General features: G+C 31.6%; 1 long non-coding RNA gene across 1 annotated transcript; it reads left to right on the forward strand.

The window, feature by feature from the left end:
- Positions 1 to 23,389: 23,389 nt before the first annotated feature.
- On the forward strand, positions 23,390 to 96,698 carry LOC110443485. The gene is made up of 5 exons (XR_002462118.1): positions 23,390 to 23,445; positions 47,374 to 47,472; positions 92,591 to 92,859; positions 95,818 to 95,819; positions 96,689 to 96,698. It is a non-coding gene; the product is annotated as an uncharacterized LOC110443485 (long non-coding RNA).
- Positions 96,699 to 144,179: the final 47,481 nt, after the last annotated feature.

Consider the following 144,179-nt stretch of genomic DNA (forward strand, 5'->3'; position numbering starts at 1 on the left):
AACAAAATCTAAAATTAATCGATATAGACAAACACATGAGAATACTGTTACAATGTTAGTCATGTATTTTTCAGTTAATTAGTAACATATGCGATATGAACGGGGATATATTTTGTTCAAAATATTTAGTGTTATTACTGTACCTGTTCCATTTGTGACAACACCAAATAAAATATGTGCATTCTAACTATTATTGTGCTGACTTGTGCTTTTACAAAATTATAGCCTCGGTTAAAAATGTTTTTCAACGTCAAATATTAATAAGGGCCAGTATTCAAACAAACGTTCTCATGCTAAAATTCAGATTGTGTGCAGACGTCCACGTTCTTGTTATAGTTATAAGTTAATAACAAATTATGATTTGTCAAAAAGTTTAAGGATACTTCAAGTCATACACGGATTTAAAAACAAGTCCACAGTGCTTTTGAACCGTGCCACAGGAGTTATTAATAGAAAGGTTGTTTAAGCGCACAATCAATGCTCGACCATGATAATTGTTTCATGAATACAGTCCTTGATCCAAAGACTAAATAATCAGTCTCAACCTTAATCTCTGTGTTTTGATTTTTTATTACCATAATAAGCATAGGTAAACGCAGAATACGATATAACAAGAGTATATTTTGCTCTATTAAATTTGTCTGTATGACATATTGAACATCAGCCAAGAACATACTTTCGGATCCACCGTTAAGTAAAAAGTCAAGAAAACAATATTAAACTAATTTGCATAAAGATATCCAATATAAACAAGAATTGTATTATGTTAGAAACGATGTGCTTTATAGTTAATTAAGCACATACGTTTATTATTCAGCGTCATAAAACACATTACCATGTTTGTCTAAATAAATGCTTCAGTATTGCAGGTTAAATCGGTGATAGGAGATATTTCGCAGATAGTTAGGAACCTGCCGAAATCACAATAAATATGTTTTCTGCGAATTTATGAACGCAAATGATTTCCTATCAATTGACAGGAGGAATTAAGAATGGTAAAGACGATGACATACCGATATGGTATCTATAAAAATACATGCTATGACAGAAATGTTAAGCCACATGTGACCATCTGAAGGTATGAGTACTACAATATTACATCTTTTTTTAAAAGGCATAGGGTGGTAAAATCATTTACTTAACAAACTATATGCGAGATTTGCAGAAAATAATATATACAGATTATGAAAAACAGACATATCAATCGTAATTTTAAATATAACGGAATTAATTTTATTTACCAAACTAATTGTAATGTTAATAGACGGGTTCGCACAGAAAATAATAATATTGTGTTTTAGACAATATGTGTATTAACTATTGTATGTATTTATTTACAATGTCAAAGATATATTAATATATGAATATGTATAACAATATACATTTATATACATAATGTTTAAGAATTCCTTATGCCATTTAATTAAACCATTTTATGTAAATAGTAACATGTAAAGCAAAATTTGCATTGCTTTAATAAATAGTGTATGATGCATCTGCATTGCTTGCAAAGGAATGAACATTTCATATATATATATATATAGAATCCGCCTGAAGAAGCCCTAGAAGGCAGAAAGGCCTAGCGGACGATCTGAAAAATTTGTTTTTATTCTATATTTTCCTTCGCAAGGACTTATTTATTTATTATCTACTATATATATATATATATATATGTATGGGGCAAAGAAGTAATTCCAACAGTGTGGACAAGTTTAGGTTGTCAAATTTTCGGAGCGATCCGCTCCTTTTTCAAGACACAGTGAAACAGAACAGTTACATGTACATATACATCATATTACGAGAAGATACATACATATATATATATGTATGTATACAATACAACTCATAAGGTCAAGTCCGTCGGTCTAGATTCAGTGGGATCAGTAGCAAGACTCACGGAAAATGTAATGTTCATTTTGTTTTAATTTATTCAAGCATATAAAAGTACGTTCCTCTTTTATCAACACATTTACTTTACAAATACATGTACATTTCATACAATTCTGTCCTTGACTTTCTTTACATTTATCTGATGAAATGCATTGAAATCAAATACACACTTATATAACTTGATCACAATCACACAAATAAGTGTCTGTAAATATCATTTTAAACAATGTAACAATGAAGTACAAGTACACACTTATATAACTTTATCACGATCACAATAGTAAGTGTCTGTAAATATTATTTTTAACAATGTGGCAATGAAGTGCAAGTACACACTGATATAACTTTATCACGATCATACTAGTAAGTGTAAGTGTTTGTAAATATCATTTTAAACAATGTTACAATGACGTACAAGAACACACTTATATAACTTAAAATAACATTATCACAATCACACTAGTAAGTGTATGTAAATATCATTTTAAACAATGTAACATTTAAGTACAAGTACACACTTATATAACTTTATCACGATCACACTAGTAAGTGTCTGTAAATATCATTTTTAACAAAAAATGTAACAATGAAGTACAAGAACACACTTATATAACTTTAATAAAATTATCACAATCACACTATTAAGTGTATGTAAATATCATTTTAAATAATGTAACAATTAAGTACAAGTACACACTTATATAACATTATCACGATCACACTAGTACATTGTAAGTGTCTGTAAATATCATTTTTAATAATGTAATAATTAAGTACACGAACCATATATATTTTGTTCCATGAATCTACGTACATATTACGATGAATGTGTGGCGTCAGCTAATACATCTCTCGAAAACTCTGACCTTGTAAAAGTGCTAAACAATGAAATTAAAACATGTGAGCAACTATATATTAAGATCTACATTCTCATAAATTTTTCGGTGCAATTAAACTTTCACAATTTCAGACCTCCATTATAAAGAAACAAATGCATGGCTACTCATTTTTGTTAACGACATAGCAAATATAGATAGAACACGTGTACGGAGAAGCCAATGTTGGGCGAATATTGACACGGCGAATTTTTTTCGAAAATAAAATATATAATGATCTTACTTGTTGATGCTAGGATTATTACTGATGTCAGCATCTCTTGAAATAAGTAGGAACAAAACAACTGCAGAATGATAATTCATAGTTTTACACCGGTTATGTCAGTTATATGCTATTCGCATTTACAATCATCAATCTTGCTGGCACATGACACCTAAGCAAATGTATTGGTTAAATCAGTACTTTATGGCCGAGTAGAATGAGAAATTGTATGATATACCATAAATGCCAAACCAAAAAATTAATAATAAAGTTAATATTTGTATACCTTCCTTTATTATCATACAGACATCATTCTACCATTCCAAGCACTTCACAACGCTAAAATAGCATGTAACGATATGTCATAATCATTAATATAAGAAACTGATACCCTCTATTTGGCTTTCGAACCGGATAATTATATCAGAAAGCATTACTCTGTCCTCTTAGTGTGTCAAACATGTACGACTAGTAATGCTAAAACAGAAATAAGGTGTTAAACGAAAAGAAACAGGGAAAATGGACTGTATTACAAAATGGTTACTTATGAACTTCTTCATGCACGTTTTCGATCAAAATACTCCTCTACAGACTTCACTGAAATTATTCAAAATATCAGTATATGTCACATGTTTGTACCTTGGTACATAACCACCAGGCTCAAATTTTCCGTACGACCATTAACACTCTACATTTCTAAATCAGTATTTCCTCATTGCTGGCTTCTATTCATTCATATTTGTTCATGCTTCTAACAAAACTAAAACTAAACTTGAGATATATATGCGATATATGCTATTTTCGTTTTTGACGAGGAGCAATAACATGTAAAAATTAACACTTGGCAGATATGAATTTAACCGATGAAGAGCGAATATTTGACTGGACAAATGTTTCCTAGTATATCCATTGATGCAATGATTCCCATTGGAATGTAACAGTCATTTTCAGAGAATATTGGTATCCTTGTTTCCAGAATTCATTTATATTTCTTTGAAGGATTTAAATCCTAAATGTAGCATCGATTGCGAACTAATTGTCATTATATTTAATATAATTGTACTATTTGGTACAACATTGTTCGTAAATTCAATTTTGATCAGTATGTCAAAAAAACTTATATTTCAACGAATTCGTGTTCCTAACATATACCATTGTGTCTTTTACTGACAAAATGACCGCATCGTGCAATTCAATCTTGTCTTTGTTCTTTAGCACATTCGGATATTTTCAAATTTCGTTTTTCTTATATATGTATTATCATTAAATAAACATCCCTAATGCTCAGTTAGATAAAAAAAAAACAGTAAAAATGGCAATACAATTATAATACAATATTACTACCATCTAATAGGATTTAAAGAATTAGACGACGAAAAGTAGTTTTATGTTTGGTATTTCTGGAGTACATACGTTCATTTCCGATTGACTGGTATACTTCTTGATATATTTTGTGGATTTGATATCGCTTTGGTTCATAATTTTAATTTTTTGGCCGATTTTCGTTCTGTCACTTTGCTGTTCTGTTATCTAATTTGTTGTATTTGCTTTAAACAAAAAACTTTCTAGATAAATGTAGACCAGCATATCCACAGTACATAGAATTCTTCATCTGCAGGACTTACAATATATGTCACTTACAAACCTTTGTTGTTTATTATGGCATGTTTGCAGGACTTACAAAGCATGTTACGTAACAAATGGAATACTTGAGTTGACTGATTTACGTTTTGTACTTCACTAACAAATTTGTATTTGTATCTTATATAATACTTGAGCTAAGGGACCTACAATGCATGTCACACACGGCCTGTTGTTTTAGTACATGTAATACAAGAGCTGAAGGAGTGACAATGCATGTCACGTACAAACCTATTGTTTTATTACATGGAATACAAGACCTGAAGTAGTGACAATGTATATCACATACAAACCTGTTGTTTTATGTCATGGAATAATATCGCTGAAGGGGTGACAATGCCGGTCACGTACAAACCTGTTGTTTTATTACATGGAATAGTAGAGCTGAAGCAGTGACAATGCATGTCACGTACAAACCTGTTGTTTTATTACATTGAATACGAGAGCTGAAGGAGTGATAATGAATGTCACATACAAACCTGTTGTTTTTCAATATGCATCACTTATAAACATGTTGTCATATAATACAATTTTCAATTTGTGTCAAACATATAACATTTAGCCTGTTTTTGAATTATATATATGTATCACTTAAAACATATTGAAATGCCATTTGTATTACTTTGAGCCATATACATGCATTATCTTTATCGCTTACAACCCTGTTTTATATAATATATTTCACGAGTAAATCTATTGCTATGTCGTATATATCACTTACAATCCTATTGTTATTTAATAAATAAACCTTTCAAACATGTAGTTTGAACCAATACATATCGCATACTAACATATAATTATTTCATAAATATCACTTTCAATGTCATTTTAAACGAATTATAAATTGCCATGTAATACAAACACTAAGAGACATTTAAACATTTGAAACTTAAAAAATATCTACAGCATTTAAAAAAAAAACACTATTGTAATTAACTTTATGTTTCTACCAGAATTACAATACGTCATAATTTTTTTTATTTTTCATATGGAAAGTTAAACTATTGCCATATTTAAATTTGGAAATATTATATTCAATGATGTGTTACCACGAGTCATGGAATATATTTAAAAGGCATTGTGTTACATAAAATCATAAATGTTATAAATATGCATTTCAAAACTTTATTATATTTAAATATTACTGGAACTTTTAATTATCAACCTAGTATACAATATTAAAACAAATTTATAACACAATAATTCTTTTTCATATTAAATGTGGAGCTAATCGTGTTGTACTGACTTGTTACAATCTGCTTACATGTAATACTTTTAAAATACCAACTCTTTCAACATTATTTAACTACCTATGTTTCTGAACATGTGTTATTATCGTTAATTTTAACTTTATTAAATAAAACAGTAAAAGTTATATAAAAGGTCACCTGAACATTTTTTTCATTTATTAACGTATATGTCACACTGTAAATCTGAATTTGGTCTCTGACGGAGTTATTCCCCTTTATTTTTTTTATTTTTTTTAATAAACACCTAAGTGCAATCAGAGCAATCATACAATCATGACGTTTTCTAATGTATTAATTGATTTAAGAAGCATTACCGTTAATGAAAGTAATGGACACGTTTAGTACCATAGATCTCATTTAGGAAGGAATTAAATGTCAAAATAAACAAACACTTGATTCGGTTAATCTTTGTAAATGTTGAGCAGCAACCAGCTGAAATTCATGAATAAATACCAAGAATGTTTAATGATACTGGTGTATCAGAACAGTGCGACTGATGCAGGAAAAAAAGGAAAGACATCATTTAACGGTCTTTGCTCTAGTGAAATATGGATATATCTATATATTCATCTATTGATAATGTGTATTTCATTCTATATTGTGTATCATCTGTTATTGCATAAGTCTTACGTTCTTGTTTCTGATTCAAAAAAGTTTGGAACTTAGGATAGCAAACTCTGCAAATAAATACCATCATGATTTTGTTAATGAAAATGTTTTAAATCACGTATTTTTTTCATAATCTGAACACATGGCTTCATTTACATGTGAACATCTTTCTTCAAACATACTCAAAATAATAGGGACTTTTATGGCATGAACAAAATTATGGTCTTAACCTTAAATTTGAAACTAAATGAGTTTATGCAACATTTTTATAAAGGATTAAATAGTATCATCACAGTTTCCCCATCAATAGGCATCACGTTTGTTTACTCGTGTTGTGTGGTAAACTTTGAAATGGAAAATGTAAAGATATACTTGTTGATATCAATAATAAGTAACGATTAATATCAAATCTTATTGTTTTGTAACATTTTTGTATTATCTTGTATTTAATGGAAGATCATCGTTTTAAGTGCAGGACAGTCTAGTCCTATTTTGTAATGAAATATAATTTAAATAAGGTATTGAAATATTTTTTGACAATATACAGTGTAACAAATGTTCAAAGTTTTAAAAAACGTCATGCGCCTGTAATATAATCACAAGATGTACGAAGTATTGAAGCCCGTTTTCATAGGTAAGTATTTTATTACATAAAGCCAAACAAAACAAGCCTCATAATGCATTACGCCCCTTAAAAATTCAGCAGTGGTACGTTAGGTCAAAACAAGGAAAGGTATATCTAACTTTTTTGAAATATATATATGTAGAACATCAATAAAAATTAAAATGTGTCATACAATGGTTTAGAACTTAAAATTACAAATTTAGGCTTAAACAGCAGATTAGATCTGAAATTAATCTCTCATTTAATGCGTGCTAAGATAATTCCGAAATTGTATAGGTGCAAGGGACATGTACTTATTATCAGACAGTTCTCTAAGAGAGTTTATTTTTCTCTCAGAATAATTATAATAAAACTGTTTTATGTCGATATTGATGTCGTTAAAGCGATGCAATACGAAGTGAAATTATAACATGCGGTGACAAATATTTCGGATGCGATTTCACATTGCAGACTGAAAAATACATACATTGCTCTAGAGTATTTGGTAACGGCATATATATTTTGGCAACATTTAATAAAGTCTCAAACGATTATGTATGCCGAGACAAATTATCTGCGAAAGTATATTCCTGTGATTCTAGCATGACATACCCTCGGTACGCAACGGTAACTCATCATCGGTTGGATGTTAAAAGCGGCAGACAAATGGGAAACACTTTATATTTATGTGTTAACGAATGATTACAGTAGGAACATGCCAAATCAAACATATACGAATGCTACTTGGTTTGAGATCATTTGATAAACAACAGTTTCAGTACAAAACTAATCGGATGCAAATGATAATTAAATGTATCAACCAATGAGCGACATTCAATTATCCGATACAGAATGGACCACCCTGTTTGTAATGCGTATTTTTAAGAAAGAAGCATCTCATTGATGTCTGCATGTTTAAACATATATAACTGGAATAGCTTTTTTCCACTTCGAAAATGTTATGGCATACCTCTATAAAACAGATTGAAAACGACATTTTTTTCCAAATAGCATGAACATGTCCACATATTTCAATCAAAGTAAGATTATATGTTATCTAAGGCCATTCTTTTCTCCGCAACAGCAACATGATGACCATTCTCGAAATTCTGTGGGTTACGTTCTCTGCACTCCTTATATGTCCATATCTAAAGCTCTGAATACGCCACCTTGTGGTTAAAACAAGTATTAGTTTGATGTACATCAAAAGAAATAGGCGGCAGCGAAACCATAAAATTAACTAGCGTTGATATATTTGTCACTCCTTTATAATATTAAAAGACTAGTTGTCAGCCTTGTGATATGTCAGCTTTGTTTACCTGAAACCAATCAAACAGATGATTCATCTTGGATTTTTGCATAGCTGAATAACATAGTCTAGGGATGTAGAGAACGTAAAAAAATAACCCCATTATTATTGGGTAAACCTAATTTTGATCCTAAATACACAAGTAATATTGATATATGTCAATAGTTACAATTAGGAACAAAATGTAAAATGTTCAATCTATATTGTTTGAAATATCTTAAATCTTTACAATAGATGTCATTTCAAACATTTGGATCTTTAAATATTATCGACAGTTCCATTTTTATTTACCATCAACGATTTTAGATATTGTTTCCATATTTTAATACTTGGTTCAGAAACCCATTATTTGATATGTTGTTATTGTCGCATACATTGAAAGCACACAGATCATCTAGGCGTCATGGCAATCCAAAAGTTTGACGTAAATGTGAAAACGTTTTCTAAAAAATATTCTTTATTGGTTATCTGCAGAAAAATAAACGTAATATAAACACATTCTGATTGTACGTTTCAAATTAAGTAATAGATACAGCAACACAAATCGAAAAACACTGACTATACGGCTGTTTCGTCCTTCTAGGATCTATCGATGATACTATCGCCCAAAAGTTTTGAATTCCTAATGGGTGAAACAATTATTGCTGAAACAGAACGAGAGGTGTAAACACCCTCAATTACGTGTATATGAATTTCAAAACTACGAGAAAAGCATTAAGGTTAATTTCAAAGATCCTAACGAGAAAAGTGTGTATATTATGTACCTTGCCACCCGTAAAGAGATGGCTTTTGCTTATGAAAGTTATGTAGATAAGAAATAACGAGTTCATTAATATACACGTCGTTCAGATGGAAAGAATCCATCAAATAATAAACAATGATTTTTTTTCGAAATTTTGCTCGTTTCAATATATAGACAATGCTTCTACGTTTTGTGCACCGGTTCTTGCCCCTTTAACAGGAAGGTCCTGATTCGTTTCGTTTTCTCATTTAGTTTAAATCATAATTCCAGATTTTCAAAAGTATTTGAAACAAGTAATTAAACTATCAGGTATGTCATAAGAAGAACTATTTAGCCCTTCATCTAAGTTTCCGAACGAGGCTATGTTACCCATCAATAAAATCATCGAAAGGAAATCATTTCATGATACTTTATTTCATAAGATGAATTGATTCATGAACCAAAGGTACATTGTACATTCGAAAAGATGTCTTCGAACATTTAATATGTTTTACAAAAAATATTTGATGTTTTCATTTTTTCTTTTAGATTTATAAAATAGGTATTTAAAATGGACAGCAAATTCAGAACCATCAAACAACATGCACTTTCCTATGCTATTGAATATACTATTGCAATACAAACTATTGTTTGCTAACAGTAGATGATATTTTCCAAGCTTTTATCATATTGCACTGCCGATCCGTGATTTAATTTCATGAAACGTTGTTTTGAAAATTCCTACTACTATTCATAGGAAAAAACGTTAAGATTATTTCATGCCAAGGGGTTATGGTAGGATAATTCCAACAATTGGTTTAGCACCTTACTGAAAAACCAAGGTGTGAGACTTTCATTATCTTACCCCGCTAGCAATGAAAGAATATGATCTTACTGTCCAAGCATCACAATCAACACAAACAATGGCGTTGTAATTTCGGCACCACGGCATCGGAATGTTCCCAATTACCTGACGTTGTGTCATTGATGTCCTACTCTGACGTAACAAAAGTGAAATAGGGTGCAATATTACCCATTTTTATCAAACACTTTCTTACCCTGGACAGATCGGTCCTATTCGCACAGAAATATGAGAAAATCCCGTAAACCTTCATTGACGTCTGTTTTGAACAGTTGTGATTACGTTATGAATTATGAAGCTATCCCAGCGTTGTCCATGACTGTTACTTCTTTGCTAAGGTTCAAAGACATAATAGATCTGTTTTATTCCACTGCATATTTTAAGAGGTCACTAACGTAGGACCAAATGCAGAACAAGGTTTGCCTTTGCTTCTGTTGAGGGGTCACTTCAGAAACCAAAACTTTCTCACTTTTCTACGCTTTTCGAGGAGTTTCCCTTAGCGTCTGTCGTGATATGGCGTTGGATTTTGAGAAAACGTAAACAAAGAAAGAAAAAAAAACGGTCCTTTTTTCTTGTGTAAATTAAAGGAACTTGTATGTTATAGCACTTTGTTATTTATTTTGTTTTTTGTTTTCATTTTTTATCGAACTTGGCAAATTGTCATACTTATGTTATAAAGCTAGACTTATGTATTACCAACACTGAAGCAATATAATAGATTTAATAACGGAATTATGATAATACCATTGCTAGCTTCATTTTACATCCATATTGTTTCAGCGTTTGTTATCTCTTCAAATGAATATAGTTGTGTTCATTATGAAAACAAATGCCTTATAAGGAACTTTCTTGAACAGAAAATAAATACACAGCAATTTCATAAAACAAAATCCCAATTAAACATAACCTCGTTACAAATCAGACTACCACATAAATGGAATCAATAACAAAACTACAACTTATGATGAAAAAAATATATCGATAGTCATTGATCACACTAAAATCTAAAAATTGAGAAAACAGGTGGTAACACGTTCTACGTTGTAAGAAAGAATGCCATGAAAAACATTCCTTTGATGTGATTCTGCATTCTGACTTTAACTTTCACATACTGTAGGCGGGTCGGGAAAAACGCTGATACATGTTCTTGTCCATACCTCATTGAACTTGAAGAAAACATTCTGTAGCAATAATGTGATTTTACATAAAGTGATGTGTTGCTAATCAGTTGTATAGCCGACTTCCAAAACCACATAAACCACAAACTTAGTTATGTAATGCTTGTTATACAGTTGTTTAGTATGGTTCACTACTCAGTGGTGGTTACTGAACCCGGATGTTTGCTTAGCATAAAGTAACCACAAGTGTGCTAATGAGGCAACCTTCGGTATGCTATTCTGAAAGTCATACTATTTAAAAAAATAAATGTCACATTTATTTTTATTTTTTATTACTGATCTTTATTCTCAAAAACAAGGGAATGAGTCCGTCATCAATTATTGTTGTAAATGTTATATATCTTACTTAAAACCGACATTCAATAGCTGAAAATCAGGTTAAATATTTTACATTCTGCATCCTGTACCCATCCCATGTTGCCCTATAGAAAAATAATGGTCTATTGATTATCTGGAATGCCTACATTGCATTTGTCCTAACTTAACCAACATGCATTATGACGTAACTGCACTCGTCTCATTATCATTTCTCAAGAGTTTCTGAATAGGCTGAATTGTCGATAGTGTGTTAGTGTAGTTTTTTTTATATATGCTTATCTAGAGTAACATGTGATCAGACTATTGTATTCTTCTTGTAATGACTTCTATGCCTTCTGAAATATAACAGACTGACATTAAATCGTGTTAGAAGTCTGGAAATATTATACAAATATGCATTCAGATCAAAATAAAAACGGTCCGCTATATCTGTTTGTGTTCATTTAGCCATACATCTAGTCTATTTTCCAGTATACCTATAACTTCGTAAATTCTTTTGCTCTTGTATGTTAGTTTTAGGCAATTCCGTTTCCTTCCTGAGATATATATATATATAGTCATAGTTCATTTTCTACAATATACCTAAACCCTTCTATATACAGTCAGGCACAAGGTTCAAGGAAATTTACTAGACGTCGCATATCCCACGTTTAACATTAGCTCCGACAAAGTGGCGCATATAGAACGTAACACGTATGTTACCTATAGCTTATTGTGTTTATATTGTTGATTGAGATAATTTTAAATATAAACTTCATTGATTTTACAATAAGTGTGAAACAAGTTTTCTAAGTTATATTAATCACTCTTGTTTGCCCTGATGGCAGCTCGGAGGGGGTTGAAGGTTAGAGGAAACCGGAGTTTCCAGCGAAAACAAACGTGGTCGGATAAGTGTCCTAATACCTTTCTTCGGGAATCGAAACCCGGTCGCCTTGGTGAAAGACGATTGTGTTATCAACTGCGCCACTCGACCATCCGACCACCCGAGATACAAACTTTTTAATATAACGTAATACTAATATACTAGTCCGATTGTGATGTTTTCCATAGGTCAATGAACAATCTCAAGGTGATAATCAAGGCAAAGCTATGACACTATTTAGTTTACAATTTCGAAATGATATATTATGTTTGCAGGAAAAAAATATAACTGGCTTCATGTTTACTACCGCTGTTGGCATTGTGGTCATTATCCAGTTCCCGTTTAATTTTAGATTTATAAACATTCGTAATAGAAATATGTATTACGTCAACTTCATGTATAATTGGAAAACAAATTAGGTATATTTTATATGCTTATTTAAAGTCTGATGTTAAGGTCTGCGTTGAACTAATGCTATTTTCGTTTTATCGTATGCCAACGTACAAATTAAACTTGTTGAGCCTGGCACAGGACGTTTTCTCCGTATATTACGTCGGTGTAAGTATGATTTAAACAAATCATGACTAAGATTAGTGAAATGTCATTTTCAACTATTTTTATTAAAAAATTAAAGTCTTTCGGATTACTTTAGACTGTATTGTGTTACTCCTGTTTAGATTTTTATTATTTTGAAGATATGTTAAGTATTCAAATCTAGTTTCAGCGATAATTTTAGAATTTAAAGAATACTTTTGACCAAACATATTTTTAACCCCGTTCGGTCTTTTCTTCAAAGATTATAATTCGTTAATCGTAGGTCTATATACGCTACCAAATGATATGCCTTCCTTTTTCAATATATCTACTGATTGTTATTAAACGAAATATGTCAATATTACTACGTTAAATTCTTCCCTTATATTTGCACTAGATTTTCAAAGCTTTTGGATCTTTTGAATAGCTGTTGTCTCGTTTCCCTGTTTCGTTATAACATTGACTTTGACTCGCTGTTATGACCTTGATGTTTTGGTTTTTATCCATGTCAATTTAAAAAGTATCAAAAAAATGGATCCATGTCAACTTAAAAAGTATAAAAAAAAAAATGGATTTTTTTTTTTTTCGTTTTCTCTTGAAAAAGCTTTCGTACAAAGTAAAAACCCTTTTATTAGGAATTAAAAGGAAGATTTTCAACAATGGTTTTAAACCTTTATATTCCATTTCAATAACACGATTTAATATAGATAAGACGAATTAAATACGTTAAACTAATCAGTTTTCAAATTTATTTAAAATCGTTCAGTATTACAATAACTTATATCTACAATACAGGTTATTAATCATTTCCCTTTTTTTTTAAATAATATATAACAGGCATTTCAACACTTTCCACTTTAAAACTTTCGATCACATATTCGAACGGACAAACGGACACAACTCGATAGCTGTAAAAGTGTTTTGAAATATTTTGACGATATCACTTTTCATATATCTTCTGAGAATGTCCTTTTGTCTTTCTGGTGGAATTGATCTCAGACATATTAACAGTTACTCTGTCATAACTGTCATCATAAATATTCTGATCAACAAAGTTGATGCACATATATTGTATCTTTTGCTTGCGATTTCTTAACGTTTGTAGAGTAAATCTTCACGTGCGCAATAATATTTATACAATCGGGTACAACTTTAACATCTATAAGCTGTCTCGGCATACCGTACCTATTACTATTTTTTAAAGGTTCATCTACCAAGATACAAGGTGGACTACTCTGCTGGTGGATTTGTTACTCCCCGAGGTTTGCCATAGCCTCGATAGCCAAAGTAATATATTTTGAGTGTTGGCACGGTTCATAATGCATACTCTTTCCTCATGAGTTAATTTGAAATGAACCAATATTTCTCTAAATTTTGAAATTCATAAAACTTAAGTGAGTTATGCACCTTCCGTTCTGTTTCGACGGTAGGATAGCTATGACCAATTTCAATTTCAAACCTTTTGGCCCCTAGCATCGCCGATGAGTCCTAGAAAGACGAAAGAGATATATGATGCAATTAATTCATATCCGGCATACTGCATTTATTATCAAAATTGTGTTTCAGGTGCAATCACCTATGTGTGTTTTTGTTACATTCATCTTTCCACACGTTCACTTTGGATCTACTACAACATTTACTAAACGAATCAAATCATGAAGTCGATCATGGTAAGAACAAAAGGCAACAGTGACAACGCCCAGGAACAACAACAATATGAATGACAAGACCAGAAACAAAGGAAATATGATTTTCAAAATTGTAACACAGTGACCAACAGTTGGCGGGCAGCAAGGGTGACATCAGGAAACATACGTGGTAGCAACGCGTTCAGATTATGATGCTGACAGCATATCTACTCTACCACTGCAATGTCCGTTAGGCAAAGAGCACAAGAGAATGCTCAAACTTGTTATTGTCTTTGCTGATCATCTGGTGGGATACCACAATACCAGTTGACACCTAAGTTCCTAAACCTAAAGTAAATGATGGGGATCACCCTATCACATTGATCGATATATTTTGCGAAAACGTGGAACCAGGGATTCAGTTTATACGCAAAGTGAAACTAATTGCATGCACCGTAACTTTATTGACGTACCCAATTGGTTTCCTGTGTTTATTTAAGTACGTATACTTAAAACGTTCAAAGGAATCTTTCCCTGAAAGCCAATGTTCTCCTCAGGACCTAATGGGTGTAAAACGTTGTCGATTGTTCCCCTTTGATTACAAATAACGACAACGTATTATGGACGCATTTCATTTCAAATGCATACATGTGTGGTATTTCTGTCTGTGTCAAAAGGTCAAAGGGACTTACAGCAGTCTGACCTTTGGCCTGTGAATTGATTATTGTGGTATCTATAGTTTTCCAGACTTGCATGATAAGAAATATACATGTAGCATATCTCACATTTGGTTGTGAGAATTCCTGCTACTTCCCTTCTAGTCAGCTTAATGCATCTGCCAAATCGTTGATAAATGTTGTTTTTTGTTACTGTATGCCTTTAATGGTATGCAGAGGTAAGGGATTCCAAGTCATGTTGCAGCATTACCATATATGGGCATGTTTTCAATGCCTTGACCATATTTGGTAACATTGTTTTCTAATGTATTGTCTGCTGATTGGTTCGTGGCATTGAGTTTGGTATCTGTGGTTCGCATAGTAACACTGCACCTGTTTTGTTTCTTATTTAATTAAATTTAAACTATTGATTATTTTGAAAACATCGTATTCTAGCGCACTATATGCGGAGTGAACTGTACATACTTGAAGTATCAAATACTTAGAAAGTATTGAAAACTGTTTTTTTTCTTCCTCAGTAGAGATAAAACACTTTTTAAACCAAATGTTGCTTTCAAATCTTAGCATCCACGGATTACCGCAGTAGATTTAATATGGTGTTTTTTAACATTTAATGACGCCATGCAACGACTTAAGTTTAAAGATATGTGTATAGATAAGAAAGTACTGCCATAAAAGAAATGTAGCAAACTGGCATGAAAATGGTAGAATATACAGTTTGAAATTTATAGTCGGTTTTTTCTGATTCTAAGTGATATTTTCAACTACATGTAAGCAGGTCCATAATAAATGTACCCATTTGAATAGGCTTTCTAGCTGAACCTCATTATATATATATTTTATAATATAGTCTGTTAAAATGGGAAATTGTCAATCATCAATTTCATAAAGCGATGTATATCTATTATTTGACTTTTACAAGTTGAAGTATATAAGATGTTAAGAGGAATCTATGTGTTAATGAGTTCATAAAAATCATCATATACAGACTCCATTTATCTTTTATGACAAAATGCATAAAATGTAATGTATTTACTTAGTGTCATGCAATATATAGCAGAGATAATGTGTCACATCGTGAATACACAAGGAGGAAACAAAGCAACAGGTAGAAAAGATATACTAAAACTCTAAACCAAAACCAATTAAAATCTGTATGTAAACATGATTCGTCATAAAGACATGTGCAACAAAGTATGCAATATAAAATCAGTAATACATAAAGTGTTTATCATTATAGACATATAAATATATCTATATAATGTTTATTCCTCTATGAATCTCTGCGCGGAATCTCTAGTTTATTTTCTTTATTTCCTTGTCTCTGCAACTTTGTGTTGGTATGTGAAAACAATTGTTATGTGAATGCGAATCATCAGTGTCTCTATACATAAAACCAAAAATGGACAAGAGTACAAGTAAATATATAAAAAAAAATATCATATCAGGAGCGTTGTCTAAAACCAAACGAAATATTATATGATAAAGTTAGGCTGCATATGAATGGCAGTATCTTACTTGCATGACGGATTTTAAGCAGACACTAATAAATTATATATTAAATAAAACCAAAAGCACCCACTAATATTAACAATATAACAGAATAATCATGTATATATATATTTTAGATAATATTTGTGAAAAAAATATCTACTTTCTGATTAAAAACATGAAGTACCGATAAAATGAAACGCGACTAGGAGAATTTGTCCTTCAAACTTATTTCATATCGTCACGTTAATTGTTATTGTAGTAAAGATTGAGGTCTTGCAGTTTTCGAAATACGGTAACGAACACATCAGAACAGTACTTTGTTTTTCGAAATAAAATTTCTTATACATTTATTCACGCATAAAACAGAATGTAATAAATTAGTTTAAACGTCTTCAGCTGAAGTAGTTTTTTCCTGCAAAAGCATTTTTTGAAAACTATTCCTTCATCGCAAATTATGATGAGAGCAATGAATTTATTTATTATTTTTTCACTTATAGTAGATATGTTGAAGTGATAAAATAGTACAAATCGATATATCCAAGGCAACTGAACGACATATTTTATGCGAATATTTCACTTTTCACTGATTTTTCGAATAAGAGGTAATATCGAAAAAAAAAAAAGCAAAAAGGAATTTTCTAAAGAATCCTAACATAACCTAAAGGTTTTATTGAGAGAAAATACAGAGAAATATAATATCAAGTGATGTCCACTAATATCCAAATATCCAGTACTGGGTATTAAAAATATTGCTAAGGACTTGAAACTGATTTTTAAAAAATCTACTAATGTTTTCCATTCATAAATTTAAAACAATCTAAAGCCGCAATCAATAACATTGAAGCCGTAAATTAAGACCTGTTTATGATGCATGTAACATTCATTACCTGCAACAATCATTTCTTCACAAAGTTAACGAATACAAAGGGCTAGAAATGGCTTCCCGTTTATTATCATTTGATCTTCTTCAACAACAACTTTTCAGAGCTCGTTTCCTACCAAAAAGATTTAATGGAAAGCGTTTCATAAGTTTGGCCCATATCTTCAACAACAGCCTAAGCAATTACAGGTATCGGTAGTATTCAGAAGAGCAAAGTCATAGAACAATATATCCAGTGCTGTGTTTGCGTAAATGATGACGACAAATCTATGGTATTATCGTTACTCTGCAGAGAATCATAAGCATAAAGAAAAGTTAACTTTCATAAAAAATGATTGTAAAAGAATACAATATTATTATAACAGGTAAAATATAAAACGATATATTACAAGGCGGAAGTGAAAATTCATTTTGATACAAAAAGGCATATGCAAGAACAACTAAAGAGGCACCGGAATAAACAAAATAATGTAATTAATTAATAAAGAAACAATGTGTTCTATACAAGGCACCGTTTCCAGCATCACAGGTTGGATGCAATTGTTGACATGGCAATCAATCAATAATTAGTCATCGATGATCCTCAACAAAGCGAATATATTGTATGATCATAATATAATTTGATACTATTTCAATCAAATAAAGACATTTTGTTTTACAGAAAAAAATGCTTTTATTGTAAATTAAAATAGTATTTGGTATATCTATAAAGACGTTATTTGAGCCCTTATTCTCTTTTTCTTCTATAATATATTTTTGTATTTTGAAATAGCTCTGATAATGCATAACGCCCAGTGCCTTAAAAACGTCCATGAACATTACATACATGTATGGAAAAAACGAGTGTGCTGTCACATAATGTATAATTATGGAAAATGAGAAAACTGTATTTATTATCTAAGTGTATTCGAAACAAAACGAATCGTTCTTTATATTTTTTTATTAAGCAATTCAGATATCAATAACGTTAACACAGTAAAAGGTACGTTAAAATTCCAATACAAATGAAAAATAAATATGGATTGATCGTTTTATTAACATTTAAAGTAATACATATCCACCTACAAATACATTTCGTGTACTATAATAAATCAACATAACTACTTTATAATGCAAATCAGCTTACCTTACATATTACGATCAAGATCTTTATAAAATTTCACTTTCAATACACGTAGCAAAGATTGTCTTTTTGTATTGGCATACCATACATTTTACAAGACGTTTCTCTCATTAAGATATTCTGCATATCGGATTGTTTCAGCAAGATACTCGACCAGGATTTTTCGTGACAATGAAGGCCCTTAAATTTCCCTTTCACCACGATCTTTTATTTCAGACTCTAATTTCGAAAATAGTAACGCTTATCATAAAAAGAAGATATGATCATGTTGATTTTTTACATATTATATTGAATTATTTAACCAATCATTATGAAAAACAATCCTTCATTTTTGTGATAGATTGGGATACGTTGTGTTGGGCGAGATCCGTTATTCTTTCCTCACAAGGTTAATTTAATAAGGTGCAAGAAGTAAAAATGACCACTCATATTTTGAGAAAATTAAATGTCATTTGTTTAGAAACGAACGTTTAAACTTTCCCACTTATTAAATATGGATGTGTCTTTACCACTGTCCTTTTTTCGAAGTCAACATTTCGGTTGAAACACTTGTTGTTGTGTTAAAAGAAGCATATATGTCTTTTGCACTTTATTTTACTTTGAGCCAAATTAATATACTGCATATTGTTTGATGGTATTCCAGTGCAGTAATGATAACACACGTTTTGTTGTTTATACATATATGTGTGTCCTGAGCTGCAGGTGGATTCGCTGGATATTCATCATTGCTGAAACTTTATTTATTAAAAACAAAAACCCAATACGCTAAAACAATCTTTCCTTGAAGTTGCAAAACTCTAATCTACTGAAATATTGAGTTCATTCATAACACTTCAATTTCCTCTGATGTTTTTTTCGATTAAAATATGTTTCCGTTTTTTTATATGTTCTGATCAGGTACACTGTTTTCATCTTTAACCATTTCCATGAACAATTACTAAGTTTTAATATGTTTTTATAAGAATGCGAAAATGACATGCAATACAAAAGTGTGATTGTGATACAAATAGTTCAGTATATGTTGTATTTAAATGTTAGATGTCTCAAACATAAACAAAAATAACAAACCATACATAAGAATCTTTTTTGTTGAGACTGAAACTAATAAATGATCCACAAGAAATAAATTCCGTGTACTTGTTATTATATAGATCCTCTAACTACAAGTCGATTCATTGGATATTAGTCGTTCCGCTGACTTTACCTTTTGAAAGTATTACAGTAAATATACTTTCTTTCAAGTTTTAACACACATGTCCACTTATATATTTACTTCTAGTATAATATTTTAATGAATCTAATCAGCTTAATGGATAAATAACACACTATCGTTGCATCCTTATCGATCATGGCGTTTTCTTTAAAGGTGTTCACTTTCAATAGGGTAAATAAATAAACGACAGAATGCAGAAGTAAGGTTGCATGCATATATTTCCATATTTTTATCTTTATCAAGTTTTGATACGACAATGTAAAGTAGTTGTAAAGTCATCATAGACAGGATTGCATGACGCTATAAGGTAATATGAAATATGTTTTCTAATATGACGTACAAAAGCTGATTGATGATAGTGCATGCAGTAAATAAAATGTTCATGTACAATAAATGTACATGTATATTCCCAATATATAATATTAAATATATATCATAACTAATTTCTTTATTCTAAATTCATAGATATAGCTTCTGGTATATATAATACGGGCTTTAAGTACAATTAAAACTTATCTAAATGAAAATAGTATATGATTAAAAAAAATCCATTACATATCCTTCTTTTGATTTTATTATCACTGATGATAATTAAATTGAACATTTTACTAATGGTGATTCGTTTTCTTAACACTGAGGAAATTTTCAAAAAAGCGTTTTACTATTTCGTATTTCTGGTGACAGTTTTTACCTAATAATTGTTTAGATAAAATGTGAGTCTAAATGACCAACAATAATTTAAATCTCCTTTCGAAAGAAATAATTAACAAACATGTCGTTACTTACAATCAATGGATGATTATTGTGTTATTAATCTGTCAAATTGTGATGTTAAGTTATTTATACTAAATCACATTTCTTTGTAGAAATTTCCGTTGTTGCATCTTCACCTCTGGAAAACCTACTATTTACCAGTTGTATCGTTTACGTACAAGTGGTTTGACACGTGTCAGTTATTAAACTACTATGTTGACGAAGTTGAAACTATATGAGAATAAAATCATTCCTACCAAATCTTTAAACTTGAAATAACATTAATAAATGAATATAAAGGTACTTGTAAGTTCTATTTTAAATATTTAACAAGAAAATGAGAGGAAGTTAAATGATTAAAATATATTCTACATGGTGTATTCTTATTGACTTCTGTTCTAAGGAAGTAACTATCATCCTGAATCACAAGAGGTACCAGTCGTTTAATGTATAAAAACAGTTATGTAGAATGACAGGTGCCTCCTTTGGAGCAAAACACTATCACATTTTCTGTCAGATGTTTTGTCTTTGCTTTTAAATTTTTATTGTACTCTTCATGTCATTCCTTTTGTTTGACATTTTTTTTCTGTGTACCTGTTGTTGTCTTTACCTATACATTTCAAGTTGTAATTTGTTTCAGTCTGTTACAAACGTATAGCTCAAAATAATCCCTGACGACAGAGTTATAATTATCGTTGTTGTATGAAAATGTTAATTCTTTAAAAAAGAAATGCTGATTCATTCCGAGGAATGTGTTATTGTGTTCTTATAAGGCAATTTTGTACAATATTTCATTCAGAAAATCAATCGAAACAGATTGTCAGCAAAATAATTGATATGGTGGAATCGTTATTGTGGAAAGATTATATTTACGAATAAACAAACTGTATAAGAAATAGATATCTTTATAATTTCTTAAATACTGTATCTTTAATGAAACTATTTGGTTATATGATGTATTAAAAAGGGGGAGAATTCGTTAGAGTGAACTGTTTCTCCTCTGGAAAGAGTAAGTCCTATAAAAGTTCTGTTCTGAAACAGATTGCCTCTTCTTTTAATAAATTGCATGAGATGCATAACATCCCTTCATTTTTAACACAGCTATATTTCTGATATACTTACTTTATTGATAGTATGAAGAGTAAATCTATCTTTAACAGTTAAAAAAGAACCGTAATTAATATTTACAGAAAACTTCAGTTTGTGTTAAAATATATGGAAGCAAAATGTTTTACTATATCAAAACGAACAACACATATGCATTGAGTTGCTGAGACGAGGTAAGCATAATCGTAGTACCTATGAAAATATACTGCATGTAATAGGTGTTCAATCGCAATTAGTATAGCATACCAAATATGATTTTAAAATGATGCAAAGTATTTTTTTTACACAGTTCTTCGTAGAATTAATTTTTAGATAGATAAAAAAAAATCGCTTTGAATTTTTCTCTTGTGCAAAGTTATCAAAACATATATGATACTTTCTTATTCGTATTTACTAACTATACAAAAATCTTAAATTGGTCGCTAATCGTTGGAGATGGTTATTTGAACAACTACTATTTCATTAAATGATATAACAATGTAGCACGAAAGGAGTCAAGCATTCAAACATATGTTAAAAAAGAGATGGTAAAAAGATAAAATGAAATATTACGTTTATGTAGAGTTGAGTTCAATTAATGATTAATCTGTGTGATATTTCAATTTCAATGATTAATTGACAGAAATCAGTCAATCAATGGGTTATCAGGCAAGGACAGTATACACCATGTTCTAAATTTAGAAATATATGATATCTTTGAATAAATAAGGATCAGTTCATTTTATTTGTAACGAAACGATTAAATATACGTTTCTGGCTAATTAATATTCAATTATATGTAACAATATAAGTTTCCAATTCAGTAAATATTTACATAAAAATAATCGATTTGAAAAAATAGAAGCATTTTGATTGATGATATGATTAAAGATAACTTATTATACTGAATAAAACTAATTGTCTTCTATGTATATATATAGAATGAATAGTTGTATGATATTAACGGATCGAGACTGTTTTTCTTATAATGAACTCGAGAATCGATTATATAAAGTATGCGTGCATGAATATTGATTTATTTCGGAAAATATGTCCATCGATATTTGTTGTTTTTTCCCCCCTACTTATATCATCAAAAGAATAAAGGAATATTTAATGATATAATATACATCATTGTAGTAATGGTTTATATTTCAGTTGTAAAATAAACAAAATGAGGAGAATTTTTTTCTTTCTTAACATTTTAACAAAAAGAAACAAAATAACGAAGCTACCTAAATATGGAAATATTACATTATCAAATTACGTAAATAAATAAATATTTTTGACCAAAAAGTCTTATATAGTTATAACGTTTATTTGCCGAAAACGTTTCTATGACAAAAGAAGTATCACCTTGTAAAGAAATGCTTTGTTCTGATTCTATCGAAAAAGTCAGTATTTAATTATTCGACTAAGATTCGTTTACTTGAGGAATTTCTTTAAAAGAATTTAAAGTAAAGGTATTTGACTAAACTTTCACACGCTGTTAATGTAGTCGTTGCCTGACCTCTGACCCGTTTCAAAGTCAGAGTCACCTGATACGGTCTCCATCGCCGTTGTCCGCTGCCTACGGTACATGTCTTCTCGTCCAATGAAATTCATTCGTTTGGAGCTAATAATATCTTGTATCTTAATATAACTGCCGGCGTTTTCTGCATGCACGCTCTTTTTGCAGACGAGCAGAAACATTGTCTCTTTGCTGCAGCATTAAGGTAAGATGATTTTTTGGATCTTCTGTATGATAATAATCTTCTTTTGTATACATTTTTGTAACATTATAATCCGGCGAGACTGCCCCTAAATTTCACACAAGATTATAATTCTTAATTCACTATTAAAAATTAAAAAAGCAGACAACAGTCCCCTTATCAAAGCACATATGTTTTACATAAACATATGCTAATGAAACATTTTGTTCCTTCAAAATTGTAGACATTTACCTCGGAATTGTATTTAGGTGTCAATCAATCAATTTCATATTAAAATCTATGAAACATTAGTCAATATTGGTAAATGTAGACTTGTACAAGCTCGATATATCAGTTCTATAAAAGCATAAATTATTTATTAGAACGGAGGTTGCTCAATGTTTTGTATGCCAAGCCAGTCATTGGTAAAGGGATGACCGGCAATCACGATTTTGTCTTTTAATGATATTTCACGCTTTTTCATTCTTAAATATTTCTATACGTTTAAAAATAATCTTTTATCGAGGTTCAAGCGTCATTGAATTTTATTGACATTTTAATTCACTTTCAACAGAATCATTTCCAACTAATTTATGAAAAAAATAATGTGTCTTGTTTTATATTTTTACCAAATCATTTGAAATCACTGAAAATATAAAAAAAAAATATAAAAATATGAGTTCGTTATCAATATATTGTGTGCAGTAATAATTTCTTATCCTCGTTCCAATTTTAAATATTTCTTAAATTGAATCGAATACAAAAATAGAGAAATCGTCTATTGATCCATGTTACCGTCTCGGATGGTTGCGCGCAGGAGTTTTTAATCTAATCGATTTCTGTTTATTTAAACGTTACCCTTCTCTAGACTCCAGTAAATGAGCAGCGATAATCAATCATCTGTACAGATGCGGTAACTTACCTTAATTAGGTTTTCTTTACTTATAACGTTACCAGTTACTACCTTTACGCTCCGATTTGTATAAATAAGAATTGTGTTTTTGCTTAAGCTCGTTTACCCTTTATGAAAACATTTAATTCTCAAGCATGAAACAATAGTGTTTTTTTTCTATTTATGAATTATAATTAAACCTGTTACTGTGTGATATCTAAAATATGCATATAAAGAGATTAATCAGTTGTTAGGCAAAACAATTGTATGTCTCTGTAACGAGTTTTTAATTGAATGATATGACATAATAATCCAAACATAATTTGTGATGTTATGGTTATGTCAATATTCTGATACAATCAAAAGATAATAAGTAACAAGGAGCCATCCCAGGAATCCGTATAAGATTAAAAGCTCAATGATTGAACCTGAAGCAGAAATAGGTGATTTTTGTGTGATTTTATTTCTTACTTCAAATAAACTTGTTCCATAATGAATAATACTAATGAAACATGCAAATCCTTTTTTACATAAATCATCAACATCATAAATATAATCATGAATTTGTTTTGAAGCAACTAATATTTTAGGAAATGTTATTATGGTCCTAAAACACACATTGCTATTGATGATACACTTTATACAGTCCGGTAGCTTAAGGTAAGTTTGCACAACAATAGCTATGTGTGTTAAAGGACCATAACAATGTTTGCTTAAATATTCATTATTTATACCTACATTTTGATAGAGAAGTTTTGCTATATTTATTTACTTCGAACAGTTTTTATTTTCTGAGTTTATATCATTCGAGGAAAAATGAAATAAAAAAATACTGTCAACTTCTATCGCTAGATCTAGAATTTAAAGAATGTGCATATCATCGTTTTTCGATATTCGCTTTTCAATATCTGTATCAATGAATCTGAAGAAAAAAAACACGTGTTTCATGTATATGAGTTTGTTTGTATAAAAAAAGCATTATCTTATATTTTAAATCAGGCTAAGTCAAACATCATAAGTAAGGATCCTGAATATCAACAGTAAATACACAAGCTTAACAGTTTTAATAGGAACACTCATTTCATGATTTTATTACCGTAGCGTAAAATGTAGAATAGAAATACATGACCTTTTTTGGAGTTTTCGGAGTATTGAATTGCCTTAAACTGAGTTCGTTCGTGAGTTTTGTTGATGTTTGTGATGATAGGGCACAGGTAGTGTTACTATATTTGAAATATTATAATCCTAGCAATGCTATATTTTATATTGAATGTTGCAAAGAAATAAAGGGAAGATTAAGTGAAATAACGCTTCTTATAAGTGCTAATTCCAATGCAAAATCTACCGTTGAAACTGGTCAACTGGACGGAGAAATATGCAAAAAAATGCTTACAAAACAAATTAAAAAAAACGAATCAATTTCAATGTGATGCCTTAAATATGTTAGATATTTATTGGTTTTGGAATAATTAATCAAATTTGTTTTTTTGCAGTTCTCATTCAAATTTTTAAAATAATCCACAGAAAAAAAGAGTATCTCGTTTAAATGGCATTACGTGTATCTAACATAACGGTAACTATGTCATTTATTCCGAAGATAAGAAAACATGATAATATACGTAAAGTTACTTTGACTATGTAAGTATAAAGGCACACTTAATACTTATATCGAAATAGAGATTCTTATTCGTACGAAGTGATTCAGTACAACTAGATAATTCACCTTCATTCAAATCTGAGACACTATCAAAACATATTGCACCAGACACATGTTGCATGAAGAAAAGTCGGGCAACAAATGTGTACTTAAAATTCACGACCATGTGACCATGCAAATAAAAAGGCAGACATGTTTAGTATACAAACCGTGATTTATTATTTGGCAACGTACTGTAATCTGCGTATTTCTAACAGGATATACAATATCCATCTCCTACTTATCTAGCTGTTCCGTGGTTTTCCAAACATTTGTTTTTCTACGGAATGTAAATAGTTTTAGAGTATTTAAAACAATCGATAACATTGTTTCAAACATCTAGATTGGTTAAATATAATTAACCGAGATTTATTATTCAGCAATAAATTATACAGCAACTATACACATATGTATATATCGAAGAGTCAACTCACATATACGACATCGGGATTGAAAAGGACAAGCAAACAACAGAACGTTAACATCAAAACGAAAAGAGGAAAATCAGTATCAAAAACAATAAAAAGGGAGATAACACCAGATACTTTGGAAGAATAACAAATTCCTGTACGTCCTATTGCACCTTTTATAATATTGACTGGCAAATCCAACAAAGTGTTAATTTCAACATCAACAATAAAATAAACACGTCTGTTTAATCGTGATAAAACTGATATCAGAATTACATATTTGCAATTATTCAACTTGACGTGAAAACATTACTTTCGTACTTTCATGTCAATATGACGTGTTTATCTTGTATACATGGAGTGTAGTTATATTTTACTTGTGACAAGTAAAGTCCAATAGCAGGGAATGCTTCGTATGTTACTACTAAGGGAAGAAAAGCTAGCGTTCGAAAAAATTGAATCTTTTTTCCTATCAAGATTACATTAAGTGTGAAGTAACCACCGTGATCATAGCATAGATTATTCTCAATATACAGCTAACCAAGATAAATTGGTGTTTTATTCTACTCCAAAGAGGTTTTATCCGCTAATTGATTGTGGATGAAATTCTTTTTGTTATGTACCACTGGTTAATCACTACATATTTAGGATTTCCCCCCCAAAAAATATGAATAAAAATCACGACTCGCCTTTTATCTTTCCTTTAAGAATGGTTTTAGCTGTATCAAAGCCTTAATTTGTATTATATTTAGACTGATTATTCTACATGAGCGTTTCACAATAAAACATTATTTTTACCGTATTACTAACTCGAATTTTGATAATACTAACATTTCATCTTACTCTCATACAACTAATAAATGTGTTTCGGCAAGAGGCCTAATGCTCTTCCGTATTCAATATGAATCGAAAACACACGTAAAAAACGAGAAATGTGTTGACAATATTCAGTCTTGGCAAATAGGTGGTCTTGTTTTTAAGAAACAGTTCTTATCAAGCGTTTACGAATGCTGAATATGACATGAATGACTTCATTTAAGTAAGTTCGCAACCATTGGTAGCAGTGTTCATGTCACTTGGTCTAATGTGAACCCTGCATTTTTAGGACGACAGACGACAGACAGTACTGTATTATTTATGATAGGTTTTATGTATAGACCACAACTGAACAAGTTACATTCACTACGCTTTTTGTGTGGTTTAAAAACGAGAAAGATTAAAATTACTACCTATAAGTTTAACACACATGTTAATACACGTGGTAGTATTGCGTAACATACATTGTATGTGTTATCAGTTATGCTCATTGTTATGAAAATAGAGCAGACCAGAAAGGTTGAAGCTTTTTAATCGCCTTTCTTCATGATAAGAATCATAACTATCTTACGCTCAAAATATTATATAATGAATTTGTTTTTGAAACGAAACATCGTCATATACATATACTTATATTTTGACAGAGGTGTCTGATTCAATTGCTACGTGTATGGCATCTTAATTGAAAAGTACGAATATTCATTAAATCATGTGAGTCAACAGGATTTTGTTTTACCTCATCTGTCTTAATTTTAATAAAAAGCTAAAAAAGGGATTATATATATATCAGTAATAACTTGGCGGTTTTTCACATCAGCTTGATTGTTTTTTTCGCTTGATATAAGAGTTAGAACGTCATGATTATTTTATAAACAAAAGGACATGCATTATTTAAAATATTTCATTGGATTTTGATATAATTATAGGAATCGGTATTTTCCTAAATTCGTTACAATAACCCGGACAAGTAGCGACCACCCCTGTAAAAACGATTAAAATGCAAGTATTGTATGGCAATCGAAAATACATCCATTATGAAAGTATTTCATGTGATATGAGTTTTCAAATTGCAAAAACCTTCGTCTGTGTAATATCAATTTAAAGTAAATAACAATGATGGTAATATATCTTTTAGAATATAACATCAGAATTGACAGTATTTTTGGGGGGGAATATAACATCGGCATATACCTGTGTGGTTTAATGGCCCACTGTCACTCCTCATTAAATATGTAATTTGACGAGGTGATATCTGTCATGTATATTTCATTGTTTCCTTTGAACTTTTAATGTCAAAACAAAATGATATTCAGCTGATCGTGGTTGATTATCCAAATTGTTTTTAAAACACTTCGACGCTTTTAAATGTTTCCGTTAGGATTATCATCATGTATCTAATCTGATCAGACTGCCATTTATCTCTTCGATTATCAAAATGCGACATTTTCAATAAACAATAACTGGTAATCGCAATACCTTTTCATATCTTTTATAGTTTAGCTTGCGAAATGTTCTCATACAAATAGTGTTCTATAGATAATTAGCACATTTAAACAATATTGAATGTTCTGAAAACACAAAAGAGCAATTGATGATTTTCGTTTCCAAATCTGAAAACCTTTTAATTACGGAATACTTACTCAGAAAGTCGTTTAGTGTGAAAGTTCTTTTCGGTATACCTCTCTGTGTTTTTAAAACCAATTCTGTAGACACATGTCTCTCCCCCCCGAATCTTGAAAAAGTCTTATACTTGAGTTTTTGCTTAGCCAATTTATGATCTCGAGGCCTGATTTATCAAATGTGTTTGATGTTGTGAGTTTAATTTTCGAAAAAAAAATGGAAATTTTCGAGAAACCCTTTTTCGACATGTACTCTGATACACCCCAAGTTAAGCACCGAAGGATCAATGTTGATGTAAAGACATTTAGACAGTTTATTCGTCTCATTTGTGAATTTATTTTCCAATATAACAAAACAGTACGCATACATGCACTTGTAGATATATATGAACGATTCCAAATTATCATCCTGCAATCAGTGCAATCTTTTACATATTTTTCATCATTTATATTTGACTTAATATCGATTATCTGATTTTAAGTATTTTTGGCTATCAGAACACCTACAGTATTAACCATCATTTTTGTCACATTATTTTTCACCATATGTTTCATTACTGTTTTGATGGTATTGGAACTCTAGTTAAAATGAAGATTACGATGATTAAATAATGTTATTTTTAAAAGGTCGTACAGCATAACATTAGATTCTTGTTTCTTGTTTCTTCATTTTAAGAATTTCTGTAACTTTTGCATGAGAAATGTTTGATTTAAATGCCAATAAGTATAGAGAGAAAATACATTTTGAATAACACGTAATTACAGGTATTGTCCAATTAAAAAATATATAGAAAGTACAACTGCTCTGAGACAGAAAATAGTCACACTTGCCCACTTCATATGCTTGCGAATCTTTAACGAGATTTATGATTTGATCTATTAGTGATGAAATATTTCTTTCAATGCTTTAATGATTTGTTGATACAGTTCATGTTATTTTTCCGTTTCTTCTGCCTTTTGCAAAATGTATTCATATAGTAATTTGTGATATATCTTAAACACACAATTGTGCATTTCATCAATACAGAGTATATCAAAATTCTAATATTATTGTCACATTAAAATCCATGTTTTTGTTTCATATAAAAGCTATATAATTCAGAAAATTAATATTTTGAGATTATGAATTCATTCTGATAAGGTAGGCGTAAGGAGTACAGTGTATACTACAAATGTCCCTTACCGTCTACTTTCTTCATTCATACCAATGTTGCATACCTTTTATTAGACAAGATGTCTACAGAAAAATGTAATACAGAAGCAGAGGCGTACCTCTGAAATTATAGCTGATGTATTGGTAACGCTAAAGGTCGATGTGATCTCACGCAGTGGTGCTGCACGTTCTCCTGTTCCTGCTGCACCAAGTGCTTACGTCATCAACTGTCTCTCGCCATGTCTTCATAATGTCAAAACACCCTCTATATATAGTAACATTACGTCATATTGTCATGCTGATAATGCCAGCTCCGAAAATGAGCAGAAACGTTTTGCCAAATGTTTCAACATTGAAGGAAGGCCTCGGTAATATCGTCGATTCCAATGTGTAGTATGGCACTTGTTAGCCCCATCATATCTCAGCATATACTTATATTAACACTCATGAGCCTAATTACGTTTAAAGTTGAATTTTTAAATTCAACGTTTGCAAATATGGACAGAAATACAATTGTTTCGGTGCGTGATATCAAGGAAATATTTTTTGGAATCTGAAGACATGTGTATATTGTTTGCAGTTTGAATGAGTAAGAAAATAATTTGTGGGTTATACTGTCATGCACAAATGAACTGTAAAACTTATTTTATATTCGGGATTTTGAATAAGTATGGTAGGAGTGGGTATTGCAAGCAATTTCAGTTTGCAACATTTAGGTAGTTTTACAATTAGAAAAAGTATTGTTTTCCTATAATTTAGTTTATTTATGATACTTTTTTTTAATTAAAAAAGTGCAAATCAATTCAGCATGCTTAAATGATTAATTTATTTTATTTTTTTATAGTTTTTGAAGTGATCGCATCGGGTAACCTTAATTTGGAAATATCCAGCCATGATAATATTTCTGTAAACTGTATCTTTACTTTGCCTAAACTCCAAAACAAATTGTTAGGAAATATACTGCAATATATTGCCATTTCAAAATTATGTTGCTAGGCAAATAATGCAAATATATTGCTATAGACATACCCTGCCCCGCTCCCCTTTCCACATAGTTATTAGTTAATAGTATTTGGTGATAGATGGCATCTTGCCCTGTATATAGTATCAAAATATATATATTTGTATATCAGGAAACTTCCGCTCTATCAAATTTTCGTCCATCAGGAGTAACATCAATTTGTAACCGGTGGTTAACGTTGCCCTTTAAATGTTATGACTGGATAGTACGAAACTTATTCTCCGTCATGATAATTCGCCCTCATTACGAAGAACAGAACAGAAAAGGTGGAAGTTAAACTATGGTAAATATGTCCAGGTAATTCATAGTACTGATACAATATGCATCTACTGTACTCAATTAGACATGTTACCAATTAACAAACAGAAACCAAAAAAAAGTAAACCGTGAATATGTTTCCGATATCAAGAATCATGAAAAATAAAGTTATCGTATATATATGGTGTTGAGTTACAGACAGTGTCGTTTGTAGAATACAAATCGTCACATGAACGCTGCCAATCTTAATGATAAAAATGGTTCAGCTGGATATTAGTTTTTCCTCAATTATATGAATGGGCATGTTAAGAACAAATTCGTATATGAAAGCTACTAAGTTGCATGTTAAAACTATTGTTGCGACAAACAAATCATCGCTATATAGAAGAATGATGGCCATATATTTGATAAAATAACTTTTGTTTTACAGACTGTAGCAAGTATCATTAGCCTTGTCAGAAAAAAGGTACTTCTGAATATGCTACATGTGCAGTTATGAAACTGAGAAGAACAAAAAAGACATTTTAATGCAGCAGGACCATTCGGAAATACATTGTACCAATTGTCATTCCAAAAACATCATTCAAAATTGAGATAAGGAGGCATTTCCTCTCTCTCTTCATGAAGTAGATTATGAAAGTCATTCTGAGAAAGTGGTTGTCAGCAACATTCAAAATCGTTTAAAACTAGCTCAATTTATTATTTACTACTAAAGTGCTAACATTATATGTGAAACATAAGTCGTTTATATATTTTCCTTACATGCAATCCAATATATGTATTTTGTATGTATGAATGATATTCAATTATGGCGTACAGTTGAATATCATGTATATTTCATGAGTATTGATTTCCCTTCCTTGCAATTTCATAAAATCTGAAAAGAAATGACCAAACTATAATTCGCTTTTCAATACTGACAATCGTCATAAATTCGTTACAGTTGTGTTAAAATTTATTACTTAAGGCATTTATAACTTTGGTGTATAACCATGTGTGTGGTGTACTTAAATTAGGATCTGTGGATTAAAGCTGTACTTTTTAATAATTTTTATGATATAAGTGTATTATATTACTATATTACTTTTTTTGTTTAATACTTCTGAAAATCAATGACTATCCTGTCAAAAGACCCAACAAATACTGACAATAATGATCATGAAGAATTTTGTAAGAGGAACATATTAGGATGTTTCTGTTTCCGAATATTGAAAGAAATATGTATATGAAGACAATTACAGAATAATACATATTTTATAAATTTCAGGAACTATTGTTGAATTTTGAATCGAAATCGTTGTCATACAATAATTTCAGTAGAATCGTTAAACACTGCACCAACCCTCTTTCATACTATGCTGAATTCTCGTCTTAAGGTTTTTTGTTTATCAACCAATTATTACCAACGGGTAAACAAGTACCTTCTTTCATGGTTCTCTTTTTTATACACCACTTTATTGATATAAAACAATAAACAAACGATTAATTAGTCTTCTGTCCCGAATAGACGAAACAGATGTATGATGCAATGCAATACATTTTTGGATACTGTATCTTTCACCATATTTCAAGGTATAATAATATGCATGTGCTACCTTCATCCTAATTTTTACTGAATTTGGTGACATACGCAACATTTCAGTTTTGCCTGTTGGTAGATTTCATTCGTTTCAAATTCGACGATATCCTTTCCTTATAAGTGATATTTAGTTTTGCCAGCAAACACAATTGACATGTTAAGCCTTTTACGATGTCCTTTCCAACATTAGTAACCTCCGAGATTTCATGACGTCCTTTCCTTTCACAATTGTTAACATTAACTCACCTTGAGCTAACTTGCCTCACATTTCATGACGTCCTTTCCTTTCCCATTTTTTAACATTTCATCGTGGTCTATTAATACCGCTAACTATCTTCACAATTCACGACGTCCTTTCCTTTCCCAATCGTAAACATTCCATCTTAGTCTACTGGTACAGCTCATTTGCTTCACATTTTACGATGTCCGTTCCTTTCCCAATCGTAAACATTTCATCTTAGTCTACTGGTAGAGCTCATTTGCTTCACATTTTACGATGTCCGTTCTCTTCCCAATCGTAAACATTTCATCTTAGTCTACTGGTAGAGCTCATTTGCTTCACATTTTACGATGTCCGTTCTCTTCCCAATCGTAAACATTTCATCTTAGTCTACTGGTACAGCTCATTTGCTTCACATTTTACGATGTCCGTTCCCTTCCCAATCGTAAACATTTCATCTTAATCTACTGGTACAGCTCCTTTGCTTTACATTTTACGATGTCCGTTCCCTTCCCAATCGTAAACATTTCATCTTGGTCTACTGGTACAGCTCATTCGCTTCACATTTTACGATGTCCATTCCCTTCCCAATCGTAAACATTTCATCTTAGTCTACTGGTACAGCTCATTCGCTTCACATTTTACGATGTCCATTCCCTTCTCAATCGTAAATATTTCATCTTAGTCTACTGGTACAGCTCATTTGCTTCACATTTTACGATGTCCGTTCCCTTCCCATTCGAAAACATTTCATCTTAGTCTACTGGTACAGCTCATTTGCTTCACATTTTACGATGTCCGTTCCCTTCCCAATCGTAAACATGTCATCTTAGTCTACTGGTACAGCTCATTTGCTTCAAATTTTACGATGTCTGTTCCCTTCCCAATCGTAAACATTTCATTTTAGTCTACTGGTACAGCTCATTTGCTTCACATTTTACGATGTCCGTTCCCTTCCCAATCATAAACATTTCATCTTAGTCTACTGGTACAGCTAATTTGCTTCACATTTCACGATGTCCGTTCCCTTCCCGATCGTAAACATTTCATCTTAGTCTACTGGTACAGCTCATTTGCCTCACATTTTACGATGTCCGTTCCCTTCCCAATCGTAAACATTTCATCTTAGTCTACTGGTACAGCTCCTTTGCTTCCCATTTTACGATGTCCGTTCCCTTCCCAATCGTAAACATTTCATCTTAGTCTACTGGTACAGCTCCTTTGCTTCCCATTTTACGATGTCCGTTCCCTTCCCAATCGTAAACATTTCATCTTGGTCTACTGGTACAGCTCATTCGCTTCTCATTTTACGATGTCCGTTCCCTTCCCAATCGTAAACATTTCATCTTAGTCTACTGGTACAGCTCATTCGCTTCCCATTTTACGATGTCCATTCTCTTCTCAATCGTAAATATTTCATCTTAGTCTACTGGTACAGCTCATTTGCTTCACATTTTACGATGTCCGTTCCCTTCCCAATCGTAAACATTTCATCTTAGTCTACTGGTACAGCTCATTTGCTTCACATTTTACGATGTCCGTTCCCTTCCCAATCGTAAACATTTCATCTTAGTCTACTGGTACAGCTCATTCGCTTCCCATTTTACGATGTCCATTCTCTTCTCAATCGTAAATATTTCATCTTAGTCTACTGGTACAGCTCATTTGCTTCACATTTTACGATGTCCGTTCCATTCCCAATCGTAAACATTTCATCTTGGTCTACTGATACAGCTAACTTGCTTCACATTTCATGATGTCCTTTCCTTTCTAAATTATCAACAGTCCATCATGATCTACTTTCACAGCTAATTTGCGTTACATTTCATGTCGCCTTCTCCTTTCTCAATTGTTTACATCATCTTGGTCTACTAATTCAACAAACTTATTTCACGTTTCATTATGTTCTTCATTGTCCATTTTTGTCATCTGATACAGTTTCCATGCTTAACATTTCACGAGGCTTTTTCTCATAAGTCATCTTTTATCTTAGGCATATTATTTAGTTGACATACCTAACATTCAACAATGCCATTTGCTTATAAGTAGCATTCATTTCAACTTTATCAGTCACGTGCTTCACATTTCATGATGCCCTTCCCTCATTGGTAACTTTCCAGCTTTGCCTGCTTCACATTTCACATGCTTCACATTGCACGATGTCCTCTTTACAGATTGCCTGGCTATGCAGTTAACATGTTTTACATTGCCCGATGTCCTTCCTCCATTGGTAACTATTCAACTTTGCCTGCTTCACATTTTACATGCTCCAAATTTCACGATGTCCTTTTCTCATAAGTACTATTAGAAGTTTGCCTAACTATGCAGTTAACATGCTTCACATTGCATGATGTCCTACTCTCATTGGTATCTTTTCAGCTTTGCCTGCTTCACATTTCACATGCTTCACATTTTACAATGTCCTTTTTTATAGGTACTGTTAGAAGTTTGCCTGACTATGCAGTAAACATGCTTCACATTGCACGATGTTCTTCTCTCATTGGTATCTTTTCAGCTTTGCTTGCTTCACATTTCACATACTTCACTTTTTACAATGTCCTTTTCTTAAAGGTACTATTAGAACTTTGCCTGGTTATGCAGTTTACATGCTTCAAATTACACATTGTCCCTCCCTCAATGGTAACTTTTCAGCTTTGCCTGCTTCACATTTTACATGCTCCACGCTTCGCGATATCCTTTCCTCGTAAGTAATATTTCAGTTATGCGAGGTGACACAGTACATATGCTTCAACTTTCAAGATGACCTTTCCTCTTTACATAAGTAAAATTCTAAATTTGCATGCTAGTATAAATTGCATGTCACTCCCGATTTGCTATTTCATAGTACCATTTACATGCCACAGCTGATAAGTTTTCCAGAGCATTTCTTGATGCGTCTTGTGAACCAAAACATGTGCAGCTAGGGTATTCTTCCCGAGTTGTTTCAGATCATGTTGAACTGCGTAACGGCCCTCATCATAACCTTAGTTTGTTGATGAAGATTTTCAATAATAAATATTTGTTCACAATATTTAGAATTGTTAGTGACATACTTTCTATCATCATTAGATACATTTCTCCTTTTTGTCACATGATAGCTACAAACCTCTTTTGCTGGATTTGACGTAAGACTAGGTCGGCCCGCATGTTGAACAAGAACCGCTTACATATCTGCATTACCAATTTTTGCTTCTGTTTTAGATGGATTCATGATGCTTACCTTTTCTTATCGGTTCATTTTGTTGTCTTTCTGTGTTAACATAGATAGATAAATGAGGATAAATAACTATTTCGTGTGAAATGAAGCATTTACACAGCATACTTTTATTCAAAACAAGTTGATACATTTACATCCTTTTACGCAATATACAATGTCTGGTAAATATATATTGCCTTATTTGCACCTGGATTATATGAAAGTTGGTATTTGCATTTATATAAAATATTAATAATTAAGTTCAATGATAGAGCGGTATCAATAAAAATGTAGAAACAGACGGACAACAACAGAAATCACTGGAGGCATTAAATCAAACTGAGAGACGTCATGAAACCCCATAAAACTAGGATTTAAAACAATTCACTGTATGCATTTATTGTGTCTATCTTGTCATAAAAGTCGCGATAAGGAATCTGCTATTGACACACCTTTTTGTCATTTCTCATGGTGACAAGAGTAACTTGTCATTGATTAATTGAGTAGATATTGGCGAAAATGTCAAACAAATTCATCGCAAGTTGTCAAATAAACTCAATCGCTCGCTAATATATATTTCCATTTCGTCAGTGGTAAAACTACCCTATTGATACAGTTATGATATGTTTCCATATGCATATGGTATGTATAAAACGTGTGCGAACGCGATCTCTATATCTTCTATAACTTATAAAACGGATGCAAATTAACATCATATTTCCAACCTTCGTGACCGTAGTAGATTCGATCTCATTTGTGTGCTTTCAACAACTCGAGGGTAAGAGTTTTGAAGCTGAATTTAATTATTCTTATTTTAAGCGTTGACATTTCTTTGACAGTATCACTAATGCGTGTTTGATTAAATCTCTCGCTCACTTTTCAATCGTACAAGGAGCACGTAATGGCGAACCCATCGCATTATTCCATCATCAAAAGATCATGAAACATGTGATAATATTGAAGATACGAACCCGACTACGAAATGTGAAATGATGACGTAGTGGTGATGTTTAAAGAATGAAGGGTTTCTGCATTGTCTTTCCGTGTGTTTTCTCTCAATCCTGTGAGTATACACAGTGAGACAGAACTTTTCCTGGCAAAAACGGATTTAGAACATTTCTAATTGCATCATATTTCAATAGTTTAACGTCACAATGGGACCACAATGACGTGATATCATGAAATTTGTAGCATTTCAATACCAAGATAAGAAACCCACCAGACACTTCTTTTGTCGTTTTGAGCTAATGCTGGTTATTCAAATTAGCGAAACATACTCCCTCATGCTTGCTGTGGAAGTTGCATCCTTTGGATTTTCATGTTGGTACACACCCTCGCTAGGTCCGGGGTTACATCACACTTAAAGAACGTTTGGGTTTAAATTTTCCCATACATAAATGTTATTCCTTTTTCATGGCAAAAACAGGAATGCAATTATGACGTGATATACATTCCCCTACACCGATGATAAAACAAAGAATCCCTTTAGGGTGTGACAGAGAAATTACTAACGCGAGGAGTAATGTCTGTATCGTCTAACCCAAGGTTCCGCTTCACAGATCGGGGGAACATATATCTGATAATGTAATGTATGTCAGGAGTATTGTCTGATTTATATTCGCGTTTTAGTACCACAAATAAATAAAACATATATAGTAATTTTGTTATTCACAAATTAAAACCGGGTATTATTCAGGATTTTCTCACTTGTAGCTACTTTAAGCGGAAATAGGAACATTTCAGAACTTTAACACTTCTGTAGGGATGGGGCTCCTTTCTCTTTAACTTATTATAAACAGTTGAAACATCAATGCTAATTTACATTTTAAGGAAGTACGATGTCATATTGATATATTAATGTTCATATCTATTTGTTTATGACACATTTAGTATGAGCGGATAGGCAGAAGGTAGTTGCGAATTGTTTAAATACTTATCTACTGATAAAATCCGTAAAACCGTGGCAAGTTACAACTCGAATCACTGGTGATGAACTTCTGATTCATTACACTGTTGTCAAATCTACAGTGGTTTGCTTACTTAAATCGGTAATTGTTACTTTCGTAAATGGCGCGCTATCGATCATGTGACCTGAATACCATACGTTGTGATAAAGCTCCAGCACTGATGGCTGGCATTGCATGTCGTTCCTGACTCCGAGTTAGCATTCCGTCGGTATTGGACATAAACACATTTGTCTCAGCAATAGATTGGAAGAGAGAAGTAATAAGAAAAGACTAAGTGATAACTGAATTCTTGCAGGTTGTTAAAACTGGGCGAAAACTGTTTACTTTCAGCAACAAAATCACATTAAATTATTAATTAATTTTAGCGATAAACATTAAATCAAATTATTCCGTCATATAGTTATTGTATTGCGTGCGTTATATTGCAAAATGTATAGAATATATAATTAAAACAACGATTATTTGGTTTGGTTTTATTTTGTGTAAGGTCCTATTAGCAGCTTAGTTTCGTATGCATGCATGTGTGTATGTATGCTGAAGACAGGATATGTGGGCGTATCATAAGTCCATGACTTTTTTCCCCAGAAAGGTAACAGCCTTCTGCTTAATCGACAAAACCGCCATATAGGTCGGTGCAATTGCTCGTCCTCAAATTGTTCTACTATAATATCATTTTAGAATTGACACCCAGACGATATTTTGTCAGCAAGCGTTTTATCATGAACACCTGAAAGGTAAGACACGTTTGAATTGTTAGCATAGTAACGTTTAAGTAAAGAGTGCGACTAAATGTAGGTTCCCTGAGGAATAACACGTCCATTGATAAATTCATTACATGACGACATGTTATACAGTGTATGCATCCTTTTCATGCAATGTGTTAATTACTACATGTGAGGTCAAAATTATGAGGTAAGACTAATAATTTCATAATGTGAAAAAGTATGCTTATTTCGTTTCCATTTCAAGCTGAAAACTCATTAATGGGAAATACACATATACTAGTATATCAAACAAATATATATACAAATATATATCATAGATCTACCAGCTATTGTCCAACATTTCCTCAGAAAATGGGAAAATAAATATATATAAACGAAGATGTACACTTACAAACGGCTTTATTGTTGCGTGTTTATTTTCTGCCTTTTAAAAAGAAAAGAAAATGTGATTCACTCCGGGATACTTTCTCACAGAGGTAACGTACATATATGCTCATCTTTGCAGAACAGTGGAATGCATATATAAGGGGCAAAAAGAGCAAAACTTTTGTCAATGATATTTGGCGAAGAATTCCTATGATTATGACATATGCTGACGAAAATCTATTGCTAAGGTATGGCATTTTTAATAAAGAGGCGCATGTAAGATGATTTTATCTAGGTAGATCAAGACAAGTTTATCTTTTTTCTAGCTAGTAAAGTGTGCACCTGTTAAGTATTGGAGAACGTTGATCTATTTGGAATCACTTGTTCCAGCATCATGAGGATGTTTGTCTACCAATGTTTTGAGCGTCACTCAAATTGTCTACCCAATAAAATACGCTTTTTTTGTTGGAGCGGTTGGCCTGCAATTAATGGAATAGTTTTAAGATTGGCATCTTGATCTCGAAATTTTGTATAGTTGAACGCCCTATTAACAGCTGATGCCATTTAAGGACGTACATTGTGTTTAATGTATATGTGTGATGAAGGCAGTGTATGTTGATGAACGAACTTATCTACGCTACTGAATAAAGTACCATGCCAAAGGCACCGAGCACAGTACCCAGCCCGGTCACACTATACTTACAACGGGGAAACCAGTAGTTGTCATTATGTTACCATTTTATAGAACATTTAGCAGGAAACAACAGTACTATATTTAATGACTTGTATATGTACCGGCATTGATACATAACCGATTGCCTTTTCCACTGGGGCATTCAGTTAACACTTAGACAAACGTTGAGGTATTGCAAAGAGAGGGGCAAAGTAATACAATGGTATTAGTAGATAAGTAGAAAAATATATAGATCCAAAATATAGCAACAGGTGAATCGCCTCTTACAGCATGCAGTGGGTAATAGCTGGTTTTCGCTATCGACGACAAGCAAGAATGAGCAGAACTAAGACCTTACAAAACAATGCAAATGTTGAAACGTTCACTAGTTTCACATTTACTGATTTACCGTGAAGATATCAACACATTGTTACACACTAAGATTGTTATATTACAGCAATATTACTTACATATTTTTTCTAACATTTATCAAAAAAGAATTGTTGACAAAGACGGTAGTAGTACCCTAGCCAAGTCTCACTACAGTTATGGTCATAGCGAATATAAAGGTAGGTTACTCTATGTACCGCAAACCTACATTTGAACTTCTTTTGGCTGCAATTGACTCGGGATCCTTCATGGTAGAAACATGTGAATTGAACAGTGATATATTCGTTCTGGGATTGAATGCAATCACTCTGAAATAAAGCCTGAATTCAAACCTATTTATATAACATTGATCATTTTAGTGTTTTTTGAAGCTATTACATCTTATAATTTAAGATAATAATTCTCAATAGGGCTCTATTAAGATAATTCTGTCTTGCGTTTCTGCATACCAACCTATAAGGACATTTACCCATGTGTCTTTGTCATATTGTGTGCATTACATCACAAAAAACACCCTATACACGAGGTATCAGCATGTAGGATATGATAACCTAAAACGTAGTCACTGTATCGTTACTACAACTACATTTACAAACGAAGGCAGCTTTAGTGACGGCCTATTATTCAAGCATAACTAGGTATTTGATGACTGCAGGTACATTGCCTCCGGTTGGTACTTCGATTTTAAGATATGTTTTTTTAAATTAGAAAAATCAGCTTATTATCTGTGAACTTTTACCATTCACGGTTTTAGAAAAGAAAAAATCATGAGAGAACATCACAACTAAATTTAGTATCTAACGAGAACGGGAGATATTTTTACTGTTTAAAGTACGTGTAAGTGTTTATAAAGACATCGATACGTAAGAAAGATACGTAAACAGTGGCATTCATGACGTTACCAACTCTGCCATCGGGTCGCATTAAAAGGCCAACGCGAATACTAAGCAATACATGTAATATAACGTAATATATTTATTAATCAATCAAGAGGAACCTGTTTTAATTGATATAATCGGATGATGAATGAGCCAATCATGAAGCTAATTTAATGAAATTCGAAGTGTTTCGTACTTAAGTTGTTCAAGACCAGGTCAATATTTTTACCCTATTTGGTCGACCAAAGCCATATTTCCCCCAACATATCCTTTAAAGGTTTTTAAAATACCTTTAATTTGTTTCAGTGTGCCAATACGCAACGCAATGTATAGAGCGTATGTAAGTCTCAAAGAAGAATTATTATTGATATCTAGTTTGTCATTGAATGTTCGTTGCCATGGACCATGACTAAAATTGGCACAAAAAGCAGCAAAAGTATTCACTTTCTAATTGGTCAATATGCTCTTTCTAATATTATATAATAATACTGGCTAAAGGGTGTAAAATTAGATATAAATTCAAACGCACAGGCAATATTAATTTTGTCAGTTTTTAAGGCAAGACCCCCAAACATTTTGATAGTTTCATTAAGTTCAGCTTGAGTAGAAATTGAAGTACTGATTGACACAACTTAACAACATGTCGCGTATGTTGATTTAAACTATGCTTAACGGACGTGACACGGCGTAACCATTATACCACGTCATATATTGACTAGGCACACTATAACATTTTATTGGGTGATGGATAATTTATATAACATGAGTTTTTCAATATGAAATTCGATTCTATTGTAAACCGGTAAGGGTCATTTTATAGCTGTAGATATTTACTCTATCATAAATCTGCAGCTGTCTTTCCCTGAATTATATCACTTCAGCTTGTGGAATCCTATCAGGGCTATGATATAAATTTCGGTCCTTCGACATTTCTGAAATACTTAACAGTCTTACTTGAAATGCCATACGTCAGCTAATTGTTGTCAAAGATCATTCAACACGAAATTATTAAAGTGTGTAATTGACAGTAACAGAATTAATTGAATACGTTTGTTTAATCAATGTTAGCTCTATTAGTAACTACACTTAAACAAGGAGTAACGGGAATGGGTTAAAAATGAGAATACATATGAGTTCAATTAATACCTTAAGATAAATCCTGACGTCCTTTCAACCGCCAATATCATTAAAGGAAGTGTCTCCATGTGTGTTATGCATGTGTTTGTGTGCTGAAGACAGGAGTTGTTGATGTTATTGATTCCTTGTGATAGCGCGGATCTGATGCCGACTTTATAGTGCTATCTCACTGAAATTACTTACCGAAGACCACCAGCAATTCATTCTGCCCAGTCACATTATTTTGACACCGGTGAACCAGTTGTTGGTAGTTTCCTAACTGCTGAACGTTAAGCAGGGAATAACAGCTACCATTTTAAGAACTTTGGTATGTCCCGGTATGGGAATAAAAGCCATTGCACCTGGGCGAATGTTAAACATTAATGCTAAGAGTGAGGTATCACCAAGCAAGGCACTAGGCGAAAAGGTAGTTTGAAGTAAAGAAAAATATAAAGATCCCAAATATTGCAAAGGGTGTAGCATATTTATTTTGGCGTGTTTGTGTCCCCAATTGAGGGCACAAGAACAAATCCCCAAGTATGCAGGGGGTTCCAACCTAAGTCGCCTGTTCGATACGTGCAGTGGGTGGGTGTTTTTTTCTCGATCCCCAACCTGCTGCAAGGATGCAATGCTTATGGCGTCTGACCATCTACGATGACTAGCTATCTACCATCAGGTCGCTGGTTCAAGGCCTACCTGGGGTATATGCCAGGTACTGAACTAAGCGGTTGCAAATACGCAAAACAAAAATAATTAAATATAATTAAACAAACTATGACAAATTTGTGTGAATGAAACGCTCATTTCATACAAAATGTAAAATATAATCCATATTTGACAAAATATTGAATTACACTCTCAAACATAATAACTACGCATTTATAGACCAAGTGACATTCCACAAAAAGAAAAATGATTGTGTTCCGAAAAATAAAGATCTTCTAAACACTTCATCATGCAAATACATGGTAACAGAACGTTTACCTCAATATCACGTTTTGGGCAAACAATGTTGTCACTTAATTTGATTTGAGATTGAGTTTGTTTTGGTGGCGTTAAAATACTTTCATTTTACCAAATAAAAAATAAGTTTCCTATCAATGAGTGGAGTTAAAAATTTCAAAAATGAAACTAATGAGAGCAAGGTTAATGATAAAACTGCTTCAACGTTTTCCGTTAGGCCGGACGCTACATCCGTTGCATAGCATGATCAAAGGTTATGATATGAAACATTATTCCAGATTTTATACAATTGAAACCAATATGATAATTCATCGGAAATGTTAATGCTCGCGTATTAGGATAGCGGATAAGGATGTCGCCAATGAAGCTATAATTTAATGTAAGTGATTAGTATAAAATCCGCGATATCCATGAAATGGTTGAATCGGTCTGCACAACGCTGAGAACACTACGTCTAGTGTTTTGATATAATCGCTTTCTCTGCTTAATGAATCGATACTATTTAACGAGTGATTAGCTTCGTGCTTTATTATGCAACTTTGTATTTACTCGATTTGTTGTTTGTTCACCAACTATAGGTATAAACAACACAACATAGGCTTTTTGCTACAAAGGCATTAAGCGGTAATCATGCTTACAGTAGAGATGCTTTTTAATAGTTTACGAACTCACAAAATAGTTGCATTCTTATAAATATGTAATGTTGATATTTTCTAATCAATAAGTTGCCTTAAATAAATTCCATCTCACCAGTCGAGCATGGTGTGGATTATCTGTCCAACGACATTTACTTTCTTTAGTGCTCTTTAGTTGAACCTCCTACGTGCTTCCGCCGATTTTAACTAGAGGGATCAATAGTATAGAAACGCATTTAATTATTGCTATAAATTAACATTGTTCTTTATATAAGTTCTGTATTTCGAGACAAATTTGAGTTATTAAACGATATTTTACAGATTTTAGATCAAATATCACGTTTAAAATCAGTATTCCAATCAGAAGATTGTAATATATGTAGTAAATCATCATGCCTAGATCTATTTGTATGAACGCTTACATGAATTAGCTCAGTGTTCATAGGAAATTCTGTATTTTCTTACGCATGATCAGAAATGTAAGCATATATGTGTATTTTATATATTTTATATAAATTGTGGTCAGCTTTAATCCAGGTGTAATGTATATGTGGATTAACATTTCTCGATACAAACTCCATAACGTCGTTCAACTGTTGAAAATAGGCAACCTTAAAACGTTAGTCAAGACTTAGGAATACAAATATTGTAGCGTGTGAATAAATATGTAATCGATATTTTTAAAGCAAGGGCTGAAGAAATATATTGAATTGGAACCCTTGCAAAAAGGACAAGGCTATTACGACTAGGTGTTCCGGAAGGGTAAGCGTCTTCTGTCACACCGACAACACCCGCCATGCAAATCCGTGTCAAATCCAAGCATTGTGGTATCATGAAAGCGCTTACAGACGTTGTTACAACACAACAGCAAACAAAAACACAGACTTCCATAACACACAAGGAAATAGAATATGTTGTCGACCGTAACATTTGATAAACGTCGTTTTATACACAATACGTTTATATACAACACTTTGTATAAAGGTTGTGAGCCTGGCATAAATACAACATGCTATCTTCTACAATAGTTACTATATGTGGTGATTGAAGTACGTGTCTGTGCTATTGAATAGAGCTGTGAATATCTGACGTGGCACATTCTTTTGAAGAACCCATCTTCTATTTGCAGGGCCAGACATATGCACAATAATGTACATCCTGTTTAGTATTGCTGAAAATCGAGTTTCACTTTGTGATTATCTGGAATCAGACTCGACATTAGTATTGGTTTTCTAAAACAATCCTTAGCAGAGCAGCTTTTGATGTCCCCTCCGTTTATAGAAAGCATTTACAAACTCGCTTTTTAAAAACCTTTTTATGTGTTTTTTATGTTCATATCAGTAGCATTTCCTTGAACAATGTTCGTCTAGGACCATTACCCACAAACACCAGTTATAGACAGGATAAGTTTAGTCTTGCGGAACTTTTATTTGACTTCTCTAAGCGATCTTACGTTTCTCCTCCTCCTATTTACTTGGCTACAGTTGATGTCTTTCAATCGAATCGAAACTCACATTTTGTGGTGACGCCGTAGTAATGTACCCCCTTATAATACCGTAGATATTAATCACCAACAGTATAAAATATTCTTCTGAATTTCTACATCAACTCCATCCAATAATGATGTAAGTGGTTTCTACCGCAAACTGCGACATAATAGGGTCCATTAAATAGCATGAGTGATGTGGTAACGGAAAGTGTGTGAAAGTTATCAACACATATCTTTATTGGACTAATCGTGCTCTGTATCTTGAATTAAATATTTGTATCTTCAAATATGCTGTTATAGATCCATTTAAATTAAAGTCATATAAAGGTATTGTTCCGTATTATGACTCGGCGGTAAATAAACTTATTTGTAAGGTGTTTCTTACAATGCTGTAAAGAATAGGTTGTGGTTGCTTGAACCTATTTTCATCTCGTTCCAAACCACATCCGTAGGCATTCATCTAATACAAGTATGGATGTTGTTGAGATAATATCTAGAGTGTTGTGTATTGTACTGAGATAGTATCTTTGAAATGTCTTTGTCTGGTATTTGAACAATTAAAATTCAGCTTAATGTATTGATTCTGTCTTCATAGTTTAAAACTATGGTACTTACCTAAATAATATCATAATATCAGGAATAGTAACATACTTTGTCAATCCTTTTTTTTTTAATTTATGATCATTGATTTCCCTTCTTTGGGTAGAATGTATAAGTTGCTACAGTATAGCCTTTTCTGATAATCGTTTATAAAATGCGACAGTTGGTTTGACATTTAAGAGCCTGTTCTAAGTAAATGATCTATTTGATATCACGTCGATAAAAGTACGTAGTAAATGCAGTGAAGACGAATCATTGATGAACGTAAATCACACAGGTAATTGCAAATATAAAAATTGGTAATAAATAGCGATTGCTAGAAATGGATTACACTGCACCATACAATCGTTTCGTTCTCCTCTGACTCGTCGGTGATACTATGGGTAAAAAGGTTGGGAATCCAAACTTTCTAAAGGACTGTGACACAGAATTATGTATTAATTTTAATTAAAGAGTAAAATTTGTATAATGTAAACCTTTCCACTACTCGAAAGAATAGCTGGCTCTTAATATTACGGCAAGCATAGGGAAAGAGAAAATCCACCTGCAGATTCTACATGGACCATTTTGCACCTCAACAGAACAACTTTTGAACCTTACGTGATTCTAACTCACAGATTTGATGATGACTACAGTAAATATCATTTCAGGGTATTTTACAGTGGTTATCTTATTTCTAAATGTTAGATTTAAGTTTTTTGGTATGATTCATGAAATGTTTGTTGTGTATTTGATCGTCGGTGAAAGATATCCCTTTCTGAATTTGACAAAAGACAAAGCTTTCAACGCGTGATACAGAAAGTACATTTCCTTCCTTTTTGTGGGCTTATGCCATCTTGTTTTTGTTGTTGTAACCGTGCATCATCTAAATTAACAAAACATTTTTGTTCTTGGTCCGTTTTCATTATTTTTTCTAAGACTCAAATCCTCATATAACACGTAATAAAACGCCAGTGAAAAAAGCTTAACAATTAAAACCAAATCAGTAGCATTCATGTAAGGGAAGTAACCATGACAGGATGATGAAGTTATGAATTATTTAAATGTTATAAATTATCATTTTATTTAAGTATATGTAAAATAATTTTGTTGCCAAGGAAACACAGATCTATTTGCATCTCTCGTTATTTATTGTTTCCCCTAATTTGAAATATCAGAATTTTCTAGGGGGTATGCTCTGTCATCACATCTTGCCCTCAAAATAATGAATCAGCTGCCAAAAATCGCCCACGTCACTCGCTGAAAAAAGAACGGAGTGCAGTTGTCTTGATTCCTTTCATTCTGTTTCAGCTGTGTTGATGTCTCTTCCAAGACGGCTGTGTTTTGAGTGAGAAAGATGTTTTCCTCATTTCACGGTGACCAACAACGGTCATACATCTGCTGATCAAGGTAGGTCAATCATTGGTCCTTTGTATACGCCTTGTCCTCAACGATAGCTGAACATCGTCTTTTACTTTGGAAAACTATTTCAAAACTGTTCAAAATATTTACCGAAAATCTATAACTTTTTGTTCCAAGCATAAATCAATAATATTTATAGGTAATTAAACTTTGCATGTTTTTGCATTAGACACTGTGGTGTGTAAAAGAATATACTCTCATATTAATTTCTCTACTTTCTTTTATATTAGTTTCATTTGATGTCTTTAATCCATGAATACATGTATGGGTGACTCCGCAATGAATACCGACAGTTGTAGTTGCGATTGATTGAAAACGGTGTATTTCCAACAATCTGAAATTGTGACTGTTACAAGAAAAAAATGCATTTATGTTCAAAGATGCCTTAAAACTGTGGGTACTATAGATGCATTGCTATTGACTCTTGTTCACTTATTTGGAACATATATATTTCGATGATAATGTGTCATGAAGGTTCATCGTACCATTAACAAAAGCTGTAGCTACGCACTAGAACATCGTTTTTCCTGGTTTATTATAGTTTTCCGAAAAGTAAACTATACCTTGCGTGACTTGCATGTGTCCGTATAATTTTGAATTCCGATTGACATTACATTTGTTCTTTTCAAATAACTTTACATTATCATATCATTGTCAACAAGTGTAACTATACTTTGCAAACTTTTTAAAATGGTGTTTACAGCTATAATAAATCATTTTGTATAAAGGACCTGTACCTTGCGAGACATTGAACGGATGTTTTCGGAGTTGATGGGTTTATGATATTTTGTTTTAATATCGAGAAAAAATCAGGCAAAACATTTGCAATTTCATGGAATGATGACTTATTTCAAACATAACAAATAAATAATAACAATATAATTGTTTATATTTTTTTTTATATAAAGCTGCACAATAAATGGTTATCCTTTACATTTAACCATTTTAAAACATACATGTAAATAAAAGTAAATAAATACTCAAATAACAACAACAATGTCTTGTTTTAGAAGAGTACAATTAAAATTTTGCTAGACTAGGTTTGGAACCCTGGACCTCCAAATACGAAACAGTCCCTCATATCAACTAAGCTTGCAGGACAGCTGTAGTCTCTTATCGAACACAGGCTACAGTTATGTCCATTAATTTATTAAGGGGAGATAACTATATACACGAAAACATGAAGTGTCATTCTCTTAAGTTTTGCCTGCATTAGGGCAGGAATCCTAAAAGAATTTAACTGCTACACTACTGACTCATAAAGCCCTGAGTTACTATCACTGAAGCCCGCTACAACCTGTATACCTTTGTTTTCGTTTGGTTTATATACGATTTTTCGTTTCGCCGTTTTCTATATTTTGATTTCAGTCTCGTTGCCTGATATCGTGGTAGGAAGTTTTCTAATCTTACTTGTATACGAACGTTACACGGACAAAGGTTAATGGTTATGTCTGGATTTTTGGAACTCCATTGCCAGATTTTAGTGGTTGTGGTTAACCACATTAACCATGGTAACCACATCAAAAAGATGTAAACAGATATCATTTATTTATGTTGTTCTGTTCTCCACAGAGATACAAGTTGTGGTTAGCCTTCTTGGCATACATGATTGATTCTCAAGAACTTCATTATCTCCTTGTCGTGTTCAGCATTCTAAGTGTTTAGCGCTCATGTTTACCAACCATACGGTGGTAGTTTCGGAGTTTAAAGTATTATGTAAGCAGAATAAAAATGTACTTGGGATTGCTGTAAGAGCAAAACTACAAGTATGGCTCCACCTTGTATAATGTCTTCTAAATGTCATTTTTATAACCAAGCTTTTTGACCTCAGATATTTCAATAATCACTAAAAATACGAAGAAATGAAACACATTTTTTGATTTGTTTTTGTTATAAGGCCATTTGGTCTATTCAGGACTCATACGCGTACTAAAGGTCAACATAATAAATATCTAAAATATACCGTAACATGCAGAATACAGGGCAAAGTGAAGGGGTACATATAAAAACACAGTATAAGTTAACAAACCTTATGTTGTAAAATGGTAGTTTCTACTCCTGCTTAACTATCGGCAATTTAGGAGCAGGACGACTGGTTCGCCTGTTGTCAGTATAATGTGACCGGATCGGGTCTCCTGCTGAGTGTCTTCGGCAGTATGTTTCAGTGAGGTAGCACTATAAAGTCGGCATCAGTTCCACGCTATCACAAGGCAACAAACACGAAGATATCGCAGCCTCCCAAAACACACACGTTTATTCATGTTTGTTCAGAAGTCAGTGAAATATTAAATAATATTGTATATCAATATAAACATACACTGTCTCCTGCATACACACACGCAAGCACGATTACACTACACACATGGAGGCACGTCCTTAAATGACCTTAGCTGTTAATAGGACATTAAACAAAATGAAACTAAACTAATCATACGTTTATACATTCTAGTACACACATACAGGTTCATCTTCGAAAATACAATTATGTTACAACGTTATTTCCGTTTAGATGATTGAAATGATAAAACATAATTTCGATATCCCTGAATTTTTTAAAGGGGAAAAATGAATACGTTACCATTTCAAAGCGAATTCTGTAGATCAATAGTTATATACAATACCATGATAGGATGATGAAATGGGTTAAACTATTTCTCACAACTATTACTTAAGCTTACCGAAATGCTTTCGGCCTGACTACGCTGAGACTTGATCACTTCTGACATGATTACACTTCAGAACTTGAATACGGTGCGCTATTGTTCACATGACTCGGAGGACATGTGAACATGTGACCGAGCGGTCACCTGTTTCAATAGCGCATCATAATAAGATATATTGAGAAACATATTACGAGCCTTTAATATTAAAAGTTAATACAATATAAGTATTCATAATTCTCACATCAGATTAAATATTGACTTTTTTAAAATATATTCACATGACAGGTGGACTGGCTGTTTCAACGACAATGAAATATTGATACAATATATACAAATATAAATAAGCATTGTACTGCAGCTATGAAACAGGTTATTCCAACGTATGCTATTCATTCTTGTTGGTCCGGATGGATAAGCGCAGATGGTCTAAATGTTGGAGGAGAGTACCCGGATAAAACACACGCGGTTGGTCAGGTGACTCAATACATTTTCACGTCCGTAAAGGGAATTAAACCTAGGGCAAATTTGTTAAAGGCGATGCGCCATCTGCTGCTCCACCTTAAAAAAGATACTTCAAAAGGATAGCATAATATATCAAATATGATGATTATAAGTAGATTGTAAAGTTAACAGCATGGCGATGAATAAAATAGTTTACTATGTAGATTAACATTTCATTATATAGCGAAACATCGTTCTAATACACAACTCTATACGCACCTAATAACATGACTATTTATTATATTTATTACAAAGATATGAAACGATACCTGAATGATAGAAAAAAATGAAATGGTTTTGCAATTTTAAATGACAATTGCAACGTCGGTATGTTAAGGACAAATACCTTCTTTCTTAATATTGGAATTATTGTCTTTCAATGTTTAAATCAATTCTGTTAGAATTTTCGAAATTTGCTTTCATTTCCTAATAATTAATCTCCAGGACATTAACTTGGACTAATGTTTTAACCATATTAGATGGTATACAAGTACGTGATATTGTGTCCTCTTTTAGCCAGTATATCTACATCAATGCAGATTTCAAATTGATATAGCTTATTTTCTGGTATTATTGAATTTGTATGGCAGATGTGCGTATATTTGTATTTATATTGGTATTGTATGCAATGTGTGTGGTTTAGTAGGGCCATATGAAAGATAAATGTATCAATTCAAAACTATATAATATCATTACGTTTTCAATCTAACATTATTGATATTCATATACAGGTTCTCAATCTAGCACAAGAACAAAATTTTACATCCAGCACGAACATTCCTAACCATCTGTGCTGGTTGTCTGTTTGGGGTCCAGACGCTGATTCATAATGTCTATCAACAATATAGCACACATCACACCTTTTAGAATCAAAATTGTAAATGAAGGTTCCTAATACAAGTCACATACTGGGTTGTTTTCACATTGGCACGCTACAAACCTATCTATACCAGTATTATATCGCTTTTCCTCCGGGTTTAATTTGCAACCTGTACGATTTTAACCTGTCCTTTTACTTCTAATTGGCTGATCGTAACTCGTGAGATGCTCTTATGCTTCAAAGACCTAATTCTGAACTAATTAAACACTGTTCGGCTATACTGGAGTTGCAATTTGGAAGTTTTACTCAGGAGTATAAAAAATGTTCATCTAAAGCGAATTTTATGTAAGCACTTATAAGAAACCTCCAACGATTAAACATCTCAGTACTACTGATGTTAACAATGGTAATACTTGAAAAAAATACTAAACGTGTATGTACACTGACAATAAGCACACGTGTATGTAAACTGACAATTACTACACGTGTATGTAAACTGATAATTACTATACGTGTATGTAAACTGACAATTACTACACGTGTATGTAAACTGACAATTACTACACGTCTATGTAAACTGACAATTACTACACGTGTATGTAAACTGACAATTACTATACGTGTATGTAAACTGGCAATTACTACATGTGTGTTTAAACTGACAATTACTACACGTGTATGTAAACTGACAATTACTATACGTGTATGTAAACTGACAATTACTACACGTGTGTTTAAACTGACAATTACTATACGTGTATGTAAACTGACAATTACTACAGGTGTATGTAAACCGACACTTACTATAGTGATGAAAACTAACAATTACTACACGTGTATGTAAACTGAAAATTACTATAATGTATGTAAACTGAAAATTACTATAATGTATGTAAACTGACAATTACGACACGTGTATGTAAACGGACAATTACTAAAGTGTATGTAACCTGACAATTACTGTAGTGTATGAAAACGGACAATTACTACACATGTATGTAAACTGACAATTACTACACGTGTATTTAAACTAACAATTAGTATAGTGTATGTAAACGGACAATTACTACACGTGTATGTAACCTAACAATTACTATCGTGTATGAAAACTGGAAATTACTATACCTGTATGTAACCTGACACTTACTATAGTGAATGAACACTAACACTTACTACACGTGTATGTAACCTAGCAATTACTATAGTGTATGAAAACTGTCAATTACTATACATGTATGTAAACTGACAATTAGCACACGTGTATGTTAACTGACAAGTACTACACGTGTATGTAAACTGATAATTACTATACGTCTGTCATTTTATAAAACATATGTCGTTCTTCACTCGACACAAAGCGTAAATGAAATATATATATAAAAAACGGGTCATGTGATAATGCATAAGCTTGTTACACCAACGTGTATTTGAACTGAATATGTCCGTCTTCATAGTAACTATCTATGCAATCCTGATTGTCAACCACTAAACAGCTTGAAAAGTGATTGTGAACGTTTGTCCCTCCACCACCTTCGCGTGGATGTTGTTTGTGCCGGAATTAATCAGGATACACATTACGTGTAGCTAAAGCCGGGTTTTTGTTTATATAAACTAAACGTCCATTATGTGGAATCCTGGTCAGATCACGATTTTGAGATCTTAGAATGTAGGAACCGGTAATAGACGAAGTAGCCCATATATCAATATGCCAATGTTTGCTACTTGCACTTAAAATCGACGGTTGTTCAGATGCTGAACAGTTCCGAGTTTTTCGATCCGTCCAAAATTTAATGCCTTTGGACCGCAGTGTGATTCCGGCTTTCTCTAAGGTCCTGAAGTCTTTACACCGTGTCTCCGTCAACCTCCCATGGTATCACCTTATACAATTTCACAGCTCCTAGTTGTGTCCCGGCATTCAATTGGCACGGCACACCTGCTTTCTCACACATCTCCATGACGCCGTTGTTTAAATCTGCCAGTTCCTGAACGCAACATGGTGATCTGACATACCCTTTCTCCTTCTTACATGGGTACGGGTAGTTACATCCAAAATGTATAGTCAGACCCATTGATAATTTCAATTTGTAAAGATATCGTTTTCTTCCAAATTTCTCCCAGTCCGTGGTTATCTCGCTACGGCGAGGGGAGTCCATATAAAACATTGCATCAGGACAAACAGTAACTTCACCCTCAAGTCTCATACAAAAATCTTCATATAATCCCATAGGCGTCAAATTGCCATCAAATTGTACCTGCTTCATTCAATGTATCGGTTCTGATCAAAAACGGTCCGTCCACGTGATCACAAAATACACAGTCGTGCATGGACTCGTCGTACCCCTCCTCGTATTTTACCGTGTAGTTTCGGAGCACCCTCTGATGACAACCTAAACTCCAAACAGAGTCAGAGTTTCGGATGGACCCTCCTACTGCGGTAACTTGCAGCCTCTCAATTTCCCGTACGAGTCGCTCGATCCGGGAATCAGAATCAAGTCCCGTCATATTTCTTACAACTAAAGTGTATTTAGTTTTCACTCTAGCTATTAACTTGTTAAAAGCTTCCCCCTCTTTGATACTAGACGCCAAGTGTATTACATGTGTACGGTTCTGCTCCTTGATATAACCACCATATTCCCCGACAACAGCCGATATATATGCCGTAACTCTTTCAGAAGAACTTTGTACTATCAGCATGTGAACCATAATCAAGGCGAACAATTGTGACGATTTCCTCAATACGTTTAAATAAGGAGCAATTTTGAACCCGATATCCATATATATTGTCAACGTAATACTCCAGACACACGCTGTCCGACTTATACTCCTTCCATTTTGGTGACGTTTTCAATGGAGATTCCGAATCTTTTCAGTACTCTATCCATATGTTCGCATGCATATCTCAGTGCTTTGCTTTTTTTGGAGCCTCTTGCTTGTAACCTTGCTTGTTTTAGATACAGGGCTTCATCAATTATTTGCCGTTTAATATCTGACACATCCACGTGATCTATTGGAGTATCCAATGACGCCGATTTTGTGTAGTTTTTAGAGAAAGCATAATGATTGGTCGAGCTTTGAATGTCTGTCCATCTACATTTATATGTAACGAGTATTTGAAGTGCTAACACCATTCCGATTCCGAGATATAGTACAAAATATTTCTTCATTGTTATCACCTGTAAAACGAAATATAAAATTAATAGATAATATCATGACATAATGTAGCAGAGATCACATTGTCTGTATTTCGCCACTGTAGCCGTTTGTCGTTTTGATCAACTATTGATTGACTTGGTTTCACAAGAAGCATCTGTGTCAAAATTGAATGCTCTGAGTAAAACTAACTACATAGTTTAGTGACAATTATATATGTTAGCTAGTTAGTGTATCTAATTAGTGGGAATTGTTCAAATCAACCTTCTTTGAATAAGAAGTAATTAACAGATAGAAACTTAGGAATTTAGAGAAAAATAATCATGTTTTCACATATAGGGTTGATATGATTTGTTCTATCATGTGCAACCCAATTCGTGAAAAGTGAAACAAATCTCTGTATATTTTGGCAAATTAGTGTATCTTATTGGTGGGAATTGTTCATACTAAACCTTCTTTGAATGAAAAGTAATTAACAGATAGTAACTTAGGAATTTCAAACATTTATTCATGTTTTCACACATTGGGTTGATAGGATTTGTCCTATTATGTGCAACCCAATTCGTGAAAAGTGAAAATATAAATCTTAATAGTTTTTGCTTATTCGTGGACTTAATTAGTTTGGATGGTTGACATTAGAGTTAGGATCCCGATCAAGCACACACCTACTATTTCCCATTTTAACACGTACCTTTTGGTTCATTAGATGCAATTAGGCAATGTTAAGACTATGTTTCTATATAAAACTACGCGCTAAATGTATGAAGACCTGGTACCCTTGCATTGAGTGAAACACGAAATTGAAAACCTAGAACCGACTCATCCCCCTGCAGTTAATTGGCGCCAGGAATGATGTCGCTGTCTCTGCCGAATACATATATTTTTCAATTTAAATGATTAAAATCCATTACGTCGTCAGCAACAAGACTTGTCAACACTATCACTGTAGGACAGGACTGTGTTGGATTAGACAGAAGTATCTTCAGTTGTGTAGCAGAAAAGTACATGAATAAAGCAGCAGTTTTAGGTTCATAATACAATTAAATGAAATAAAAACATTGGAATGTAGACAAAGTGTGTGTCTGAGAATTTGAATGTTTTTTTTCTGTTTAAGGAAGATTTGATACATTTGTTGTCGAAATGAAATTTTGTGTCTATGATATTTAAATATCGCTTCACCGTGGGAAGATGTTGGCATTTATTACACTATGCTGGTCTAATATTTCTAACAAGCGTGTCATTTTCTTGTGGAAATAGCATCGAGTTCCATTATTGTGATGGAATATACATGTAATATATATTAGTCTCCGAAGGACAAAAGAACAATCCCCCAATGCTTTACTACTCTAGTAATTACCGTCATATTTCTTTTCTGAACATTTTTAATAGTACTACGTGAATTCCTCTTTAAAAATTCTGAAACATTATGTGCAAATATATTTCAAAGCTGTTTTGTTATTAGAGTCGTTTCAAAGTATCGTTATCCACTGAGTTGATAATCACATCCTGTTTTCAAATTAACTATTTAGCCAGGGTTTTCTACCGTGAATCTTTCAATATACTCTATTCAATATAATGTTACATATGTCAGTCTCCGAAGGACAGAAGCCTTATCTCCAACACTTTACTACACGATTTAGTACCGCTTGAATAAATAATAGTACTACGTGAATTCTTCTGTTAAAATCATAAGCGTTTCGTTCGAGTTGCAAAGTGTCGGTATCCACTGAGTTGATAATCAAGTCCTGTTTCCAAATAGACTACCTAACCAGGGTTTTCTACCGGGGATATTTCAATATACGACGTTTCGCAATCTTCATCAACAGCTCTTTTCCAAACTATGGGAGCTCAGCATTGTGTTAGTCATGACAATATAATTGATATTGTCCTCAATCACGGTCGACTGGTACATTACTGAATTTGACAGCATACAAAATGATGGCTTCTGCATTTGATAATGGCTACGCTTACAGTTTTGTTAAGTCGGTTTTGTTATATTGTTTTTGGTGATGTTTCCCTGATATTTTAGTATCTCTGGGTTCCGTATAGGGATCGGGATTTGTTTCTCTATTTTCGTTATGGCTATAAACTATGATATTTTGCTGCTTTTATATGTTTTTCTCTATTTTACAATAAAATACTTGATTCGTGTTAAGTTCTGAAGATCGCTTATGTCAAGAAGAAAACGAAGAGATATGCAGAAGAGTTATACGATTCACTCAGATAAAGTCAATAGCCATATACATGTATCTAAATATATGATTCAGCTTATGACCACGCGGTGTGATATTATTTTACGTTTTCCTCATTAGCCTTACGCTCACTGTTATTATGATGTTATCTTCATTCCAAGTTTTACATCACTGAGCGTCAGTCGTGTCATTCTGTGCTGATGAAACAATGTCTTATCGATTTAGCGTAATCACACGACTCCCATAACATAGTACACTTACACACACGTGCTGATGATATTCTGGAGCTTATCGGAAAACGAGTTATACATGCATAGCACGCACACTCTATGTACAGGAAATTGTGTGACATGTATCGCCTATTTTCGTGCATATATACCATTCTACCTACAGATAATATTTACGAAGATAGATACTCATTGCGTTTGTGCCATTGAAATCATGAATTTGCAATCATTTACATAGCACACTACAACTTTCACGTATAATGCAAAACTGCTTATCACTGCGAAACCATAAATCCCTAACATGGACTTATGCATACAGCATAACAATGGAATAACATAGACACGAATGTTACTGTTCATTTTTTTATTTTCAATTGATAAGATTTTATGGTTCTCATTCATGGATTCATTTTTTAAAAAACGTAATAGTTTCAAATTTACTTACTGATACATTTAGCGTCTGGTTATAGATTATGTTTTTCTTCCTACAAGACTCTTGTGTTAATAATTGTTGCGCTTGCTATTGAACACTGATAAAAGTTTATTATGAACTCACTATTAGAAATTAATTTATGTTTGCACTAAACCTATTTTTAGAAATTGGTGTATGTTTGCACTAAATGTACTATTAGATACTAAAAACGATTTATTTTCTATTATATTTTCACTTGTGATATATCAGAATTAATCAATTTTATAAGAACTGCAGTGACAGTTTCCAGAATGCAATATCTTCCCGTGTGATGTAACGATTTAAGTATTGACCAATCAGAATGGTTCCCTTTGTTCATTGCTTTCAAAGCCGCAAATTGTGCAGGTGCAGATGCAGATAAAACGATATAGGAATAAGTGGTTGTTTTGATAAATCTTTGCTTCATACACAATAGTCTTTAGATAGAAAATGGAAAACTTTGAGCGAAAATATCAGAAAACGGAAGGAACATCTTAAGCAGTTAAATCAAAATCCTGCTTCGCCCTGAAGTCATGCCTGACGCCATTTGATGCAAAGATATTCATGTTTGTACTTTTAAATTTACATAAATTGAAACTGTCGCTATGTATTATACTAAGTTAGAAGAACATGATAATCTTTAAACTTGTGCTTCGCATTCATGAAGGAAAAATGGATGTATGCGCGCGGAAGGTCTTTAAGATGTTGTCAGTGATGTTCTTGGCGCGGTTATATTGCCGAGTACAGGCTGTTTACCCTAGCTAAAAAGTGCATTATTTTCCCAAAATGACCAAAAACTGAGGAAGATATTTGCAATTCCCGAAATCCCAATCCATAAAAGGAACAGGCTGTTGTGAACGTGCAAATAGGCAAAGTATGAAAAATATTAATTCATGTGACCATCTCGTATTTTATTGATAAGTTTAGGAATCCAATTCTTGATTTTGTCTGTATCAATCTGTTCTGAAATGAACAGCATTAATGTATACATTGATTATCTAAAATTTTAATTACTGGATAATTATGATTAATGGTCTGTAAAAATGGATGGATGATGATGATGATGATGATGATGATGATGATGATGCTGATGATTGTGATGATGATGATGATGATGATGATGATGATTTTGATGATGTTGAAATTACACTGTAAATGACGTTGGTATAGTTAGAAAAAAATGCCAATTTATTAACGAAGCGAGATTAGGAATAATTTTAAATGTATTCTGAGGATTATTGCGTATCATTGTTCTGAAAGATAGTAGTTTCATATATCGGTCAAACGTATCACCAATGGCAATAAAGAGATGAAATTATTACAAACGAACATGGTTGTGGAGTCTACGTTTTTCAGTCTATAAGTCGGTTTGTAAACAATAGGCATAACTATTACATGATAAAAGAATTATGGACATTGTTGTTACCTGACTAATCTAGAGGTCAAAAATACAAATGGTCAAGCTAACAGACAACTTATTGACAGAGGTGTTCCAATATGTAGTGCCTAACATGCATCCTTCAGTTTGGTAAAATACACAATAAGTGAATTTAATCAGGATCCATGAATAATAAGCCTTCCGTTGCATCTGGTTTCGTCTTCAATGACTGCAGTGGTTCCCTGTGCTATTGGTTCTATGCGTTTTAGAACTTCACGCGCATGTATGATCCATTTAATAATTCAAAGGATTTATCATAAGTCAAAATATGCAAACATTAAAGGCTTTAATTAATAAAACAACCAAAGATATATCAGAATTAAAAACCTTCATGAAATTGATTTAGAACCGACATATAATTTGTTTATGCAGTTTCCAACAGTGCTTATTCTACGTAAATTGTCTGGAGTGAGACATTTTAATGGTTTCATAGCATCACGTTGATGGAAAGATGGTATTACAGTGGTTTACTGCGCATTGGAGAAAAATATTACGCCAATGATGTTTACTCATTAGCGTTCAAGAAACGTGTTTGCAATGACATCACAATCGGGTTGACATTTCGAAGTGTTTCTGCATTCCCTCGTTTGTTTGTTTTTTAATGTTTTAGTTAATATGAAAATCTGAATTAATTTCAATCATTTCCAAACACGAGAGCAGTTTTAATAATATCGCGCAAAATACGTCAGTTTTCAATAAATCTTCATATTTTACTTCTGTCGCCGCATCCATGATCGCTGTCATGGGAACGACGAAGACGGTATAGATACTAAATAAGGACATAATAGACTTAAGGAACACTAGATTAATTTATCATACTTGTATTATGATGCCTGCTGACTTTCAAACATTGAAGAGTTCCAAAATTTACAAACCATCATTCACAGTTGTTCCATAAACCGCACAGGGCAGGTCATTGTTAATGATCATTACGTATAACACATATGACTGTGACCGTTATAACCAGGTCTAATGAACGTAGGCGTGCAGTCCTTCCAAAATGATCAAATGTTGTAAAAACGTTGCATATAATGATGGTAAAACCATAGATAACCATTTAGAAAAAAAATGTTCGGCACCTCACTTCAGTATTAAAGTGTGATTTTTCTTGAAAAATGTCGATAGTTGGGTGCAGTGGGAAAGATTTACCGATGAAGTGTTAATGTCGTCTCTCGTGCCGGTCACGTGAGATACTAGATTATAAGGCACTGGTGTTAATAGCCGGTAAGTGCATATTGACATCGGATATAGCAATACAGTCATGAGAACAAATGTATGATCAGCAGTAATAAAGAAAGAAATTGTCTATTCAGAATTGTGTTGTGTTAATTGTTCCAGTAAATTTCATGCTAATGGAGGAATATTTAAAAACTAACAGCAGCTTATGACAAATAAGTTCCCATTGAGTTAAAAGATACTTAGCGTAAATGTAAATATACTAAATTATATGGATTTGTCCAAGTTGTATTATATGTTTTCGTTTGAAATACTAGTACGTATTTCATTACGAAATAAAATGTATAAAACAGCATTGAAAACGGAAAATACCATGTTTTGGTCCAAAGTCCATCATATGACTAACATTGGTATGGCATTCCCTATGAATTACCGTGACTGTCACGAAAACGATTAGAGACCACCCAAAGATAGACTCAATGGGTAGTCTATTAACAGATATGTTTCCTTAATAGAGTATTACGATGTAGCAAACTGCTTTATGGTGATTAGATCATGAACGATCAGTAAAATAAGAAATTGCTAAACATTGGTGGTCACAATGGCACCCAACTATCGACATGTACGATCAGTAAAATAAGAAATTGCTAAACATTGGTGGTCTCCGGAGCTGATTGCTCAGCATATGCTTATTTACTTGCATACATCATCTATCTAAAAGATCTTAACTTTGAAATTATTTAACAATTTCGTTTATTAGATGTAATGTTTAATGGTTAATTGATGACAAATTTGCGCTTTTCCTAGACATTGATAGTCTGAGATATTTCGTGTACACCGAAATTTGTCTTGAAACCTATCCAATAATGTTGCCGATATTTGTTCAAATTCCAACAAAGCCAGGTTCATTATTTGTCGGAAGTTGAGGCTTGTCACTGTCGATGCATAATTCGATTTACCAGACGGCTTTGTGATAATATGACTTTTTACAAGTCTGAGAGAGTCTTTAAAATATCAGAAATAACAAAGAGAAACGCTTCATGTTACAATATATATTGTCTGGACATCAAATAAAAAAACATTCATAGGCAAACTATAGGGCGAACAGATTGAAGAGCATTAGGGCCATGTAGAAATTATTGTTTTCGTTTTTTCGTGTAAATAACTCGAAATTTTAAGAAAATAACCCGAAATATCGAAGATAAAAAAATCGAAATTTCAAATTACTAACTGGAAATTTCAAGATAATAACTCAAATTTCAAGATTATAACTCGTTATTTTTACTCAATAACTCGAAATTTCGGCTTATTAACTCGAAATTTCGACTTAATAACTAGAAATTTCAAGATAAATATTTCATATAGTGGGGCGACTTGGCGTTGAGGAATGTGATCCAGGGTCGAAGCAACGGTTAGGCTAAGGGGGAAGGAGAGGAGCGATACCTCCCGAAGCTGTAGGAATACAAATAAATGAGTATTCAATTTTGTATTTTTTTCTTTATTATGAGCATGCATGGTCAATACAGATACATTGGTTTCGCCTAAAGCGCAGAGCCCCTCGAGAACGGTGAAGTGATCTTTGATTGAAATCTAGAGGCGCTTTGGTGCAATCTTGGACATTTTAAAATTTATTAAAGCTTAATAACTTAACAAAGTTTGATGTTCTATTTGAATTTTATTTAATTCAGATTCTGCCCAATCCGATTCTTTGTGTAAACCGACCGAATAATTTGGTCTTTAATTATTTTGTATTATTGATTAAACTCCGGACTAATTAACCGACTTTGTTTCCCGGTCTAATACTCTCTATACATGTACAGTATTTAACACACTTTCTGTTAATCAACATCACGTTCTGATCAAGTTCTGTTCATTTTCAACTTTCACTAACAAAAATTATATCAGAAAAAGATCATATTCACAAGAGATATTTGTTTATTATTTCAATTTCGCCATCAATATGAGCAGAAAAATGTTTACAAAAATGATATATTTTGATATCCGTGAGTTGAAAGTGACTGGTCAACACTTAACTTTCCTGTCTGGTAATAAGGATTGAACTAGAATAGAACGTTTTGATGCCGGTTCACAAATAGTATATATATTAATGTTAAGAAAGTATTAGACCAGGGAACAGAATGAGTTCCAAGTTTAATCAATAAAGTTATATAATTAAAGACCAAATACGTTTGCCGGTTTACACAAAGATCCAGATTGAACAGATTCTGGTTTTAACAGTTTTTGTTATCTCGAAATATCGAGTTATTTTTTCGAATATGAAAATACTACGGAAATTATTCAATTCCAGTTTTCATATGTCAATGGTACCATCTACTTAGACAAACTCTTACAAATCTATAGTAAAAAGAATAAAGATATTTACATAGATATTTGGAACAAATACATATTTCCAAATGCATAGTTGCAGATACTACACCCCTACACATTGATACGACTGTAGAGATTGAATCTGGTGTTACAGATTATTAGTGTATTGCTCTGGCGAGTGAGCTAAAGGGAAATCCCCCAGCCGAGTCACTTACAAGCTAGCTGATCGTTCACCACGGTAAGATGTGGAGCGGACCAAAGTTTCACGGCATGCATCACAATATATTGTAACCTGTCTGGGGGCAAGTGGTTTGAAGTGCTTACACTATGAACTTTATTATAAAGGAAAACGGGGTGCATTTTAAAGTGTCCATAGTTTGGAGTTATGTAACTGTTCCAGGTTTTATAATTGGGATCTGATAATGCAACAACTTAATCATTTTAAGGAATATACTGTTTAATTATCAAGATTCCAGAAATATAAGCTTCACATTTTGAACAGACCTTTCGTTTTGTGTCTGAATTCGATGTGATAGAAAAAACATCAGCGATGAGTTCAATTTTAAAGAATTGTTCTCTCATTAGAATAAGAATATAATAAACTTCAGTCTTTTTGTGTTTTATCATGTTTATTATGAACCAAATATATGGTCTACGTTATTCCATGTGACCAAATTAAAAAAATCAACGTTAAAAATCCGTCAGTTATACTTATAAAAAAGACCAAGCTCATCATGCAAACATTTTGATATTCTACATGCAGCCAATAGTAAACAGGTGTTGAGACACAAGCAAAATGTTTCAGGTATCTGAATACTTTGTATGACTACATACACTTTTGCAATATTTCGTATTTAAAACATTCGCGATGAATAAGAAGTATGTGGCTCATGTTTCAACCATTCACTTGAATTAAGCAATAACCCGGAATATACTTAACATATGTGGTACATCTTCTGTGGGGTGACATGATAGAAAATGATATTATTCAAATGAGAGACTCGACATTAAAGATAGCATATAACTGAACTTAAAAGGTACCAAAATACAAATACATGGATGTGTTCAACGTACTAAAATGTATGTCAGGTGGCCAGGCGGCACAGTGGATACCGCGCTCGCCTTTCCCCAAGACGGCCTTGGACAATCGAACTAGAAAATTAAACTTTTAACATCAAATGAAATTAACTTTATGTTTTATATTAAAGATAATTGTATCGGCATATAATTCTACATGTATAAGCGTTTAGCTTGACGACATTTTATCACGGTATATTTGTAATTTGAACTGTTTTACCTACTACTAATTTCTGAGATAAAGCTCACGACACTGTCTGTCTAATTGGCTTGTCAATACTTAAATTCGTAATTGCATTTTGATTGTATATGGATAAATGAAGTATTTGAATAATCGATTGATTCTCATCTTCATATAAAACAATTTATGTATTTCACGATATATGTGCCATTGGTTCATTACATCATATTAAACTTATCATGAAAGTTGTTTGTTCCTCATTCTGAGTCTTAAGTACGAGAGTATACCAATTATAATGAAATATACCCTTTTAAACATATGGAAACGTTGATTAGTTCAGCTTGAAAGATCGGGATGTGACGAATAGTATCCACTCACTATATTATGATGTAGAGAAACAAGTATTTACCTAATTTAATCGCATTATTTATTATATAAGTTTATTAGATTAATTTACTTTTGTCAGGTAAGATATTTCATTGAATCATGTTCGACAGTTAAGGAAACAAGAAATAAGCCTGATACACATTCACACATATATATCCATAAGTGATTGATTCATATTTCATTATTATTTATTTGTCTTTCTTGTACTTGGGTATTCTTTTTTGCAGAAAAGACATGTAAATAAATATAGTTTCACGCAGAATTGTTCTAGTGTACATCTACAAATATAAATTTCTTTTCAAATGAAATATCTTTTTTTAAAGTAGCATAAATAAATATGTGAATGATTGAATGTATATGACAACTATTATGAAAGTGTTAATAAAACATGTTTCTGTATAAGTATTGCATATATCCAATTAAAATAGAACACTCTTGCACAGAGACACATTATGGTACATTGATCTTAGAAGACAATAGTAAACATGGAGATAATACAATTAGCAGAAAGGCATATTGAGCGTGCAATGGGAGCGTGTATCTGTCATTCACCATAGTTGGCACCTGTTAAGATACATCCGTAAAATAGCATAACATAAGCTACGATAAAAAATGATATAGGTATGTTATATATATATATTTTTGCCATCTGTTGTTCTAATATTTGGACAACAATTATGTCTCAACTAAACTGTTCAATTAATTCATTTATTTTATTAGACAGTGATAGGACGTAGTTTACTATCAGAACATGATGGCGACCATATAGTCTTTTGCAGTGCAGCCTGGAAATTCCATGGTAGGAAACCCATACTTCGTACATGCCAATATTGAGTGCATGACTTATATTTGCAGTCATATGCACGATAGGTTTTCGGTATACACTTTTCAACGTTTAGGTGAATTTGTATAGCAGAGCTTATGTGTCTTCACATGATTGGTCTCTAAGCACTTAAGCTTATCTCAAAATAGCATGTCTATAATACAGCAACGCTTTCTATTTCATTTTATACTGTGATATATGAACTCGTTTTAATTTCATGAATGGTATCATTTACATATGTGAATTATACACTAAGAACTTGGAATTGTTTTTAGACAGCAATTTTTAAGTAAACAGTCTTCATGACTTATGGATAATTTCCAAAGCAACAACGTGCTATCCTGTCATTGCTATCAAATATCAATGCATATATATATAAATTGAAACTCTGTTATATCATGAGATAGGCAATTATCATTTAAATTTACATTAAGATATGGTGATAATGTTTCGTCATTGAATAACAAAAATCAGGAAAAACAGTTTCATACTGTTTATCATACAGATAAGATACCTCGAGCATCTCTGCATATTATTTATTGCATAAAAAGTGGTACAACAGCCTACTATCAAACTTTACGATACACTTGATATCTTTAATTTCACGGTCATTAAATTTCCTTTTCTCAGTATTAACATAATGATCTTAAATTCTGAATTATACACGTACAATCTCATTCACCACTCAAGAGTATGTTCTATATATAACACTGTTGAAATATAGGATCTATTGACCAATGACCTTTCTATACTAAGGTTGATTTTCACCAATCTATACTTTCTTATCGGGGAAAATCGTATCAGTTGTGATTTGAGGTACAGGAAACACTTTTCTCTCATTTCCCTGTGTGTAAGATAGATTTGTCCAAGGTAAGAAAGGGGTAGAGGAAATTTCTATTTACACCCTATTTCACGTGACGTGACATCTCAATAGCTCGACAATGTCGTGACGTCACGAATTTGGACATCTCCGATGCCACAATTCGGAAAAGGCGACGTGATGAAATTAAAACCTTTTATTATATATTTACCGTACATGTTAGAAAGATGTGATTAATTTTTCTGCGCAAACAATGTTTGCAAATATGGGATATGCTAGATCTGGTTTGCTAATTCGTTTTCGTCTAAAAAGCTCGGGGGGGGGGTGATATTTTCAAAATGGTGGCCAGTCCAAACGCATTTTCATGGTTTCTGAGCTTATTCTGGTGATTGGAATTAGAGAAAAATACTCTTTCATGTCCAAGGGTGTAAGATAGGGAAATTACGCCCTCGGGATTTCCCTATCCTACACCCCTGGGCATGGACGAGTATTNTACACCCTCGGGATTTCCCTATCCTACACCCCTGGGCATGGACGAGTATTATAATCTTATTCCGGTTCCCCTTTATTTCTCTGTATATTAATGATTCCCTTTATTTCTGTGTATATTAATGATTCCCTTTATTTCAGTGTATATTAAAGATTCCCTTTATTTCTGTGTATATTAAAGATTCCCTTTATTTCTGTGTATATTAACGATTCCCTTTATTTCTGTGTATATTAAAGATTCCCTTTATTTCAGTGTATATTAAATGATTCCCTATATTTTCTTGGTTTCTTTGTTTGCCTGCTTATTTCATTTTGTTGTCATGTCGTAACGACTTTTAGTGATGATTTTCTTTAAGTCTGCTTTTGTCTGCGTTGCTTTTTTTGTTTTTGTGTGTGTTTATATCATTTTGTGGGTTTTTTGTATGTGTTTTATAGCCTTTTGTGGGGGGTTTTGTATGTGTTTTATAGCGTTTTGTTCTTGTTTTTATGTGTATAAATGTTTGTGGATTTATTTTTTTTGGGTATTTTGTATAGCGTTTAATGTCTGTTTTTGTGTGCGTTTTTTAAGCTTTCTATGTTTGTTTCTGTGTGTGTTTTATAACGTTTGGGTTTGTTTTAATATGTTTTATAGCGTTCTGATTTTTGTTAATGTGAGTTAATATCAGTTTGTGTCTTTTGTTTCGTGTAAGTTTTATATCATTTTGATTTTGGTTTTGATTGTTTATAGCATTTTGTGTCTGGGTGTTTTGTGGGTTTTATTGCTTTTTATTTTCGTTTTTGTGTATTGTATTAGCGTTTTCTGTTCGCTTTTGTATGGATTGTATAACGTTTTGTTTTGTGTGTGTAAGTTTAAAACCTTTTGTTTTTGTTTATGTTCGAGTTTGCATTCGTTGTTGATGGTTTCCCGATAATTCGCGTTTAATATGAACTGTATTCAATATTTCCACCTTTATAAGCTGGTAGAGATAATGCCATGGAGAACAGAATGCAATTTATACGCATACATCGACAAACAATGAAATAAGTACAAAACAACACGAAAGACACATGACCTTTGGAACATCTTTGTTATTCATACATATATTTACACTCTTTTGTAGACAATTCAGTAAGAAAAGATTATTATATACCCTTTAACATATTTAGAGTAATCCAGGTGATAATAATGTACAAATACTTTTGAACACATTCAGAATTAAAAATTGTCTGGACATACTCACTTGCTCGAATTTCGTTTTGAATAACGACTGAAAGTAATTTGGAATTCCTCTATATACACGAATTCAAAAAGCCTCTTCACATATTCTGTGTATATTTCAGTAATATTTATGATGCAGGATTATTGGAGGAGGAATACATGTTGATTGCATCGATTATAAACAGACCATCTTCACTAACCAAGCTGTGTATATAGTTATCTTTCTCTCAACTATTGGTATCATGCAGGCAAATCGTTATGATTCCATTAATTCCCATTAAGTTATTGTATTATAATACCTTATCTTTAATAAAAACAACTTGTAATCTCTTGTAGACATAACGCACTTTTGTTAAATTTGATTTCGTTTTTTTATCATTTTTATATATCATGATCGCCACTATTATCTCAAACATTTCTGATGAATCATCAACTATTTAGTCAGATCGCAATATTTCTACTTTGAGGGATGTACAAAAATTATTGTATACTAAAAATGCTTTTAAAAAAGGTACGTGTCGTTTTGATCTTATTTTATTGCCAGATATTTATACTGTTGATGTCAAATTATATTTTATAAATAAAGGAAACTAGTCTGTTCATTAAAACGATTTTCTGCTTGCTATAACATGTTATCAAATTCTAACAATAAACTAATTAAGTCCGTTGTTAGGATTAACTTTCGAATCTTGACGGTCTTGTGTACACTAACAAAGTATTTTTTTATTTGTTTAGCTTCATCCTAATATTGTCTTATACAACTACATGGTAGAAAATGGGGAAACGCTATGTTTACCGATAGAACCATGGAGAAAGAAAAGATGTAGAAAAACAATAAGAAAAGAAACATTAATGCTTAGTATTTGTCTAAATCAAATCAGTTTTCTTTTCTTTGATGTCCGCTAATAAGACGATATAGGGACAGACAAAAGCCGCCTCGTTCGATCATGAAGTGGGCTACATCATGCATCCCCCTCCCCCTCATCGATCCTGTACAGATAAAATCATAAATATTGTACTTAAGACGAAACAATTACAATTATATAATTAGTTCTATAAATATTCTAATCGATATGATATATATAGTACTTGCCTACGATAAAGTACTTCGGACATACTCCATTATGTATCTCATAGTAAAAGTTTGCAACAGTGGACTCACATATTACTTTACTTTAGTGATCAACGTCTATAATAGGTAATACAGGTTGATCAAGTAGCGCAGTAGATAAATAATTCTCGTTCTATCCAGAAAGTCGGTGTTCGACTCCCAAACCGAACTTGAAAATGTTTGGAATCACCTGGCCAACAACGAGGGTTTATCTCATGGTATTATTGTTTCCTTTCAAATAGAATCCCCTGGCGACTATTATTCGACAAGACTAATGTTATTTCATTTGATGAAGTAGTAACAAAGAAGATTATGTTAACTGAAACTGAATTCATTGGTATTGTAAAATAAATTCAAAGCAAATTTGAGTTTGTGTACAAGATATGGATTAAATCTAATAATAGAGTATAGACTTGAAAGATCAATTCAGAAATTGAAATGAAAAAGCTATGGACAAATCTCCATGCATGAACAAATCCTATATCATATCCGTAAATTGGTAATAATGTCGATTTAAACAAAAAAGCGGTCTACATTGTTTACATTATCATTAAAATATCTATACAAACATTCAATTTCTAATTATTTCTAACAGATTCTACACTATTTTAGTGAAATAAATTTAATTATAGTGCATACATTCTTTTGGTTAGCATTCATCTTTCAATCATCCCTGTGACAGATAATATTTCATCAGCAAATGAGAATTAATAAAATTCCGCCATAACAGTGACACACTCCGATATTAAAGAAGAAATAATATCATTCCAACAGATTAAGACTTTTATATCGTAAAGTTTATTTATATATAAGTCAAATCAATCTATCGTTTAAAAGTATATATGGTGTTCAACAAGAGTCGCATGCAATCGAATATAAAAACAGGCGGTACACGGGATGAATAAAATAGGAATGAATCCATATCACCGATAGTGAAATTTTCCTTTATTGACAGTCTCGAAAAAGTAGAAAATATCAAATATTGTTTTAACCTAACATTGATAATATATACTTCAGACACTTATCACAACATTTTCACCAATGCCAATTTAAGTACATGGTGATTAAGTTACAAAAAATGTTTTATTATAATTACTATATTTGATATCATTTCGTTTACAGAACGAGTATTTCAATAAATACATCAAACATAAGCATGTTGAGCCGGTGCTCGTCCGATTAGATACATTATCTTAATAATTATCCACGCTGCTGTTTTGTTATTAGGAATTTATGTTGGTCTTGCGAATAACAGTGTCACCTTATTTGATATATTTAGAGTTATTTCAAAACTGTAATAAAGACGTAAGAAACTTAACGAATTATCAATATATTATCGTAACAATGAATTAAAAATAAAGAATGTCATTGTTCGTTTAATTATCAATTGTGAAAGAAAATTGACGTTCTCATCGTTAACGTTTCGTTCCTTTTAAATTTAAATAAGATTATGAAACATTTACAAAGCCACGATTAAATAACCAGATTTATCATACAGTGTCTGCTTCGTGACAGGTCGACAATGTTTTGAGGTATACATCAGTCATACAAATAAAATGTAGTATTTAAGATAGTTTTTTAGTCATATATTTATATCTTAAATACTAATTGTTGCATATACCTTATTATCCTCTATTTGTGATATGCACATTTCAAAAATGATTCTATTATATTTGAGACAGTAATTTACCCTTTTTTTTCCCTTATATTTCAATGATTTGATCAGTTTTAAATCTAATGAAATAAATGTGTGGGCTTGTTTTGGTATGAAAGGTAATACTTTGAATTGATTTCATCTCTTTATGTATTTCCTTTTTCATTTTTAAACATTACAAGTTTGCATAAAGAGATTGCATACTCCTTTCATTACATGTCATAACATTATATGTTTAGAATTATTTGTTAATCACTTTTTAAATCGTCTGATAAAGATCCTCTTCTCTGATAAAAAAAATTGCCTCAAATATTTCCATAAATCAATAAAATGTTCTTATAAATCCTATGGCATTTTATCTTAGACATTGTTTGATATATCAGGTGGTACAATTTATCACTCAGTGATATCTTAATCATCAATATAACTGAAGACTAGATATTTGTCGAATAGATATTTCAGGTAAAGAAGATGAGAAGAATTTAAACCACAGCGTCTCCACACAATGACAAAATCTGAACTGAAAAAGATAAATGGGATTAAATGGAAATAGACTGGAGATACACACTGAACCTTCACAAATAATTAAATTGACTACGATAAGATAAATCAGATAAAGGATATGCTTTAATCTGTATAAATCCTAAGAACAACAGATAAGATCCTTAACCTTTATTCTAAAGATGTAATGATGATACAATCCCAAAAGAAGAATAAGTGTCATTTGTAATTTCTTTTATGTTATAAATAAGAACATATTATTGATTTTACCATTTTTGTCAATAATTTTCAATCATAAATGTCAAATACCATGTTCCTCTTACCCCTAAACTCTATAAAATATGATACTACATAATAGTTTGGCAAGAGCGAAAGAAATAAACGATAGTTTGCATTTACATGTATGTCGAGAGATATAATGAGGTGGAATCTCTATTTCTCCTTATCTTTGAAAACACGTTGAATTCATGTAATTCTAAGTTATGGTATTCTTCATTCTAATTTGATCCTACTTAATCTTTATATCATATGTATAATTCGCGAGTAATTTTCACGTGTGTTGTTATATAAATATATTTTCCTACAGACAATAAAACGCTTTTTTCGCGTGAAGATGACATTGCACCATTAAACTCGAGTTTAGCGGGCAACTTATGTTATAGACATATAAAATACAACTTTGATAATCTGATTTTTTTCTCTATTTATAAAGTTGTTTACTATAAATATTAAAATGTATGAAAGCAAAACGTGTGTGCTTTGTTGACACTATATGTATTTTCTCCTGTATTTATAATAGGAAAAACTATTAAACATGAATTAAAACAAATCCTATTAGTATTAATTAAATTAAATGAAATGTATAAATATGGTTTTGCACAGGAATCTGAATGACTTAACAATAAGCAAATCTACTCATTCATAATGACGGTAAGTTTAAAGTAAACTAGCACATTCACACTGAATATCAAACATATATACTATCTTATCGTGCAAAGATTTTCCCAGAATAAAATATTATTGCAAAAATGATACATGTGTATCTGAATAAATACGCTGTTAAAGTGTTGCGAAAACTTTCGTAAGCACTGATAAATGTAATGAAATGTTAGCATAACAAACATAAGTATTGATGTCAATATTAAAATGTGGTAACGAATTCACAGGTTAGTTGTTACATATAGCTGTACAAGATTGGGGTATTTTAGTCGTCCCTAAATATCATTTTGTATCCTACCTACTTTCTTGGATATGACAGGCGACATCATGACAGGTTCCACGTTTGTACACGAAACGCTAACCATTCTGAAACATCTGGGTTTTTTCCTCCTGTTTTTTTTGGATGTCATTATTTACCTTTCCCTTGGTGTCTTCACAATTCCTTATTCTGTAATATACGTGATATGTTGTGTTGCTTATGTTTATAAAGTAAATATATGTATTTTGCTTAGTTGTCTCATACTTTTTACATTTTGTCGTTTTGGCTTGCGGCATCGCTGGTAAGATATTATTATGACGAAGATTAAATCGGACTTTTTCCTTTATTTATACATTCATAGCTTCTCCTTTATTTTTGTTTACCTCGTTCTTTTATATTTGAATATTCTTTTTTATAATTTTCACATGATTTAACTACTGTAACCTTATCAATCACCAAAACCACTATATTTCCAAAAAGTAATTGCTTATTTATGATTTCCTAATGTTATATAATGTTGTTTACAATGATATATCCACCGACTCCATTATATTTTGAATTAATTGACTTGAAAATATCACCAATTATTCCTGACAAACCAAAAGTTTTGTCATTCATTTGAAAGAGACACTCAACCATTTACATGTCATATTTTCAGATAATAAAAAAAAACAGATAAGTTATTAATTCGTCCAATCCTGTATTATTAAAAATGTATCAATTTCGTATTTTGTTATCTGATTTAATTTTTCGTCATGATGAGTTTGATAACTGTTTATATTTGTTTAATCTTCAGTTTCTATGAATATAAATATTCTATTGACCTTCTAATTTCAGTATAATCTCTGAAACATACAATTGTTTATAGTTCTTTTTAATTTGAATTGAATGCAACTGTAGAAACAAACATAAGGTTTATCGACAATGACAATTATGTGCAAAGGATGACGCTAACCATTTCTGTGTACGAATATCAATTATATCTGTAACAAGCGCGTATTTATTTTTATCATTTCTATATAAGAATGGGTATGTTTAAATGTGTAAACCCTCAACAGTGATTAATTGGAAAACAAAAAAAATCGATATTCAATGATAACCCCAAAAATATATATATAAATCACATAAGGAAACAAATAGTGTATAAGCTTTTCGTACCAAATATTTTTTAAGCTTTTCGTCCCAAATATTCTATAAGCTTTTCGTCTCAAATATGAAAGATCTATGCAAATCTATCTATTCAAACAATATATATAATATTCCAATACATGCTACAGTGATGACAATATGACGTTTTCCGTGGTCACTTTTAACCAAATGTATTGCAGTGAATATTTAAGAAGGTATTCACTACTCATTTAAGTTTCAAGACATGAAATAAGGACGGTTATTTAATATATATACAAATGCTTCTGATACAGTTCATATGAACATTTAAAAGATTTTATTATTTAATTCGTAACACCTAAGTTTTATAATTTTAACCAGAATTTAATCAAAACCATTTCAGTGTATAAAAGATTGTTTTAAACCAACTTTAATATACTGGCTGATATTTTGTTTGAATATAGAATGGTCTAGTCGACGTTATTGTTTACAGGTACACTTTATTACATTTGCCACTGAAACGTAAAGGTAAATAATGACAGTAAATATAATTACTGTAAACAGGATGTTTAATATGGAAAATACAGCGTCAATACCCCTGATGGTCATTCGATTCGTCGATTTGCAAACCATTGACGATGACCAACAACACACATAAATTATGTATGTAGCAGACATCATATTCAGTTAGTTGTAAGGATTACCAGTAACATGCAAATGATAAATTATGGGATATATCTTGTCATATCAATCACTCGCATTTCGCACGCATCACATATATCAAAGTATTCGCCAATCGCGATTACATGAAACAGGTGCTATTCAAAGAAGGGATTAGAATTATGAATTATATTTCGTGTTTGAATATCTGTTACCTAAATTTGAAAACCAGCAACATATGTTATCGACTAAATTAATGAAACCATGTCATTTCCATACATAAACAAGGAGGAATACTATGAATAATATTGTTTTATTAGTTCTGATGCAGATACTATAAGTTAGGTACAATTTATTCTCGTTATGTAAGGTTAAATGTTTCACAACTCATTCACGAAAGTCGGTTAGATTGTGTGTTTTAAAACCGTGATAAAGCAATGTAAATTATGAAGGGGAAGACAGACTGATAGAGCAATAAAAAAAAAAGCAAATTAAACGACGTCAACGTCCACATCAGACACTTACATCAATAAAAATGTCAAAAGCAGGAACCAATGGGATAGTAAAACAAAACAACAGACATATTCGTCTCAAAAATGTTTTCTTTGTTTTCAAATGACGTTGATAAAATGCAGCAGTTTAAGAAACTATTGAAAACTGTATCAATACTGAAATCAGTTGTTCGCGAACCTTTGTATTGTTGATACCATGCATTAAAAAGAAACAAAAGCAAAAGGAAAAGCAACGAAGGAACCCATATTAAACACCTGATGAAAACAAAGCTCTGGGGTGTTAAGCGTTTCTGATTCACGTTTGATCATGGCCTTCATTCGAAATAATTTCACGTGTCACATCTTTTAAGGTAGATATTAGTTTAACGTGCTTCAGGGATTCTTTTTCATTGAAATACTAACTAACAGTCTTACATTTATGATAGAACTATTGTTCTCAATCTAACATAATCAGGGTATTTATTTTCCAAGAATGTAATTTAAATGAAGTTTTACTATTTATTCTATCATTATATTTCCAACCGTTCTTATGCAAAGACAATCTTATTCTGATATTTGTATTTGTAATATTTTTGCAATTACAAACCATTGTTAAATAATTCGTGATTGCCTTTAATTGACGAGATAATTGCTATAGATTAGGCCACAAAGCACATAACTATATCTATATGTGACTGGATGTGTGACCTCTTACTTCAGACTGATACATACACACCCAAACTGACACTTGATAACGATATATGCTGATGTCTAGATCAGTGTCTACATAGTGTTCAGACTACCAGGGGAGACAACCTCTTGAACTCAATCGTCTGGCTTTTACGTTCGTTGTACGACAATTGCTCCACATACATGTAGCAAATACGTATCGGCCTTTATGTTTTCTTATACAATATAATGCTACTTAAATGTTGTATGAATGTAAACACATACATTTATAGAATTTGTAAATTTCATATCAAATTGATGCCTGTTACTTTTTTTGAACTATACAGTTTTGAATGCACAAGGATATTTTTACGTAACATTTATAATTTATAATTTTGTATTGCTACATTTATATTTGTTATCATTTATAACGAGATGCTCAAATCATTTAAATTCCCAAGGTATATTGTAACGATATTGACTGAACACAAGAAGATGTTTTAGAAATGTTAAATGATACATTCTTAGGATATTTATAGAAAATTATATCTACATCAAAATCAATTAACTCAACTGACATATAATGTTATTTGTGGTAAGGTATGAGCGATGTGCATTTGATTAAATATGAGCTATATTAAGAGAAAAGGGTACGTATTTATTTACCTATGCAATTTTATGCATGAATAACTCTTTTCGACTTATTCTGATTTCTGATTTTGAGTTGACGTTGAGGTTTATTAATTGTATATACTTATATCTCATTCATTACCGTTTGATATGCAGATCAGTATTTCCCCAGACACTGGACAATAAAGAATAACAGAATTTAACGTTACTCAAACTTCCCACGTGTATTCCGTTGATGAAGTTATTATCGATTCGTTCATTAATGAATTATTTGTTCCTGAAATTTGTATTTCTGCGCTAACATTTCTTTTACGTCTATCACATTATCATCTGTGTTACTCAATTTAAAAATGAACCTTTCAAACACATTGAAAAAACTGAATTAAAGCGGTTGAAATAAATAAATAAACCGCTATATCTACGAATTACACCACATTAATATATGACAGACACATGTGATCCACGAAGCAATTTGAAATCCATTATATTATCAATTGATATTCATTATATGATCAATTGAAATTCATTATATCTAATTCAATGATGCATGATAACATCACTGAATATAATTTCTGATAATCGGTGAATGTTTTACTCGCAATTAGCTGCAATATGGCGATGATATTTTATAAAACGAAATGTATGACATATGTTTCATTGAGAATAAGTGTTGATGGTATTTGAAATGTTTTATGGGTTACACAGCGTTTCCTTAGGTAAAATATGTAAGTAGTTATTAAAAATACTTTTGTATCAAAAACATTGTTTCAGATAAAGACTAGTATTATTATCACTAAAAATAGTAATCGCAAAGACTGTATTTATCGACTAGAATCCAGGATCAAGTTCTTTTTAGATTCATAAATCTAACATGTTAAATCAAAAGTTTAATTTCAAATGTTTAAATTGTTTTTAGAATTAAACATGAATTATTTGTGAAAAACAAAATCAATCTTTTGTAGTCAACACTTACACATTTCCATGAGCTCCTTTCCCATTTCACTGAATTTCGACCTGTTTAGGAACATATAGACATTTAGTATCATTCTTGTGATCTAAGGTACCCCAATAAAAACAAAATGTCAATTGGTGCAGTATTTGTAAAATTCGTTTGAATTTTGGCATCGACTTTCAAACAAATGATTATTTACTTACTATTCTATTGCTTATTCTTTACTTATCATTATATTGTGCACAAAACCTGATGCTGATTAAATTTAATTCAAGATAATGCACATCGGTTTCTGTTATGAAAATGATATCAATTCAAATCATACGTTAATGTATCATTGATATGATATACTAGATATATCTGCATTCAGTTCTTTAACCTAACGTCTTTTTGATTGCAGTAAATTGATGTTGGTCCCAAAAAAACATATATCGTTTTATTGATACTCTGACCAAATGACTAAAAACAAATGGATAGTTCAACTCGATATAAAGCGTACTACATATCAATTCATTCAAAAAGTGATATCATTGATTCGCAAATTTCCTTACTAATGTAATCACTCGTTCTGTTCTCTTTCTACAGTAATTGTTTATAACTTCATATTACAATGTTCTTCATGAACTCCATCTCATTCAACTGCTGTTTTCAGTATGTGTCAGTGGGAGAAATTTGAATTGAATGGCATAACGTGTGTCAAAAATATATGGGATGAAGAAAATGCTAATCTTACTCAATTCGGGATATTTCCTGGATCCTGATGCAAATCGATAATTTAAAAATATATATATATAGAAGAAGCAATAATTGACTTCTAAAGTTATCATAGTATAATGCTATTGAAATGTTTAACTGAGTTAACAAAAATACACTTATATACAGAAAAAAATGGTAAAACTTTTACACAAAACATAAACGAGACAGCCATATCTGTTTTACACGACCAACTACATGATATGAATAATAAACACACCAGATATCCTAACCGCCTTTTACTACATAACATAGATTCAATACTGGAGATGAGTACTACGTTATACTTCAATGATCGTTTTGTGAAAGTAAAATTAACAAAATTTCTATGTGTATTTCAAATTTGAGAAAACTTGACCTAACAATCAACAGGTCATGTTATTCTGTATCATATGATGTTCACGCAAAAACGAGAATAATCTGTAACAAAAAGTCTATGACGTGCTATCATAGACCCAACAAGGTCCTTCCATGAAAGTAGATTAAATATAGAAATAAATTAACTATTTGAAAATGAAAACATACCAATTTCGCAATGGAGTCCTGTAGTCATTTATCACCTCCCCATTTGTTTCTACAGTAGTTTTGACTAATTCGTATTTCAACATTTTAGGCGTCAAGCATCAACAATGCATCCTAATAGGAAAAATTAGCTGTACAGTGCATTGCAAATTATTTTTGGCACACTGTATATTTTGCCAAATTGTATAGGCGCAATCACATGTGTTTGTCTTACGTCATTTTTCTAGCATAAATAATACAAAGTAAAATCATGAATAACCTCAATATCGATTTCAGTTTATCTGTTTATGTTAAAAACGGAAATTTTAGAATATTCTATTTTAGTATTTATAGTAAATAGATGATCAGTTTTTAATCCGTATTTGATACTTAACAATTATCGGTATTTGGACGTTTTGATATAAGACGTAAGTGATATGTTTTTTTCGTTAATGATATATCAATATTACATCGACATTCTTACTCTTGCATCCTATTTCAAACTACTTGTGCAAAATAATAAAATAAAATAAATATACGGAAACAGCAATATATATTTAGAAGACAAACAGACCACATCATCTTAAGAATATATAGTACCATTTATTTTTGAAATTACACTATACACAATTGAGATAATCAGAAAATAAATCGGTGGAAATGTCACATTAAAAATAAGACAATGATACAGGATATATGTAAGTGTGCTAATGCATACGCTAGCCTGATATCATTACAATACATGAGCTATTTAGTTCAAAGGAATATTGATTTGGTTGGGAGATAATCTCATATCGTTTGCTGATAATGTCATACAAATGATGATATTTCCCCTTGATTCCATAAAACGGAGTAAACATGGTATATACTGAATTCTTATAACAGGATTATTTTCCGGTATTATCAAAGACGTTGTTTCATAAATGCCTAGAATAATTAAAAAAACAAAAAAACACCTTTTCAATATGGTATCGAACTCAGATTTATAAATGCCAAATGGCAAATATCAGACATAAGACTGTTCTCCAGGAATGATGCCTGCCAAATGCAAAATTAATTAGTAAAGAAATATGTCCTAAAGCATAGAGACAAACAATTAATTACTGCGTTTTTGATACAGTATATCGTTTCATGTAATATCTATCTATATATATATATATAGTATAAGCAGAAAAATGATCCTTACGGACGAAGAAATATTATAAAAAGAAAAATTCTTCTATTTATTCATATATATATTACACAACAATCGCTTTTGATATATTCCAAACTAATATCGTGATGTTACTGATATCGTGATGTTACTGATATCGTGATGTTACTGATATCGTGATGTTGTCCATTTCGCAAACAAAAATGTTTTCATTGACACACATGACAGGTATCTACCGAATTTTCAAATATATCTAAAATATATCTAAAATAAATCTAAAATATATCTAAAATAAATCTAAAATATATCTAAAATAAATCTAAGATATATCTAAAATATATCTAAACTAAATCTAAGATATATCTAAAATATATCTAAAATAAATCTAAGATATATCTAAAATATCTCTAAAATAGATTGTAGTTAAAACTAAAATGAAACAAAATATGTTATATCTTTTAGAAAATTATTATTAGCTTTTGTGTGTAAAACTATATATATGGTTTCACCAGAGATTTAACATAATAACATTCACAAGAGGTTGGTTAAATATTTATGTTTTAGGTGTTCGTTTTCGAGTGGTATTTTGATATATCCTCATTTAGCATTTTCGAATTTACAAACCGTGAGATTGCAAGATTTCGAAATTGATACTGTTGCGTAGCCAAACTTAATCAATGATTTTTTTTTTTTGGTGTACTTGACATATTTTTTCTCATTTGTTTCATGTTGATTATTCTGAAATAACACATGTCTGTTTGCAAGGTAGTAAAATGAATTATGTCACACGAAATCTAGATAGAACAAATGACACCGCATACTCTGAGAAACTGAAAGTTAATATATCTGGCCCTCAGACTCTAGATACGACACATGGCACCTATGAATAAGTAGACGACCCACTTCCTAGAGGCCATCATTCAATGACATGTTTGTTCCTGTCTCGCGTTTCATATAGTCTTATACATTATACCACTAACTTAACAAATCTCAGCTGAAGCCTCTGCGCTTTAAAATACACTATACTTATAAATGACGTCGTCACTGATGCTTAACGTGATAGTACATGAAGCTTGAATGTATTTAAAAAGTTTGATACCACAAATATATAAATCTGACATGTTTTCAACTTTTATATATTTTCCCCATATTTATATAACAGCATTAATTGATGTTATGGACGCAAACATGCTTAACAATTTATACAATTCTCGACAGCTAGCCTTTACCTTTGTATATACCTGTTTTTATGTATTTTTACCATTTCTAACAAATTCTGGATGATTAAATCTTGAAACAGAAACGAATTATTAAGGAATGCAGTGTATTGTATTGGCGTTTACATTATAAGCTGTCGGAGTTCCTGTGTCGTTGTTTGCTCAAAATGCATCATGTTCTACTTAATATCTGTATAAGCCACTCCGATTTCCCCCAGTGAAGGCAGTAGATTAAAATTAGCAACGCTATGACCTTTTATCTTACCATACGACCTACATCATTAGCATATATCTGAATCGATTTTCATATAATTAGCATATTTAAGCCCATGATTACGTTCTGCAGTCGGATGTTGTCATCTTCCGCTAGCTAACATTTAAGACTGCATCGATCAAACCTCCACCTCTCAACATTCGATGGCTTTACGTATTAACTGGTTGTGGACGTTTGCCCAAAATAAAAAAAACAGACTTTAATGCAAAGTGATATATATATATATAAGAATCTCCTAGAAGAGATGAAAGTACTAAAGACTCGTTGTTAAGAATTTTTCTTCATATAATTTATATATATATATATATGAAGAGCCCCAAGATGGGCGAAAGCGCTAGTGTTTTGCTTTATTTATATATATATATATTAAGATTTTAATAGATAGTTGATAATAAATTGTAGATTGCTGGAATGCTAGTGCAGACACTATCTGACAAAATTGACCAGTCAAAACAATTAACCGAAGAAACCAACATATTAAGATGGTCATCCACAAATATGATTCCTTGAAACAATAGTTCTACAGCTGCATTTCTGATATTATTACGTAAGTTCAGCCTTATGCAAACTGAGTAAATGCCAAACAGTAAAGATGCTTGTTGAGGTGGTACACGAAATTGTGAAGGCGACGAGGTAACTGATCTACCTTGCTGGATTATCTAGGTCTGCCCGGATAAGGTTGCATCGTATAGAGGCTTTGTGTAGTCCCGAAATATGCACAATGACGTAATATATACCTACCAGATTACACATCGTTACCTATCAGGTATTGTAATGTAAATTTTGAATATAGTCAAGTTTGCATGTTTTGTAAAGGAAAGTTTTCGTAGCTTTTGTGATCACACGCAATGCATATATTTTTGTTCCCCTAAATTCTTCTCATTTGGTGTATAAAACATTAGTATACAATGGTATATTACATTAATAACAATAAGGGTGTGCTTATTTAAGACTTTCACAGCATTCAGTTAAGCATTGGATTAAATATCTTGTTTGTATATATTTTTCCGTATCCAAACTCCCTGGTAGAAATTTGGCATAAAGTGAGGTTTTAGGAAGTTACGGTCGATAATGTTGACTGCATGTGTAACACATCCGGGTCCAATCGATACGAGAACTCATGTCAGTGGAGAATAGCGTAGGTATTGTGAATGTGATGAACAAACATGCACTTGACACAGTTTGGAGGGAGTATCAATACATTTATAAGCATAAACAGATTCAGCATTCATATAAAAAAGCAAGACTGAAACAGAGACATGGATAAAAAAAAATATTAGTATGGAGTCTACGCTATATTTGGGTATTAGAAAGTGCAATATAACTAAAAACAACCAATACAAAAACTGAAAAAGATAGCTGTTTGTACCTTTGCTAAAACATATTTCTTTTTTTATAAATACGTCAATATGTAATGGTTTTTAAAATAATTAAGTTTTATAATATTATGATAATTTCCATATATAGTTAAATGGACACATGACATTACTTTAAATTAAATGATTTTTTTAAATCAGGACGTATAATCATAAAGATCAATCATGTTCTATTAAAAAGGTAAATATGTTGCATATCTATTTATAATCGATATCAAGTAAAGATGATTATAATGGATTATTGAAGCGATCCATGCTATTGATTTTTGGTTTTGGCTTTTCTCATGGTATTTTTAAATGAAGAAAAAACTTGAGAAAACGTCTTATGAATATATCCATCGACATCCAATTGAGTTGAAATAACGAGATGCATTTGTTGATGACAATTTGAGATAAAAGTATAGCTGTTTTACTGCCTAGACTTAAATTAATACTAACTTAAACAGCGTCAAAATAAAAGATTAAATCATAACGCGAACGATAATGGAAAGGAGCAGGCACCAAAACAAAAGGGAAGACATCATCATGACTACATTATTTTATGATCTGGAATGTTTACTTCTTTAAAACAAAAACAGCTGACGCTGCTATTGACAGTTGAAAGATACATGTGAGTAACATTAAGGTAATATTGAATATAATAATGATAAAGAGACACACACAGTTTTTAACATAAATTTACTTACTTCTTGATATTTGTTTATTGAAAAGGGTGAATATGTTTGACATATCTTACCATTTTATATAACGCAGTTGTGATAACTTTCAATGAATTGAAATTATGATACTAAACCGATTTGACTAATTGATTATGCCACCGACGTCTGAATTGAGAAGATAACTTCTTTTTAAAAATATGTTTAGATAATTTAAAAAATAGTGAAGCTTAATCAAGAATAATCGGCGATTCGTTCAAGTGTCAGTCAGACCGTTTAATACAAAGTCAAGTTCTTGGTAAGAAACATTTATTGCATATTTCAAAAATTGTAGGCGTATTTCAAATCACAAGAATTACGTTAACTCATAAGAAAAGAACTTAGAAATGAGATTACTATTTTCAAATTACATAAAGTATGCTCTTAACTATTAAGTCGAAATGTCGGTTGATTGCAAATGGAATCTTAATTATGCCATTAAAACATCAGATAAACATTGATTTAACAATGTATAGAGAAGATGAATGATGATGTTTAGAATACAAATAAGTATAACCTCATCAGGGAGGATATTGAATGTTACTATATCTCGGTATAATTTTATAATAGTTTGAGGAAGCCGGATACTTGGTGTCGTTTTGCTCAAGAATTTTTGTTTACGTATCGATCAATTGCAACATGTGGATTTATGAACTTTATAAATTATAGATGTAGAAAAATTTCTTTACTATCTCTGACATGAGTAATACATTGTTCATGCTTATGAAAAAACTGATGCAAAAAGTATTCTTATATTGGAGATGTATCATATTATCTATTCGATGCTAATATTTCTTTTGATAAATAACTGAATAGGACTGAAATGAATAGTTTCCCGACTATATTTACCTCTTTATAGCATAAATATGTATGTCCTATGGCTATTATATGAATTTGTGTAACAAAATAAACAACCACACTGTCAGCACTCACACTCAGCAGACACGAACAGAGAAACTGAAATAGAAGGGAAAGCATCATGGACAAACACAATAACTTTGACGTGGACTGTTACTATGTCTATATCCCATATCTTTTAAAATGAGAGCAATACAAACGATGCAGATGTTGTTGATTTGTGTGAGAGTCGAAACACAAAGCCTCCATATCTATATTACAATACCGATTACTCGATAACATTAGCTAAGTATTAAACATATGCCAAAGTTGTTTGTGTTATTAATTGGTCTGATAATTTATGCCATTTAAACCTTATTGATTACTATGGACAAAAGTGTGAAATACATATATTTTTAAATATATAGTAACAGCCTGGTACATATATATATACTTGTGGATACAATTCATATCGCATAGTATATGTTGGAATGTATGTTTGTATATATATTGATTGAATTTAAACGTCATATTCAATAACTTAAGTTAACCGTCTGTTTTCCAATTTTACAGCAAACACTTACCCCTAATTGACGCACCAATCATATATGTTTTTATATTTATATATAATTCCTATAACATCATAGGTTATCAAGTCATTTTGGCATCAATTTAGTGACATATTTTTCTGTTAAGTGAATAATGGTTCATATGTTTGCAATGTAACGTTGGAAATATGTCTTAATTACTTGCTATCGTTCAGATACAAATTTACAACTTTATATTATATATCTAAGATATTGTATACAATACACAAGCAAAGATATCGATTCATGTTTAAGAAATAACATTTCAGAAATGAAAAACCCGATAAATCAATACAAATGGTAAATGTATCTATCCTACCTTTCGGGTATAACACAATGACAATAATGGCATTAAAGTGTAGTAAATATTAACTGTGTTTGGCTGACTTTGGCGTCTATTATTTTCATATATGCTCCCTACATCGTTTTTTTATAAAAAAAAATCAAAAAAATCAAGAAACAAATACGTAACGCTAGTGTTTTTATTTATCGATAAACCAACTTTAATGAATTGAGACTTCGGTGAATTATTAACATCTTATTTCACTACCGATGATGTTATTCATATTTCAAAGCGCTAGACTTATATCACCGCTGTACACATACTTGTGATTTTCTTTATCTAATCAGTAGTCGACAAGTGATTGTTTAAATCTGTCACAATAATACACTATAGTATAGTGACGATCCCAGTGCCATAACTAACCAGTCGACCATGTTCTTGGTACCGATGCTTCAGTACCTTCGAAACAACATATCCCGTTTTTATCCCGTTTGTTAACACCATAACATTGCTTTCATTCAGGCAGAAAGAACTGCTAACACGTTTGTATACACATTTATAAATGAAATCATACTAAAACCTCCCCTGCTTAACGCTTCGTAGTCATATGATACAAACACAAAGAGTCATTATTTGAAAATGTCATAATTAAATAATACCATTGAATAACGATAATTATATAAGGATAATGGATCACTATAACATCATTGTTGATAAATGTTATCATGATATAATTATACACATATAACCACAAATATGCTGTGCTTGATCTACCGACAAGAGTTTCTATAGTTGAAGGTTACAGTACAGAAAAATGTCCATAGCGGATGTTACTCATAATGTTATAGATGGTTTACTCTTTCCGTTTATTTGGTGCCTTTTTTCTAAACTAAAATGTTTTAATTGATAGTTCAATTATGATTGTTACAAATCCTAATGCTTTTGCCCGTAAGTCGTGATTTTGTCAACTATATAACTTTTTATAACTATTCCCACTTTTAGAACATTCCGTGATGGATATTGTCTTTGTTAAATTGGAGCTAACATGCCTTTTTATGTCTCTGTTGAAAAACAAAAACCTTTATAAATGATAGATATATAATTCCATTATAATAACATTACTTATTAAATGATATAATGTTTGTTTTGGTGTAATTTTTAGGAACAGAAAGTCAACGCAAATGAAATAAAATATTTATGTGAAACACATCCACATTTTTCAGTAAATAAGTACATATGTACATAATAGGTACATATGAGCATGAATTGTAAATATTGGACTTCCTATTTCTTTTTTCTATCAGAGGGAAGGATAATTTGTTCTAATTTCACATGCATATAATATTTATCAATACATTCAATAAAAGTTCCTTTGCCAAATATCATTCATTTATGATTAGTTTTCCATTTGTATAACTAACCCTTGTTTTATAAGCTTTCAATGATATACCTCGTAATAAATAAGTTCAATTCTCACTCGCTTTACAATTAACAAATGAGGGTAATTTCTTTCCAAAGTTAGTTAAGTTCCATAGTGGGTCACCATCATAAAACAAATTCATCCTATTAACATTGGAATGTAAGGAAAAATATGTGATCATTGCTTTTCTCCTTACCCTCCTTTTGGAACAAAACTTAAAGAAGATAATAATATAATAAAATACGAACCAAACAAAGACATTCGTGTATCCTTTTATTCATTTCACAAATAAAGCTTTTCATACATGTGCATTGCATTAATTGGATGTTTATGATAGTAACGGGTTTCTTTTTTTCTTATATTTTATAATTGATATAGTAAACGCTATCAATGTTCCTTGTTTGCATATATATTTTGTTAGTAGTCATTTAGTTGATAATCGTGCTAAAACGTGTAACTCACAAGTAGTTTGGGAAATACTCATGCTGAATAATCATTTATTTTTATTTTTGTTATTTGTTAATTAATCAGAAAAGATGAAGTTATCTCATCGAAATACATATACACTATATATTTTATCGTCTATATTACTTCTTTGACCCATACACTATATATAAAAAAAAATATGGGGCAAAGAAGTCATTCTAGCAGTGTGGACAAGTTAAGGTTGTCAAATTTTCGGAGCGATCCGCTCCTTTATCAAGACACAGTGAAACATAACAGTTACATGTACATGTACATCATATTACAAGTACATATAACTGATATACTATAATTGAAAATATTAACTTAACTTTTCCACACTGCTGGAATTAGTTCTTTGCCCCATATACTATTTTAAGTAATTCGTATCCTTCGGACATACCTCCATTAGGATCTAGTGTTATATGGGGTTTTACCGTCTATATTACTTCTTTGACCCATATATATATTTATATTTATATGCTGGTAAATATTGCACAAAAAGCACCTTTCCGTTTAATATATATGTATAGTTCTATCATGCAATTTTGTTTCTTCGTTCTTTCAAGAACACTAACATTTTGTAATTGACAAATTGCTATTGCTTGACTACAAGTCATTGAACAATGGTTCATATACATTTGATTTTTGATGTGTATGTGTGAATATTTTTGATAAACGAAAAATTGAAAAAATGGAGATGCCTGGTACACTTAAAAATGACATAGACACTTAATGCAATGTATAGATGTTAAATATTTTGTTTGTACGGTATTTCTAGTTTTGTTTTGCTACGAATTCTGCATAATTAGTTTCGAACAAAAAATGTTATTATAAAATAGTCATATGAGAAAGTTGATTGCTTTCGAATATATATGTATGATACATTCAAATGTTGCAGGAAGCCTTTTGTTTTGAAAATAATGCAAGAAATAATTGGTTTGTTATTACTATCCATTGTCTTAGTCCATCGATATAAGTAATTATATGCTGATATATTTCTCACTTTTGGTTCGTAGCATTTTGAACGAAAAATGTCATTACAAGCATTAAAAATAGAAAGATGCGTTAAGCCTGAACCATGTTTAACAGAAGCTAGGTTCGAACAGCAGTTTAATGAATATGCATAATTTAAGGTTTATTTGCATACCGTTTAAAGACAATACATTTATTGATACTGCCTTTCTATTTACTTCTGTAAAATGTATGTTATTAAATCTCTCAAGGAATCGAGAAATGGATTGCCATAGTGCTGTACTCTTACCAAACGCCCCAATTATCTATTATAATTGAAATACAGTTTGAATAATGTATTCTATTAACATATTCAGCCAACAGAGACACTAGTTAATGTATTACAATCGATATCATTAATTATATGCTTTGAGCATATACGTGTAGTGAATGTGTACACTCTCCAGTGGTGGAAAAGTTCCCTAGACTGTCAATGTCGTAACTTCTTCTACGAAACAACTATATACTACACACATGAAAGTGAAAAGGTTTTTATTCAATTAAAACAAATATTATATTCAATATTTTATCATCATCGCCGTTAACGTGTTTGTTTTGAAATGGCGTTGTATATATTTATTTCTGTTAAACTTGGTCAATGTTTTATTTTTATGATACATATCAAAATCCTATTAAAAGGGAAAAAGTTATTATCGAAAAACCAGTATGTTTGTACCGCCAGTTTATTTATATTACTACATATAGCCAACAGCAGTTATCTGTGCAATTGTTATATCTAGGATAGAAATAAAATACGTATGTACATTTTGTTACTAGGGTGTTTCATTACTTACCAAAATAAAGCATGAAATGTAGTCAGCATTTTATATCATACAGATAAATATATATATAGATATAATTGATGCACATACGTCAATACATATACAAGGGTATTAATGTGTGTATAGTTATTCATGTGTAGATATGTATAACTAAATATTAAGTAAAATATCGACTACTCGTCGCTAGTAGCTTTTATCTCTCATATGAATATTTTTATTATAAGAGAGTCAGATACAGAAATATATAGGTATATATATAAATATCGCATATAGATATCTTCACAGCTAATCTTATATGTATTTCAGGTTATATACATGTTTACTTCGTTAACATATAAATAAATACAGATATAAAAACGTCTCATCCATATCATGTCAACATACTGAACACAAATCATTTAATAAAGGAAAACAATAAAAATAAAATTAGAGAGAGATCAGACATTATTGAAGGAATTTATTTCTTTTAAATAATAGCAGTGATATATATTCTCTAACACCGTTATAGGTCCAGATAGAGACTTGTAGTAATTTTGTTTTATTTTCCACAGACTAAATGTTACTAATGGTCCGTAAAATTCCAAGGAGTCTACTTAAAGTGGTTGAGTGAGAGTTAAGTAGGGCGGTCTAGGGTGTTCCAATCATACAAACAACGTAAAATCATGTTGAAGAATATAAAATATGTTTTTTTTAAAGAATTCTTATACAGAAAGAAATCGATACAAATTAAACAGAAATATATTAGTAGCATGTGTTGGTAAGATGAGCAAGTATATTTGTAATGATCAAGATTAAATATTGTATAAATGCTGAATTTTGCCTTTATTTAATGGATTATATATCATGTTATAAAGAATTAAAGGGTATAAAGGGACTATCCGCGTCTTTTAAAACTATCATAAACGTTATTCAACAAGATGCACTTAAATCATAATAGGTTTAAGTGTATTTAAATCTTACCTGAACGAGGTACATTTGATATATTTGTGACAGCAAATACTCTTGATATATGCAATTTTAAATCAGAAATACAGATTATGAAACGCACTTTTATATTATTTTAATCAAAATGAGAAAGACATCTGTGGCATTCATATTTCTTTTCAAGAAATCAAATCCAATAATATTGTCCATATAAATATATTTAATCTATAACGATGCCGAATCGTACTCGTTGAAAAGGATACTTCAAAGGCGGTTAGTAATGATGATTAAAACAAGCGGATTATGCAATTGTCCATATGAGCTGTATTTTGTTTCAATCAGAATAATGAGGTATTTTGTCATGTGCACTGAAATGCACATGAGGTAAGAGTAATTTAGAATCAATAAAAAATTTAAAACGCAACATAGAAATGAAAATAACATAACATTTAGAAATTTTAATGTAGGTACATTAAGAGAAATGGTATATTCGGATGTAAACAGAATTAAAAAAACAAACAATTAATAAGTGTTTTAATGCTCTTATATATTAGATGTTATCGATAACTTGATTCCTATACCTGAAACTATGTATTAAGATACAAATTCATCATTATCATGTAATAACAAAAACATACATAGTGCTTATGTTTAACGCTTTTATCAATTTCAATTAATAGCGCAACATATAGTATCTTGGACTTCTAATAGCTCATATACCAAAAATAGGTTTAGTAGAAAAAAAAATTAAATGAATTTATGCGAAACTAAATTGAAAATATCGAATAAAAAAAAACACCTAAATTCCATAGCTTCAAATGTGTGTGGTATTTTATTCGAATGTTAATTCTTTCACTTTAAATATATATATTGAGATATTGAAGGCATTTTAAATGATTATCTTCATCGGTGCTATGCTTTCTAACAGGTACACTATAAATCAAACAAAAACTGACATACGAATGTGCTATTTATATCCGAGACCGGTGTCATCGGGATATCCCCAAACTGCATTTCGTACTGCACTGCATTACAATACAGTTATACAGAACGTAGGGGTATGCAGCATCTAGGAGATACATGGGATTGGTTTCGGCTACACAGAAGTGACAGATATCAGACTGAGTGTCAGATAATTGAGACCAAATACATATAGCTGGTATGGCATCGTTCAACGTTTATAAATAGGTAAATATAATGCATCGTACCAATTTCTTGTTTTAAAATACATGTGTATACACATATATTTAAACTCGTATGTTTAGAAGTGGTTTTGAGTGTCCGTACCCTTGTAATTATATTCTCAGAATTTTACATATTTTAGCATAAACATGCATGTTATTTACGCTAAATTGAATACATACTGGGCATTTCTACTCTGTGTTTGTGGTGAATACTGCAACAACTGTGTCCGTATATGTATTCAAACACGTGTATGTGTTATCATGTATCTTTACACAAAAACTGATGCATGCACTGGCATGTACACGTATGATTTTATCTCTAACATACAGTGCATATACGTATTTCTACATATCTCATTAACATATCTGCGTGCGTTTTGTCTCCAGTACAACTCACATAGTACAGTTTTGTCTGCTGATAATAAACTTTTGTTTGTGAATCTGTTACTTTGTGACTCACATTTCTTGCAAATCACCAGCATACCTGTGTGAAGCAAATCAAAATGTTTCTGTTTTTTTTTTATTACAACAGGTGAATCCTTTAGATATAATTTCAATCGTCAGTTTTGACAACTATATGGAGAACTTGGAATTAATACAAAATATTTGAAGTGTTGACACAACTCAGATAAAACACACGATTTTGATAAATATTCAGTTACAGATATATATGCATATGTATGTATGAATCATTTAAAATTAAGTAGTTGCTTTACTAGGTTTGTTCATAACCATATATACTCTGAATTTAGATCATTGTTTATTGCAAAAAAAACGAATTTTACAAATATATATGTATATATATCAAACAAATGATGCATTAAATATCATGCTAAATCTTCAAATGTTGTGATTAATGACCTACAATATTTAAGCATTGATTTATCAATTTTGGAATGCTTACATAAACAACTTTTGCTTAACAAACCAATTAACAATTATACTTTAACTGTATTTTAAGGTGAGAATTACAGGCTAATGATGTGTTTAGATATGAGCAAGACAGCCGTGTTTATTCATTTTTATGTAAATTTGCAGTTAGATCAAATGATATTTGAAAGCTTTTTGCAATTCCTTAATTGTTATTATGTGGGGGCTAATCGGTTGAGTCCTTCATCTTGATAATTCTAAATAAAGCCTCCAAATTTGACTGTTACGTTATAATGCTAGTTTTTTTCATTCAAAGTGTATACCTTACACTAATGTTCATATTATAAAATACGTTGTTCAATATGAATAGATTTTCTTCATTGTCAAAAACTTGCCCTAAGAAGTTGTATAAGGGTATATAAGTTGGAAACGTCTGGAAGCTGCTACACAAGGTTATATGTTTAACGTTTTGTTTTATTTTAAATCAAATTTGTCATCAAATGGTGTTATATATTAAAACTACATCTTTTTTACATTCCAAATGGATTTCTAGCATTTTTGAGTTAAGCTGATCCAAATACACAATCTGTATGCGACCTAAACTCTCGATGTTAAAGGAATTCATATTTATATTGATGTCATTGTGTTCTACATAATTAATCCGTTAGTACGAGTGTTTTAATATTCAATCAAGAATTAAAAATATCAAGTGTCGACGATTTGTAATCTACTTTAGCCATCAATATATTTACCATACCCATAATAGTTATGCATAGCCCCCATTTTAAAAATGAATATGTTAGGTAAAATTTTACATGCCTTAAAATTGCCATTTTTGTATCACAAAAAAATAAAATACTAATTACATACGGTAGATATTACTTTTTTTACCATCCATATACTTACATACACACAAAGCAAGACTATATAAAATTATATTCAGAAAGAACTACTATGTTTTCTATATGGGATCCTATGCAATGGCATGCATGAAAAATGGTTAAAATACATGTTTAACTTTAAACCACAAAATATGTCAAATAAGCATTATTTGTCATAGTAAGATGATATAAGCCAAACTATTATACTTGTTTCGCAGTTATGTATCTCCATCTGTTCAGCGAAGTTTTGTATATTCCATATATTATTTCTTCCGTGTATCTGGATTACATTGTTTTTGCACATGTCCTTTGTACGTGATCGGATCAGTGTTAATATTAATATTTTTGTCATTCATTTTTAATATAAATATCAGACAACCCACTTTTGTATAGCTGCATTCTTAGTCCTTCTGAACGGGTTCTTTGTATTTTGGTCAAATCATTTTCTAAATACTGTTGCAAAACATTCAAAATATTATATTTCCTATAAATACCTCAGTTACAACTTAGTACAATGACAGTTATACGAATGTATAACCTGATTATTTACACTAAAGTGTCGATCTACGTTGTTGAAGTTGGTTTATGCTGACATTACAATTAATTATCTATTTAGGTTAAACAATAACCAAACATAATTTTCATTTTTTCTGTAGTTTTCAAATTATTCATTGTGCTATTTTAATATTCAAAAAATATAAATTTAATTCCTTTTCCAAAGTTTTATAAATTTCCATATTGTTTATACTTTATCATTTTCTCTTCTTAATTTCAAAGGAAATTTTGATTGGAAGTATCAAAGGGGACATTGTATTTAGATGAAACTGTACCAAGCCGTGTTTTCATTTTTGTATTTTCTTTGTTTGAATTCCTTACGAATGACAAAACTGAACATAGTCTTCCTCTTTAGCCTGAATTTGATGTGCTATGTTTGTTTTTGAAAAAAAAAAATCCCAAATTATTTTCACTATATTAGTCACTTTTGTTTCAAAATTACAGTAACTACATGGCCTTGAGGTTGAATTTGAGTTATTCGAGGTCAAAGGTGAACCTGAATGGAAGCTGTGCAGGGTTCGATACGAAAGGCACCCCAGACAAGACTAAGTCCTCGCGCTTGGCGCGCGCGCCCAGCTCGTGAAGCTAGGCATATTACCACAGTAGTAGTTAGGCTAGAACGAGGAGAAGATCTTCGAATGCTAGAGGCGGACGTAGCTATGCAAGAACAAGGACTAAAGAAGAAACCAAGACTGAATTCGAGCGAACAAAAGGTAATGCATTGTTTCTTCTTTTAGTAATTTCAAAGAAATCCCAAATGCTGAACAATTTTTGGAATTGGCGTACCGGCATTTTGCCATCATTCTTTTGCATCCTCGTCGTACTGAGTCTACTCGATATACACAAGCTTATTTATATGTATGCAATGCCTTTACAAAATCAGCGCAAGGCAAATCTGAACATGTATGGTTCAAAGCCCGTTTCTGTAGACTAGAAGAGTACAATTTGATTCGTTTATTAAAATAATTGTTATTGTGAAGAAATACACGTGTATTTGGAGATCAGTTTTGGCATAAATTTAGGAAATCTAACAGAACGAAGAACACGCCTAATTTATTATGCATTACGCTTTGTGATTGGCTATAGATTGAACCTTTCTTCTTGCCGACGTCAGTGGAATAATTTGACCTTATCAACAATGACAAAATGAAAATCAAACAAGTCGTTTTTTAAAACAATTCCGTTCTTGTGACGTCGAATAAGTCTGGGTACTGGCTGATTGGCTCTGAAGCTATTTTGATGTTAGCATCATCAACAGTTATGAAACAATACACCGCCGTCGTCTAGGTGCTGTCAATGTTCGTCTGACAGCTTAACGCTTACACAAATTCTGTATCCTTGTCGGCAAGGCCTTGGTATTCTAGATATCTAATATCATTCAAATAGGAAATATCAACTTTAAATGACAGTCGAAAAAAAAATATAAAGATTTCGATAAGAAAAGAAAAAGCATGATTTATATTTTTTGGTTGGTATGCTATATAGCGAACGAATTATGTACGTTAGCATGATAAAAATAGGACTCAGACGACTTGGTCACGTGCCCACTGTCTGGATACACTATGTCGTCTGCAAAACTGATGATCAATTTTAACAGACATTTTAACTTTTGCATGTCATAACGCTAAGTCGGCTTTCCCTCACACCTGCCTAAGACACACCGATCACGTACGACTGTCCTACCACGTCCGACAGTCATCAAGACATGCACACGACAGCGCGATCAAGCGTAACGTTACCACACTAAGATGTAAAACGTACAATGGTCTGTCTAAACCCAATGTTGTGCTTGTTTAGTAAGATATAAGCATAATTTATGATGAGCCAAATCATATCTTGTCTCCCCCCATATTATGTACAGTCACCTTTCTCACCTACCCTCTACATTATTAGTCGTGTAGTACAAATCCTTTACGAATATAACCACACAATCACATAGAAATATCCTCCCCACCGTTCACTGGTCACAGTTACGCAATGTCGTTCTGCACAGCAGTCTGCACACTGCACAATCTGCTGCATATCCTATGCACAATTTCTGGTGAGGTGTACACAAACGCTTGTGTTGATGCACTAATGCAAATTGCGAGTGCTAATCGCAAGCAAGGTCAAGTACGGGAAGAAAATCTAAACAAAAAACCATGGATATAACATCTTATATTTGTCGTGTGTAATGAATTGATGGATTGTAGGAGCCACCCATGGGATTTATGGATGTCGATAATATATCGAATATATACTGTAATCGTGGATATATTAGTTATGACCTAGATGTTTGCACAATGTGCATATTGAGTGCAGACCGGTGTGTTTGTGTGGAGTCGACATGGAGTGTTACATCAGTGCAGTGGAAACACTGTACAGCCCACATTCGTCCTTATGTGCATGATGGCTGCACCGTCTAGACAGTGGGATAAAGTGCATAGTGAGAACGAAGTGTAGATATCAGGGATGTCTCTTATACATTAGCCGCATAGAAATGTGTTGTATTCGTTGATGTGATATTGACTGACACATAGTAGTTCACTGTTCTACCTTCTGTAGACATATTTATTATTTACACCACATAGGTGATGTATTTGTTCACACTAATCTATCTGAGTAGGGAGTTCTTGGATCCTTTTTATGTATTTATAAATCTAGTACTGCAGTTGTATTTTGGAGTTCACGTTATGTCAACTCCTTGTTTTCAAAGGACTATGATTATTATTTCGTATATCAAATTACATAGATGAACAGAGGTTATGCTCTATCTTGTTTGATTGACTTTATAACACTTCTTATTTTCATGCCCGGTAATAGAGACTTACAAATAATTTTATAACGCAAATCCTCAAGTTTTGGACATGTGTCAGTATTGTATACTTCACTCATACCCCAACGATATTATTCTTTCTATTAGATTTGATAGTGATTTGTGTGCAGCTTAGGTTCTGCTATATGTATAGAGCTTTAAACACACAAGCTGGTTAACCATTATTTAAAAAAAATGTTTACTTGAGGTTTGAACTAGCAGTGCTGTTTATTTTGACAGCAACGATTATAAACATACATGGATAATATCATAGTATAATTAATTATATCATACATTTAAAACTAGGTTGGATTTCTGCTGTTCATATGATTAAGAATGAAACTAGGGGTCAGCTTTATCATCTGTTCCTGTATAATTTGTGACTTAATATCAAGGGTGAGTAATACATTGATAAAACCACTTTATTATCCCTTAATGTACCTTTATCTATGAGGTGTATTTCACCTCTCAACAGTAACTAATAACACATAATTAGTATGAAACCCGTATCTACCATAGCTTTCAGAAGGATTTTTCCTATAAATATCACATGTAAGAGCCATATCTTCGCTACAAATGGATATCGACGTTGGCTAACATTAATTAATGTCTCAACTGACAAATACATTTTAGTTATGTTTCTTTTATAAAAACCTTGAACAAGGTTTATCTTCTATAGCTATTTACATTTACTAAACGTTCTATGGTGTTATTATTGAACCCTCATCATATTTTTTACACTCGCACAGTCATAATTATATATTAATACACATTATTACAACATTGCTGGTTAAACTAATAATTCAAAAGTGTATTTAGAGTATTAATTCCCTCGGGTAGGGTATACAGTGAGATTGGGAACCCTTCTAGTCGCTAGACGTGTTTTGCGTTATTCATTTTACCCATGCGGCTATCCAATAAGCTATTACTCATGTCCCCCGTACTGGCATACTGTCTGTACACATCCTATGAGCCTGTTGAACTTCAGCCCTACGTGATCTATCTATATAAAACAAATGTGTATATATATACAGACAACTCGAAATCCACGTAATTTAGATAGACGATGTAGACAGTAACATTGAGAGAGACATGTGGTTATAGGTATGACCAGTACGATAACCACAAATTGTTTTGATGATTGAGTTATCAGAACTTGTAGTTGGGTTATACCTGTGAAAGTATCGGTTTAGATAATATGAAAAAATGATATTATTTATAAAGAGAATTTAAAATTACGCGTCTGTTATACCACATAATCTCTAAAATCAATCAAGTACAAAAAATATACAGGTGGTTGTATTTTATGTTTGAATAATAACCGTGTACTGTTCAATGACTCGTAGAAGGTTATCGGTTAAATGACACTATATGTGTCCATTATATGTTTATAACCGAATTGAATAAAATGATATCTGTTATAATTAGTATGCAATATCAACAATATTTTTTTAATTAAAAAACAGTTTGAAGCGCTTTACGCTACCATTATCATAAATATTATGATACTTAATAGTGATCAAAAAGGTTAGGATAGATGTATATATTTTACATGGTTATGATGATGAGGTGAAAAGTGGTGAAAGATACTATTGATAGGTATTGTTTATATATTTTATAATTGTTCTGCCTGTTTCATGAAAAGCTATCAGCCAATATCAGCATATATGTAAGAAGTAAATATTCGGTTACGTTTCATAAGAAGTATGAAGGGTTTAGGGTTACACACACGAGAAAAGGGTAGAAAGGTTCGTTGTATGCAATGTTTGGTATGAGGAATAAGCTTGTGATTTTACCTTTACTTGTTTAGAAATGGAATGCAATTAGGGTAACCTGAACAGACTTACTTACAATGTGCTCCCTTATAAATGTCGATAACGTTACAAATCATATGTTATGCTGGACAATGACACCATATTCACTTAGCTCGACTTTAGTATTTACACCTATTATATTGCTACTAGTGAAGTATCAGGAATTATCAATTTGTAAACAAAAATATTTTTTACTGAAGTGAAGATATCTAAAATATTGTATCCTCACATTTGATGATATAAGGTCCTTTATAGATCTGATATTAACCAATCAGAATGGAATCTTCTATTTACTGCATTCAAATACGTAAAATTTTCTGTTTAGCTGCAGATATTGCTACGATAAAATACTGTGTGTTTTGTTGTTATTGATATAAATACATAATTGATAACGTTTATGTTGAATAAAAGGTATCAGATAATAGCAGAAAACGGTATAATTGATTCGATTAGCCGATTCAAAATGGCTGAAGTCCTTGTTGTTAAGCGAGACGTCATAAGTATATGATAAAATTAGGACGACGTTTGTCTTCGCACTTTAACAAAAAGGTTATACATAGAAATTGTAATGACTTTCCAGTTGAATACCGGTATTCTATCAAACACGTGACATATATGTGGATTCAACGGGAAAGCATTATATGTCCTATATACAGTTGTGTTAAAATAGGTCATAGATACAGGGATCGAAAGTTGCGGATATTTTCGTTAGCGACAGCTATAGTAGCGTGACGTCACTAAATACATAACGATGAACAAAAATTAGGTTTCGATATTTTGAGAGAAAAAAAAGATTTCAGTGTTTATAAAAACTACATTATTGGTTATTACGAAAAAAAATGAGTTGCTTGATATTACGACAGTTGCTACATTTAACACTTATTACACCGAAACACATTTAGATTATAGGGGCTCTGTGACTATTTTGTTTCGTTTTGGTGACCCTCAGGTCGTGTTGAGTTCCTTTTTTTCCACATGTACTGGCGCTGTTCTATCGTAATTAGTTTCCAAATTTTCTCTGAGTTTAAATAAAAATTTGAAGATATAAGCAGGTAAGATCTAGATGTACGTCTGTGTTATATTTATATTATATCACCCACGATGGAATTCTGAAATAAAGTGGATTTTTCATTAATCTACACATTTGAATAGTGTATGGCATATAAGTTAGACGATGGAAGACGAATTAGAGTCCGTAGTTCACCCATGTTAACCGTTTGCGGTTTGTGGTAATACATGTGAGCGTGAAAACGAATATCAAAGTACATAGGCTCAAGACGTTATACCTCTTTATTGCTTTTTTGATTTATTTTACTTAAGGAAGTAACAAACAATAATTGCGGTTGTATACAGTGTATTTATCTAACATGTTATGACATAACAGATCATATGTGGTTCGTAGAATCTGCATAATTGCCTATAAATGTGTTAGCCGATAAACTAATAATATTCAATTGGTAAAATATGTATTCGTTCAATGTCTGCTTCCGCAGTACACTATGGTGCTAATATTTATCATGTTTTGTAGTGTCTATATAACTATTTGTTTATGTATCGTGAATGTTCTGGAAAACAGATTATTTAGTTCATGGTAAGATAATTAGGATCTAAGTTTTAAACTTAAAGTAAGAATCATTTGGAGAAGCATTCCCCTTATCATCTGCCTGGTTTTACTTTCACAAATTAAATTTTAATGCTTTAAAAATAGCTAAATGGTTTTAACAATTATCTTAAATTAACATACGAGCATCTATAGTTTAATTTTAAACTTGCTAATTTTGTATTGTGTTGTATGTTTTTGTATTGTATGCTTTTTATTTTTTCCTGAAAACATATTTTGATAAATATCGAGAAAAACCATCTATATTTTTTGTATAACAAAATTAATGTTATTATCCTTATAAACATATCTGCACACTTGATAGTTATAATGTAACCTTTGACAGCTCTTTCCTTATTTTAGTTTAAAACATAATTCATTCAGATGAAAACATTTTGGTGGATTATACCAAAAAATTTTGGATAGTAATACCGCTGCAATCATAGAATGCTACAAGGACATTTGTTTTTTTAACGATCTTGTGAATATTGTTCTATGAGAATGCTATACAAGCTTGACTGTACAGTGTATTCTGGCCTCGTTAGAACTATCGATTATTATAACGATTGCTGGCAATGCTATGGTATGACGTCATTTTATATTATGATAATGAAAAATAGTATATTTTTCCTGAGATTTAAGTTCCCTTCTTTTATTATATATAGTGTTGAGTCATTTAGTTTACTAAGTCGACATTTTACAAAACGTAGATTAATTAATAAAGTATATATCATGAATTTAAAATATAATTTAATTTGAATATTCTGTTTATAATCCTGAAGGAGGTTTTATAACATTGGATTATTTACCAATATCTTATCTTTTAACAATTATTTCAGCTATTTTAGGGATTGAATTTTATATTTAAGTAAATACGTTATACTTTATCAATTTTAAACATAATTTAAGTCCGATTTAAATAAATATTTCTTACAGTTTTAACATTTACATACTGATTATATACCCTATTAGTTTAGATACTCTGTCTTGTTTTAAAAGGATAGATCTCTCAGAAGTACTCTTTTAAATGTTACATATGTATCAATAGTCGATAGCTTATTTATTATATTTATATATTTTAACATATTTGACAGCAGATTCAGTTATATATTAATTTCGTTTTAAAAATAAAAGGTTTTAAAATTGTGTTTGAGTGAGCTGTCAACATTGCAGGGTGCGTAAATGTAATCATAAGGCAAACATAGATACATATATGTGTATTTCCTTTCCAATGAGAATTTGAGTACAGGGCTGTTGATAATGTTTTTTTGTTTTTTTTCCAGTGTCATAAACAAGATGGATAATGTATCAAACAAAACTCTCTGTAACCTTTCATAAAATGTCGATTTAACGGGTTTCAGAAATTATAAGCATCCTAGGAATACAACTAACCGTTTCGAAATGAATTGATTTAAAAAAAAGATTTGATGAGACCAAATTACCGAATTCGCGGTTATAAAATGTTTGAAATAGGCAGAATGTTTAACTTAACAGAGAATGTATAGATAAATACCCCGAAATGAGATTTATGTAGACACAATAATTTAAGTTATTAGTGAGATATAGTGTACGTTAGGAAAGAAAGAATGCAAGATAGGGAGGAAACAGTGTGATTATTTATGTATCAAACGAAATACAACTATAACGTTTTGATACATGTCTACATCATTTAAATGAACAGGTTCCTTCAATTAATTATGTATGTGTAAATATTTTATTATAATATAAAGGCGTACCAGAATATCAGTTATTTATCAGATTGTCTTGTTTAAAAAATCAAATATATATATATAAAGACAAACTTAACAAGATATGTTATATTCATTAATATACATAAATAGGGTGTGATTCAGATAACATGCATCCTTCTGAACCACCTATTTAAGCCTTCGATACATATGCTGTCTCTCCTTTTAATTAGGTTTTTACCCCACTCAGCATTAAATGCAGATTTAGTCCTTGTGTGTCAATATCACGTATATAAAAATATATTATTTTCCCTTTGTCCCTATACAATAATATATATATATATATAATACAATATAACCATATATTTAAAAAAGAAACAAAAAGCGATCAAAAGTATTTGTTTAATTTAATAAGGGTAGCATGGCATCGTTTTGACATATAAAGTAAATCACCTGTAATGCATGTATCTGTGCATATTTTAACGACCTTGGACTCTGACACAGTTCGCCTTGAATAATTTACTGTCAAACTTGTTTATGTGAACATTTACTAAGTCTCTCATGGATTACATTTGAATGTGTTAGCATTAAATTTCGCATGTTAGTCATAATATGTAAATAACAACATAAGTATGCTCTTCATATGTCGAATCAGTCCTCCCTGGATGTGACCATTTGTATCATTACCACAGGTTGATGGATTCTATTGCACTAAGATTTATACCACAGGCGTATCTAGACAGTTTGGATATGCGACAATATTTGCATGTATACACATTGTGCGGTCTAGACATGGGCTAAAGTGCATTCTGTTAATGTGGAAAACTCCAGCGCCTACTTAATCAGTTTTAATTATAAAAACATAACCATTTCTTCAAGTTTTCCGTGACATATATAACCATAATTTGAGTTAAATCATAATATATAGGTTATATATATCCCAAAAATCCTTACTTCCAGAGATATTTTCAGTTATTTGAAATAGTATGATAAGACTTGTGTTTGAAATTTGCGTTTTAAATTTCGTTAAGCTAACTATGCTACGTGATATGCGCTTGCAGACTGTAACGTGATGTACTCGATAGCACAGACATGTACCATATCATATAAAAAACTAAAATACGCAACGTCTAATACACATCCTTACACACAAGTCCGTATAGCAAAGGATAAATATTTAGTTTTTATATATTTTTACATTGATAATCAATACAACAAATAAACATGATATATATTACCCTATACATCATTAAGTAATAGCTACATAAGAAACCTCATGTCACGTAAACATTCATTTTTATTTTTAGCAAAATGATTCTCACAAAACGATGTTCTCTCAGCGGCTTACATTTAGTTTCAATAACAAATTTATTTATTAAAAGTACTTACCAAACTTAGATATATATGTCCTTGATATATGTATATATAAAATGTCGATATCATCTTTTATTATTCAAACATAGATTTTTTACGGTGTCACTTCAATGAAATGTCTGTATCAAGCCAGACACATGTGAGCTCTACCTGTGAAACTACCTTTATCATTTCAAATGATGCCTACGTTAATCATACCACTCGATATACTCCAGTGTGATTAATGATCTTATAATAGCATGACTTATATAGTAAAGCTTGGTCATGTTAATGCATCATGGCTCGGCTTTATAATACAGCCCGTTAAATTGTGCTAGTGAGGAAAATTGTGTTGGAGCATAATTGATTATCTGTTCCGCTTGACGTATCATACCTCTTTTTAGTGGCAAAATCGGTCTAAATTGCTTACAAAATGTTGTAATTTACTTAGTTACAAAACAGATAGTTGATTACTCTACAGATTAGGTAGAAACAGTATATTAACGGCTATGCTGACCTTCATAATGACGTTACATCGGTAATAAATGTCAAAAGATAATTGAATCAAGTGTAGTCAGGTTTATATGTAAGGTTAACGTCATTCTATCAAGTACAAAAGCAAATCATATTTAGTGACTATACAAATTGTATCAGTTACATCATTTTCATATTAAACAAAAACGTTCTTCTGAATTTAAATAAGACAATAGTAAATATTAAATATAATAATTCATAGCAAAGCATTTTTTATAGCAATTTGCAAATAAACGCATATTACAGTCATGTTCCTAATAAATTATAAAACACGAAATCCGATATATTCAATACATAAATGTACATTACTTTCCTTCTTCAGTTCGAAATATCAATAAATACATTTTATCATATGATTACTAGGTGCCTTATATTTGTAGATAATATTAGTTCACGCTATTCATCAACTATGGTACGTTTTGCTGATTGGGAAAAATTGTACCGTATTTTATTAATATGTATACACTATATTTAACTTTTGTGTCTGCAATACCCCCCAGAAATTTCTTTTTTCTTTTTCAAGATATGACCATAATTTAAATATGTTTGTTCAGAAGAACACGAAATGTTTCACCGGAGTTTTAGTTTCACCAAATTTGAACTTGACAAAAGAGGACGAACTTATCACGAAGCAAGAATTGTCATTGAAAGATTAATAAACTATAATGTGTTTAAATGACCTAATGATGTCTTATTATTATGCACATCATCTAACAGTAATATAACACATATTTGACGTCATAATACAGAGTCACGTCTGACGTCAAAACTTGCGAATGCAATTTATTGTGAATCAATTCAATATTTATTTTAGCGATATATCGCACAAGTTAATGTGGATCAGTAAATATGAAACAGTTTATGAACTTATTAGTCGTCAAAAATGGTCAGATACGTAACGAAGCATACAGTTGCAGATTGAGAGGAATCCAGTCTGTTAAGTGGAGATTTTCTTGTAAGTAGTGAGTTTTCGCATTTCGTAACAAATTGTTAACAGGAACAGTCTTATAAATTTTGTTCTTCATTTTCTTATGTTAACTTAGTGAAAGTATTCACAAATTAATAATATTACAAATATCAACATAAATAGCTATATAGATGTTCCAGTTTCCTTCTAATAAACATATAGCAATAGAAATATATAATGATTAAAAAATAATAATAACTATTTCATATTATATCTTTTTATATTTTGGTACGTACATAAATTATTTATAATTGAATCTTAGGGCTTGGAACTTTTATACTATTACTTCAAAGATATTTGATAACAGTTTCAAATGTTCATTTTTCCTCATTTTAAAACGTACGATGACACTAATACAACTATTAAGAATATATACATTGTCTGTTAAACAATTCTGGATCCAGTTGCCTAGTCATGTGGTTTTCAAGTGGCTGGCCTAGACAACATATTGTTTTTATGAAGCTCCCATAGTGACGTGAGCGAGGCTAGATATTGTCGGCTTCATAGTGCTTATTCAGTATGAGTAAGGTTTGAACCCAAGAGTTAATAATCCCGCCATACGAAAGTTACCTACACTTTGGTTCCGACAAACAGGCAGATGTCTACTAGATCGTGACGTAATGAATACAGGATATGTTCCACTTTTCCTTTATACCATTATCACAGAACGAAAAGAAATAGACGTGTGCTGATTTCAAATGTATGGTTTAAAATGCATCTATTCGTCGATGTTATAGAAACAGACATAGTAATCAAATAGTGTAAGCTTATCAGTCTGTTCTCATTCTGACCCACATTTAACATGCATTGAGATACATGCCAAACACATGTTGAGGTATTTAGGGCACTAGGTATGTGTCATGGTCTCCACAACAGTCATGTGTTGTGGTAAGGTTAGAAACACTGTCTGACTACCAAAAATAGAAGCAGGAGAGGATTACTTTACTGGCTGTGAATCCGACATCGGTGAACTGATTAGACACGTATCAAGTCTGATAAGGTCACTGCCATCTTAACTTAAATAAGAAATATATGTTTTATACAATTATTAAAAGTTGAAACAAATAGAAAAACTTTGGAAGAAACATATTAAACTTTCACCATTCAAAAAACCTATGGAAACATTTCATTCACACAAATATCTGGTCGGAAAATTAATTTGGAAGATGGCATAATATCTTGTTAAGTTGACAAAGCTTTTTTATAAGTGGTTATATTGATATCATATTCATTGATGGTGTCAGTGCGAGATGTACTGTCGACTGCCATAGAGATGTTGGCTACCTTTTTTAAAACCCATATATGCTTTGCAATGGTGTCATTGTGCATTAGAATATATATCTAGATATACACTATTACTAAGGTTAAAGGTAGTTTTTAGGTAGAAGAAAAGTATTCGTCGATTGCACGTTTAAGGTGTCATTGTGGTTCTGACATTTGATGAAAGTATATTCATTTCAGCAAAACAGGATTATTTTATTATAGTGATAATGGAGATAATATACATGTGTGAATATATAAAGTAACCAGATAACCTAGATTTCGGCGAGGAGTGTACTTTTCACTATGTATTCTAGTAAATGTATTTTATATAGACTAAGGATATTCTAGCTTGACTAGTTCTGTATATTCTCAAGTAAACTTGGGAAAATCATATTACATATAATAATATATTAATATTACTAAATTTATTAAATTGGTAAATGACGATGAACGCCACATGTGGTACAGCGAGAACGCTTACCCTTTTGTGACATCTGGGTTCCCCTGGTTATTGTGAAGTTCATAACGTACTTTCCTTTTTATTGGTGTCTACTCAATTAATTATATTTCTTTATTGTGTCATGTCTGAGTCCTTATTGTGTCCTTTGTTTATGATGCGTTGGGATATATCTTTTCTATGTTAGTTCCTTTTTAATTTTGGATTTGCTATATACGGAGCTAAGGAACAAATAATTATCAAAAACATGTTTCAGATGACCTATAGGCATCTATTGTATTATTTTTTCATAATAATCAATATGTAAATGTCAAATTTATATTACAAATAAGAATATATCATAACAAGGTATCAACAAACATTTTGAGGAAAAACTAATGCAATTCCTCCATGGTATGATCATCCAATATGAAATACATTTACTGCTAGCTATGTGTAAAAGTAAAACAATCTAAAAACAACACTAAAAATGTGAAGAATGATCTAAGTGATAGGTTTATTTAATACAAAGCAGTGAGTTTTGATTTAGCTCCGTGTTGACACTGTACCTTATGTTTTCTTTTTATCATAATATACTTTATTAGAAAACATTATACATATAAGTAAGACACGTTATAAATATCTTTATTAATGATGATACTAGGCCGGTGTCCTGTATATCTGTAAAATAAACACTCAAATATTTCTACATTGTTCAAAAATGTCAATAAAAAACTGAAATGAATGAACCAATAACTACCAGAATTTATATTTTTCATATGATGATTAATAACAACTGGAAAAAGTATCTGCAATGACATGGGGTTTCCATTGTAATCATTATATGATAAAGTATCCAATTTAATCGATTTCGTCGCAAAATTTTGTTTGATAACGATTAAAATCGTTAATATATAGTTTTTAATTACATAAATTCTAAAGAAGGAACAGTTTAATACCTTTTATGTAGTATTTTTTCTTTAGAATCCTGATTGTTTGTTTGTCAAATAGATTCAATAACTGAAGTTTTTAAGAAAACGTTCATAAGGTTCGGGAAATTATATCGCATCGAATTCACTTTATTTTAAATAGCTTAGTGTGAAATATAACTTTGTCCATTCTGACCTCCCTTCTGCTAGGATGTCATTCGGATATACTTGTTTTTAAAATAAAATAAAACAGCATTCGTGTTATTAAAGGGATATACACAAAAGGATAGATACGCTTATTTACTAACCTCCAAAATAGCAGTGTAACTGCTATAACGATAAACATAGTACAACTCATTTTTCTTAGATTCAGAGGTTAAATTTAAAGAGATATACAATTATATTTATATCGTCAATCAAAATTATAACTTGTTAAATCGACTTAGAATATGTTCTTTTGGTTTCCTTTTACAAAGATCAGTTCTATCGTGTCAATCAAATACAAATAATACTAAAGCACATCAATTCTGGTTTTTCATCAAAAAAATTACCCAAGTGATGTTTTTGTTAAAATATGATACGACAAAGCGGCTGCGTTTCCATAAAACAATATCTTTTTGTCATTACGATATTGCAATTCTTTTTTTTTCCAAATAAAATCGTGACAGAAAATTGATAAAAACACTGACTTTAAAGAATGCCCTCACATTAGTCATCTATCCTATCATGCTGTGGTGCAGTAGCAGGCATTATATTATTTTCCGATATATCATTCTTTGCACTGCCAAGACATGAAATAATTCAATTAAAGAACAACATTACAAAACATGGGTTGTTGGTGTTCAATTTGATATGATTATCTATCCGATAAATTTGTTGTTGATCATCTTCATTTTTCTCGTCATTCTCAGTCTTTCTACTGTAAAGTACTTAACAAATCAGTAATCAGCTAAGGAGAGATACTATATTTTATATAGTAATCTGAGATAAAACAGATCATTTCACGAAACAAGCGACAAATCATCCTATTGAAGTAAATTTATAGTCATAACTGTGGTGTCATACATATGTTTTTTTTATAATTAAACGATTCTCAATATGCAAATTTTGCTTTGCCTGTAGCAAGGCAAAAGGGATAAGTAATGATGAGTTGGATATACCAACGGTCTGGATTCAAATAATGAAATGATTTTGCAAATTCAACTTATTGCTTAATACGAACTTTTTCAAAATTGTCACCACTGGAAAATAAGCTAGCATTAAAAGTCATGCAATTTTCAATCCGTTCTTAAATTATTCAACTTCTTCGATTGTATTAGCGTGTATATGGTGTCCTAAAGACTTTTCAGAATAGTTCATCTGTCCCTGGTAAGACTAACCAGACTTTGAGTTGCTGTGACTATGTTTTATCATACCACTGGAGCCGGATACAGATTGCAGTTGGATAAATGGCAGGTCTCCATAGCAAAAATCATAGTTTGTTTGACAACATTCCAATTTGTGTTGAACTTGATAAAGATTGATGTTGTGCTTTACGGTTATTTCCTACGTCATTAAATCCATGTGACGTCACCTCGTCATAAAGCCAAACATGACGTCACACGTTCAGTGGAACTCTTCTTTGAATCACTTTCATAAAACCTTCATTAGTTTAAATTACCTCGAACTGTTATAATACGTTTTCAGTACTACCACCTAAGACACTTAAGAAGCGTACTCTTTCAGTATTTTTTCTCTCTGATTGCGCCGCAATGTCAGTAAATAAGCGTGGTAGGTACATCGTCGTTACTATGAAGACATAAGCAATGTATAAAACCAGTAACTTTTTCTGGAATGTATCTGCTCTATATTAAAAATTATTGGGCAGCTCTTGGCTTTTCGTTTCCAGTTGGCATTCATTTATGTTTTAAATGCCAACTAGAAACAGCTCGATTCCCTTTTTCTTTTTTCTTCGATTTACGTATTTGTTTCGGATTTTGTCCTTGTGCTCTAATGATTTATTATTTATATTCTATTGTTTGCAATTGTTTTGAATTCTGTTAATAATTCGAAAAAATTATATTATCCATTAGTTGACTATACTGTTTAACATCTCTAACAAGATTGATCTAAGAAATGTTAAAACAGACGGTATTCCGTCTTTGCGTATTGCAGAGTTATCTTCTCTTGGGAACAGGTATTGATTGTTACGTCACTTGTTTGTGAGAGTAACGTCATCAATTTTTGAGAAATGACGTGATTTTCTCACACAAACAAATGACGTAACAATCAATACCTGCTCCCAAGAGAAGATAACTCTGCAATACGCAAAGACGGAATAGATGTAGATAACACTATGGAAATTTTTGGTAGAAACAATATTGAACTCTATGCTAATTACAGTATTGAAATATAAGGTTATAAAAGTATAGATTATTTTTTTATATAACGGTACTGAAGTCTATGTTGATAAGAGTATTGAAATATGTGTATAAAACGGTATTGAAATCTGAGTAAAAACAGTATTGAACTATATGCTTATTACAACATTGCAATCTATGCTAATAACATTATTGAAATCTATGGTTTTTACAGTTTTGAAATTTATGTAATTGAATCTATTGAAATATATGGCTATAACAATATTACAATCTATGGAAATAACAGTATGAAAATATCAGTATACAAGTATTTGTTATATTTTTTCTTGTGTTTTTTGACACTGCTATGTTCAATAAATAACTGTAAGATATGATATTACTAGCAGTGCATATGAACTATAGATGAAAGTAGTCGGTAAATGTTAAAAGTACAATAACAACGTGTTTTCTATGGCTACACTCACTTTTGCTATAATGCTAGCAATCAGGTTTTAGCAAGGTTCAATAGTTTGATAAGATGTCAAGATAAGATTTCAACTTTAGTTTTTTACTATTTATTATCACAGAAATATGGGTTATGTATAGCATATTTTTATCACGATCCAGAACAAACATACTTAGTGTGGAGCTTTGTTTATTATGACGAAAATATCACCCAGTCAAATGTTTTACCTTGCTACGTCATAAAACCTGACACAATCGTGCCTGGCCCTTGGTTAAATTAAGCATCATAAGATAATAGTACACACATATTAGAATTAATGTTGTTGTTGGAATATTAAAAAGGAAAAAAATCAATGGTCTTACTTAAACTATGTATACAATTTAAACACATTAATATAACAAGACAAAAACAATGTAAGTGTTATTAAACTCAGAAAGTTTAATACAACTGGAGACTGACCAGGACAAGAAGATACTGTTACTCTGAATGTGTGGAGCGTTTTCTGTATAGCTCTATTTGTGTACGACAAACACAGACAGGACTTCAATAAAACACCACTGCTCAAAATAAACCGTAGATACATAAGATGAAGCTGTGTATTAGGATACCTGCATTGAATTAAGTCAGCTTAAAATTACAAACACGAAACGTTAGAAATGTATCAAGAATATCTTACGTATATGAATAAAAGCGTTTATAGGATGATGTATCATCACATTTTAGCAGAAACTGTAAATATATCTGAAAATTTTCACTGAAAACTCGTTTGATAAAGGTTATTGATTTTCTTATCTTCTCCTGTTAAGCTGGTTCGAAGTTGTGCACACTAGGTCAGTAAGGCACAGTAACGAGCGTCTCGCGCTTCACACACACATATATATACATATATATATAACTCACCATTCAGACAGACATATCATATATTGCACTGTCTGAGGTATCGCTGACTCGTCAGTGTCTGCGTCAGGTAGACAGGGTAAGCACCTGGGTAGACCACGGGCGCGTGTTAACTCTATCATACGTCAGTGCTATTATCATACATATTAAAACATATCCACATACTTTGTACTGGCCAGGGACTCTTTGTGGTCAGCAGCAAATTATATGTATGAACAAACTCCTATTTTACACACAAAAAATCAGAAGATTTTTATGAACATTACGTAAATAACGCTTAAAAACTGATTCATTTCTAAGCTCTGTCCGCTTAATTTTGATTTTGATTTTTAGAAAAAAGTGATGTGTATTGTTTCGTTTCATCACGGGGTGATACTGTTGACTTCACTGATCTCTCCATTTTGCTTTCAGTTATGACATGTTAAAAGAAATTAATTCTAAATTACTGTATTGTTAAACTACCGTAGTATACATTGATACGACGAGGCCATGTTGCTACAAATGCAACAGCTCGATTGGGTTCATGAGTCAATAAATCATGTTTTCAAACATAAATAACAGCAAATGAAGTATGATATATATTCTTGTCTGAATAACATACTTTTGATACTGTACAGGACTATTTTATTTATTGATTTTTGAATAATGAAAATGAGGGTTTGTCAGAAGGTTGACCATACTATTACATGTAGCAGCAGATTCCAACCAACAGTTACGAGATGTAGTTACAGAACTTTCATTGATGCATGAAAACTGTGGAAGCAAATGGGATAAAGTAGACCCCAAGTGAAATAATGTAATAAACAGGACGGTACCTCTTTCTTCCGTTTATTGTATGTATGTCAAAAGCGTTTCGATAACCTCTCGGTTTCACTTGTTCCAAGTTCGTATAAGTCTTCCAGTAGCTTAAACAAGTGGACATATATATAGAGATTGAACGGGTTTTTTATAATGTTCATGCCGGTATGAACGCAAATCGGTTACATCCATATTACATGTAGCCCGCTAGGGCTTCATCCATATATTTACATTTTTACTATAGAATAATTATTTCATTTTATTTATTTGTTCTTAAATAAATAATTGATTTACTGCGTTTTGTATATCCGTCGTCCTTTAAACGATATTGGCAGAACAGCTCTATTTCCATAAAATTGGCTTCAATAATTAACCGTAGTCACTTGAGCGTTTGACGCAGGGGAATTGTCCATGTTATTCGAAGCGAAGTGACAAGACTTTCATTGAACAAGGTTAATCCATGACGTCATAAGTAAACCACGTATTACGTCACGAGAGTTTATGTTGTCATACTCGAATGAAATGCATTTCTGCTGGTAATGGTCATATAGTGGATTGCAGCGCATAGATATATATATATTAATGTATTGTTGTATTTGACACTAACCAAAATAATTCAAGCGACATCCCTCGTTAAATAACAAGGAATCTTAAGTAGCATGTAAGTAGTAATCAATTAAGACATCACACAATGGATGTTCACTAAGTGTTAACATTATTCAATCGATAATCACTAAGTGTTGACATCATACAATGAATAATTACTAAGTGTTGACATCATACAATGAATAATCACTAAGTGTTGACATCATACAGTGAATAATCACTAAGTGTTAACATCATTCAATGAATAATCACTAAGTGTTGACATCATACAATGGATAATCACTTAGCATTGACATCATTCAATGGATAATCATTAAGTGTTGACATCATACAATGAATACTCACTAAGTGTTGACATCATACAATGGATAATCACTTAGCATTGACATCATACAATGGATAATCACTAAGTGTTAACATCATACAATTAATAATCACTAAGTGTTAACATCATACAATGGATAATCACTTAGCATTGACATCATACAATGGATAATCACTAAGTGTTAACATCATACAATGGATAATCACTAAGTGTTGACATCATTCAATGGATAATCACTAAGTGTTGACATCATACAACGAATAATCACTAAGTGTTGACATCATACAATGGATAATCACTAAGTGTTAACATCATACAATGGATAATCACTAAGTGTTGACATCATACAACGAATAATCACTAAGTGTTGACATCATACAATGGATAATCACTAATTGTTGACATCATACAATGGATAATCACTAAGTGTTGACATCATACAATGAATAATCACTAAGTGTTGACATCATTCAATGAATAATCACTAGGTGTTGACATCATACAATGGATAATCACTAAGTGTAAACATCATACAATTGATAATTTCTAAGTGTTGACATCATACAATTGATAATCACTAAGTGTTGACATCATACAATGAATAATCACTAAGTGTTGCCGTCATACAATGAATAATCACTAAGTGTTGACATCACACAATTGATAATCACTAAGTGTTGACATCATACAATGAATAATCACTAAGTGTTAACATCATACGATGGATAATCACTAAGTGTTGACATCATTCAATGGATAATCATTAAGTATTGACATCATACAATGAATAATCACTAAGAGTTGACATCATTCAATGAACAATCACTAAGTGTTGACATCATACAATGCATAATCACTAGGTGTTAACATCATACAATGGATAATGACTAAGTGTTGACATCATACAATTGATAATCACTAAGTGTTGACATCAAACAATGGATAATCACTAAGTGTTGACATCATACAACGAATAATCACTAAGTGTTGACATCATACAATTGATAATCACTAAGTGTTGACATCAAACAATGGATAATCACTAAGTGTTGACATCATTCAATGGATAATCATTAAGTGTTGACATAATACAATGGATATCACTAAGTGTTGACATCATACAATGGATAATTACTAAGTGTTAACATCATACAATGAATAATCACTAAGTGTTGCCGTCATACAATGAATAATCACTAAGTGTTGACATCATACAATTGATAATCACTAAGTGTTGACATCAAACAATGGATAATCACTAAGTGTTGACATCATATAATGTATAATCACTAAGTGTTGACATCATACAATGAATAATAACTAAGTGTTGACATCATTCAATGAATAATCACTAGGTGTTGACATCATACAATGGATAATCACTAAGTGCTGACATCATACAATGAATAATCACTAAGTGTTGCCGTCATACAATGAATAATCACTAAGTGTTGACATCACACAATTGATAATCACTAAGTGTTGACATCATACAATGGATAATCATTAAGTGTTGACATCACGCAATGGATAATCACTAAGTGTTGACATCAAACAATGGATAATCACTAAGTGTTGACATCATTCAATGGATAATCATTAAGTATTGACATCATACAATGAATAATCACTAAGAGTTGACATCATTCAATGAACAATCACTAAGTGTTGACATCATACAATGCATAATCACTAGGTGTTAACATCATACAATGGATAATCACTAAGTGTTGCCGTCATACAATGAATAATCACTAAGTGTTGACATCATACAATTGATAATCACTAAGTGTTGACATCATATAATGGATAATCACTAAGTGTTAAAATCATACAATGGATATTCACTAAGTGTTGACATCATTCAATGGATAATCATTAAGTGTTGACATCATACAATGGATATCACTAAGTGTTGACATCATACAATGGATAATCACTAAGTGTTACTAAGTGTTGACATCATTCAATGGATAATCATTAAGTGTTGACATCATACAATGGATATCACTAAGTGTTGACATCATACAATGGAAAATCACAAAGTCGTGACATTATATAACGGATAATTACTAATTCGTGACATCATTCAATGAATCAACACACAGTTGTGACATCATACAAAGGATAATCACTTAGCATTGACATCATATAATTTATAATAACTAAATGGTGACATCAAATGGTGTATGATCATTACGTTTTGACAGCATACAATGTTTTATCAATAAGTATAATGGGGACATGACAGTTTATTTATGTTAATGATGACATCTGACAGTGTGTCATCATTGTCAATGCAATATACGTTTAGACTGATGGCATCATTTATATATTACAAATATAATATATTGGCAATGCAATATAACTTTTTACTGAAGGCATCATTCATATATTACAAACATAATATATTGCCGATGAAATACATATGTAAAACGAGGACATCATCCATATATGTATCATTAATTTACTAATTGGTTTTTTAATATAAAGTAATGTATCGAATATGGCTTTTATAAACTTGAGTTAAATTTCAGTTCAGAGTTAATATTGACCACCTCTTAGTAATTATGTGCGTGTGTCGTGCAGTTGCATGGTGGGATGTAAACTTACGTATGATATACCTTATGTAAGAAAGCTACAAGATAGTTAAATTTCAATTTAATTATGTAGGTAATATAACAGTAGGGTGTATTCGGGTTATATGATCAGCGGTCATTAATTTTGTATGCAACATTATATACCGGTGAAGGGCAATACGGTAATAAACCTTCACTTGTTTAGCCTCCTACTTAAATATCCACAGGTGGAATCAATAACAGGGACACAAGCACAACACAACATAATAAAAATAAAAGGGAACCAATGTTGGTGGCTCCAAAATGCAACGATTACACGACTCCATTATACAAATGACAAATATACTCGAATACAGGCATTGTATATTGGGCTCTATTTATTCTGACAAGAGTGACTATGTGGGGTTTCCGGTTTTCCGGTTCACGTTTCCTTTCTCCAAATCATGTACTTACACTGTTTATGATTTTATATATATACATATATATATATGAACTTGTTCCAAATATCACGATACCTGTGATACATGTAGAAGTCATATTTTGACAGAAAATGAACGTACAACACACGGTTTAGGGATATGCAAGTTATTAAAGACTATTAGCAAATATGACGGTCACTATATAAACTCATCGTTTTTTTCGATTTGAATGTCAAGTTTTTTTTATTATGCTCAATAGTGTTAATTGTGGTTTTTCTATCACAAATATTTACAAACGTGACATAAACTATATATAAACCGAAACCGTGTGTTGTACGTATATATTTCCGTCACAGTTTGACATCTACATGTATCAGAGATATCTAGATATTGGGAACTACCTCGTATGTATATGTATGCATGTATATTGACATTCATATTTATCAGATCAGGTATTCGCGCTCTTATCTATGTGACTATGTCGTCGCAGACTTATTTGTGTGATCAGGTCGTGGTGGACTTATTTGTGTGATCAGGTCGTGGTGGACTTATTTTTTGTGTGATCAGGTCGTGGTGGACATATTAATGTGATCAGGTCGTCGTGAACTTATTTGTGTGATCAGATCGTACTGGACTTATGTGTGTGATTAGGTCGTGGTGGACTTATTTGTGTGATCAGGTCGTGGTGGACATAGTAATGTGATCAGGTCGTCGTGGACTTATTTATGTGATCAGATAGTGGTGGACTTTTTAATGTGATAGGTCGTCTTGAAAGTATTTATGAGATCGAGTCGTAGTTAATTTTTTTATTGGATCAGGCCGTCGCGAACCTATTTTCGTGATCAGGTCGTCATTGACTTATTTATGTGATTCTGACTCGGCGACTTCTTTAAATGATTATTGCGGATGTATTTATGGGATCAGGCATTCGCAAACTTATTTTTGTGATCAGGTCGTCATAGCCTTATTGATGTGAAACGGTCGTACCCAACTTATTCATGTGATCATGTTATTTATTGGTTTAGGTCGTCGCGAACTCATTTTTGCGATCAAGTCGTCGCGGAGTTATTCGTGGGGTCAGGTTGTCGAGGACGTATCAATGCGATCAGGTGGTCGCAGACTTTTTATGTATTTATGTTATCAAGTGTTTACGGACTTATTCATGCGATCAAGTGGTCGCGGACCTTTTTGAATGATCAGGTCATGCTGGCATTAATTATTATGTGATAACCTAGTTCGGGCTAATCTTTTCTGCGATTAAGTTTTAAGGACGTCGGTTAACCGGTAGTTTGGTAAGAGAGCAAAAAAGTATGCTTACAAGAAAGACGTTTAACACAAAAAGTGAGGGAATCATAAAAACCAAGTAACCACAACCAGCATTGCTATTTCACCAATAACCTTGCCCTGTAAACTCCATAACCATGGTGGGAAACTCGTTCAACTGTTGTAGACAGTTGATTTAAAAACATTTATCAGGTGATGATGACGACCGCACACTTAAAACATACCATAAACCAAACATGGCTACTTACATCTCGTCTTGTGTTTTATGAGGCGTTTCGAAATAAATTTAAAAAGCTTTATCGCTGAGCCACCCGTGTTGATGATAGATATTGCTTGTTCTACATTATTTACAGCAGACACATTCAAACGCATTTTTTTGTTTCCAAATATAAGTCACTATAGACGTAGTTTCTACTTTTTTTTTAATTAATATATTCAGGCGACCTTTTTTTAAATATAATGCATTGTAAACGTTGGGTGTTTCAACTTATATCATAGTAGATAAATTCAAACGAAATTTTGCTTTACAACTGAAACTCATGGAAGACGTCTTCTGTGCTCAAGCTGTTTTGTCAAATGCATTCAAACAGCTGTTTTTGCATTCGAAATATAACTCATCAGATATATCCTTAAATCTCAAACGGATATCCCCGATACTTAAAAAACACATATGTTTTCCCTCTTATTTTTAATTCTAATTCGAGCTAATTAGAGAATTCCTTTATTCCTGAGCTGTTATGCGAAATACATTCAAACGACATTCTTTTGATCACATAAATATCTCTATCTGGATATTTGTTGTTCTTATAGCATCACCGAGAAAGGAAAACGTTTCGATTTATAAATGTAACACAAAGCAAACTCGATATCAAGCAGTGGAATACAGAAGGTCTTTTCTTTCTGATGTGTTTTACCCGTAATTGTAGATAATTGAACAATCACTCATTTTAAGCAACTACAATCAGCATCGATGTTTTTTAATGCTATTTTATGTGTCTAATTTGTTTATCCAGATTAAAGTTGATCAATTTTGAACCTTGTTAAAAAGTGTAAAGCAATTTCTGTGACCCGTTCTTTGTTTCATCAGACTAAATGTTCATTTATTCGTTTATGAAATAATTTGTTGCTCAGATTTATAGACTTTATGTTTCGTATGAGTAGACAGTTGCTGTTTTGTGCAGAACGATGAGCTCTACATGGATTAAATGACCATATGGTACAGTAAATTGTTAAGTTGTTTGGCTCTCTGCATCAACATTGTCTTTATAAAGATAGTTGTTTCCATCTCTGAATGTCTAGTGATTGCTTGGCATTATGTTAAAAACTTGAGGCCACAACGATGTACTTTTAAAATGATAATTTATTAAATCCATGGAATTCTAAAAGTACTCACTATATAATGCTTTGGCAAGGTGAGTACCATTTTTGTTACTTAAACCTTCGTTCTATCTTGCATAAAGACAAAAGCAGTACTTTTCGTGTTATGTTACATTTCGCTCCATTGAAAACGACCTGTTATTTCAAACTCACAAAGCAGTTGGGTCATCATTTTGGCAGGCTCATTCCAGTTGTTTGAGCCTTCTCCTTTGAACATTAAAGATGGCGGGTGTCCAACTGTAAGAGGTGGAATGTGTGCGTGGTTCACATCTTATTTCTATAAATCTCAGTAAAACTCCAATCTCTTCTTGGCAGGGGAACTTCTCATGTGTTTAATCACCAGTAGACGCCTGCTGTAAAATGTAAGACTGAAATTTCAGTGGAAAGTTATGTTAAAGCATTCATTTTAACTTCCTTTTTCATAGAACTAACATTTCCTAAAGCCTTTTAAAATCCTTACATACATCTTTATTGTTTGTCATATCATGCAGATATATTGTTAAAAAAAGTGATATAATTAAAATAATATCAAACCTCGTTTGTATACATGTATAAAATATCCTTTCAACATATATATGTAAAGACACAAATCACCAAAATCTCTGGATATTTGTTTATTTATGCTCTGATTTGATATAAGCAATGCGTCAGTTAATTAGCAAATCGTTTGCGATTAGACGTCAATTATTGAGATAAAATTGTCTGTTTTTTCATTGTCTAATTATATTTTGGAACCACAAAGACTAGATTTTTGTATCATTGCTTTTAATGTGATGACCAAGACGGTTAAGATGTTTAAGCAGGTGTACCAGGAACACAAAAAAAATCAAACGAAAAGAGTCACGGTCTCATCGATGTGAAAATCAAAGTTGGTGCAATAAGACAGCAGAAAAGAAGGAGCGACCAACCAAAAAAACCCACCAGAATAAACCTCGCACACGCTGGTTACAAAAGGCAGACCGGAAGTCTAAGCGTTTTCCGCACAACGCATGACATCCGACATTTTGTCTCCTATTATGTTAGATAACGGAAGTAGTGATCGTGAAACATTATAGTTGACACTGGAGTGGGGACATTGGTACAGAATTTAACACTAAGAATGAAGATGGGAATCGTCTAGGATTTAAACGTACATGTATATCATGTGAATTGTTGTTTTATTTCTTTTAACTCTAGATTTATTTCGAAAGTTATTTTTAATTTGAATAAAAAGTACCTTGATTAAGAAAAAGAAAGAAAAAAATAAATGAGAAAGCGTACATTACATGCAGACATGCTATTTCATACAGATATTAGTATCTTTCTTGTGGTTACGTGAATGAAAACATGAATGAAATAATAAATCAATGAATGAATGAATTTAGAAAGAATGGTTAATATCGAATAACATCATTGATAAAGCGTGTTTATCATGATTCACAAAGCTTAAGATATTACTCTGGCTATCGAAGTGTAAAAATCAAATTCAGATTCTTTCCGATGGTGGAGTTTTAGTAGAAGTTAATGGAGTGAAGTCAAGGTATGAGTTTAGTGCATTTTTCAGACGTATTCACTTTCCGAAAGGTGACAGGCTGTATGATGATATGTGTCACCTGTTGACACTATGGTAAAAATAGCATGTTTTATTAGTGTGCCGGTTTTAGATTGAAACGATTAAAATAGAAAAAGGAATTAATGTCAAGATAACAAACATGAATATTTTGATGTAAAAATATTTCTGTTGGAGATTTAATTCTATTTTTACAGTCTTCTGTGCAACTAGTTCACGGCATTTTTTTTTTTTTTAACTATAAGTGACATTTTATAAAACATAGATTGTTGTCATGGGATTTCCTGATTGTCATGGATGATTAAGTTTCAAATGTTTGTCGAACGTAGAAAAAATCGCGAATTCAAGTATCGCGTAGAGTTGTGTACTTGTGAAAAAACCCTAACAAAAGTTCAACTGATATGTCCCTTCATAATCATCGGTGTTCTTAATAGTTTTATATGAAACAGAGAACATAATGATAAAAAGAATAAATCTATGTATTACATAAATAGACACACATTTCTTATTTTACTTATAAATTGTGTCTTACTACCTCGCAAATAGACGTTCTTGAAACCTAATTATATCTAAGCTATATTAGCAGTATGTTATTTTAATGATACGGTGTTAACTTAGAATATATATTGTATCACATATCCTTTTTAAAACAAAATATCAATTATGAATGTTATATGATAGTATTTTCAAAAGTAAATGTATCATATAAATGCATTGAAAATAATGTATTGTTTGAATATAATGAAATTAAATTTTTGAAAGTAAATGTATTGTATGAGTATAATATGATTATATTTTTAAAAGGAAATTCATCGTGTGAACATAAAATGATTACATTTTCAAAACTAAATGGATTGGTCTTCCCCTTTAAATGTTTGTGTTGCTGTTAACTCAGTTACTCAAATGAAATAAAAAAAAAAAAAATGAAATTGTCGATATTGTTTTTTATAATGCTTTCTTACTACTTTCCCTCGATGTATACATAACGAACACACATATACCTTTATAAGAAGTAGATGGGACGATTAAACCTAACAGAAAGTTTGCTTCCTTTCTAATGTGTTAAATTATAATATTCACATTTGCTCTGCACCCTTCCATTGTAATGCATTGCGAAGGCAACTTTGCTTTTTTTACGTCATCAATCTCTATAAATTTCACTGTTGTCAACACTATATTTGCGGTTCACAAACTGTTCGAAAAAACTTAATAAAGTAAATAACTCTATCAAAATGTAAATATTTATAATGAATATTTTAACAAATATTGTTATGGTCCTATAACACACATTGATATAGCTCAAAAACTTACATAAATCCCTGTCGGGCTTTATAAAGTTTGTCATCAATAGCAATGTGTATTATAGAACCATAACAACATTTGCTAAAACATGCATTGCTTAAATAACACCGCCTGGACACAAGGACAAGATCATAGTAAATACCAAACAGACAATAACACCAACCAAGGAAACACCGAAGCAAAATGAAAGGCATCATGAACTCTCACCAAAAAAAAAGCTTATCTCGATGTTATCAACTTTTCCTGTACCACATCTTGCTTTGTCTACATTGTAGGTTGCCAAATTTGGAAATATAGGTCACAAAACTGACAAAGTTGGTTATTCGATTCTATAAAGCCTTATAATCGCAATTACACACCAAATTGAACATTTAAGTAAACAGCATATATTATAATACTTATATCTCTGCAGATTTTTTAAAATAGCTAAATAAAAAATTAGATCCTATATATTTAACGTAGCAAAAAAATTGTGTCACGATTCTAGATTATAATAACCTCACTTGTATGATGAACAACAAATTGTTTACGATACCTAATTAGCTCTAGAATATCTGTTTTTGAAAATGATAGTGCAATAAGGCAAAATAGGATGATAATACTATAAATGCACAAAGAAACATCGCAGAACATTCCATAGGAATAGATAGGTGATGCGTACTGACACAAGTGGACATTACCCGAATTAGCAGGTTATGCATGAAAATGATTTCAATATGGCAAAAAGGATGATAATAAGATAATGCACAAAAATACGTCGCAGAATATTCCATAGGAATAGATAAGTGATGCGTACTGACACAAGGCGACATTACCCGAATTAGTAGGTTAGTGATATGTACATATCTTGCAGTATTACCGCAGTGACATACCATCCTTGATTAGTAGATAAGTGATGTGTACATTTCCTGATGACAAATACTCCATTTACTAGTGGATTAGTGATATGTACTGACACTTCGTGACAAACCATCCTTAATTAATTGGTAAGGGATATGTACAGTTCTCGTTGATATGACAGTCACTCCCTTTACAAGTGGATTAATGACATGTACTGGCATATAGTGACATACCTGCCTTGATTAGTATATTAGTGATATGTACATTTACCAATGACATACACTATCTTAAAAAGTTGATTAGTGACGTGTTCTTGCCTGAGCAACATACCATCCGTGATAAGTAGATAAGTGATATGCACTGACACTTAGGAACATACCACCCCGGATGAGTGGATCAATTAAATAACAAGTCATTTTAGTGCCATACCATCCCTGTTTAGTGGATCAGTTAAATGTCAAGGTAAAAAGGAAAAGAAATCATGACGAAAAATTGCTCAGAGCAGAACTCTTCTTCGCGAGTATAACTACTGCAGTTGTATCCTTTGCCTTAAGACCATCTCTTGATATTTGATTTATTAGAAGTAGCAGACCCGCTCTTGACAGGCAGATAAGTGACATGTTATAATACTCCATGGGACTTTCATCTCAAGAGAAGTAATATGCAATACTGATAATTGACAAAGCATCACCGGTTAATGGATAAGTGAGAAGTGATAACAGTCAATATCAAAAATATCAAACTACCTGTTGACATGGGTAAATGCTATGTAGTAAGATTCAGTGACAGATTATACCTTTGCTGGTTGCTTAACGATATGTACTGTTAGTGACAAAGAACCCCCTTTCAATGTCATTTTTGTAAGGTGAAATTACATCTGTGAAAAACCATTCCCAGACAGCTTGATATTTGACATTTACTTACTGTAGTGGGAAAAAACCCACCGACAGTTTGTTTCTGTGACATGTACCTACCTCAGAGGAACACCATACCCCGACAATTCGAACAAGGATATGTACATACCTAATAAACAATCTTACCCTCTACAGTATGATTTGGATGTAAACATACATTGGTGACAAACCATCCCCAAAAGTTAGCAATATATATATACATATTTTTTAGTAATAATTTAATTGTTCCACAACATTCTTTTTTGGAATACTGCCAAGGTTGGGGCCCTGGTTTTAATCTCCTTACAACAATTGTCCTCATGCAAGAGGGCTCTCTTTTATACAGTCGTTTATTTGTATTAATTCATCCATCCATCCATAGTAACATATTCTCGACAAACCATCCCCAAACTATTAGAAAAACAATATACTAACTTAAGTGATGAACCATCCCCAGACAAATGAATTCATTATACATACTGATAATGGAATACATGCAATCCTTTTACATATGTAACTAACAATTACTATAGTATAATGATGTGAGCGGTGATTACAGTAATCAACTATGACGTAATGCCAGTGATACAATGGAAATCTAGTGAGTCATTGAACTGAACTACTTTGTGCTGAAAATCGTTAGTTTTACTCTCTTATTTCAAATAAATGTACCGTTATTGTTATTTACTCTTTTCATATTTTTTCCTCACATTTTACGAATCACAATCCACGCATGCCTATTAGGCCTGTATTGAAAAAGACAGCTTTTGCTTCAGTGTACAGGTGTTACATACGTGATGTAAAGCTTGTTATGCTCTGACAGGATAGCGTAAGTCCGCCATTGACGTAACATCATTCTGCACGGAGCGAATATAACGGTGTCTGGCGGTGCCACAGCTGAAAGTGGATCCATCAAATACGAGGGCAAAATCCTATGCAAGATACAATATAGTATTAACCGAAAATTATTTCTGTCACTTGTACCTACTTCCTACTATACTAGAGTCATACATTTACTCCCATATTTGACTTGACCTAGGTTTGGATTCATTTGGTACATCTGATTCGTAAATGTCAATTCTTTTATGTCATTAAAATAATACTTTCTGACAATGTTCTATGTTTTTTTCAAACAATAGAATATGAAAAAGATGAACAGTAATATTGACAGTATCAGCGAAATTCTGAACTCTACAAATACATCTCCAATGAAAAAATATGTACGGAGATAATAACCAAACAACAGTTGTAAAGCACCCTTGCACGATTGACTTGAAATATTCGTTTAACTGATTTGTAGATTTGTAACCTTATAAGGACTTTAATAGTCACCTTCCCTTTACACTGTATTTCTCTGACGAGTCATTAACCGACGAAACGACCATAAACTGCAGGAAGTCTTTTACTTGACTTGCTGCATCTACATTCTGATGTGTTCAATAACGTATTCCCTCTTCGTATTTCGAGTGATTATTTTCTATTTAAGACTTAGTTTGGCCATAATATGTAGTCACGTTAGTCGAATCAGTATCACTCTTTTCTCACATGTATGTGCAAGATGACCTACTATATTATAAAAACAGCAACACAAATCGTGCAGTTTCATAACGTCTTTATTTTGCATAATTTGAACAGGGGCTTCATTAATCAGTCAAGTTCTTATTAAGTTTCCTGTTTTAGTAAATCACTTTTTGATTATTTATGACATTCAATATACTCAATAGATATATAAAATATGCTAGTTGGGCAAACTATAATGACATTTAATTATCAGAGGAAATATGATGTAAGCACTCATTTAAAGCGTACTTCGTTGATGCAGAAAGTCAAACGAAGTAAATATTTACTGCATATGACAATATTGTCCATTTAGAGTGGTCCAATATATGTATAAATTTGATACGAAAAGAATTGAAGTTAATCATGTTAAAAACAGGATACAGGAGTGCTAACAGTGTATATGATAAAGTCTCCAAACATGTTGTTAAATCAGTCTCACACCAACTCTGTGTCCTTGAACAACAAGAATTTCGTTGTCAAAAGAAGCAAGACGTTTTAAAACAGACAGCTTTCCGTAAATGAAATTTACCTTAAGTTAAGTTCATTTCATTACCAAACTGTATGTGTCTCTTCTACGCTATGACAATTAAGGTCACCTTACCACCTAACTCAATGACATTTACCTACAGCATGATAGTATTTGTGATCTCATCAACTTGTTTTACTTTTATCAACAGTACTAGCTCTTTCCTAAATTCTATGACATTTACCTGCAACATGACAACGATGGTCATCTCATAACCGGAGGCTATGACGTTTACCTGCACTATGACAATGATGAACACCTCGTTATCGAATTCTACAACGTTTGTGTACACTATGAAAGTAAAGGTCACTTAAAATCCATAACCATATGACATTTATCTCAATTTTGACATCATTTGTCACCTAACTACACATATCGGTCCCAGCACTAGTACGATTTTTACCTGCAGCATGGCGATAACCTTACTACCAGACCCTTCGACATTGTACCTACACTATACCAATAATGGTCACCCTATGACATTTACATGCCGTATGGCAATAATTGTTACCTTACTATCATACTTGTTGCTTTACTACCAAAATCTTTGACATTTACCTACATCATGACAATACTGGTCGACCCAATATCAGAACGAATGACATTTACCAACGGTATAACAAAGCAATGACACCTGATTACCTAGTGTTATCCCATTACAAACTCTGTGTCAAACCGGTTTTTTTTTAAATTAACGATAGTTCATTTCCTTTCCTTAGTAGAAAGATACTGGCCTACCTGTGTCATTCAGTGAACATGCTATATCTGATTGGCTTGTTCGTTACAAATCAACACACAAGGACAACAATTATAACTCTAATTCAATAGAGAAAACGATGGAAAAATGGCAATCAAGGAAGGCATCATCAACCCAAATTATTCAACAAAATCTTATAAATATAGAAAAATGCATTGCATAGACGACAAACTTACTACTCTTACTCAATAAAAACGTACATCGCTGTTAAGGCTTGGCTTCATATACTTACTTGCATACGCCGATAGCTTACTCCAGTCTAGGAGCTACCTTACCTTGTTCCCCGGTGCAGCAGTGTAGATACGGGAATAGTAGGTTTCGGCTTTGATGAGGTGGCATCGTCGTGTCTCTGTCAAGGAAATCGATTATGTCTGAACTATCGTCTGCTCCAAAACCTCGTAACTATGCTGGGAAATGCTTTTAGGCTGTAAAGGGATGACTCATACATTTGTATCGTAATATTAAAATGCAAACTTTTCTCAATTTTGGTCTGGTTCCTTTCCAAGGACTACCTATTATTTACCGTTTTTTAGTCGACCCTTCCTGCTAGTTTAATGCATCTCGTCTGTCAATAATCTGATGACTTAGAAGATGTATATTTAAATAGGTATAGATATAAATAGATATAAAACAAAACAAAACAAAACCAGAAGAACACATCATCCGGTTATGAGTCGCCTCAGTAGTTTCAGGTGACTCGTCTTTCATTAATCTGTTTCATTTGCAAATAAATATGTATGCATATTTGTAATAAGACAAAAATTGTAGATAACAATCCTCGTTATGCTCTTCAAAATAATTGAAAACATTTTCACATGAAAGACATGACGATGAATGAACTCATCTAAAATGTAACATGAATAGTTTCCTAATAATACAAAGCCATCTAAATTGTACTTCTCATAAAATAATTTGAATATCAATAACCATTAGACGATGGAAAGTGTAACCGTTTTATCAGTTTTTACTGTATGGCTTTTTAAAAATATGAAGTATTAGATTTCTTAAGTCCCTTTAGATTTATAATCTTGCAAAAAACACTAGCATGACATTAGATATGTTTTAATTGTATTAGCTTAACAATGCATGGTTTACACATATACTATATTTACACAAACATGATGATGTAGGATACATCATCATGACATCATCACGTATCCTCCCATAAGTAAGGATTTGTATATCAAATTTCAAAATTCTCTTTGTTATGTTTCGCTTACTGCATCAGTAGAAAGGCAGTGTCGCTGTGACGATAAAAAGCACCATAAATGTTATATTAGTTCTTTTCGCTTATACTTTTTTCATGGACATAGCATGCCCTTGTTACAGACATTTAACTTAAGAAAAACTGGGAATTATAACCCAGTTTTAATGTTTCAATAAATAAAAATAATATAATATTAGCACTTGACTGGAGATCAGAAACGTATTATATCAGAGGCTATTATAATAATGATTGTATTCTCGGGGTTTAGAGAACTTTGCATTGACTTATATTAAAGTCAGGTCTAGAAAATTTAAAATCAACATTAAAACTTATATTGTAATGATCCAAATGACATAAGTTAGATGTGGTATGTTATGTTCCCAGTATCTGACACCACCAATGATAGAAAAATGGATTTTGATTTGTTTTAAAAGTGTATATATTATCTTAGAAAAACCTGCTTTGGAGACCATTTGTCAACACTGTTTTAATAGTCAACATGTTTGTTATTTATATAAGCAGCCTCTGTCTCTTACGTGCCTTTGCCTTTTTGCACTTTGGGGTTCCTTAATGTACATGTATAAACTAAAGACTGAACATAATGAACAGCTACATGTAATAGAACTGGAGACTGCAGGTAGAATGGGACATTAACTGACGTCGAAAGGGTTAAATCTCGATGTATGTCGTCGTACTTAAACACATTACGATACGTAAACCTGTTCTGTTTTAAGGGAAAACTATACAATACGACCACAGCATCGTTGAGAAGAGGTACTTTGGGGGTAACCTAATTAAGTTACGACACCCTGTTGGCAACTTATTTGTTAAACATTCCATTTTCAAAACCTTACATCCCGATTCCAAAAGGTCATTTCTCTTACAGCATCGTAGTAATGCTCTGGAAATGTCTGTAATAAACTTGATAGTATATCCTCAAATACATCACAAGGTGAGCCGAGGACACAATTGCAACGACAGTTTGCTATTTTCTTAGAATCTTATTTAAAGTTTGTGTTATATTGAAACTAAGTAAATCTTACTATTTCAGTTAATTTTTACATCGTCCACTGTGTGACTCCATGAAAAAGTGCAGAGTTATAGTAAGAAAGATTTTTTTTATTTAACATTTGAAGACGTTTTAAGTTATTTATCCAAAGACAGTAATTTGCAATTAATTGCACCTATGCTTTTTGTGTTGGCTTAACCTAGGCGTGTATTGCATAGACCGATATATATATGTTGTTCAGTATGTTAGAACCAAAAGGGAAAAACTTATTTTCTCTACATTCTACGTCCTTCACGTTTTAATGATATCGCTGAAAACATTCACCATTATCTATGAAAGCATTTCTCATTTTAAATAGTCTCGCCAAGTATCTAAAGAAGGAACTTCCGACACAATCATTTAAGATCGAAATTGAGATTGCTGTCTGTATATACGACAACGAAAAAAAATGTTTGTTCCGCCCGTTTGTTATAAACAGGGCATGACTTAGCGAAAATCTGTATCCGTTAGGGTTCCTCACTCAGTATCTTTAGAAATGGTCTCCGTATATGAATCATGAATACGTCTCTAAATTTCAGCTACTGTTGTATATATTTTATTTTATATACATTCCATGCATTCCATTCATTGTATCAATAATTCCTTCAATACTTTCAGGGGAAATGTATCTCTGGCGATTACAATGTAACATCATAACAACACACTGTACTTATTATGGTATAATAATATTATAATATTTCTCCCGAAATTAAAATAAGCGATGGATTGCCAACATTTTGTGAGTCCGATGGCCGTTTGTATCTTGCTATATTGCTGTTTACATATTACATGAATTATTTTACATCAGCACGTGAACCATTTTCTAATTTGCAGTTTGGACACACATAGCTCACTAATGAGACATTTGCCATGTAACTATGGTAGTATGTTTATAACTATGGTAGTATTAGCAAAGGAAGTCAACCTCATTTTCTGTAGAACTGATGAGCATGTTATAAATGGTTCGTGATGACAACGAATTCAAATCAAAACTTAGCATTTTGTCAGGTATTTCAAAAAAAAAAAAAAAAAATCACTGTCGAGAACTTGGTGTTTTTGTTTGGTAATATGTACAGAGTGCATTTACGTTCCTCGCTCTATATAATTTATTGTTTTATACAGTTTATTCACCAATCCGTGTTACATGTCATCGATAGAGGAAATCATATGTTTTAATGACCTCTAATATATAAACAACTTTTATTTATACAGTATACGTATGTTTATTATAAGGAATTATTGGGGTTTCAGAAATGGAAATACAATGTTTCATCGGTAAGAAATTAGAGCTTATTAAGGTTTGCATTTATTTTAGTTAAGTAAAATGGATGTAGATATACTACAGAGTCAAAACTTAAGATTAAATCTGGAGCAACTCGAGGTCGTGGTGAAATGCCAAAACAACATGAAGGGGATACAAAAACAAAACTTAATACATATTGACGATAGAAAAAAACAACTTAAAAACACATCCTGATGAAATATTAGTACTCGGATATTGGTAGACGACAACATATTTACATAAATATTTTTATAAATATTTATATACAGACTTGAATACATGTAAATGTAGTCTTTTTAAATGAGCAAATAGAGGATTTTTTCCCCTCGTTTTATCAGGCTGCTGTCACATGTATACATGTCTATATACATTGATTTAAATAAACAAAAAAGAAAACTTTGTACAGAGTCGGATTGTATAGATTGAAACATTGTACATATCCATTAAAGTTGAGAAGCTCTTAAACTTTGAGCATTTGACACTAATTTGTATGTTGCGAATGCAATAAGCATGCATAGTATACATGTATCAACTGTAATCATACATAACAGTCTAGGTGGGTTATACCATAGGCGTATTCTGTGTCTATTACATACATAACAGTCTAGATGGGTTATACCACAGGCGTATTCTGTGTCTATTACATACATAACAGTCTAGATGGGTTATACCACAGGCGTATTCTGTGTCTATTACATACTTAATAGTCTAGATGGGTTATACACAGGCGTATTCTGTGTCTATTACATACATAACAGTCTAGATGGGTTATACCACGGGCGTATTCTGTGTCTATTACATACATAACAGTCTAGATGGGTTATACCACAGGCGTATTCTGTGTCTATTACATACATAACAGTCTAGATGGGTTATACCACAGGCGTATTCTGTGTCTATTACATACCTATGTCAACAGTGAAGCAGTACCAAACATCGACTCAAGTAAGATATACTTGAAGTGAACCGATGTGAACAAAGTCCATGATCACGAAAGAATGTAGACTTAAGACCTCACTTCAATGCTGTCTCATTTTCAAATGATACTGCAAAGTTTCACTTTACGTATAGTAAAGTATGTGTGTTTTCATTTCATAAATGGACCATTTCACATAATTTTCTGTTAACAACTGGGTTTTGTTTAATCATTCAACTTTTTCTCATTAAATGCATAATCTTCAATATACGATTAGGATCATAAAACCGCTAAACTATTCATGTTCTGTCAAATATGTTGTTGGTTTTTTTAATTCATGACTTGATGCAGCAATGATTTGCTGGCCTTTATTCGCGTGTGTATTTCTATAAAATACAATATCCTAAGTTCATGATAAGCAACAGGTATGTTTTAGAGAAAAACAAGATATGTAATTGATAAATTATATATTAAATGAGTGGCCTTTTTTACTATTTACATGTTGATTGTTGGTTACCGAAATTAAACTTATGTCAGTTCATATCATCTCTTTTTACAATATTTAAGAAATATTCGTCATAATATAGTATTTTTTAGGATTTCTTTTTGAAACTTTAAAAAATATCTTTGATATAATTGATTAAATTAAACTAAAGATTAAATAACATATTGTTATAATGAATATCACTAACAATGACTATTACTAGATGATAATTATCACCTTGCTTTTAAGGCAAATTCATGAAATAAAGAACTATTTTTGGTGTCGCCTCTGTTTCTGATGTAACTGTCTTTCTGATCTTTCCTGTTCTTTACTGTGTGAGGACATGTATCATATGTTGATAAGAAGAGGACATATTTCTATAAAATAAACTTGGCTAAAGTGTGTTTGCCAACAATTCATAACGTACTTAAACTTGTATTTGGTCATTGACTTAGCACTTGTGATTGACACAAGCAATAATATGCCGCCCTTACTATAGTTTCTGAAATTAATATGCAACATGTAAATCCCATAAGACTCATTTCTATCAATTAGGTTGGTCGTTATACGACCTGTCTGGGGGTATAAAACTCATAAAATAATTAACACTGGGTCCTACCGTAAAGTAAACGTGTTTTACACTGATCGTCGATTCAACACTGTTAGGTCCGAAAGTGTAAATAGAGTGACACTCAGACACGTCATGTTGTTTCTGATGTCAGGGGATAAGACTGATCATCTTCATGTGTGTCTCTATCGAGATAATGGTATATTGTTCTTCTTCTTGTATCAGTGAAAATATGTCTTTAAAGGCATTAAAGATATCATTTCGAAAAATGTTACATTTTATACTGGAACCTATTCAGCATCTTTTCTGTTATTGAATTAATCCTGTACAGACAATATGAATATTATAATTTGAATTTGATCCTCGTTACGATACTCTTCTTTGCAAGTATTTCCTCAAATATCAACTATACCATTAGCTAACTAAAACGTTCTTCTGTCCAGTACAAATGACACAATGAATGAGAACTTTGTCGAATAATTGGGATTTACCTGTATGACCCAAAGGCCCTCATTAACACTTTGTAACCATTTCTTGTAATAAATGCTAGACCAGGTATTAGCATGTTAACGCAATCAATGCTATTCGCTGGTTTCCCTACAGCATTATGCACAGCAAGCATGGACCACAGACATAGGACCCGTATAGAATTGACCTCTTATGACCCACATGCAGTGAAATGGTTGCTATATCATTGTTCCCGTGTTTCTTTGGGAGTTGAATTACTTCTCTGTATTCTGATCGATGGTACGAAATCATGCGTACAGAAGTGGGATGTTTGAACAGTCATGGCTTTGACAGGAGCAGTCATCAGCCGTTTTGCATCCTATAAGATGTTTCCCCCCAAAAATAATTAACACGCGTAGGAATACTAATCCATACGCTATCACTGTAAAATGAGACGCTTCATCCGCGGAATATAGTCCCCATGTGCTATTTAATTTTCGAGCCTTCAATTATTGCCGATCGCGTCTTTTGGTTACAGATTACGTATATCAGACTTAAGGTAACACATATATCAGGTGATACCGTACACAATTCGTCTGATATGTAAATTCTGTTTTTCCAGACGTTCGTTGTAGACTGCTGGGCATTGCTGAGAGGACAGACAAACTTCTATGAAGGTGAGTTGTCATATTTTCAAAATGTCTTGGTATGAATATTACAACTGCTACATTACTAACCGACCAATGTTGCATGCTAAGTTGTTATAAATGTTCTGATAACACATCGTCTGTAAAAATGCTAATTCAGCAGATTCTGTTTGTTTTCTGAGGCATCAGTTCCCGGTATGACGCGATGGTGTGATTGGGGTGGCCTACTCAGCGTTATTTTACTTATACTATACCATATGTCGGCGTGATCAATTTAAAAGCAAATCAATCGATTTGATTTAGTAATTTAAAGATCAAATTACGTACCACGTGACCTAATATCCATTAAAAAATCAGAAACGGATTACAAACGGATGTAATCCGATAGAACTAGACATGGGGCTGTTACTGGCTGTGATGTATACCTAGGCTACAGAGGTGAGTTAAATCGATCGTCTGTACAACAGAAACATTGAGAACTATAGACAAATCCTGCTGCTGATAACAGGCGGAACTACAAATAAATAATATATGCAATTTTTAAATACATAAAATTGATTGTAATTGATTTGCTTGACTTTTTCAATGATAGATTAAATTGAGTCCTATTTCGGGATGTCGAATCGTGTCCTCTGGTAATAACTTTGTTTTAAATTTGTATACCATCCTTTACTTACAGTCTTTTTGCATGAGTTAGTGTTACAGCAGATTTTTATTCATTTGTTTATTTTATTGTGTGTTATTGTTTGTTTGCTTGTTCGAAACCTCATACTGAAATTTTTAGTATTAACAGTTTAATAGACAAACGTCCGCCCTATTCTGGTTTTTCACATCGTCTGTACTTACGGAAAGAAGATATTTTGATGGTAAAGATATAAGGCTCTAAATAAAGAGTATGTTATTAATACCACAATCATACCAACATAAGGGTATCCAATGATGTCTGACAATGTACATCAGATAATATATCGGCAGGGTTCAAAACGAGTGCTTTTGATTGGTGAAGCCGAATTTCACAGAATAAATTATGATTATCATTCAAAGATACAGTATCGTTTTACAAATCATTGCTTGTGATATCTCTTAGTCTTTCTAGCTGAATCAATTCAAATACATCATAACATAAACAATATTTTGAATACAATATTAAATTGGTAAATAGAAAATGTTGGCAGACTTAACAATAATATTTTAACAGCTCTATTATAGGCATTACCAAATATTTCAAATATGTATGTGATAGCTCAGATCTTGACATTTATAGTTCCGACGTTTATACACTTCTCCATCGACAGATCAAACGCTAAAGACCAAAAAGAGGAATTAATACAAAATATCACATATTTTATAATATGAATAACTATTTTCAAATAACTTGTTTTAATCTTCATTGCTCTGACAGGTGGTAAAATAATATCTAACGGATATAACTTGTTTTAAATAGTATTATTCAGAGGAACAAAATAGTATTTTTCAGAGCAAGGACTGCTTTTCTAAGTTTAACGTAAATCCTATTACAATCGCATTTTCTAAAACAGAACATTAATTATGTTTTTACCTTTTATAACGATAAAAAAGTATAAGCAAAAATATAACCTTCTTACACAAAAAAAAATCTTTCATCGTTATTAACCATAAAAAATTAATCACTGGTATTATCATATTCTTTGAAGCGCACTTATTACTAAAAATATATTGGGCAAAAGAAACATAAATCCAATATTGCAATAAATTGGAAACAAAAGCGAGCTTACCTTTCGTCAGAAAAAGAATATGAAATTATATATAATCGGCATTGCAATATTGTGGATATTTAGTTTTACACAAGAAATGTTAACAAGTTAAATTTCGAAAACATTCCCAACCTCTAATTCCATATGCAAAATATATGCCATATAAGTCTAATATATATTACATAAGCCGTTTTACGACAGCATGTAATTTTCAAGAAATCAGAAACAAGAATCAAGATTTTAGATCATTACAAATAAAAAAAATCCACTATCTTAGTCAACAACCTACATACATTTTGGTATTGCTGTAGTATTATTCCGTCTTTGCGTATTGCAGAATTATCTTCTCTTTTGAGCAGGGATTTATTGGTACGTCATTTTGTTGTAAGAGAAACGTCATCATTTTCTGAGAAAACGACGTACTTTTCTCACACAAACCAATGACGTAACAATCAATACCTGCTCACAAGAGAAGATAATTCTGCAATACGCAAAGACGGAATAAATCTTTTAAAAAAAACAATAAAACAGGGATAGGGATTTTTAAAATAGATATTTTTTCAAATAAGTGTTCCTCCTAAAACAATGATTTATAGTTACAGATTTCAGAATATGGTGTCAGAGAATGTCCTGGTATATCACTGGCTACATTTTAGATGAAAATTATGTTAAAATTACCCAATACTATGGTATACTATGGTCAAAATCTGGTAAATTACTATTCAGGATACCTAGGATTGCGTTTAAAACCCTTTGAGTGCTAGTCACAACTATAGTTGCACATTCTATAAAATGGTATTCTATATGGTCAACAGCTAATCGTGTTGATTAAAGTTTAATCAAACATATCAAATAACCAATTTGAATTGGTATTAATATGTTTTAATATTAACACAAGTATTATTTTTGCAATATTTTTACTAAAATTGTGACTTATGAAGTTATATCTAAATTTGAACTTCAGTGAAAATTAAATTTTCCTACTTAATTCAGCACTGATTGGTTACCGTATGTTATTTTAATGTAGCACTCTAAGGGTTAGCATTAGTTGTTTTGGGAATAACTAGTTTTCTCTTATTTATTGTAAACCAATTTTGAATAAAATTTAAACTTTTAAGTTAAAAATAAATATCATTTTTATACATCCTTACAATACAATATATATCAGGACAGTTATAACTCGAACAGATTCCAAAAATATATCTTAAAATGAAAAGTAAGCTGCAATTTTCAATTTAAAAAAAAAAAAAAAAATACTTTCCTACCTTTTGAACAACTAATGCCATTGTATAAAATCTTACAATTACTTAAAATCAACTTGTTGCGATATTTGACAAATAGTATTATTCGATGTTAAGCCTTATTTGAAAATCAGCTCAAAAACATTTACAGTAAACACATCAACGCACGTATATGTAAGTGCTCAAACTACATTCGATTTATTATCGCCAGCATAAATTAGCTTTCTGACTCCTTTCTAGATCAAACGTACTATGCATTACGTGTCTTCTATAGTAAGTTCTGTATATGGTTTAACAGATCGGATATAAAATGAAACTCAATAAACAGAAATACAATAGAATAACAATAAAATAGGTACGTTTACCATACTATATTCTATAATTAACATTATCGGATATCAAGAGAGAAAACAATACCAGAACGATAACTTAGTAGTCAGTGTTACGTAGCTTAGACAATCTATAACCTGTATAAGTCTGGTCAAGTAATTGGTCAAGTAAATACCAAAAACTTTCAATAAGCATGGACAAACCCCAAACTTAATCTAGATACACAAGAATAATATTAGGACCTAAACAAGAGGAAATACGTCTGGTATGGTCAAGTAATTGGTCAAGTAAATACCAAAAACTTTCAATAAGCATGGACAAACCCCAAACTTAATCTAGATACACAAGAATAATATTAGGACCTAAACAAGAGGAAATACACCATGAATCTATCCACGAGAAGTGGCTCGTACGTGTTTCCTTACCTCAGGCTGTACATGGAGGGTTGACGGACATCGACGATTTTGCAAACTGTTCTAGTAGCTGACCGATACGAAAAAAATGTATCGAGAGAATATATATTTCGAATAAAATAAAACAGTTCGTCATTCTTTTATGAGTTTAATTTTTTTCTAACATTTTTGATGATGAAATATTGTTATGCAGGAATAAGATTAAAAAAGTAAATAAACACAGCGGCATAAACTCTTAACATTTTGCCTCTTCAGGTGGACAATCAATTGTCAAAGTCAGTATAAAATCAAGAAAATAATGTCTTCTGAGAATAAAATCCTTACAACTATGTAATTGGTACGTAATTCCTATGTTACCGTACTAGAAAATGGTATCCTTCCCAATATACAAGCTTATCTTTCTAGACATCTTAAAATATCTTGCATATCTAGGTTACCGTTTGAAATATTCGCTATTAATCAATCTGGATTTCCCACGTTTATATTTGTTTCACTAAATTTATGTTAATTGTTTGTTCGGTTTGAACCCAAAGCTCATCGTAGAAAGGGGGTTAAAGGGCACATCGCTAGTCACAGCGTTTAGTTTATAAATCAATTTGATGTGTATGTAAAATAAAGACCTATTATATACAGCAGAGTGTTTATTTTCATGTAGAAGCAAATATAACCAAGATATTATTTTATATAAATTACTTCCGTTAACATGACATAAAATAGGAGATTTATAAGTATTTACCACTTTATATATAGTTTAAATTAATAATTTTAAACACTATCATAGTAACTATGAATCTCAAAAATTGATTTTAATATTTACTTTATTTAATCAAACGAATGCACTGTTTTCTCTTTGCTTCCATTCAAAGATGAAACTAAAACAAAGAAATATACAATTTCGGACTAGCCTTTTTCGTTTTCGAAAATTAATTATGTTTCATAAGAAACAGTATAACTTAGCTAGGCTAACACAATTTCATTGCAATATCATTTTATAGATATCAAAATAAGCTATAACGTACCGTTAACAAATTCTCCAGCACTAACTTCGTTAAACATATGTCAGTCAACAATTAATTTGTAGTTATTTGCTTTCGATCATAAGAGCAACACATGAAGTGGGTAGTTATAGACTTACCAAATTAACTATTTTTTATTCAGTAATTATTCATATGTTTTACAACGTCAGGAATATAATCTATAAAATAAATCTTTACTAAAAATATAACTTGTCATTCTGTTTTGGAATATTCTTAGCAGGAAATCAGCTAAATTGATTTCTTGACACAGTGATATGCTATAGTGAGTAATATTGAAATTACTTTCACTTTCGTGATATGAATCATTTGACATTTATACATTTTAGACATTAAGTAATAATTTTGATGATGCTAGTGGATATTCAATTTCATCGGAATAAAATATCATTATAAATCGGGAACGTTTATATGATAAACTACTTACACTTACTAAGGACACCCTTTACATCAATCAGTAATATATATATATATGTGTGCTAGTGTCTGACTTATTTTCTTTCAAATGAGTATGTGATTTCATGCAAAGTATTCAATGCTAAGAAATATTGACCTCTTCGTGTAAGACATTGATCCGAAACGAATATTTTATATTATAGAACATATTTAATGATTGATTCTGATAACTATGTAATTATAGAAAGATTATAACATACCATTTGTTTAGACCGCATTGTTGTTAAGGATTGGGAAACATACTACATGAGTTGATTTATATAACAATACATGCATTTATTTATCTTGTTAATCATAAAGTATTTAAATAATATCATATACGTTGATTTACATAATAATACAAACACTTCTTTATCAAGTTTCATTATATCTAAAATATTTATCTAATAATACATACGTGCAGTTATGTAATAATGCATACGTTGATTTAACTTCTTTCATTGCATATGACAATGTCAAATAAGCAGTTGATATATAAACTAAAAGTGCATTACATCTGCAACAGTTCGCATGAGCAAAGGGCGAGAACTCTTCAGTGATTAGTACAAAATTCATGAAATACAAAGAATGAATTACAAAACTAGTTCCATAAATTTAAAGAGGAAAGCCTGTTATAACTTTCATTATAAGATTGATTTATACAAGCATCAATTTTAACAAAAAAAACATTGCCTTATTTGGTTGAAATCCTTAAACATATATGAAATCCGTCAAACATCGCTGACATTCTTTCTAAACGTGATGAAACATTTTAGACAATTTGGTTACGAGGAGTAATTGATAATCTAGACCAGAAAATAAATAAAAATGAAATTAAAACATAGTAAAGCTGATCATTTGTAAAACGGCCGCCTGTTTGTCGACATTATCGTCTCAACAAAACCTTAAGGAATAAAAGAGGAATATCTTACTTTATCAAATTATCTTGCTTCGAATATTCATTTTCAGAATTTTACATTAGGAGATGCACATTAACACTAGGATATGAATAATGAATGTCTCGCCCCAGGTGCTCAAATTTTGAACATCGTCCTTATCGAAAGTTCATAATTTTTATGTTTCAACATGTACAAAAATATAGAATATCAAATAATAAACTACGTACATTTTGTATGGTTATGGATCTTACTACGATTCCAACCAGACTAAAAAATACAAAAAATAATTTTCAGATATTTATTGAAATTACATTTTGAATATTTGGAACTCGTTTACTCCTTAAATCTTGATGAATAGTCCTTAATATTCATTATGAATAAGATTATTTATTATTTATTCCAATGTTTGAAACGAACGTTACTGTTTTTGTGTTATAAGAAACTGCGATATCTTTTTTAAGTCGCATTTCCGTCGTTCACTTATTTTTGACTATTTCCGAAAATCGTGTTATTTCATAAGTTCTTATGATGACAATGTGACTGTACGAAAATCTTACCACATATTGATACAACCTTTAATTACAATGACGTAGACAGATGGTAAAAATAGATCTGGATGACCTGTAATTTCTTCTTATCAAACCCGATGGAAGGGGATGGATTTCTTGGGACCAAATGCTGGAAACGACTTGAAGAGAAATACCTGCCATTTATCATATTGACATACATTAGTATCAACCACATTAGATGACTTTATCATTTTAGTCATTATATTCACTGTCGAAACATTACTATGTCGAATACAATAGTAATACAACAGTATCCCATTACACTGCTGCCCATCTTCAGTAAAATGTCTGTACTTCAGCCGAATGCATTGATGATAAATGTTATATAAGGATCAAATAAAAGATTATGTGTATATAAATCCTATCAACCTTACTTTCTGCAAGCTTTTCGTTTGAAGAAAAGTGAAACTGTGTAATTTACAAAGACATTATACACACATAAACACAAGAAATGTAGAGGATTTCGCCATTCAATCTCTACCTGATGTAACTCAACGTCTACTTAAATAAATAACTGCAATATTTACACCTAGACGTATTATAATATGACATGAAAGCAATCACCTAGCATTCCAAGTAATGATTTTCCTTTAGATTATATGGACATTTCAAGACTGTCATCAGCTAGCGATTATTTACCTAATTTCTTGATTTGGAAAACCAAAATTGTTCATACCAGCATGTAATCAGTATGATTGGCTTTCAAATTTTTATATTGAAGTTATGAAATTTAATTCTGATTTATGCCAGGAAACATTGATAATTAAGGAAGCGCTTAGACAGCTCCGAGGAAATCTGTTTTCCTGGAATTTTGCTTGATCTACCAATATTTTAGAAAATAATATTTAAATATCGTCATAATATATTGAAATGTCTATAAAAGATAAATTCATAAAGACATGGCAAATTGTAGTACACTCTAGCATCATAAAAAAATTATAAATATAAGTACGATTAAAATAAATGCTATTCATGGAAATGAATGTTGTGATATCACTGAACTAATGAATAAATAGAAGGGGACCTTCCTATGTTCACTAACAACAAAGGAGGAATTCATGTTTCTTTCAGTAAATAATAATATACAGCATTTAATATAGCGCCCTATCTCGCTAACCTAAGCCACTCTAAAGCGCTTTACAGTACATAGATATAGTTTTCTTTTTACAATCAAAACAATTAGCATCTACAGTGATCAAGACAAATTGAGGAATTCGCAGGAACTGCCTTATCAAGCGCTAACTACTAGTCCTATGCCACCTGGCTAAAATCTCCCTTTGTGTGTATGCCTGCGTGTGTGCTGGATATGTATTGTGTTCTGTTTGTAGTGGGACCGTGCTTCCAATGGTATCATTTATAGTGCCACCTCACTTGAATGAAATAGCACAGATACCGCAACATCCACCCCAGACCATTTTATACTCCACCTGGGTTGTTGGAGTTGAACCAAATGTCAGTATCCTTGCACACCTATACGCTGTATCTTTTCTCCCATAGCCACTATATGGTTTCTTACTCTCCGACTCTCTCTAATGAAACCAGCAGGATTTTGTCAACATATTGGTTACCCAAAAGTAGATTACATACTGAAGGTTATTTCATTGGTCAATCTTCTTAGTTCGACGTCAGGAAACAATGCTTTGCGATGTCATCTTCCATTGTAACGTCATAGCATCATTATAATTGTTTCCCCGGTCAGAAACAGGAAAAATATTTCTCCAAGAAAAACATGGTTTTCTAGATATTATATTAGAACGTTGTAGTTGATTATCATGTATATCTTACGCTTGTTTGTTATTTTTTAACTGTAAAAACATTAGGTAATCCCATCGTCTTTATACCATTTAAAAATTAACTAATTTGAGTTGGATTAATATAAAATCCAACCATCACTCGTTGTGGAACATTTATCTATCAATTACTTAAACAGTCGAACATTGAGTTTCCTTTCCCATACGTCTTTATTGCTGTATGGGTCTATTTAGTTATTATTCCATATTTACAATAAATGACGTTCGAGCAACCCTAGTATTGTAATTTGTATCAAACCGGTTGTTCAGAACCCGGGTTCGTGTTACAGGTTTAGACTTGAGTACAAGTAAAACAAGTTCATTGCTACACAAGTGCCTTTCTAAATTTAAGTTTGTCCTGTCTACTTACCTGCTATATACGTTTATACTTCAGCCTTACCTCAATACGACAATGTGTATCCTTATGGAGGTTTAGATCAGTTATTACTTACATACGTTCTTTCTAAAGACACCAGACATCTGGTTAGGCCGAAACATAAGGTGGAAGAAACTTTTTATTCTTCTAGAATGTTTGATGTTGCCTTTTCATTTCCTATTGACGTCTTTACCTTTTGAATTTAAGGTCTAACATCATCTTTGTGTGTTAATATCAGTGAAATATTACAGTTATTAATACTTTAATGTTGCAAAATTGTTACATCGTATTTAAACCACAAAAAAGCAAACAAAGAATTGCCATTTAATATTCAACAGAAAAGGGATTATAACCATCCTGATTAGCGTTTTCGTAAGAGGTTTCATACTTAATCAAACATTAAAAATATGATGTCGTGATTATACTTTTAAGGAAATACAAAAACTTAATGCTAAACACATACCTAGGTGAAAAGTACATCATTGACCCTCGCTTGGTTTTACTTGTCATTTTATCAATGGTAATTATTTTCAGTGTCTTTTTAACATTTAATATCTTATTTTTGACGATATTTCAGAATTTAAAAAAACTTCAAGCGTCGTGGTTATTGTATTCAGTATCTACAACTAGAGAAACAAAATTCCAAAAACTGATGTGTAGAATTGAATAAAACAAGCAGTTTTGCTCATAAAATTAGTTAATGATAGATATCTGTCAAGCATTTCGTCATTAGTATTTTCATATACTTAAGGTTTCGTTCAACTGTGTATAAATATGCATTAAGAGGAAAAGGTCAAGGTCACGTAAATTCCTAGATACTTTCCTTTGATATACACCTATCAAACAGAGCACGTACAGACTGCTTAACGTTAGTATGTGTTCTGTAAAAATGAAATATCGGATCCTATAAAAAATGCAATTGATCATAACTTACATCGTTTGAATGTCATTCAGCCATCTTAAATGTTAAACAACATTAAAAGAGTGATAACAATGCCTAAAAATACAGAAAAAACCAGCCATCTATTCCTAATTCTAATTTCGAATTTATCTTTAATTGAAATTTCAAATATACTGGTTACATTGACGTGTGATTTGGTCTTAACTTTATATTTAATAAGTTTACATAAGTCAACACACATTGACAAAATCCTAAGCAAAATTCATTATGAAACACTAGAACAGGCAAAAAATAGACATAACATGAAAAGGCACAAACCACAGAAGTTAAATCATGTCTCATCTGTAACCAATGATGAAGAAATATTTAAAGATCCCCTTTCCACTGCCTTAACCAGTAATTCCGGCTTGACGAAAGTTTGATAAATCATTATTGAAAATAAAACAATATCTTGCATGATATTTCTGGAAAGAAAATAGTAAAATAAACTAAAATACAATCAACAATAGTGTCCAGCGTGTAATACTGTACGTCTGTTTGTCTTGACCATGTTTCGATCCCTAACTTGATAATGTGTCGTTCTAACTAATTGAGCTATCCGGTCTACATAAACAAGTTGACCCAATTCTGCTGCTGTTATTTCCGAAACGAAATGAACAGGAGGTTACTGTATGTGGTGAAACCTGCAGTGGAATTCTCTAGTGTTTTGTCTCCAGTGGGAAAGGAATTCTTAAATATGATAAATATCTTCAATGTAGATTGTCGCTTTTCAGGTAGCAAACCTTAATTTGATAGATTATTATTATATAGGGCATATCTATCCTGGATAATGCTACTAAAAACACGTTGTGGAGTAACACATTGGCAGGGACATGAAATCTGGATAAGCGGCAAAGGCTGAAGAAATGAAACTTAACACTTAAAGGATGTCACATTTGTCATATAATCTAAAAATAGATTAATTTCTCACGAAAAGTACATAAATATCTCCAATGTTTTCCATTGCAAAAATATCATAGGAGTTTGCTTATACAGTGTATATATACATATCTGGAAAGCGATATCTGAAATGAAATGGAAACCTTCCTAATATACTTTTAACCGCTAAAATTATATAGAAATAATGCCAAACGATCAAATCATGTCACTATAGGAAAAAGTCCAAATACATACAAGTCAGCACAAAAAATATCAGTAAGTCAGAAGAAACACAAGACTTACAAAAGATACGGAATTTATCAAAATTCACTTATTATATATCAGTTATCGAAGTTAAATAACAGACAGTCAAATTATAGCAAATTTATATATAACAGTCAATTGTTATAGTCCATTGTTATACCAGACCAACAAACTATGTACCAAGAAATCAAATAATTAACCACTTATACAGACATTTGCATCGTAAACAAGCATTCCAACGGTATAAGACTGGCTACCAGCCCCTAAGATTTTATGAAGAATTTATTTCTCAACTGCATTGTACTTCAAGCTTATCGCCCCCTAGTTTAGAAGTCTAGAATCAGACATCCAAGTGATCAAAATTATTTGAGTTATTTGTTTTTCTGAATAATTAAATATCTTTATACTATTCCAGAGCTGGGCCAGTCTAATTGTACAAGTGAAAGACAAATGTTACACCACACATTTACTTACAACACAAATATAATATACAAGAATGTTAGATACTTCATCTGAAAATGAAAGTTATTACAAGAAATTTAAGTTATATATTAGGCATTATTCTTTTACGATCAGTTCAAACTATATGCAATATATACAAGACAGTCAGATTATCAATCAGTTTACATATGACGGCAAAATTCAATACCAGACATTATATAAAAATTATATATAAGTGCGTAAAAGTATATGCTATGTTTCTGAAATAAACTTACATACTAAACATTCTAAATATAAACAACGCAGATGAGTTAAATACCAGACATTAAAACTATATATCATATACTAATCTAATATACATGTACCAGACATTAAAACTATATACCATATGTTAATCGTATATATCAGACATTAAAACTATATACCATATGTTAATCTTATATACCAGACATTAAAATTATATACCATATGTTAATCTTATATATCAGACTTTAAAACTATATACCATATGTTAATCTTATATACCAGACATTAAAACTATATACCATATATTAATCTTATATACCAGACATTAAAACTATTTACCATATTTTAATCGTATATGTCAGACATTAAAACTATATATCATATGTTAATCTTATATACCAGACATTAAAACTATATACCATATATTAATCGTATATACCAGTCATTAAAACTATATACCATATATTAATCGTATATATCAGCCATTAAAACTATTTACCATATGTTAATCTTATATACCAGACATTAAAACTATATACCATATGTTAATCTTATATACCAGACATTAAAACTATATACCATATATTAATCTTATATACCAGACATTAAAACTATTTACCATATTTTAATCGTATATGTCAGACATTAAAACTATATATCATATGTTAATCTTATATACCAGACATTAAAACTATATACCATATATTAATCGTATATACCAGTCATTAAAACTATATACCATATATTAATCGTATATATCAGCCATTAAAACTATTTACCATATGTTAATCTTATATACCAGACATTAAAACTATATACCATATGTTAATCGTATATATCAGCCATTAAAACTATTTACCATATGTTAATCTTATATACCAGACATTAAAACTATATACCATATGTTAATCTTATATACCAGACATTAAAACAATATACCATCTATTAATCTTATATACCAGACATTTAAACTATATACCATATAATAATCTTATATATATATCAGACATTCACATTATGTATATACCAGAAGTTCAAATTATAAATAGCATTTTCTACCAAAAAACCCCATCTCGGTCAAACAAACTATATTCCAGAGATTAAAAATTACAATAAGGCAATCGACTTATATACCAGATATTAAAATTATTTATCTGACATTTAAAGCATATCAACAAAACTGTCAAATAATGCACTAGACAATACAATTATATACTAGACACATCAATTACAAATCAGACATTCTAAATATTTATCAATAAAATTATATCAGAATTTTTAAAAAAAATGACATTTAAATCATATTCCTGGCATTCAAATTATATATCAGACATTGAAAATGTCTATTCGACATTCAAATTATATCACAGATATTCCAGTTTTATATCAGATACTTATATTATATACCAACAGTAAAATAACACAGCAAAACGTTGCCATATCACAAGAAGTTATATTATTTATATCTGACGGAAACATAATGTCTTACATATCAAAATCAAAACTTAGACAATGATATATCAGGCATTTAAATTGCATAGTACATTTTTAATTCATACACCAGAAGGTCTAATTTTAAATGAGTTATTCAGATTGTATATAACATTCATATATAAAACTTTAAAAATATATACCAGACAATCACCTTATAAACAGGTACTCAGTTTAAAAATATTTAAAAGGAAAATAATGACCAAGACATCAAAATGAATGTGTGATATGTATACCACACATCCGAAACATACGAATGTTATATTGGACATTACAATTACAAAAGTACTTTAGAAAGATACATCATTAATCAAAGTGTCAAATAATACACCAGACAATCGTTTGTATCATAGATAGTCAAACCATATACCATTACCAGACATTGAACAAATATCAATATTATATACCAGACATTGAAATTATATACCAGGCATTGAAATTATGTACCAGACAATCAT

This window comes from Mizuhopecten yessoensis, unplaced genomic scaffold (genome assembly GCF_002113885.1).
Source record: "Mizuhopecten yessoensis strain PY_sf001 unplaced genomic scaffold, ASM211388v2 scaffold716347, whole genome shotgun sequence".
Taxonomy (NCBI): domain Eukaryota; kingdom Metazoa; phylum Mollusca; class Bivalvia; order Pectinida; family Pectinidae; genus Mizuhopecten; species Mizuhopecten yessoensis.